Raw genomic sequence first — 122,870 nt, 5'->3', positions numbered from 1 at the left:
CATAACACAGTAATGCTTGTTTGATTTTGCCACAGTTTAAACCACCAGGGCAGGATTACTCCATTTCCCGCCACGAAATACCCTTGTCTCATGGTTTAAATCAAGGATAAGTTAATTAAGGGGTTTTGTCATTCCTTTTGATGGGGCCAAAGAGGGAGATTAAAGTAGGCTTGGTTTACACAGGGATTCTTTCCTCCAATGTCTCCACAATGCAGCTGGTGATGGTTTTCTCTAGGGAGATGTTTCCCTCTATGTTTTCCATAAGTAAAAACTAGCATGGGTTTGGGTTGGGTAAGATATGACATCTACCTAAAGCAGATCTTTGATAGAGCAAGCACAGGCACCTTGGCCATCAGTCCATGGTCAATGCCAAGTCCATTCACAGAAAAATCTAAACGATGACCACGAGGGATATAACAATGTGTAGCCAATGCTCAGACCAAGATTTAGTCCTCAGAATTTCAATGGAGTTCAATCCATTGGTGTCATTCCTGAGCTTGAGTTTATTTAAATCAAGCAAAAACAAAATATTAACTACTTCAAAAAACATTTAGATTTTAGTTGACTTTCCCCTAAGGCAAATTTTTTATAGTCCTAGAATTTGAAAGCCTTCAGATGTCAGCAAGCTCAACACATCCTTCCTGACCCAAAAAGGGCTGACAGCTTACTCTGACAAAAGCAAACTCTTACTTCCAAGATTAGTATTTTTTTTGTCAAATAACTGATTTTGTTTTTTGTATTCAAAACTCAAAGAGATCGCCTTCACTTAAGCAGTCAATAAATTGTAAAATTCCAATAATTTTCCAGGTTCAGAAAAACTTACATTAAAGTACTGCAATTCTGGCAATGTTAATACACTGTGAGAAACTCATTTTGAGATCAGGTCCCCTCTGTCCATATAATCATATTAATTTAAGATTTAAAAGGCAAAACCGATCAGAACTCCTACTCTGAGACTCTTTATAGAGGCCCTGGAGTGTTTTTGGTGCCTGCCTCTGTAAAACACGACTGAGGGAAATGCCACTTCATCTTCAGAATGGGGATAATTGTCCTGAATCAGCTCTTGTGTGTTTTGGCTGCACATGTCTGTCTCTATTGCCATCTTGTTGTACTTTTATGGAAGAAATTGACTATTTAACCCCTCCTTCTAAGAGGCGGAAAAAAGTCACAGGATTTTCTGAACTGTGGGCAATTAGATATAAAGGGACCATGCCATGGCTTTAAAAGGGTATGCTGAAATGTCAGAGCAAATATTAACTCACACACCACTACATTCTCTTTCTTTGTGGAGCTGGGAAATAGAATTTAAAAACCCAATAGTTAGTCATCAATGATACATTACTTTGTCTCACAAATTCATTTTTTTCAAAGGAGGCACTGCAATCACAAAGCAAGTCAATGGATGTGAAAGAACATACATTCCCCAGATAAATACTTGTCCTTAATTTATTTCAATTCAAAATATTTACATAGAACAAAAGCTATCACTTTTTAATAATTATATATCAGTTTTGACACACCTACTCATTCCAGGGATTTTCTTCATTTTTTTGTCATCAAGGCAAAGGGTGGTTACTTTGAAGAATCTAAAATCTAGAATATATTTTTAGTTACTACATGAGTCCATGTGTGTTATTTCATAGTTTTGATGTCTTCACTATTATTCTACAATGTAGAAAATAGTAAAAATAAAGAAAAACCCTGGAATGAGTAGGTGTGTCCAAACTTTTGACGAGTACTGTATATATATTTAATTTAATATTTTTCATGACAATTACAAAACATTTAGTTAATACAGGGTACATAATGATTAGTAATTTAAATCAATATAATCTAAAGTAATGTAAAACCAAATTTACACATGAGCATTTTTTGTAGAGGATCAACCACCAATTGCTTTGTTTAATGAATTTCTGTTAGTCTCTGTATCTGAAATCCTTTCTACTGCATTGCAGTCGTGACTAGGATGAACGAAACCCCATCTAGTAACTCTCTCTCCCTCTCCGCCCAGATCTCATCCATCACACTGGTATAAACAACATTAGTCTCAGTGTGTATTCAACAGGAGCCTAAGCTTCAGATAACACTAAGCCTTCCATATTCATTTGCATTTCAAAATGGGCAGATATCAAATACATCCAGACAACTAATAAACCAAGATTCCCCATCAAACATGTAAATTAAGAAAGGCTTTTTGAAGAGCTTTCCTGTAAATGGTTACATCACCAGTGGCTGGTGGCCAACAGTGGAAGGAGTGCTCGGTCAGAGGTTGGAGGTCAAAGATGAACACTAAGTCTGCAGATTCCTTTGTCAGAAATATACTTTCTTAGACTTCCAAAATATAGGAAATCCAACTTTAGATGGAGTTAAACTTTTGGAATGATGAGCGTGCCTTTTTGTTATTTCATCACAGATTTATGGCAAAATTCAATCAAACATGCACTAAAAACACATTGTTCCGGCACTGCACTGTAGGGCAGGAAACGGAGACAAGTTATCTGTATCAGGCTGTGTTGACAGAACACAGAAAAACATAAATCAAATAAAACCATCGAGTTGATCTGCCAACACATTTTGCCATGCGCAATCAAACATGTTCCACACGTGTCTGGAATAATTCAGAAATAGCATTCTTTCTTTCCATGCAAAAAGCATGTTTGAGTTAATATGCCTTTGAGTTTGTTTGACATTAATGTGCATTTTTGCAAAACAAAAAGGATGTTGTTTTTGATTGAATAGTTACATTACATTACAGGGTAATTAAGAACCTATGAACTAATCAAATGTATGAATAGATTCCAGCTGATTTCTCTTGGTCCTCTTCAGCAAACACATACCATTACTTTACAAAGTGAAGTATCACAATTGCCTGCCAACCCAACAGAAATTTGGTAACAAAAAATACATATTTATATGATTGGTGGTCCAATAAAGATATAACGCGATACACAAATCAATACAATTAGAATTAATAATCGTATCAAAGTTTTGGTCATTATGCATTACTTAGCTATACAGTATATTGAAATAAAAACTAATTTTAAAATGTAAAATCGGGAAAGAAAACAGACAGAACAAAGTTTTGGGGTCCAATGTCAAAATACAAGTCAATTTTGGGATTTTCATAAAAACTATGTGGTTGTTGAAGCCTACCTGATATCTCTGTAACTATAAGGCAGTGATGGTACTGTAGTGGCTATAATCACACGTTATAGCCTAGGGAACTGGTTTAGTGCTTAAAGAGCTTTGACAATGATTTGGACAAATATCTTCATTTTTTCTTTTCACTACCAGATGTCATCACTCCTTTAAAGTTTTACATTAATTTAGGTAACATAAACCGACAATATCATTATCCAATTGATATTTAGATGACAATTTCTTTAAATCACAGTCACACTGTCATGCTGCTTGGAGCGTATTTGAAACTAGCTCCATGTTTGCAAATCTTCGCGGATCCATTCAAAGATCATACCAGCCACTTCCTTTCCTGCGTCCAAGACGAAGGCATGACGAATTCCTCGACTACACAGTCTGATGTCTCCCTCTGGAAACTTCCTCTTGATCTCCTGATAATACTGCACAGGGCACCAGTGGTCACTGGCTCCATAGTAAAACACAAGCTGAACAGAGGAATGACAAAATATCCATAACTAACATAGCATTAACACTTTTCATTATGAATTTAAAACTCCATTTGATCTGTGGATACACTTGGCACTGGAAGATTCCAAGGTTTTCATTCACTTATTTTAATTCTCCTTTTTAACCGGCAATAGATGAAGTCTAAAGACTGTCAACCAGTGCAGGCAGATCCATCGCCACCGCCCATCCTCTGTGAGGATGGGGATTCTGGTTAATATCACAGAGAGAGAAGGAGTACACTAGCGAGAACACATACACGCATGCACACACACTGAAGGGGATACACATTATTCTCATTATTCTTGATGAAAAAAAGGATCAGAATAAAGTGGGAGAGAGAGAGAGAGAGAGAGAGAGAGAGAGAGAGAGAGAGAGAGACGTTGGGCTCAATTTTGGAATTGACTCGCATTCACCTCATGAGTTGAAATCCAATTGAATTGGCCACACCACATGGGATGTAGAATTTTAATTTGAGTGAAAGGAAGTAGAATTTAATTCAGTGAAATTCAAAGAAATTCTACTCAGTCATAAAACATGAGAGTTTCATTGAATCTGACAGGTCACACTTCCAGATACCAAAGAATACATCACTTTTCTCTGGAAACAGGGTTCATAATACTCCTTTAGCCTCAGTGCTAAAGAATAGGCTATTATATTTCCATCAACCATTTTGTTTGTTTGGCTTCTTTTTGAAGGGTCCGTGCTATTTCCCTGAATTCAATTATATTGCCTTTAATAAAAACTTAAATTCAAATTCAGTTCAAATACAATAATTTAATTGGAATATGTGAGGCATCCTCAATTTAATTCTGATTTGAGCACAACACTGATAGAGAGAGTGGAAGGGGGATCCTTACAGTGACACCTGCTATTATAATCTGACCACACCCTCTGCACATTAACTATGAAGCAAGAGCTTATCTCCCTTTGATCAGCTTGAATGTGGCACTCACCTCTCCACTCTCTTTGAAAAGGAAGAAAAGGAGTATCTGCCATTTCATGTCTGGCTTTTGTCTTTACTGTGTATGTGTTTGTGTTCGAGAAAAAGAGAGTGTATGTGTGAGAATGTTATAGCTACAGAGAGTGTAACCCATAAAATATTCACATCTGCCAACAAGGAAACATTAAAACGTGAGGGTATATGAACAGCAGATTTATTAGGCTAATAAAATGGATCAACTGAGACATCTCTTAACTGCAGTTTGTAAGTGTTCCACTGCATTGGGCCAAGAGTCCTCAGGAGTTCAACACCTCCCTGTGAATAGGTAACGGGAAGGTAAATGGATGGTGTGTAGGAGGATATGTTGCAGGTCCTCCGGTAGTTTAAATGGGTCAGAGAGGGACTAACACTTTGATGGACTGGCACATGGGAGAACTTCTGTCACTGTGTTTCAAACAACACCTTATATTAACATGCTGACTAGACCGGGCATGTGCGTGCGTCCGCATGTGCCATTAGGCGCATTTTGATTTTGTCCATCCCCAACAGACGTGATCAGGACAAGCATGTTGAAATATCAAAATGAACTCTGAACCAATTATATTAATTTGGGGACAGGTGGAAACACATGAAACATTAATGGACATTTAGCTAGCTAGTTTGCTGTTGCTAGCTAATTTGTCCTGGGTTCATAAACATTGGGTTGTAATTTCACCTGAAATGCACAAGCTCCCTTTTTGGGGATTTTTGTAGAATTTTTTTCCCATTTTGAGTCTTTTTGTGAGTTCTCTACTCCAACTAATAATCCACAGATGGGAAACCTAGTTAGCTTCTAGTAATCTCTCCTCCTTCAGTCTTCTTATTCTTCTGTAGACTTATATGGCGGTTAGCCACCACCTTTGACTGGAGTGTGGACCTCATTTCATCTTTCATTCACCCATTTGGGTATATGCTCCTAAAATCCAATGAGGAGATGGGAGAGGTGGCGTTTCCCAGGGCGTCAAGCATTAAACATAAAACCAAGTTCTATTTTAGCACCTGGCTATGCAGACGCTCGTTGGCGTGCAAGCAATTTGGATGAAATTAATTAATAACATGTATGTGTACATTTATTTCGCAACGCTCGCACACGCACCGCTCGCACACGCACACGCAATACGGGTGGGTGTGGTCAGCATGTAACATGTCAGTCCATTTCTCAATATGTCCACCAGAGATGGCTTGTTTTACCGTCTGTATTCACCCTGTATCTATGGGTAAACTTTATCAAGCCCATATCGGGATGGAGTTATAGTGCATTCTTCAGACCCCTTCACTTTTTCCACATTTTGTTACGTTACAGCCTCATTCTAAAATGGATTCAAAAACAGTTTAAAAATAAAAATGGAAATATCACATTTACATAAGTATTCAGACCCTTTACTCAGTACTGTGTTGAAGCACCTTTGGCAGCGATTACAGCCTCGAGTCTTCTTGGGTATGATGCTACAAGCTTGGCACACCTGTATTTGGGGAGTTTCTCTCATTTTTCTCTGCAGATCCTTTCAAGCTCTGTCAGGTTGGATGGAGAGTGTCGCTGCATAGCTATTTTCAGGTCTCTCCAGAGATGTTCGATCAGGTTCAAGTCCGGGTTCTGGCTGGGCCACTCAAGGACATACAGAGACTTGTCCCGAAGCCACTCCTATGTTGTCTTGGCTGTGTGCCTAGGGTCTTGTCTTGTTGGAAGGTGAACCTTCGCCCCAGTTGGAGGCCCTGAGAGCTCTGGAGCAGGATTTTACCAAGGATCTCTCTGTACTTTGTGTCGTTCTTCTTTTCCTCGATCCTGAATAGTCTCCTAGTCCCTGCTGCTGAAAAACATCATGCTTCACTGTAGGGATGGTATTGGCCAGGTGATGAGTGGTGCCTGGTTTCCTCCAGACGCGATGCTTGACATTCAGGCCAAAGAGTTCAATCTTGGTTTCATCAGACCAGAGAATCTTGTTTCTCATGGTCTGAGTGTCCTTTAGGTGCCTTTTGGTAACTCCAAGAGGGCTGTCATGTGCCTTTTACTGAGGAGTGGCTTCCGTCTGGCAACTCTACCATAAAGGCTTGATTGGTGGAGTGCTGCAGAGATGGTTCCAACTCTGGAGCTCTGTCAGAGGGACCATTCGGTTCTTGGTCACCTCCCTGACCAAGGCCCTTCTCCCCCGATTGCTCAGTTTGGCCGGGCGGCCATAGGAAGAGTCATGGTGGTTACAAACTTCTTCCATTTAAGAATGGTGGAGGCCCATGTGTTCTTGGGGACCTTCAATGCTGAAGACATTTTTTGGTACCCTTCCCCAGATCTGTTACCCTACACAACCCTGTCTCTGAGCTCTACGGACAATTCCTTCAACCTCATGGCTTGGTTTCTACTCTGACATGCACTGTCAACTGTGGGACCTTATATAGACAGGTGTGTGCCTTTCCAAATGTCCAATCAATTGAATTTACCACAGGTGGACTTTAATCAAGTTGTACAACATAAGGTTGTACCTGTTGTACCTGTTGTGACTAATACATTGTTTTTGTTGTTGATTTGATCTCAAGGATGATCAATGGAAACAGGATGCACCCGAGCTCAATTTTGAGTCTCATAGCAAAGGGTCTGAATATCTATGTAAATAAAGTATTTTTTTAAATAAAATAAAAAAACATTTCTAAAAATCTGTTTTCCCTTTTTCATTATGGGTTATTGTGTGTAGATTGATGAGGAAAACATGTATTTAATCGATTTTAGAATAAGGCTGTAATGTAACGAAATGTGTAAAAAGTGAAAGGGTCTGAATACTTTCCGAATGCACTGTATATTCCAACAAGATCACAATAAACATTAAATATATACCGTATGTTTCCTACCTTGCCAAGGTTTTGATTGATGGTGAAGTTGTCTCTCTCCAGAACTTCCAACATCTCTTGACTCCCCATGTACATAGCATTGGCTGAAATAAAAGAGGAAAAACAAGTCATATAATTAAGCTGTTGTTATCATACTCGATGGCCAGTTTATTAGGTTAGGGTTAGGTTCATAAAACTAGGGCATGGCTCGCTATATAAAGCAGGCAGACAGGTAATAAAGCATTCAGTTACTGTCCGATTGAACGTTAAAATGGGCAAAACAAGTGACCTAGGAATGGTATAATTGTTGGTGCCAGGTACGCCAGTTCCAGTATCTCAGAAACGGCCGGCCTCCTGGGCTTTTCACAAACGACAGTGTCTAGGGTTTACCGAGAATGGTGTGACAAACGTAAAACATCCAGTCAGCGGCAGTCCTGTGGGCGAAAACAGCTTGTTGATGAGAAAGGTCGAAAGAGAATGGCAAGAATCTGTGCAAGCTAACAGGCGGGCCACGAACAGGCCAATAACGGCACAGTACAACAGTGGTGTGCAGAACGGCATCTCGGAACGCACAACTCATCGGTCCTTGTCATGGATGGGCTATTGCAGCAGACAAAAGCACCGGGTTCCACTCCTGTCAGCTAAAAACAAGAAGAAGCGGCTCCAGTGGGCAGGCGATCACCAACACTGGACAACTGAGGAGTGGAAAAACATTGCCTGGTCCGACGAATCCCGGTTCCTGTTGCGTCATGCCGATGACAGAGTCAGGATTTGACGTAAGCAGCATGAGTCCATGGCCCCATCCTGCCTGGTGTCAACGATACAGATGGTGTAATGGTGTGGGGAATGTTTTCCTGGCACACGTTAGGTCCCTTGATACCAATTGAGCAACATTTGAACGCCACAGCATATCTGAACATTGTTGCTAACCAGGTGCATCCCTTCATGCTACAGGGGTCCGACCGGGTACTTGATGGGTGTACCTAATAAACTGGCCACTGAGTGTATAACGCTGTTCCTTCTATTTTCTCAAGCTGTAAAAACACACAGACAGACATGTAGTATCACACAGGCATGTGTAGTATCATTGTATTAACATTCAACAAAAATTCAAAGGAAAGAGTACGAGGACTAAGAAATCAGAGATTAATGTATCTCACCCCCCCACTAACTCCCAATTATCCATCTCAATCTTACACAGCTGGAAAATATAATGGGGAAGAACATGGATGGTTCATTGGATACCAGAAATGATAACGGTAAAAATGTGAGTGAAAGATGGGGAAAACCCTCCCCAGAGAGCAGTGTAACTCAATGCCTTTGATTCTACGTTCCATTACATTTCCCTTTCAGCAGCATGAACTTTTTATTAAAAACATTAGTCGAGGGACACTTTTTTTTTATAAAGCTGCACTCGCTGGAAAATATTGCTGCTATTTCAGAAGTTTTGAGAGTCCATCAATAATTCAGACACGCAAGCTGCACACACACAAACACATACACACAAAATCATCGAACCGAATAGCTAATTTCTGCTCAACACAATGATTCAAGGAAATGTTCAGTGAGAGTAATCTCTAGGCTGTACTCAGTGGGTGGTTGGGGAGGAATATATGGATGAGAAAACTGTTAATATCCTGTACGAATATCCTCCTGTCCTGTGAGTGATCACTCACGCCTATCTCCTCACTGCCACGGTCCCTTTCTGGATGAGGTGGTGGCAGTGGGGGGTTTGTGTGTGTGTGTCTGTGTGTGGAAGGGGGAGGGGGGATTCAGGTCCCCATAGCTAGCCACTCATATTTCCATATTTTGCTGTTCCGAGGAGGAGGAAGCGAATGTCCGTTTGCAAATCTGCACCACTTGTGCGCATATTAATCATAATCTGTGAGCGGCGTCGCCTTGTATTGTGGAGTGCCGGCTTTGAAGCGCTTTGTACCTGGCACAGGACTGGAGAGAAAGAATGCTTTTCTTACTCCAAAGGCCAAGGGTGAGAGGCAGAAAGAGTGAAAGACGAAAAGTTCCAAGTCAGTAAAGAGGGTGTGATTCTTTCATATAGCACTGGTTTGTTTAGTCTTTGAGGTAATTTCCTACATTTTGAGGGCTTAGCCCAAGGTTGTAAGGCAGCTTGTACGTCTCCCAGAGATCCCGGTGAGTTGGGGGTTTCAACAGCTTCACAGCAACAAGAGGGACACACTTAGCTCTCTGATTTATGCTGCAGAGGGATGGCCAACAGGAGAGAACGGCCTAGTGAATGCAGGCATTGTGTGTGTCAATTTGTGCAAAAACTGTGCGACACACTGCAACCTGAAGGATCTCAACCGATGTGCTGCACATATGTTTCTAAAATACAGTCTCCCTTGACAATTAAATCAAAATGTGATATTATATTACCATCTGGCTATTTAATAAGCAATTCAATTGTACATCCAAGATGAGTCAATCATAGCTTCTGTGAGACTGTGCTTTCAGACGCTCAAGACAGGGGGGGGGGGGGGACTATTATAGATCGAATGATAGGAAACATTGAAACCTCACCGTAACCCTGTCTCAATCAACATCTAGCTGTCTAGAAAAACTCAACCAGTAACTCCTGTTTGTGAGACATCTTGAGGTGCTGCCCCGGGTCTTTATGGGCTACTTCCTACATTCCACACACATTTTTAACTATCTCCGTAAATCTTCACTCTCTGTAAAATCCAGCTTTTTCTGAGTGTGTAAATTACTTCATGATAGCATCCCCTTGGTTCCAAAGGTCTTTAACCTTGTCAAGCTGAATAGTTTCTCTTCCCACCATTGTGTAATTACTCATAAATGGTTAATATACTTCCATTTAGTTACACAGCCTTACTGTTGCATATGGAGCAATACTACATCAAAATAAATTATTCCTCTTTGATGGTATGCACATTTGACAGTGTGGCTTTAAGTAAAAAATGCATTGAGTATTCACCGAAACCAACTAGATGCTGTTTCAGGTAGATGTTATACTATTTTGAGAGAATATACTGTACTGTATATGGTGATATAGGAAAAACCAACCTCAACGCAAATACACCTTGATTTCAAAGCCTTTAGGCATTTGGGTTGGGTGATGTTTGATCTCTCACAAATGGCCAGTTATCTGCGTATTATGACAGAAAACAAAATCTGTACCCCCTTCCTCCGTGCGTAGCCATGGTGACTCATGTGTACCTGCCGATATCAGCAATATTATGTTTAAAATATTCTGTTTACCACAGTCACTCACATGTCAAGTTTGAGCATAGTAACCTCTAGGCTACGTTCCTGGTCTTTCTGTAACACATGACTGAGGACAGAATCCTAACTTGAGGAAGTCAAGGTAAATCATGCATCAATGTCAATGGAAGACTTGTGATGCAGCTTGAGTTGCATGTAAGTAAAGATGAATTAGAGCACAGTAAGGAAAACAGATGGGATGACAAAGAGAGTAAGAGTAATAGGAACTTTAGGGGGGGGGGGGTGAGCTAAGGGGAGGGAGAATCCAACCTGTCCATGAGATCTGTTGGGGGAGACATCCCCAGCTGTAGCAAGCTCCCTTATCTCTATCAGTGGAGTTGGGGGTTGGATGGGGGGGGGGTTGTACTTGGTAGGGCATGGCATTCCAGCCCAATTTACAGATCCTCACACATGTGGCTCGTTAGTGACTGGCTGTGGAGATAAGACCAGAGAGAATCAGCAGCACAGATCCCAGATCAGATTGAAACCACTGTCTCACTGCTGCTGCCAGCACTAATAAGTAGCTACAGTGCCTTACTATAGCGAAACACTCCCACCTGAAACAGCCTGAAACAGGCTATCATCTTGCTGTTTTTGTGAGGTTGTAATCTACCTGTAGCATAACATCGATTTTATAACATATACAATCTCATGCAATCAGCAAAGACCAGTACAATGAGGAAGTTGAGAAGTCCAGTCACATTTACCCTGTGTTTAGGTAATGATGGCAAAACATTACACATATCAAAGAAAGTTAGTGCAAGACTTTCTCTTCGTGCTGCACATCCCTCTTCCCAGTATGGAGTACGTGGAGAGGATATTGTTCACTGTGTTACTTGGACTTCCTTAAGAAGAAAAAAGGCCAGTCTCCCTCCAGCTGAGTGATGACATTGCTCTACCTGGTGCAAGGTTGCCTGCTTAGAGGAGTTTAATCCCCTTCCTGCTGTGCTCCTGATGTATATGCTGCTAAGTATGTTCCACTTGGCCCCGGAGTCTGAAGAGACAGGCTGTGGAGTCAGTCTCTGACTAGATTGCCAACTCACCAGCAAACAGGATGAATACCAGCAACAAGCAAAGGCATGCAGGAATGAGAGAACAATGAGATGTGTTCAAATAAGCTGAAGAACAAACAAATATTGTTTTCCAAGAGACAGATGGGTGGGATGGAATGTCTGTGACACAGTTCAGTTAATAAGTAAGCTATACTTACTAAATAAATCAAATGAATACTTCAAACAATAAAGTGTGAACAAAATTCTATATATTTCGTATTGTATAATAATTGCCATTAGGCTACAATTTATGGTCAACTCAATTGTCTTGAGCAGTACAAGCTAAGAAATGGGGTACAGACTATTGCTTTCCCTTCAAAGCTGTATAATAATGGTGGCGGCCTGTGACTGCTACTGCTATTGAGCACCCAGAACCCTCCTTCAGCACCAAAACATCAACGTTCTCTGCTTCTTTGCGAGGGATTTCAGAAAAAATAAACGCTGAAATGTACGCAGGAAATTCCATCTAATCGCAACATGTTTTGCTAATTAGGCCTGTCAACTGGCCATTTATTATATACTGTATGTAACACATGACAGAGAACCATCTGTAGCCAAGGGCCAATGTTCAATAGCGCAACACCAATAAGGAACAACTCTATTCCACCTTGCCTTTAGAAATCAAAGAAAAATGATCTTCTCTTTCGAAAAAAGGTATAAAACCATTAAGAATTTAGGTTGTTTAAAGCCTTATTTAACTAGTCCGAATATAATTAATTGAGCAGGAAAACGCAAAGCATTTTGACCATGAGGGAATAAAAATTCCAAAAGCAAATTAAAGGGAAGTGCTAATGATAAAAAACATGCTCAACAGAGGCAAGAAGAAGAAGAGGCTTTCTAACCTCACAGGAGAGACTGAGGGCATGGCTACTTGCTGTAGAGACTTTTTTTGGCATAGGCCCTCGGGCCGCCACAACATCAATCTCTCCCCTCCCAGGACAGACGTGGGGGAAAACACAGCGCACTTCAAATCCGAGGGAAAGAGAGAGTGAGCTTTCCTCCACTCTGTGCAGGAAGGAGGGATGGCTGGCTCATCTCCTCCTCCAAGGAGCGGTCTTAATTACTCCCGCTTATACCCATACCCCAGCAATCATCTGGCAAATAAAGAGGAGGGGATATATTCTAGGAGTTGTAATAAATAACATATAATCTCTGACAGTGAAATATGCCATCCTCCTCTTGGCAGCCACTCCCAGCTGGGATTATCTTTGCTTTATATAAACCTAATTACAAACATCGTATCTCCTGATGCTACAGTAATGTATGCCTTCGTGTGCCAAAACGGAGATACTTTCTTTCTTCTTTCAAAAGACTGGATAAAGCAACATGAGATTCACACGCAACGTTTTATGGGGGAAGTCACTACTGGATAAAAGAGAACACTGTAGGAGAATATACACATACAGTTGAAGTCGGAAGTTTACATACACTTAGGTTGGAGTCAATAAAACTAATTTTTCAACCACTCCACAAATTTCTTGTTAACAAACTATCGTTTTGGCAAGTTGGTTAGAACATCTACTTTGTGCATGACACAAGTAATTTTTCCAACAATTGTTTACAGATAGATTCACTGTATCACAATTCCAGTGGGTCAGAAGTTTACATACACTAAGTTGGCTGTGCCTTTAAACAGCTTGGAAAATTCCAGAAAATTATGTCATGGCTTTAGAAGCTTCTGATAGGCTAATTGACATCATTTGAGTCAACTGGAGGTGTACCTGTGGATGTATTTCAAGGCCTACCTTCAAACTCAGTGCCTCTTTGCTTGACGTCATGGGAAAATCAAAAGACATCAGCCAAGACCTCAGAAAAACAATTCTAGACCTCCACAAGTCTGGTTCATCCTTGGGAGCAATTTCCAAATGCCTGAAGTTACCATGTTAATCCTTACAAGCAATAGTACGCAAGTATAAACACCATGAGACCACGTGGCCGTCATACCGCTCAGGAAAGAGAAGCGTTCTGTCTCCTAGAGATGAACGTACTTTTGTGCGAAAAGTGCAAATCAATCCCAGAACAACAGCAAAGGACCTTGTGAAGATGCTAGAGGAAACAGGTACAAAAGCATCTATATCCACAGTAAAACGAGTCCTATATCGACATAACCTGAAAGGCCGCTCAGAAAGGAAGAAGCCACTGCTCCAAAACCGCTATAAAAAAGCCAGACTACGGTTTGCACCTGCACATGGGGACAAAGATCGAACTTTCTGGAGAAATGTCCTCTGGTCTGAGGAAACAAAAATAGAACTGTTTGGCCATAATGACCATCGTTATGTTTGGAGGAAAAAGGGGGAGGCTTGCAAGCCAAAGAACACCATCCCAACTGTGAAGCACAGGGGTGGCAGCATCATGTTGTGGGGTGCTTTGCTGCAGGAGGGACTGGTGCACTTCACAACATAGATGGCATCATGAGGAAAGAAAATGATGTGGATATATTGAAGCAACATCTCAAGACATCAGTCAGGAAGTTAAAGCTTGGTCGCAAATGGGTCTTCCAAATGGACAATGACCCCAAGCATACTTCCAAAGCTGTGGCAAAATGGCTTAAGGACAACAAAGTCAAGGTATTGGAGAGGCCATCACAAAGCCCTGAAACCTATAGACAATTTGTGGGCAGAACTGAAAAAGTGTGTGTGAGCAAGAGGCCTACAAACATGACTCAGTTACACCAGCTCTGTCAGGAGGAATGGGCCAAAATTCACCCAACTTATTGTGGGAAGCTTGTGGAAGGCTACCCGAAACATTTGACCCTAGTTAAACAATTTAAAGACAATGCTAAAAAAAACTAATTGAGTGTATGTAAACTTCTGACCCACTGGGAATGTGATGAAATAAATAAAATATGAAATAAATCATTCTCTCTACTATTATTCTGACATTTCACATTCTTAGAATAAAGTGGTGATCCTAACTGAACAAAGACAGGGAATTTTTACTAGGATTAAATGTCAGGAATTGTGAAAAACTGTGTTTAAATGTATTTGGCTAAGGTGTATGTAAACCTCCGACTTCAACTGTAATTGTGAGCATGTACAGACTATGAAAATTATAATATAGACAGGCCAAAATGTGATTGTCTTTACATGGACAGGTTAATCACTGTAGTTTGACAAAGCTTGAGTTCACTCGTTTCCCCTTCTTCTTTGGCTCTGAAGTGAAATCAAACTGAATTGAACAGAGGGAGAGACTCACCAGCGGTGTCCACATTAATGAGGCTAACAGTAGGCGGCACGGTCGAGTGGTCCAGTGAACGCAGCCCTCCGAAGACCAGCTTCACCATGAAGGCCTTGAGTACATCAGGTAGAAGAGAGAGGAGGAAGATGGGCAGGTAAGCCACATAGCGCAGGCGGCACAGCACCGGGGTCATGACCCTTCCCTGAGGGGTCGCCGCCATGCGCTCGATGGTGGGGAACAGCATCACTGACTTCACCACCTGCACAAGAACGTGTAGAAGAAAGGATGTTAGCAATACCCAACTTAAACCTCCTTCTTCTATGCATTCATTCAGTGTGTCTTACAATAAATATAGAAGCATAGATAGTCTATGACATTCACAGACCTTCACCTAACTTCAGCTTTTTATGGCTTCAGTTTTAAAGATGGACTATTGCACTTTTTGGGCATCATGTTTTAATAAATACAATGAATTTGGTTTTGGATTTTTCCAAACTTTTTGACAATGTGCAGGTATCTTATTGAAACATTCAGTCTAGAGTTAAAGGTTGTGTGCAACTCTAATGTTATGCTACACTAGTGCTGCCAGGGGGCACTATGTGAAGAAGGAGTTGCTTAAGTGGAGGAGCAAGGGCATAAAAGACAAAACAGATGGAGAGAAAGAGAGACAAAGACACAGAGAGAGAGAGAGAGAGATAAATAAATAAATATATTGTTGGTGAGAGCATGTGTGTGTCGTAGTGGTAGAATGAAAGCGGTAAAAGCGATGAGAGGTCCAGAAAAAGAGAGGGCGTGACATGGGCAACGCATGTACTTACATGAGCTGGAGAACAAATAAAAGAGGAGAGAGAAAAAGTGAAAGAGAGAGAGATAGATACTGTATATAGATAGATAGATAAAATGAGAGTCAGAGAGAAAAGACACTAGTCCTAGGAAACAGGAAGCACCTGCCACTGTTTGGCCAGCAGCAGACTGGAAGAGTGATAAACCTCAACATAACAGTCAGTCATCGACCCAGAGAGAGCAAGGATGTGAATATTATCCATCCTTTGTGGTTGCTGTATTTCTCTTTTTCTTACCAGTTCAAAGCAGGGATTGATTAACTAGATCCAGAGATCCTTATGGGGACCCGGAGGTTTAACTCCTTTTCAAGGACTGCACCAGGGACATAAGGAATGGATGGAGAGGTGGGCGGAAGGATAGGTTTAAATGTAGGGGTAAAAGGGGTGAAGAGGGGGACAAGGAGGGAGGAAGGAGGGAGGAAGAGGAGGGAGGAAGAGAGAAAGGCCATCCTCCAATGTGAGTGAAACAAACTCACTAAAAGACTAAGGCATCCCCTTAAGACCAGATAGTAGGAAGAAAGTCTGCTTTTTTTACATGGGGAGGGGGACGGGGGCAAGCAACCACATATTAAGAGATAACATAATAGCATGCATTAACAGTGATCTACTACTGTGAAACCTGTGACGTTCATAGTTTACCACAGTATGAGTCATAATACCCATTAAACCTAGCGGTCAAACACGGAAATGGTTCCAATCGTTTTTTCCACCATTCATTTTATCAGATTTTACAAACACTTCAAATAAGGCTGTGTTTCGTGTAGGCTTACCCTGGCATGACGTTTTGATAACCGTGTAAATCTGACTCGGGCAAGGTGACTTTTATCAATATATTCGCCTATATTTACCACCATCAAAACAAAATGCTAATTAGCTGCTAATGTGGCTATCATACAGAACTAAAAATTAATGTCTCAAGCTTCACATCACTAGGCTGGACAATAGAACGAGTCAAAATTCACCCAAGGCTGAAAAACGGCAAAAGAACGTTGGCTATTTCCCATAGCAAATGAATGGAATCGAATGTTCACAGAGCCTGTTTTGACTGGAGTGATGCTTGGAATTCGATTCCAGCACAAGAAAAATGTACCCTTTTTATTTGACCACTACTATCTGTTCGTCAGACGAAACTGGAAAAAAACTACTTGTGTAGAAAGTAAACATCAGCACCTCGATGGTGTCAACTGTGCTTATGTCTGCATAATGAAAAACTTCTGACTATTTCTGGTCTAGTGATTGATGACAACTAAGCTCGCTACCCATACTTACATAATTACAAAGAGGAGATTTTCATGACTAAAATGGTGCCCGACTTGAAAAAATCTAAATATACACAGTGAGATATTTGGTGAAATAGACCGGCATGCGTCTCCATAGGAAAACAATGGGGGGAGCTCAGCGTTCCACGGGCAAAACGTTTTTTGGGGCTAGCATTTGATGACAACCAAGCTCGCTGCCCAGACTTACATAATTAGAAAGAGGAGATATTCATGATTAAAATGGCGTCCGACTTGAAACAAATCTAAATATACACATTGTGAGATATTTGGTGATATTTGGTAATTCCCCTATAGGAAACAATGGGACGACCTCAGAGTTCCATGAGTAATTTTTTGTTGATGTTTACATTTTATCTACCAACAACGTGAGCAGGTCTCACTGCCAACAATAGCGAAGGCATTGTGACGTAGAACAATAAGCTGGGAATAGAATGTTCGGAAGGCGAGTTGGTGCCACGGTGCTCAATAGAACTAATAGGAGCTGGCAGGGTGAAAAATGCCCTAAAATAAGGTCTGTTTTTTTGTGATTGCTTCAAAACGACGGCAAGCAGCTGAGAAATATGGTCATATTATGAAACTGGGCTCCACGGCTGATGCAATGAACTAGTTTTTATCAGAAAAAAGCGTTGTAATGTGTCCAGCCTAACATCACTCACCAGGGCCATGATGATTTGGAAGAGACTGCCGAATCGAGGCAAACGTAAGAATCTTTGGATTAACTATCTAATGTTAGCTACATTTTATAATGAATAAATTGGCTAAAGTTGTTTAAATAGACAATTCTGTGAACTGTCTTGGGCAAGTTCTACATTGAAAATGCCTGTTATTTAGTAAGCTAGCTCATGGTTAGCTAGTTAGCAACATTAGCCTGGTTACATGACTACATTTACGTACAAAACAAGCTTTTTTTGGGGGCCAACGGGTGTGCCTGAGTCTTATCACCTCTCAACTAAACTGAACAAAAATATAAACGCAACATGTAAAGTGTTGGTCCCATGTTTCATGAGCTGAAATAAAATATCCCAGAAATGTTCCAAATGTACAAAAAGCTTATTTCTCTAAAATGTTGTGCAAACATGTGTTTACATCCCTGTTAGTGAGCATTTATCCTTTGCCAAGATAATCCATCCACCTGACAGGTGTGGCATATCAAGAAGCTGATTAAACAGCATGATCATTACTGAGGACAATAAAAGGGCACTCTAAAATGTGCAGTTTTTTCACACAACACAATGATGTCTCAAGTTGAGGGCACATGCAATTGGCATTATGACTGCAGCAGAGCTGTTGCAACAGAATGTAATGTTAATTTCTTTACTATAAGCTGCCTCCAATGTTGTTTTAGAGAATTTGGCAGTACATCCAACCGGCCTCACAATCGCAGACCACGTGTAACCACGCCAGCCCAGGACCTCCACATCCGGCTACCTCACCTGCGGGATCGTCTTGAGACCAGTCACCCAGATTGCTGATGAAACTGTTTGTTTGCACAACCCAAAAAACTGTCTCAGAGAAGGAAGTTCATCTGCGTGCTCGTCCTCCTCACCAGGGTCTTGACCTGACTGCAGTTCGGCATCGTACCCGCTATCAGTGGGTAAATGTTTACCTTCGATGGCGACTGGCACACTGGAGAAGTGTCCTCTTCATGGATAAATCCTGGTTTCAACTGTACCGGGCAGATGGCAGACAGCGTGTATGGTGTCATGTGGGAGACCAGTTTGCTAATGTCAACTTTGTGAACCTAGTGTGGTGGTGGTGGGGTTATAGTGTGAGCAGGCATAAGCCAAAGGCAACGAACACAATTGCATTTTTATCGATGGCAATTTGAATCCACAGAGATACTGTGACGAGATCTTGAGGCCCATTGTCATGCCATTTATCCACATTTATCATCTCATGTTTCAGCATGATAATGCACGGCCCCATGTCGCAAGGCTCTGTACACAAATCCTGAAAGCTAAAAATGTCCCAGTTCTTCCATGGCCTGCATACTAACGAAACATGTCACCGATTGAGCTTGTTTGGGATGCTCTGGATTGACGTGTTCGACAACGTGTTCCAGTTCCCACCAATATCCAGCAACTTTGCACAGCCATTGAAGACGAGTGGAACAACATTCCACAGGCCATAATCAACAGCCTGATCAACTCTATGCGAAGGAGATGTGTCACGCTGTATGAGGAAAATGATGGTCACACCAGATACTGACTGGTTCTCTGATCCACGGCCCTACCTTTTTTTAAGGTATCTGTGACCAGCCTATGCATTTCTGTATTCCCAGTCATGTGAAATCCATAGATTAGGGACTAATGAATTTATTTCAATTGACTGATTTCCTTATATGAACTGTAACTCAGCAAAATCTTTTAAATTGTTGCATGTTGCTTTATATTTTTGTTCAATGTAGGCAAGCTCTTTCAACCTGAAACACAATTATATATAAACGCATGCTCCACTCTCTTGGAGTTGAACTTGTTGACTGATGCCATGGCGGTGGCTGCTAAGAAGAAGGGAGCAGCTGCGAACCAGAAGGCTGCAGCCAAGACAGCACGGGTCCACACCTGCCCTGTCTGTCAGTGAGTAGTATTGGTTGGTACTGTATGTGCCTTTAGGTTCCTCTCCATGTGCAGGCTATTGTACTGGCCTGAGTGGTACAGTCTTTCAAATGGGTAGTAGTTTGTTGCATCGTATTGCTTAGTTTATCTTTTGTGTCAACTTCAATCTAAGCCACAAATTGTTAACTTCCTCCATTTTGAACTTTAACTTTATAGATGCAGACCTGAAGACATGCAAGCAGGACTTTGAGAGCAAGCATCCCTAAATGAACATGCACACTCAAATGGACCTATAGCTGGGGTAAGATTCTTCCATCATTCACACATAGTAGACATAGTGTATACCCCCATGTTGTCAACAAAATGCTGTCCTCAAATATGAAGTTGTATTGTCTATGGCTCAATTTGTGGAAATACTGTATTCACTCATTGTAATTGTCTTTAATGTTGTGATACACAGACACACAATGACCACGATTTTAATGCTGCAACTGAGACGGAATGACGCCGAGGGACACACGCTGAGACCCCGAGTATGACTGGACATTCGCCGGATACTTGTGACAACAACCTAAAAAGGATGCAGAAGCACTCCAGCACCCCATTTTATGTTTATTCCATGGGCATCCATCACTCTAGATACCCTTTATTCCACACTATGCCTTTTATGCCCCATGCCCCTCAACTTCAGACACTTTGGAACTCACCAGCTTATCTCTATTAGCCCCTCCCCACATTCACCCATATTCACTATGCTGCTTGTTTCACTGGTTCTTCTCCTGATTTGATAACATCACCGATCCTCCACCAAATTTCACAGTGGGTGTGAGACACTGTGGCTTGTAGGACTCTCCAGGTCTCGCACCCACTGTGAAATTTGGTGGAGGATCTGTGATGATGGTGCTTCAGCAAGGCTGGAATCGGGAAGATTTGTCTTTGTGAAAGACGCATGAAGTAAGCAACGAACAAGGTTGTCCTGGTTGAAAACGTGCTTCCTTCTCCTCTGACAATGTTTCCCAACTCCAAGGATTGTTTTATCCAACAAGACAATGCTCCATGCAACACAGCCAGGTCAATCAAGGTGTGGATGGAGGACCACCAGATCAAGACCCTGTCATGACCAGCCCAATTTCCAGACCTGAACCCCATTGAATACCCCTGGAATGTGATCAAGAGGAAGATGGATGGTGACAAGCCATCAAAGAAAGTCGAGCTGCTTGAATTTTTTCGCCAGGAGTGGCATAAAGTCACCAAACATCAATGTGAAAGAATGGTGGAGAGCATGCCAAGGCACATAAAAGCTATGATTGAAAATCAGGGTTATTCCACCAAATATTGATTTCTGAACTCTTCCTAAGTTAAAACACTAGTATTGTGTTGTTTAAAAATGAATATGAACTAAGTTTCTTTGCATTATTCCATGTCTGACAACACTACAACATTTTTGTTATTTTGACCAGTTGTCAATTTCTGTAAATAAATGCAATATATTTTTATTTGGAACTTGGGAGAAATGTTGTCAATAGTTAATAGAATAAAACAAAAATGTTAATTTTACCCAAACACATACCTATAAATAGTAAAACCAGAGAAATAATTGATAATTTTGCAGTGGTCTCTTAATTTATTCTAGAGCTGTGTATGCATTGTTTTCAATTTTGATTTCCTTAAAACAATGTAATTGTTTGAGTTCAGGTGTTTGATGAATTGATGGGTGACTAGATGCATTCTTGTCAAATAAATACGCTTATTCATTCATGATTATAGATACATTCTGCAAGTAGTTAATTTGGCTTTGAATCTGCAAGAGAACATGTCAACACATTAGATCTGAATTGCTTTAATACAGCAGTGCATTCTGACACCATGAATTGAAATCGATTTCACCTTGTTCATATAGTTGGCAGAAATTATAAGGGATTAAATAAAGACTTCCACTGGCTGGAGAAGAGGATCTAGTAAAATAAGGGTATGTTGCTAATATCATCTAGGTAGATAGCTAGCTAGCTATATAGCTTCTTTAAAAAAAACTAGCATAGTATTCATGGCACATTATAAATATCTTTACTGCTACGAGGATAGTATGCTGTACAGGACACAAGACCAAATGCATAAACAAGACACCAAATATTAGTTAAATAAAATATGGAACAGTACATTTAAAAAATTCAATAGATCTTTCATTTTAGATTAAAGTAGAAAGTAGCTAGCTAGCTAGACGAATCTATTGATAAAAAAAAGTCACCTTGTCCAAGAGAGATTTACAAAGTTATCAAAAATTCACACCAGGGTAATTTACACGAAACACAGGCCTTATTTAAAAGTGTTTCTAAAATCCACATTGGATAAAATGAATGGTGAAAAAACAGTTGTAACCATTTTGGTGTTTAATCGCTATGTTTTATGGGTATTATGACGCGTCCACAGTGGGGCTCAATTAGAGGCTCTCCCTTTTAAAATAATCAATGTTGCTTCATCATTAATCTTCTAATTTCATGGCTCGCTTTGGCAATACTTCAACATTGAGTACCAATGTAGCCTTGTAACTATAGATTAATGGAGATGTTAAAAGATACCAATATGTGGTAGTGTGAGTGTGAGCGTGAGAGAAAATGTAGTAGGTTTGAGAGCAAAAGAGAGACAGAGAGAAAGAGGGTGCGCAGAGGGACACAGGTGAGCTTTGATGTGTAAAGCGGTAGTTTTGATGGGAAGCAGCTCCTCTTCCAGTGGAACAGAAGAATGTTCTAAAGACTATAGAAAGAAGAGGCTGGTGCTTAAACACTGAACAAACTGCATAGGCTCAGACACACCCTAATGAAAGAATAATACTAACTAACCAATATACAGTGCCTTGCGAAAGTATTCGGCCCCCTTGAACTTTGCGACCTTTTGCCACATTTCAGGCTTCAAACATAAAGATATAAAACTGTATTTTTTTGTGAAGAATCAACAACAAGTGGGACACAAACATGAAGTGGAACGACATTTATTGGATATTTCAAACTTTTTTAACAAATCAAAAACTGAAAAATTGGGCGTGCAAAATTATTCAGCCCCCTTAAGTTAATACTTTGTAGCGCCACCTTTTGCTGCGATTACAGCTGTAAGTCGCTTGGGGTATGTCTCTATCAGTTTTGCACATCGAGAGACTGACATTTTTTCCCATTCCTCCTTGCAAAACAGCTCGAGCTCAGTGAGGTTGGATGTAGAGCATTTGTGAACAGCAGTTTTCAGTTCTTTCCACAGATTCTCGATTGGATTCAGGTCTGGACTTTGACTTGGCCATTCTAACGCCTGGATATGTTTATTTTTGAACCATTCCATTGTAGATTTTGCTTTATGTTTTGGATCATTGTCTTGTTGGAAGACAAATCTCCGTCCCAGTCTCAGGTCTTTTGCAGACTCCATCAGGTTTTCTTCCAGAACGGTCCTGTATTTGGCTCCATCCATCTTCCCATCAATTTTAACCATCTTCCCTGTCCCTGCTGAAGAAAAGCAGGCCCAAACCATGATGCTGCCACCACCATGTTTGATAGTGGGGATGGTGTGTTCAGCTGTGTTGCTTTTACGCCAAACATAACGTTTTGCATTGTTGCCAAAAAGTTCAATTTTGGTTTCATCTGACCAGAGCACCTTCTTCCACATGTTTGGTGTGTCTCCCAGGTGGCTTGTGGCAAACTTTAAACAACACTTTTTATGGATATCTTTAAGAAATGGCTTTCTTCTTGCCACTCTTCCATAAAGGCCAGATTTGTGCAATATACGACTGATTGTTGTCCTATGGACAGAGTCTCCCACCTCAGCTGTAGATCTCTGCAGTTCATCCAGAGTGATCATGGGCCTCTTGGCTGCATCTCTGATCAGTCTTCTCCTTGTATGAGCTGAAAGTTTAGAGGGACGGCCAGGTCTTGGTAGATTTGCAGTGGTCTGATACTCCTTCCATTTCAATATTATCGCTTGCACAGTGCTCCTTGGGATGTTTAAAGCTTGGGAAATCTTTTTGTATCCAAATCCGGCTTTAAACTTCTTCACAACAGTATCTCGGACCTGCCTGGTGTGTTCCTTGTTCTTCATGATGCTCTCTGCGCTTTTAACGGACCTCTGAGACTATCACAGTGCAGGTGCATTTATACGGAGACTTGATTACACACAGGTGGATTGTATTTATCATCATTAGTCATTTAGGTCAACATTGGATCATTCAGAGATCCTCACTGAACTTCTGGAGAGAGTTTGCTGCACTGAAAGTAAAAGGGCTGAATAATTTTGCACGCCCAATTTTTCAGTTTTTGATTTGTTAAAAAAGTTTGAAATATCCAATAAATGTCGTTCCACTTCATGATTGTGTCCCACTTGTTGTTGATTCTTCACAAATAATAACTTCCCCATAATGACGAAGTGAAAACATGTTTTAGAAATCTTTGCTAATTTCTTGAAAATGAAATACATAAATATCTAATTGGCATAAGCATTCACAAGCCTGAGTCAATACATGCTAGAATCCCTTTTGGCAGCGACTACAGCTGTGAATATTTCTGGGTATGCCTCTAAGAGATTTGCACACCTGGATTGCACAATATTTACCACATTACTCCTTTTTAAATTCTTCAAGCTCTGTCAAGATGGTTGTTCATCATTGCTAGACAGCCATTTTCTAGTGTTGCAAAAGATTTCCAAGCCGATTAAAATCCAAACTGTAAGTAGGCCACTCAGGAACATTCAATGTGATCTTGGTAAGCAACTCCAGTGTACATTTGGTCTTACCTTTTAGGTTATTGTCTTGCTGAAAGGTGAATTTGGAAAGCAGACTGAACCAGGTTTTCCTCTAGGATTTTGCCTCTGCTTAGCTCTATTTATTTGATTTTTATCTTAAAAAACTCCCTAGTCCTTGCCAATGACAAGCATATACATAAAACCTAAATACCTCCTAACAAAAGGAGGTATTTAGACATAAATGATGGACTTTATCAAACAAAACAAACATTTATTGTGGAACTGGGATTCCTGAGAGTGCATTCTGATGAATATCATCAAAGGTAAATGAATATTTATAACGCTATTTTGGACTTTTACTGACTCCACAACATGGCGGGTATCTGTATGGCTTGTTTTTGTGTCTGAGCGCCGTACTCAGATTATTGCATGGTTTGCTTTTTCCGTAAAGCTTTTTTGAAATCTGACACAGCGGTTGCATTAAGGAGAAGTATATCTATATTCTGTGCATAATACTTGTATCTTTTATCAAAGTTTATGATGAGTATTTCTGTAAATTGATGTGGCTCTCTGAAAATTCGCCGGATGTTTTCGAGGCACAACATTACTGACCATAACGCGCCAATGTAAACTGAGATTTTTGGATATAAATATGAACTTTATCGAACAAAACATACATGTATTGTGTAACATGAAGTCCTATGAGTGCCATCTGATGAAGATCATCAAAGGTTAGTGATTAATTTTATCTCTATTTCTGCTTTTTTTGACTCCTCTCTTTGGCTGGAAAATGGCTGTATGTGTCTTTGTGACTAGGCTTTGACCTAACATCATCATATGGTGTGCTTTCGCTGTAAAGCCCTTTTGAAATTGGACATGATGGGTAGATTAACAAGAAGTTAAGCTTTAATTTGGTGTATTGCACTATTGAATGTATGAAAGTTAAATATTTCTAAAAAATATTTTTGAATTTCGTGCTCTGCGTTTTCAGCGGATGTTGTTGCCAGCGGAACCCCTAGCCCTAACAAGTTTTTAAGTGCCTTATTGCAATCAGGATGTATGTAATGGAATATTTTTTATTCCAACTTTTCACTCTGTCATTTAGGTTAGTATTACGGAGTAACTACAACGCTGTTGATCCATCCTCAGTGTTCTCCTTTCACAGCCATTAAACTCTATCTGTTTTAACAGTAACCGTATTTCCGTCACACCGGCGGTCACGAGTCATGATGGCAGTCAAATTCCAGGTGACCGTTTAGTAACGGTAATCAGGCTTTTCCAAGCTCTAATGCTGCTGATGGCCATTTTACCAAACTTGCTAACTGCCTGGTACTAAGCACTATATTGTCCCTCTAATGACTCTGACATCAATACAAATGTAATCGAAAATCGAATCAAGCTCATGTTGCGCAACATTTCTATAGGCTATGCAATTGCGTGAGAAAACAGAGTGATGGCCTCTATCAAAAAGAGGAAGATCCCATCAGCTTTCTATAGGCTAGGCCTACTATATTTATTTCTCAACTTTCCTAATAATAAGCAGGTTGCTTCTCTTTACAATAGGAGTATAGACTACCTGGCTGGCATGAAAAGGAAGCATGGGAAAAGCGTCCTCCATTCGCTATTGAAGTGCATAGATTACTTTTTTTTTTTAACTTTTTCAAATCAGTCACACACCTCAAGTAGCCTAGCCCATAGGCCTATATGTTTTGATAAGGTTTGTATCACAACTAAAGTGGCCAAATAATTACTTAAAATGAAGCACATTAATCCGCTTTACAACGGGTGGGGAAGTCAAAGGTGCATTTTTATGGTGAAAATTATAATAAAATCATTACATGCACAGTCGCATTTGTGGTCACTTTTGAGAATGGTGTTTTCCTGCTAATGGAACATCTGTTTCGTCAGGCTCGTTGCTTAAAACTGGGTTTTAATGCTAGTGGTTGTATTCATTTGGGATATATCGCATCCCATAACTGTCCCAGACTTTGTTTGGAATATTTATTTCTCACACGGAATAGAATAGGTCAACTTTTGTACTATGGGGGATGGTAGATTGACATAGGCTAATGCTTTTGCTGTTCGTTAGGCCTACTCATCTTGTTGGTTGACGAAAAGTAAAATGTGGACAGTTCTTCCAATATCTTCAATATGCGCCTCGGAAATGGATAAGGATGTGCGCAGTTGCGTCCCCGATGTGTCTGTCTTCACTTGCAGCCTGTGAAAAAGACCCGATCACATGACGGAGAGCCATGTGAGAGAGAGTTGCTTTGGCACACACCCGGGAGAAGGGAATTATAATGATTATATTCATCCCAAGGGCACAATGGCTACTGGCCGCAAAAGGCATGGATTTTTATAGGGGGCATTACGGCCACACAGAGGGGATGCAGCCAGGAAATTTGAGGCATTATCAAGTGCTTGTCAAATTGTGAATGAGAGACTGATGAAGTGTGTACAGCCTGCGCAAAAAAACAAACAAAGCAGAGCTCATGCCTTTCATGTGACTTTTTTCAAATCATCATTAGAGTCGCATCATGCAACCTTAAAATGTATTACAAATCAAAACATATAGACCAACATTTGTATCACGACTAAAGTTACATAAATAACTAAATTAAGCATATAGGAATACCTGTTTCTTTGTTAACGTTCAACACAGAATGTGCGCACTCCCTCAAATCGTTTGGAGAAAATATCCTTTCTATTTTATTCAGCTATGTTCAATTGTATTCTTCATACTATAAAATAAAAATAATGTCAAGAAATTCTAAGCAAATCCTGTCTGCTAAATTAACTATGAACTAGCACACAGTCATATGACATAGCCAGATCAGGACCTAACATAAGGACAACTCAGAGTATGCTATTCTGTTCGTCTGAAATAGACTACATTTTCTTCATATCATGTTTCTTTCGACCTGTATAAAATTAATAATGGATTTATTGTGATAGTGTAGGCTATATTAGATGGATTTATTAGACTTTTTAAAATGTAGATGTTCCAAAGGTCTGCATCAGTAGCTTGTAGGCTATGGGTGGAAGCCAGGAGAGGCTAAATGTGTTTATGTTAATTAACGGTCAATTACCGTGAGACCGGCATTGATTTGCTTGACAATCACAAGCTGAAAAAATTTCATGACCGCCACAGCCCTAGTCTCATAGTGAAATGCCTGAGCAGTTTCCGTCCTCTCCAGCAAATGTTAGGAAGGATGCCTGTATCTTTGTAATGACAGGTGTATTGATACACCATCCAAAATGTAATTAACAACTTCACCATGCTCAAAAGGGTATTAAATGTCTGCTTTTTTCTTACCCATCTACCAATACAAGAACTTCTTTGCGAGGCATTGGAAAACCTCCATGTCTTTGTGGTTGAACCTGTGTTTGAAATTCACTGCTTGACTGAGGGACATTACAGATAATTGTGTGTTAAATACTATCATTGCACAGAGTGTGTCAACACAGCTTATTATATGACTTGTTAAGCACATTTTTACTCCTGAACTTATTTTGGTTTGCCATAACAAAGGGTTGAATACTTTTTGACTCAAGATATTTCAGCTTTTCATTTTAAATTCAGGTTGTAACACCAAAATGTGACCCGTTCCAGGAAGCTAGGCGTATGTCACACATCACTACTTCACAGGAGAGGCATTTGAACATTTTGGCAGAAATTCCTTCTGGAACAAGAACTGTGAACTTTAATGTGCCTTAATAACAAACTTGCATGCCATCTGTAAATACGAATAAAATTGTTAAGCCACAGAAAAAGTCAGGAACCTTCCCGCTAGCCATGATTGATTGAGATAATGGACTGGCTGGACATGCCGAGAGATGAGTTCGGATAGGTCTGCCATGTAGCATGCTTCAGTCTATAACATGAGCTGCTCAGTATGTGTAGATGATCCATTATACCGCAGATGTTTTGAAAGATATCCCGAAGAACTGCAAAAGTGTTGCTACTGCTCACAACTGAATTTAAAAGGCACTATCAACAAAGATTTTGTGGAAAAAATTCTGATGGACGATTGTGCAATGCTGACTCTTTCTGGCTCTGAAAATGAACTAGACATTGTAGAGTCTTCTGATGAAAGTGATGGGGAAGATACGGCGATCATCAGTGTTGTTGTCACGGAAGAAGTTGACAGAGTTGTGTCCGGTGGAAGCAGAGTATGATTGCAAATGCAGTGGGAGTCGAAAAAAGAACAAGGATGGCTGTTGTATAAAACACCTGTCTCTGGATTACATCTTCAAACTAAGAGCAACCATGGCATCCATGACAGAGAGGGAGAAGCGTTCATTCATGTATACGGGTAAGAGTAAAGCTACATTTTCATTATAAGTTTGACGTTTTGTCAGAAAGTCATTTTCATTGCAGGTTAATGCATACTGTTAGCTAACTAGCTAACATTAGCTGGCTGGCTCGCTAGCTAACATTATGTGTATGAGCTGTGTAGTAATATTATTTGCATTTCATTTGCTAGTTATAGCCTAATGTTAGCTAGCTGACATTGATCATAGTTGGTTTGCTAAAGGCAACCAGGGAGAGGGAGAAGCGTTCATCCATGTATATGGGTAAAAGTCTAGCTACATTTTCAGATATTATGTTGCTTTCAAGACAACTGGGAACTCAGCAAAGGCCCGAGTTTCCGAGTTGGAATTCCGAGTTAGATGACAGCTCAAAACGACTTTTCCCAGTCGGGGCTCATTTTTGTCCAAGTTCCCAGTTGTCTTGAATGTGGAATAATACATTTCAAATTTTGTCAGAAAGCCATTTGCATTGCAAGTTAAAGCGTACTGTTAGCTAGCTAGCTAAGGTTAGCTGGCTGGCTCTTGTATGAGCTGTTTCATATCTCAGAAATCCATTTGCCTTTCTAGTTATAGCCTAATGTTAGCTAGCTAGCTAACACTGAACCTAGTTGGTTAGCTTTAGCTACCTGCAAATTCATGCATTGTGCATGGTACACTACATGACCAAAAGTATGTTGACACCTGCTCATTCTAAAATCATGGGCATTATTGTGTTTGTACCCCCTTTTCTGCTATAGCAGCCTCCACTCTTCTGGGAAGGCTTTCCACTAGATGTTGGAACATTGCTGCGGGGACTTGCTTCCATTCAGCCACAAGAGCATTGGTGATGTCAGGCACTGATGTTGGGAGATTAGGCCTAGCTCGCTGTCGGCATTCCAATTAATCCCTAAGGAGTTTGATGGGGTTATGGTCAGGGCTCTGTGCAGACCAGTCAAGTTCTTCAACACCGATCTCGACAAACCATTCCTGTATGGACCTCACTTTGTGCACAGGGGCATTGTCATGCTGAAACAGGAAAGGGCATTCCCCAAACTGTTGCCACAAAGTTGGAAGCACAGAATGGTCTAGAATGTCATTGTATGCTGTAGCGTTAAGATTTCTCTTCACTGGAACTAAGGAGCCTAGCCCGAACTATGAAAAACAGCCCCAGACCATTATTCCTCCTCCACCGAACTTTACAGTTGGAAATATGCATTTGGGCAGGTAGCGTTCTCCTGGCATCTGCAAAACCCAGATTCATCAGTCGGACTCCCAGATGGTGAAGCGTGATTCATCACTCTAGAGAACGTGTCTCCACTGCTCCAGAGTCCAATGGCGGTGAGCTTTACACCACTCCAGCCGATGCATGGCATTGTGCATGGTGATCTTAGGCTTTTCCGGTCACAACTTGCAGACTTGTTTACGTGTTGCTGTGCGTTTTGTTGCCAACCTTACTTTGCTACCTGACAACTTTACGGTTTTTACTTTTTAATTACTGTTTATATTTTTGGTTTTTCCCTCACTCAACTTTCTTTCATTCAACTTTTTCACCCCCGATGCTTTATCTGGACATGGTTCGTCAGGACCTCCAACAGCCAAAGCTAAGTAGTAACATTAACATGATGCCTTCTAACAGTCCCCGCAGCTGGACAACCTTGTCACGGTTTCTGGAGGGAAATGCTGTAGGAATGCTCAACCGGTGTCGCTCATTCAGCCGACAGAATCTTTCAACCGGTTTTCCCCATTAAGCAACGAGTCGGAGACAGAGGCCGAGCCTTCTCTTGTCTCCACTCTGAGACGCCGAAGCTTCCCACCATTAGCTCTGACATTTTGAAAACTCTAGTCATTGGCGACTCCATTATCCGCAGTATTAGACTTAAAACGAATCATCCAGTGATCATACACTGTTTACCAGGGGGCAGGGCTACCGACGTTAAGGCTAATCTGAAGATGGTGCTGGCTAAAGCTAAAACTGGCGAGTGTAGAGAGTATAGAGATATTGTTATCCACGTCGGCACCAACGATGTTAGGATGAAACAGTCAGAGGTCACCAAGCGCAACATAGCTTCAGCGTGTAAATCAGCTAGAAAGATGTGTCGGCATCGAGTAATTGTCTCTGGCCCCCTCCCAGTTAGGGGGAGTGATGAGCTCTACAGCAGAGTCTCACAACTCAATCGCTGGTCGCAAACAGTTTTCTGCCCCTCCCAAAAGATGGAATTTGTAGATAATTGGCCCTCTTTCTGGGACTCACCCACAAACAGGACCAAGCCTGACCTGCTGAGGAGTGACGGACTCCATCCTAGCTGGAGGGGTGCTCTCATCTTATCTACCAACATAGACTGGGCTCTAACTTCTCTAGCTCCACAATGAAATAGGGTGCAGGCCAGGCAGCAGGCTGTTAGCCAGCCTGCCAGCATAGTGGAGTCTGCCACTAGCACAGTCAGTGTAGTCAGCTCAGCTATCCCCATTGAGACTGTGTCTGTGCCTCGACCTGGGTTGGGCAAAACTAAAAATGGCGGTGTTCGCCTTAGCAATCTCACTAGGATAAAGACCTCCTCCATTCCTGTCATTATTGAAAGAGATCGTGATACCTCACATCTCAAAATAAGGCTACTTAATGTTAGATCCCTTACTTCAAAGGCAATTATAGCCAATTAACTCATCACTGATCATAATCTTGATGTGATTGGCCTGACTGAAACATGGCTTAAGCCTGATGAATTTACTGTGTTAAATGAGGCCCCACCTCCTGGCTACACTAGTGACCATATCCCCCATACATCCCGCAGAGGCGGAGGTGTTGCTACTATAGCAAATTTCAATTTACAAAACAAAATGATGTTTTCGTCTTTTGAGCTTCAAGTCATGATATCTATGCAGCCTACTCAATCCCGTTTTATAGCTACTGTTTACAGGCCTCCTGGGCCATATACAGCGTTCCTCATTGAGTTCCCTGAATTCCTATCAGACCTTGTAGTCATAGCAGATAATATTCTAATTTTTGGTGACTTTAATATTCACATGGAAAGGTCCACAGACCCACTCCAAAAGGCATTCAGTGGGTTTTGTCCAATATGTCTCTGGACCTACTCACTGTCACAGTCATACTCTGGACCTAGTTTTGTCCCATGGAATAAATGTTGTGGATCTTAATGTTTTTCCTCATAATCCTGGACTATCGGACCACCATTTTATTACGTTTGGAATTGCAACAAATAATCTGCTCAGACCCCAACCAAGGAACATCAAAAGTTTTGCTATAAATTCACAGACAACACAAAGATTCCTTGATGTCCTTCCAGACTCCCTCTGTCTACCGGATGTCAGAGGACAAAAATCAGTTAACCACTTAACTGAGGAACTCAATTTAACCTTGCGCAATACCCTAGATGCAGTTGTACCCCTAAAAACTAAAAACATTTCTCATAAGAAACGAGCTTCCTGGAATACAGAAAATACCCGAGCTCTGAAGCAAGCTTCCAGAAAATTGGAACGGAAATGGCGCCACACCAAATTCATGAACTTATTTGAGGAAAAGATCATGATTATTAGAAAGCAAATTACGGACTCCTCTTTAAATCTAGGTATTCCTTCAAAGCTCAGTTGTCCTGAGTCTTCACAACTCTGCCAGGACCTAGGATCAAGAGAGACACTCAAGTGTTTTAGTACTATATCTCTTGACACAATGATGAAAACAATCATGGCCTCTAAACCTTCAAGCTGCATACTGGACCCTATTCCAACTACTGAAAGAGCTGCTTCCTGTGCTTGGCCCTCCTATGTTGAACATAATAAACGGCTCTCTATCCACCGGATGTGTACCAAACTCACTAAAAGTGGCAGTAATAAAGCCTCTCTTGAAAAAGCCAAACCTTGACCCAGAAAATCTAAAAAACTATCGGCCTATATCGAATCTTCCATTCCTCTCAACATTTTTAGAAAAGGCTGGCCTGGTTTAGATCTTATCTGTCGCAAAGATATCAGTTTGTCTCTGTGAATGGCTTGTCCTCTGACAAATCAACTGTAAATTCCGATGTTCCTCAAGATTCCGTTGTAGGACCACTATTGTTTTCACTATATATTTTACCTCTTGGGGATGTCATTCGAAAACATAATGTTAACTTTCACTACTATGCGGATGACACACAGCTGTATATTTCAATGAAACATGGTGAAGCCCCAAAATTGTCCTCGCTAGAAGCCTGTGTTTCAGACATAAGGAAGTGGATGGCTGCAAACGTTCTACTTTTAAACTCGAACAAAACAGAGATGCTTGTTCTAGGTCCCAAGAAACAAAGAGATCTTCTGTTGAATCTGACAATTAATCTTAATGGTTGTACAGTCGTCTCAAATAAAACTGTGAATGACCTCGGCGTTACTCTGGACCCTGATCTCTCTTTTGACGAACATATCAAGACTGTTTCAAGGACAGCTTTTTTCCATCTACGTAACATTGCAAAAATCAGAAACTTTCTGTCCAAAAAATTATGCAGAAAAATTAATCCATGCTTTTGTCACTTCTAGGTTAGACTACTGCAATGCTCTACTTTCCGGCTACCCGGATAAAGCACTAAATAAACTTCAGTTAGTGCTAAATACGGCTGCTAGAATCCTGACTAGAACCAAAAAATGTGATCATATTACTCCAGTGCTAGCCTCCCTACACTGGCTTCCTGTCAAGGCAAGGGCTGATTTCAAGGTTTTACTGCTAACCTACAAAGCATTACATGGTCTTGCTCCTACCTATCTCTCTGATTTGGTCCTGCCGTACATAACTACACTTAGGTCACAAGACGCAGGCCTCCTAATTGTCCCTAGAATTTCTAAGCAAACAGCTGGAGGCAGGGCTTTCTCCTACAGAGCTCCATTTTTATGAAATGGTCTGCCTACCCATGTGAGAGACACAAACTTGGTCTCAACCTTTAAGTCTTTAAGACTCATCTCTTCAGTGGGTCATATGATTGAGTGTAGTCTGGCCCAGGAGTGTGAAGGTGAACGGAAAGGCTCTGGAGCAACGAACCGCCCTTGCTGTCTCTGCCTGGCCGGTTCCCCTCTTTCCACTGGGATTCTCTGCCTCTAACCCTATTACAGGGGCTGAGTCACTGGCTTACTGGTGCTCTTTCATGCCGTCCCTAGGAGGGGTGCATCACTTGAGTGGGTTGAGTCACTGATGTGATCTTCCTGTCTGGGTTGGCGCCCCCCCTTGGGTTGTGCCGTGGCGGAGATCTTTGTGGGCTATACTCGGCTTTGGCAAAGTGGGTGGGGTTATATCCTTCCTGTTTGGCCCTGTCCGGGGGTATCATCGGATGGGGCCACAGTGTCTCCTAACCCCTCCTGTCTCAGCCTCCAGTATTTATGCTGCAGTAGTTTATATGTCGGGGGGCTAGGGTCAAGAGAACTTCTCCTGTCTTATCCGGTGTCCTGTGTGAATTTAAGTATGCTCTCTCTAATTCTCTCTTTCATTCTCTCTCTCGGAGGACCTGAGCCCTAGGACCATGCCTCAGGACTACCTGGCATGATGACTCCTTGCTGTCCCCAGTCCACCTGGCTGTGCTGCTGCTCCAGTTACAACTGTTCTGCCTGTGATTATTATTATTTGACCATGCTGGTCATTTATGAACATTTGAACATCTTGGCCATGTTCTGTTATAATCTCCACCCGGCACAGCCAGAAGAGGACTGGCCACCCCTCATAGCCTGGTTCCTCTCTAGGTTTCTTCCTAGGTTTGGCCTTTATAGGGAGTTTTTCCTAGCCACCGTGTTTCTACACCTGCATTGCTTGCTGTTTGGGGTATTAGGCTGGATTTCTGTACAGCACTTTGAGATATCAGCTGATGTACAAAGGGCTATATAAATACATTTAATTGTATTTTGATTTGATTTGTGTGCGGCTGCTCGGCCATGGAAACCCATTTCATAAAGCTCCCGACGAACAGTTCTTGTGCTGACATTGATTCCAGAGGCAGTTTGGAAATCGATAGTGGGTGTTGCAACCGAGGACAGACAAATTGTACGTGTTACGCACTTCAGCACTCAGCGGTCCCATTCTGTGAGCATGTGTGGCCTACCACTTCGCAGCTGAGCCGTTGTTGCTCCTAGACGTTTCCACTTCACAATAACAGCACTTACAGTTGACCGGGACAGCTCTAGCAGGGCAGAAATTTGATTAACTGACTTGTTGGAAAGGTGGCATCCTATGACGGTGCCACATTGAAAGCCACTGAGTTCTTCAGTAAGGCCATTCTACTGCCAATGTTAGTCTATTGAGATTGCATGGCTGTGTGTTTTCGATTTTATACACATGTCAACAAGGGGTGTGGCTGAAATAGCTGAATCCAGTAATTTGAAGGGGTGTCCACATACTATATATAGTGTAGTTTGGGTTGGGATTACAGGTCTAAACTGTAGTATTTGCACCTTCGGTATCCTGTGCATGTGACAAATACATTTTGATTTTATTTGATATTGTGTTTACCAAAGACGGTAATGTGAAATACAACATGACCGGCACCAAAGTCAGATTAGGATATAGGCCAAGGACTAGATAAAGACTATTTTTACTATTACTTTCAGCACTTTTAGTCTTAATCTTTGATTGTTTACTACACTACCTTACTCTGTTTAGCACATGGCCTCAAATGTGAATCCTAAAAGAGATGGATGGGGCTAAGGCTTAAGAGGGTGTGAGCAATGCTGAATGGGTGTAGACAAAGAAGAGCTCTCCAGTAGGTGTACCAAAACATTCACGGGCCAATTTGATCAACTTTCAAAGCAGAATTACTTTCCCATTGTTCCTTAACTGCAGTGTTTGATATAACATTTTCTAGCTCTGAGTCTATACTTTCATCCAATGTAAAACAAAAACAAATTTGAAACACCATTTAAAATGTTGCTACATACGACTGAATCAAGGTGTTGGGTCACAAATGTGGAAAAAGTCAAGGGATGTGAATACATTCTGAAAGCACTGTACACAAGCTTCATGTCTTCCCTTCAATTACGGCTTGTTTTCTTAGGAGACACACACGACCAGTCCCTGTGGCCGGGTCAGAAGAGTCCTTGAACCTGCAACAGCATCTGGCTGTACTGTGCCGGACAGAGGATGGACGAAAGGAGTGGACTTAAGATGTCCCAGTGAAAAGGGCTGATTTCTAAAGACCTGAGCTCTAAATGTGACAGAGCAGGAATGTTAATGTTTTACAGATGCACCAGAGCTGCAGCCAACAGGACACGTACATTTCACTTGGGTGTATGTTCAGTCTGTTTTGTGAAATAAAACACGCACGCATGCACACGTACGTACTGTTTACTGAAGTCAACTCCTGAAGTCAAACTCCTGAGACAGTGAAACATTTGTAAAGAACACACAAGCTCAGAGAGGTACAGCTTTACCCAGGAACTAAGGAAACCAAATGGTTTTCCGAAATGGGAACAATTTGTCAACGACTAAAAATTCCAACATTAGTTGTTTTATAGATATATTACCTTCCTTTTTTATTGTTGCTGAGTTGAGAAATGAAAGGAGTAGGAAAGAGAGAAGCAAAGTTAACAGAAGTTTCTGGGAACAGCATGGAACGTTGGTCAGGGGCTTTCAGCCCGCCCTAACACACTCGGTAACGAGGTCCAATGGACCGACAGGCCACGCAGTGCCAGGCCAGACCCAGCGCACTGTTAGACAGCAGGTGTTCCTCTGGTCGTAAAACATTAGTGTACAGGCCACCTGGCCATGGAGCGTGTGGAAGGCCTTGTGCAGCCCATTGCAGCCGCTGCTGTTAAGTGACAGAGTGTGGGTTAAGGGCTGCACTAAAGCTCTCCTCGCGTACGTACCTCTCTCGCACCTCATAAGAGAGAAGTAGCCTGGGGACTGCTCAGGCTCCATTGATATGCCCAAACTCCCTGCTATAGGCCTGCTCCGTTGATTTTCTGACTAGGAAAGAGGAGGGAGCTGGAGACAGGGAAGGATGGAGTTGACCTAAGGGCTCACTCTCCAGTCTCCATGGCGTATAATGTGGTGTCTACGTGTGTCAGCTGTCTCGGCTGGTAAGTGACATCAGGTGGAAAGTACAGTTATGGAAAGCTGGACCAGAGAACGTATGTGGGGATGACAGGTAGATTTGTGACGACACACTTATGGTGAAGGTCATAATGTAATGAATACTCCTGACCACAGAGAAAGGTAATGAGAGGTCAACCTTTTTCTTGCTCTATAGAAACGCCTTCATTATCAAGATGAAAGACAAAAGCAGATTAAAATGTTTCAATATGTATTCATTTATTTATCATTTGTAGATGTAATATTCCCATCAGGCTGATGAAAATGATCTAGTTTGTAAAATTTGCCAGAGCCCACCCAAACAGTTAACAAGCCATCAATATTCTCCATTACACTATTAGACTCCATTACACTATATAGGGTGTGTACATTGTATATAGAACCTCTAGAGCAGGGGTCAAACATGAGGCTCAGTGGACATTTTAGGACCCAACTTATTTAAACTGCTTGTTAATGCAGTCAAGGCAATTGCCAGATTATGGTGTTAAGTAAGTATATAGACTACATAAGTGTGTAACAATGCACTTTTTTGTCGTCACCAATATGCAGCCCTCCTGAAATGTGGCTTTACAGAAATGGCCCCATTGGCAAAATTACTTTGACAATCCTGCCGTAAGGCACTGAACAGCTACAGAGCTGCATTAATGATACACATATCTCCATTAAAAGTCCATTCAAAACATTTCTATCCATGTCCAACCCATGTCTCCAGTCACTCAGCATTTGAGGTGTGGTACACAACCTTGGCCATTACTCTCTTAGCTTCAGCATCCACCCCAAAACAGTGACAAAGACTTCATAGGGCTACTACGGTACTGATGATAACTCAGTCCCATAGGAAAGTACATTTCCATTTCTAACTACCGCCTCACATTCCTATGCGAAAGATGTTCTGAGCCTGGTGGAGATGTAGAGCCTGGCTTTGCGAAGTCAAAACCATGAATAATGGGTGTGATAAAATGTTGCCATTCAACAGAAACAGCTGGGGCAGCTTGAGCACCTAGGAAAAAGTGAGATTTTAAGGGCCTCCCAGATCTGACGTCTTTCCAGAGGCTTGTGTTTTGAGGCCTTGTCACCATTTGTCATCACTCCATAGCTTCTAGAAGAAATTCTGTTAACTAATATTTGTTACTCGTTTCAGGAAACTAGGCGCATGTCACTACTTCACAGGAGAGACATTTAAACTTTTTTTAAATTAAAATAAGTTTATTTGGCAAAGATGCCTTCTGGAACATGTGAAGATTCATGTGCCTTAATAACAGACTTGTATGCCATCTGTAAATACAAATAAAAGTGTTAAATCACGAGCCTAGTTGGTTTAGCCATAGAAAAAGCCAGCAACCTTCCCGCTAGCCATGATAGGCTGAGATAATGAGCGGGCTGGACATGCCTAGAGATGAGTTTGGATTGGTCTGCCATATAGCACATTTCTGTCTATTTGAGCTGATCAGTATGTGTACAGTAGGTAATCCTGTCTAACGCAGCTTTAAAAACAAATGTATCACGTAGAACTGCATAAGTGTTGCTCTCTACTTTCTGGAGGACTGAGGTTTGAAATCAGTGGAATTAGAGTATGATAGGTAAGGAGATGGAGAAAACACTTGTATCCGGATTACATCTTCAGACTAAGGGCAACCATGGCATCTGTGACAGGGAAAGGCATACATCCATGATATTACACGTTTCTAATTTTGACAGAAAGTCATTTTCATTTCAAGTTAAAGCGTACTGTTAGCTAGCAAGCTAATGTTAGCTGGCTGGCTCGCTAGCTAACGTTATGTTACGTGTATGATCTTATTATTCGTATCTCAGAGCCATTTGCTTTGCTAGTTATAGCCTAATGTTAGCTGGCTAACATTGAACCTGGTTGGTTAGCTACCTGCAGATTCATGCAGGGTGAGTTGGGATTATGGTTCATTGTTTACCTAGCTAGCTAGCTACATGTCTTAACAAAAGACTCCACTATACAAGTAACCATTTCAATAGAATGTCACCGTAACAACTGTTGATAGACGTAGCTGGTAAACTCGCTCTGGCTATCTACTCCGATTTCAGAGCACTCTCGTCTGAGTGTGCCAGAGCGCAAAATAACTGACATATTTACGAACGCTCAACACCTGTTGAATATGGCTGGTGTCAGTAAACTTTGGCAAAAAATCATATATTGTTGCCAGCAGCACAGTTGCAGTCACCAAAGCTCTGGATAACATAAAAACAGCCTAACCAGCTCTGCTAGGGCGAGTAAAATGGTCTATGAACGGTTATCTCACGTTAGCCAGTTAGCTTGAGTCCCTGACTGTTGTTGTTATGACAGAACGCTCGGATCAAAACATTTTCTCAAAAGGCCATTTTCTCAAAAGTGAAGTTACAAGTTTATCAACTTTCAAAGCATAATTACTTTCCCATTGTTCTTCAAATGCAGTGTATGATATACCATTTTGTATATCTGCTTTTATCCAATGTAAAAAACACAATATCAAATTTTGCTACATAAGACAATCAAGGTGGTCGGTCACATTCATCATAACACAAGATTTATCATGTTAGGCCATCAAAGTGATTCTCAACCTTTTTCATATCAAGTAATTTGACTTAATTTGACTATTTTGTGCTTTGGGGACTGGCAGAATGTGACTGGCAGAATGGGTGTTCTATGTGGAGGATGAGGGTTGCAGTAGGTATCTCAGACTGCTTGTAAATGTGTTAATGTGTAAGGTCCTGAACTAAACTAGACACATTCATGGGGAAATGTTATAATATTTATGATATTAGTGGGTATCGAGCTTGTGGCAGCTCAATTCTATGTGGCTATGGCTGGGTCGTGATAGCAGTCTCTCCTTATGGCGGGATGCGCTGCGGTCCCAATATTATAGACTCGGGTGCAGGTTGGGGGAACTACTAAGCTATATGGAATTGTTTCAAGAAGGTCATACCAGATTAGAATTTTAAGACTCCTTGAAGTATCAATAAAACATATGAAAAAAATATTTTTGCCATTACTGCTATTAGCCCACTACAGTGCCTTGCAAAAGTATTCACCCCCTTGGTGTTTTTCCTATTTTGTTGCATTACAACCTGGAATTTAAATGGAATCGATTTTTAAATGGATTTGGATTTCATGTAATATACATACACAAAATAGTCCAAATTGGTGAAGTGAAATGAAAAAAATAACTTGTTTCAAAAATGTTAAACATTTTAAAACGGAAAAGTGGTGCGTGCATATGTATTCACCCCCCTTTGCTATGAAGCCCCTAAATAAGGTCTGGTGCAACCAATTATCTTCAGAAGTCACATAATTAGTTAAATAAAGTCCACCTGTGTGCAATCTAAGTGTCACATGATCTGTCACATGATCTCAGTATATATACACCTGTTCTGAAAGGCCCCAGAATCTGCAATACCACTAAGCAAAGGGGCACCACCAAGCAGGTGGCACTATGAAGAACAAGGAGCTCTCCAAACAGGTCAGGAAATAATAAGCAAACATGTTTGGTGTTCACCAAAAGGCATGTGGGAGACTCCCCAAACATATGGAAGAAGGTACTCTAGTCAGCTGAGACTAAAATGGAGCTTTTTGGCCATCAAGGAAAATGCTATGTCTGGTGCAAACCCAATACCTCTCATCACCCCGAGAATACCACCCCCACAATAAAGCATGGTGGTGGCAGCATCATGCGGTGGGGATGTTTTTCATTGGCAGGGACTGGGAAACTGGTCAGAATTGAAGGAATGATAGATGGTGCTAAATACAGGGAAATTCTTGAGGGAAAAATGTTTCAGTCTTCCAGAGATTTGAGACTGAGACAGAGGTTCACCTTCCAGAAGGACAATGACCCTAAGCATACTGCTAAAGCAACACTCAAGTGGTTCAAGGGGAAACATTTAAATGTCTTAGTCAGACCTCAATTGAGATTGCTGTACACCAGCAGAACACATTCAACTTGAAGGAGCTGGAGCAGTTTTGCCTTGAAGAATGGGCAAAATTCCCAGTGGCTAGCTGTGCCAAGCTTATAGAGACATACCCCAAGAGACTTGCAGCTGTAATAGCTGCAAAAGGTGGCTCTACAAAGTATTGACTTTGGGGGGGAGGAATAGTTATGCACGCTCAAGTTTTCTCTATATTTTTTTGTGTTATTTCTTGTTTGTTTCACAATAAAAAATATTTTGCATCTTCAAAGTAGTAGGCATGTTGTGTAAATCAAATGACACAAACCCCCCAAAAATCTATTTTAATTCCAGGTTGAAAGGGATCAAAATAGGAAATAGGTTTCTTGGCCCAATCAAGACTCTTCTTATTGCTGTCCTTTAGCAGTGGGTTCTTTGCAGCAATTCAACCAGGCCTGATTCACGCAGTCTCCTCTGAACAGTTGATGTTGAGCTGTGTCTGTTACTTGAACTCTGTGCTCTGTGAAGCATTTATTTGGGCTGCAATCTGAGGTGCAATTAACTCTAATGAATTTACCCTCTGCAGCATAGGTAACTCCGGGTCTTCCTTTCCTGTGGCGGTCCTCATGAGAGCCAGTTTCATCATAGCGCTTGATGGTTCTTGCGACTGCACTGGAAGAAACTTTCAAAGTTCTTGAAATATTCTGTATTGACGGACTCTCTAAAAGAGAGAGTGAATGTGGACCAGCAGACCAGCGTGATCATCACCTCAGGTTAGGGCCCAGCACTGAAGAGAAAAGGATGTTTCATATTGTGTGAACTGGAGTATCAACTTCCTCGTAACTGGAGCCTCACTTCACAAGAACTTGGGAATCTTGCCTGTTTCTGGAAATGTATGACTTTATTATTCTGATTCAAGTCATCAGGAAAGGTATTATTAAAGAGGGAAGCAGCAGCTTCCTAAATTTGTGCTTTGGGGACTGGCAGAATGTGACTGGCAGAATGGGTGTTCTATGTGGAGGATGAGGGTTGCAGTAGGTATCTCAGATTGGGGGGAGTGAGGCCTAATAGCGTTTTATAAATAAGCATCAACCAGTTGGTCTTGCTTCACGTATACAGAGATGGACCGTTTAGTATAGAGTGCATTGATGTGTCCTACAAGGAGCATTGGTGGCAAATCTGACGGACGAATAGTTAAGAACATCTGGCCGCTCAAGAGCACCCTTACCTGCCGATCTATAAATTACATCTACCTAATCTAGCATGGGTAGGATGGTCATCTGAATTAGGGTTAGTTTGGCATCTGGGGTGAAAGAATAGCGATTACGATAGAGGAAAACAAGTCTATTCTCCCAAGTTCTTGTATGAGGTGAGGGGGGCATTCTTCTTACCGAACCACATAACCTTTGTTTTGGAGGTGTTCAGAACAAGGTTAAGATACAGAAGATGAAACTGAAGGCTGTTGGGTCAGTTACCCTGCTTGACAACACATAGGCTCTATAGGCTAGATGCCATACATATTCTTCCTCTAGACATAAACAACCTGGTCCAGATATCCAACAATCACTTTTCCACTCTGTCTTTATTTCTCTGCCAATCTGCTTCTGTCTGTCTGGCCTGATAATGATCCCCTGGAGATTAACATAAACAAGTCAGTGGTGGTTACCAGTGAAATCACTGTTTTGGCATATCATATCCAATGTTCTTCCAAACAGTGCTAAATATACAATCACAACATAGCCTACTAAAAAGTACTGTTTATCGGGGGGCACACAATTGGCCCAGCGTCGTCCGGGTTAGGGTTTGGCCGGGGTAGGCCGTCATTGTAAATAAGAATTTGTTCTTAACTGACTTGCCTAGTTAAATAAAGTTTCAATAAATAAAATAAAATATAATTCGTGTAGACAGAATTTAGAATTAATCTATATACTGTAAGCACAAACTCAGAACACATAGTATTGATCTATTGCAGTTAATAGCCCACATAAACATAGACAGACTCAAATATAAACTCCCCTGAACTGCGTGCGACCATTGTTTTCACAGCTTCCAGCACCCCCTGTTGCAGTGGGTTGTGAGGCTACATTCCTGCGGCATATTTCTCCTGACCCCTCAGGCTATCAGCTCTTTATGCCTGCACTCCAGCAGTGTTCCAGCTATCCCCTGCTACTGGACCCCAATGTCTGCTTCTGAAGTTTGGGCAACAAAAACCCCAGTAGTATTTGCACAGTAGCATAAACATTAGACATGGGGGCAGGCAGCAAACAAATGCATAAACGTTCAACATGCTGGTTTGAATCTAGCCTTCCCCTGCCATTCAAAGATGGCGTCTCAATAGTGTAGTCTCCCACTTAAGACCACTCTTGGCAGCTGTGCTCTTAATCTTGGCCTCAGACAATGATCTCGGGGGAGACAGATGTCAATGTATATCATAGATCATTGTCTTCTGACAGGTGGCGTCATTCTAATGTGAATCACAGCATTTACTCAGTGATGAGCAGCCAGAAAGCTCCAGCATAAGCCTCACTCAAGCCACACTCCATTGAACCAAAGTGCCATTGTGGAAACAGTGTGAGGATTTCCATTTGAAATAAGACAGACTTGGCTCCTTGTAGCCTGCTGTGCTGTGCCCAGTATCAGGGTATCACCCTCTCCATTACTACAACAAGCCTTGTGGTGAAAGGCGGTAGGAAGAGAGAACTGCCACGCTAAACATATTTTGAGGCAGCTGGTTTCCTTAAAGTCATATTGGATGTATACAACATGATCTGATGGCTATCTCATGTCAACATGGTCTAACCTATCTAGAACGCTCCTCTGATCAGAGAATCCCCAGAGACACCTTTCTTACATGCTAACTGTATGAGCAAGATGGAAAGCCATCTGTTGTCAAGTCAACGGGAGATGCTGTTTGTGTGTAAATGACAGGTACAGAGATTGAAAAGGGATAGGTTAAGTGAGTTGGCTTCTAAAGAGCTTTTTGTTTGACTCAGTTCTCTGTACCGGTAAGGAAAACATGATGGTGCTGCCAGGAAGATCAGACTGATTTTTTAACCAATATACACAGACTATACCAAACATTAGGAAAATCTTAATATTGAGTTGCACCCTCCCCTTTTGCACTCAGAACAGCCTTAATTTGTCGGGCATGGATTCTACAAGGTGTCGAAAGCGTTCCACAGGGAAGCTAGCCCATGTTGACTCCAATGCTTCCCATAGTTGTGTCAAGTTGGTTGGATGTCCTTTGGCGGATGGACCAATATGATATCCGTGGCAGTTCTTTTATTTCTTTTTTATTTACCCCCTTTTCTCCCCAATTTTATGGTATCCAATTGGTAGTTACAGTATTGTCCCAACGCTGCAACCCCTGTACGGACTCAGAAGAGGCGAAACACAACCCAGAAACACAACCCAGCCAAGCCGCACTGCTTCTTGACACAATACCCGCTTAACCTGGAAGCCAGCCACACCAATGTGTAGGAGGAAACACCGTACACCTGGCGACTGTGTCAGCGTGCATTGCGCTCGGCCCAACACAGGAGTAACTAGTGCACGATGGGACAAGATCATCCCTGCCGGCCAAACCCTCCCCTAACCCGGACAGCGCTGGGCCAATTGTGCTCCGCCCCAATGGTCTTCCGGTCACGGCCAGCTGCGACAGAGCCTTGACTCGAACCAGGATCTCTAGTGGCACAGCTAGCACTGCGATGCAGTGCCTTAGACCAGTGCGCCACTCAGGTGCCCTTGCGTTGCAGTTCTTGACACAAACCGGTGCATTTGGCACCTACTACCATACCCTGTTCAAAGGCACTTAAATAATGTGTCTTCACACTTTGAATGGCACACATACACAATCCTTGTCTAAATTCTCTCAAGGCTTAAAAATCCTTCATCTACACTGATTGAAGTGGATCCATAAGTTACATCCATAAGGGATCATAGCCTTCACCTGTATTCACATGGTCAGTTTATGTCCTGAAAAGAGCAGGTGTTCATAATGTTTTGTATACTAAGTGTATGCTACCTTGTACACACACACACACACACACACACACACACACACACACACACACACACACACACACACACACACACACACACACAAACAGACACAAACAACAACTTCTCTCCAAATTGTGTCAGATGCAAAGCAAAGCTTGTAGTATTGTATGAACATGGTGTTAGAAAGACCAGGCCAAACATAAACTCTTCATAATGCACCTGGAGAAAACTCTGGGCATAACCTAGACATTCTCATCAGGCCTTCCTCCCAAATCTAATTTTCAGGGGCAGTGTGCTAAGTGTGCTAACTCACCCCAATCTGGTCCCTGCTACAAGCTGAACTCTGACTCCTTTTCTGTCCATAAGTATACAAAAAGGCCCGCCACCGCTTACCTAGGCCTCGTCGGTGTCCCAACCCATAAGGCAAGCCATTATTCCAACACAAATACCTGAGACCCAAAGGAACAGGAGTTTCTGATTATCACACATCATACGTTACAGGGCATAATCGCTTGTGTTTTCTTCTTGGCAGCCTGTAATCTTCAGTGGGAAAGGAAGTATTTTTCTCCTCATTCTTTTTTTACCGACAAGAATATGGCAGAGCCGGCTGGACCACAGAATGGGCTGTGCCAAATCTCAGGAGGAGATACCAGCTCAAGGAGAGACAGAGAGGGAGAGTGACGCAGCTCAAGGTTGATGCATAAACGTGTAGCCTATTTAAGTGGTCGTGGGGTATTTGGGTAACACTACTTAAAGCCAACTGGTTGTTTAAGTTTTTGACTTGAAAACATGAGATAAAATAAAAGAAACTGATAGAATTAGCTATTTTTATGTACTGCATGTTTTCAGACTAAACACTTTATTATTCATTCCTTGACTATTACAGATCTGTATATCTATAAAGTTGAAGTCGGAAGTTTACATACACTTAGGTTGAAGTCATTAAAACTCATTTTTTCAACCACTCGCATTTCTTGTTAGCAAACCATAGTTTTGGCAAGTCGGTTAGGACATCTACTTTGTGCATGACACAAGTAATTTTTTTGCATGGTTTGCAGACAGATTATTTCACTTATCACAATTCCAGTTGGTCAGAAGTTTACATACACTAAGTTGACTGTGCCTTTAAACAGCTTGGTAAATTCCAGAAAATGATGTCATGGCTTTAGAAGCTTCTGATAGGCTAATTGACATCATTTGAGTAAATTGGAGGTGTACCTGTGGATGTATTTCAAGGCCTACCTTCAAACTCAGTGCCTCTTTGCTTGACATCATGGGAAAATCAAAATAAATAATTGAAGACCTCCACAAGTCTGGTTCATACTTGGGAGCAATTTCCAAACGCCTGAAGGTATCACGTTCATCTTTACAAACTATAGTACGCAAGTATAAACACGATGGGACCACGCAGCCGTCATACCGCTCAGGAAAGAGACGCGTTCTGTCTCCTAGAGATGAACGTACTTTAGTGCGAAAAGTGCAAATCAATCCCAGAACAACAGCAAAGGACCTTGTGAAGATGCTGGAGGAAACAGCTACAAAAGTATCTATATCCACAGTAAAACGAGTCCGATATCGACATAACCTGAAAAGCTGCTCAGAAAGGAAGAAGCCACTGCTCCAAAACATCCAGAAAAAAGCCAGACTGTGGTTTGCAACTGCACATGGGGACAAAGATCAAACTTTTTGGAGAAATGTCCTCTGGTCTGAGGAAACAAAAATATAACTGTTTGGCCATAATGACCATTGTTATGTTTGGAGGAAAAGGGGGAGGCTTGCAAGCTGAAAAACACCATCCCAACCGTGAAGCACAGGGGTGGCAGCATCATGATGTGGGGGTGCTTTGCTGCAGGAGGGACTGGTGCACTTCACAAAATAGATGGCATCATGAGGCAAGAAAATAATGTTGATATATTGAAGCAACATCTCAAGACATCAGTCAGGAAGTTAAAGCTTGGTCGCAAATGGGTCTTCCAAATGGACAATGACCCCAAGCATACATTCAAAGTTGTGGCAAAATGGTTTAAGGACAACAAAGTCAAGGTATTGGAGTGGCCATCACAAAGCCCTGACCTCAATCCTATAGAAAATTTGTGGGCAGAACTGAAAAAGCGTGTACGAGCAAGGAGGCGTGTACGAGCAAGGAGGCCTACAAACCTGACTCAGTTACACCAGCTCTGTCAGGAGGAATGGGCCAAAATTCACCCAACTTATTGTGGGAAGCTTGTGGAAGGCTACCCGAAACATTTGACACAAGTTAAACAATTTAAAGGCAATGCTAAAAAAAACTAATTGAGTGTATGTAAACTTCTGACCCACTGGTAATGTGATGAAATAAATAAAATATGAAATAAATCATTCTCTCTACTATTATTCTGGCATTTCACATTCTTTAAATAAAGTGGTGATCCTAACTGACCTAAAACAGGGAATTTTTACTAGGATTAAATGTCAGGATTTATGAAAAACTGAGTTTAAATGTATTTGGCTAAGGTGTATGTAAACTTCCAACTTCAACTGTATCACTAAGCACTATTTGCTTGAGGAAATGTTAAAGATAGCACAATTAAGATTAGACAGAGCAGTTACCAATGTTTCTACATTTTGGTCTCTACAACACATAGGACATAGGAAAAAGCCCCACAGAGAAGGGAAATTACAGACAAGTAGAGAAACAAGACAAAAACATCCTGTGAAAAGGCTCTATCTGAAATAAGAACTGGAATGCCCCCCAGAAAAAAAAGACAATTTCTTGTTATTCAATCCATTAACCTTTAACATTGCGAGCGGAGTGGGAAGGTTACAGGGGGAGTCCTATCTCGGCCTAGGATGTTTTCACAGGCCGTCTCTAACATGCACCTCTCCCATGCTGAGGCAGTGTTTTCACTGCACTTCGCAATGTGCCATGCTCTCACCCTGGAATTAGCCTTACCCATCACTGGACAGCAGAGTGCCATGAAGCAGAGGCAGCTATATGGGAATCAATGCTCAGAGGCCCATATGCACCAATTTGGCTAACAAATTTAGGCAGCCTAAAGACATCCTTTATCATGGTGGTAAATAAATGCAGTAATTCTAATGTATGAACATAAAAAGCGGGTCAACTGTGGGTCAAGAAGGTTGTAGAGATCTATGAAAACCTTCATAGATCACTTAAAGCTTGACAAATCTCCATGTTATAGACATTACACTACAACTTCACTTCTACAGTATTACTTGAATCAAAGTGGGGACTCACCTGCAGCTCAGGATCCCTCTTCATCATCTCCAGGATGAGGTAGCAGCCAATGGAGTGGCCCACCAGGACCAGGCGAGAGTCCCTGGGAACGTGCTCCGTGAGGAAGGCCAGCTTGTGCTCTATCTGCCCGTTCAAACCAAACACGTCCCCCGCTGCCATCACTGTTGGGTCTGCAAAGATCAAGGTTCATCATTAGTATTCAGTATTACATCAGTATGACATCATCTATTTCACCATCACCCAAATCATTCTGATCAAGGACATGAGCCAGCATCATTCATCAATGTCTCTGTACACAAGATAGTCTTTATTTACATTTGGCACATGGATCACCCCAACATAGGCCCAGGGACATCATGTTACGGTAATGTTCACTGTTTCATTCACTGATGTCCTCTCATTAGTAGTACTCAGGACCCTTTGACAACAAAATTAAAACAAGAACATCCAAAGGGCAATCGAAGTTAGGAAGTACTCTAGAAACATCTTGATTTCATTTCTGTAATCTTTTTGGAAAGATATTTAACGATATTTTATCATATAATGCTGTAAATCTAGTGACAGAACAAAGCTTTGAAGGAAGCGGTTAACAATTCCCTACCTGTGCAGAGCAGTCAAATCCAAGACAATGTTACGATTAGAGGGTATGAGAAAAGGAGATGGAGAGATGATGAAAGAGAAGGTAAGAAAGACCAAAAGGAAGAATACAAAGTGTCTATGGTGATTTAGCGGGCGGGAAAAGACAAATTCAAAATGAATTTCATAACGGAAAAAATCAATCCGCATAGAATTGAACATAATTGGTGAGGGACTTGATGTTTGATTCTTTCAGAGTGGAATTTGGAGCAGCCGTTCTGTACAGACAGCATAAGGATCGGGTGGGGAAGGTTGTGGGGGTTGGGGATATGCTTACTGTATAATGGAAAAAACAAAATGAGTGCAAATTGTGATTAATGGATCAATAAAGAATGACATATGGCAAAGACAAATTCCCCCACACAACATAATGATCCTCTTGGCAAGAGAAAGAACATCCCAGGCTGGGGCGGCCCGTTAAGCGATTAAAGCCTTCTCACAAATGTGCAATAAATGTGTGCTGCATTTTTTCTTCTAGGGAAAAGGTAACTGATTTCCTATGTGTCAAAAGAAACCTAACTTGCGGTGTTACTGATTGCAGCATGGGAGGTGTAGGCTCTTTTTTTTGGTACTCTCTCCTCTGTAATTGGGTGTGGTTGCACCATTAATGAAGCTGACGAGGATACGGAGAAAGAGATGAGAAGGAGATTAGCAACAGTCTAGGTCCTGTACTGTGCATACTTCCTCTCAGAATACAAACTTCCTTCTCAAAAGGGTTTGTGAAGCTGGGTTCAACATCTGTACCACAGTGGTAGCCCACACTTGTCGACCTTGCATCAAAAACGAGCGATCAAGAAACAAGATAAAGTGAAGGTTGTCTTGAAATTATTTGATCCGATTGAAAAGCTGGGCATCAGACCAAAATTTCATAAAGTGGTGGTAAACAAAAAGGTTTAAGTCATTATTGCAAATTTCTACTGCTTTGTGCCATTTGTCTCCAACACTTATTTCAAAAGATATGCTCAAACAATCAACCAACCAATATCCATGGCAAAAATCACATGGAGTTGTAGACGTGACCGACGATAGCGGTGGGAGCATAATTGGAATCAGAAAGTCTCCATAAAAACCTCTCGTGATATTAGACCTTGGCTGGTGTAGCATTTTTGGGGGGGATTACATTTTCTGAATGCGTGTTTTAGTACTCTGGACATTAATAGTGTGCAATTTAGCCATATCAAAGTGAGAAAGTTGCTGGTGAAAAGTAGCGTTGCAAACTCATTCTGACAAAATGAATGAGATCTGAGGCCCCTGGAGGATCCCGTGACCCAGGAATGGATTATTGATGCTGGCACAGGGAGAATGTTCCCTGTGTTTGCATTAACAGATATTTTTACAGTCATCGAAACCATCAAGTAAAACTTGCCTTGCCACAGGAACACTTCTACCACTGGAAGATTTGGAATAGAACCTTTAATGCTGCACTTTTTTTTTACTCTTGTTTGTTTTTCCAAAACTGGAACACTTTTTTTCAACTTCATCAAGTATGCATTAGCTGTTAATAATAATAACTGCCAGTCTTTAATTTGCACAAGTCACTGGAAAGTCAGAGGAGGCCCAATCAATGCTGTATGGGTTTCTCTGTATCGGCGAGGCCTTTCCTTGGACGTCCCAGAGGTTTTAGAAGCTGCTGCTCTACGATGCCACCCTATCCCTTAGCAAACTGAATGCTCTTTGACAAGTTGTAAATCAATGGCAAGCATTCAAGGGGTTGACCAGGGTGGTAAATCCCCAAAGGCTTGGATTGAAGCCGCAAGAAGAGAGGTGAAAAGGAAGCTGATATGTCAGACATGTTTGTGTTTCCATGTTGGATGTGGGTAATAGTCGAGTGGATATGGAAAGTGCCATCCTAAGAATGAACACCTAGTTAGTAATGCTGGAATAATACTGAATGATAACCACATGAGCGTGCAGGTCTAGCCTGGCTATCATAGCCACAAGCAGATAAATGATTTAGTAGTATTTACAGTAAATCCTAATCATAGTGAGCAGATTTCCTTGGATAAGGGCATCTCACCAAATGGAAAGACATGATGAAGGACTATTGAGATGAACACAGGACTTGCTGCTAGACAATTTGAGCCTTTCTCTGGTCTTAATCAGGGCCGTTGTTAAGGTTTTGGGATAAAAGATGAGTCCTTCCCTGCCCATCTTGAGATAGGGCTGCTGCTCATTGTCACCCCCTAGAACACCAGGCTGAACAGAGTGGTTTTCATTTATTCTCTCTGATGATCGGATGACATGCTACGAATTGGCAGGGTTGTCTGATTTTATTTTTACTGTATCTATTGACTATCTCCAGACTTTGCCTTGTGTGTTCCATGAATCATTTATGAGTTGGAAGTTTCGACAAGTGTGTGCCATGTGTTCACAATAAAAGAGGAACTGTTCAATGCTTCACTTTGTTACATGAATGTCTATTTAATCTAGACCAACTCTACCAAACCTCTGGACAATACTAAGTATTACATCATTATTTCTCATTATAATAAAATATATATATATATATATATTGTGTCATGACCATAATCATCTGACATCTGCAAATTCAACATTGGAATCTATATGGTCAAAATAGGTTGTCTGATTACGTGACTTTGTCATGTCTGTCTCCAGGCTTTTGAGCTACGTAAAGAGAGGCCTGGAAATCAAGACTTCCGTCAAGTTATCATCAGAACTCACGCTAGTTATCGCACATCCAAATGAGTCTACCTACCAGGGTACACTTTGACAGAATGTTAACTTACACCTACACACTTATCTGTCCTTTACAAACCCTCAAGATGGATATATTTGTCTTTTGTCCTTCTCAAGGTGGACAGATCCAAACTGTGTCGTCCAATGTATCTCATGAGCCCTCAGAGAAGGGATTTAACTTACTACATGTGAGGGCTTGGTAATGTCTTTCCCATGTATCAGGCACAATAAAAACGTCCTCACTGCTTTATGAATGAATATTACAGGGCTCATATGGTGGTGCTGGCTAGAGAGGGAGAGGGAGAGGCCCCTTGGCTCAGGCTAACTCGTCCAGCTCAGCTAACATTCCTCTTCTCCTGCGCCATCCTTAGCATCGTCTTTTGTATTGGAGAGTGAGCTAACAAGGACCGGCCCATTTCAAAGCTAGCTAATCAGTCATTAGTGGTCAGGAGATGTACTGTTGATGTGAATAAGTGGAAGTGGATCATTGTGGATACACCAGCAATAAGGACTCATAGAAAGTCCAGCTGCACAAAGCACTCTCAATAAGATATATGAATTAGTTATGTACCTTCAATCATGTCCATAGTATCAGGAGGCACACAGTGTCCAGCATGGCTCACTGCCCACACAGGGTAGCGCCGCCCCAATGTCTGGTGAAGCGTCTGCATGAAGGTCTTGTAGAAGCCAACCACACCTGGGTTACCTGCAAATATGTCAAAAACACTATAAACATCATAAAGTGCTCTGCAAATGTAACACCACATGATATAAACTATGGATGTAGCGATTCACAGATTCACAAGTTGGGGCGGCAGGTAGCCTAGTGGTTAGAGGGTTGGACTAGTAACCGAAAGGTTGCAAGATTGAATCCCCGAGCTGACAAGGTAAAAATCTGTTGTTTTGCCCCTGAACAAGGCAGTTAACCCACTGTTCCTAGGCTGTCATTGAAAATAAGAATTTGTTCTTAACTGACTTGCCTAGTTAAATAAAGATAAAATACACAACAACAAAAAAGATACGAATGCATCTGTCTGTGGACCACAAACCGCAGTATTGGATACATAGGCTACCTTGCCCTCCCCTAATCTGATAGTGGTAGCGGGTTGGTAGATGCCTAGTCTCCATTATGGCTCAGATCAGGTGCCTACAGTACATACATAATTACTTACACACAAACCGCACACAAGTCAGCTCAGAGGCTCAGCTCATGAGCTACAACAGCAGCAGATTTTTATTTAGAATGGAAAATGAATGTATTTATGAAACAAATGTTAGTGCATCAAATCGTATCGCACAGAATCACGTTGATTCATTCTCTAATCAAACCGAATCGTTTTATACTCAAACATATCATTCCTGTATTGTATCAAAGCCCATGTCTCCAGATATGTATCAAATCCTCTTGAAAGGGAAAGATGCACATCCATAACAAAAACATAAACTACACTTTATGGAGGTAGGCTACATGACTAAATGCTATAAAACAAACCATATAAAACATATATTGACAGCCAACCGTACCAACTTCTTAGTATGTTAATCATTTTCTTCTCTACTCTTGAAGATGTCACGCAAGACAACAAAGTGTTGGCCATGTAATGGTTGTCATTCCCTGGCCTTTGCCATCAATCTCATCAGCCCCCATACAGCAGCACGTCATAGGTAGCACTGTCAGCTCAGCTGCTAGCTAGGAACTTTATTTAGCTCATGGTACTGATGTCTTTACACAGAACAAAGAGGGACTTTTATTCCATAGGCAAAAAAAAAAGAGAGTTTATCCTGGGTGGGGGTTTATTTCGGACTATCAGGGTGCGATAAAAGTGTAAAGAAAACTGTATAGTAGCTGCTAAAGAACAATGGCTACTCTGTGTGGTCTGTCTTCTTTTGTCCAACAGGACAAATGTTCGTCAATGTTTTATATAGTGCTTGTTTGAATTGCTTGTAGGCATATATATGGTATTTTGATGTATACTGTAAGCGTGACTGCGTATCATCCGGATGTGTGTTAACTGCATTATTTTGGAATCTTTGTTATGATGATTTTGCCTGTATGTGTCATTTCATGAGCGTTCAATGTATAACTGCCCCCGTGAGAGGGTGCTGAGAGAGAGAGCCACAGATGCAATCTTTGGAAGAACACTCCCATTAGGAGTGTTACAACAACACATAGACATTCATCGTTCAATAACATGCCACATTTAGGCTAAAGCATGTGGAACAATTAGCTAAAGCAATCTAACACTTTGGATAAAATTCACCTGGATGATTTGTTTGTTAAAATGGTGTTGAGTTGTTTGTTGGTAGGATAGTTATTATGCCACTGTTAAAAATGTAATGTTGGAACATTTCTTGGTGGGAGAAAATACAGTCAATGAGTGAACACATTGCTTCTGTTACATTCATTTTTGTCTATTATCCCCAAAATACATCCAATTAGTTTTATGAATATTGGGTGTGTATAAAACACATAAGAAATAACTGGCAACACGCAGACCCCATACTTTTTCCCCTGGTATGTCCTCAGGACGAAGTAAAGCCATTGCAACACACAGATGTGAATCTAGATGTTTTTGTATTTAAGAGCTCTACAGTCTTGGATTTGAACCCACATGTATTGCATTCTGAAAGCAGCTAACCACATGCTCCCATCAAGCTAACAAGCTAATAAGTAACAATCACACATAGTTAATATCAGCAAAATAATTAACTTGTCTTATTTTGCCTGGCAGAAGGACTTGGATTCCTTGTGAAAGCTGATGCAATCTTGAAACCATCCTAAACATTTAGGATATGAGTTCAACTCTATTCTTCTAAGGTGGGTGACGGCAACCATAAAGTACATGGACCTACCATGGATGAGACTTTTGTGGGAAATAATGATAAACAGTGGTTTGAGGTTGAGGGATATGGGATAAAACCTGTAGTCGGGAGTCTGAACTCTCACTACAGTGGGCCCCAAGTTCAGAACACTTGCCGCAGTTCTCGGTAGTGTTTTCATATTTTCATTCACATATCCTGAGTCATTAATCAAGAGCCAAATGCAGCTGAAGATGTTGCACAACACTTTGTGTGAGAGCAAGCAAGCTTCTCTGCTGAGCTGAGTGTACAAAAATAAATATGGGAGGCAAATAGACTTAGAAGAGTACAGATATAGTCTTCAGAAGTAATTAATACCCCTAGACTTATTCCACATTTTGTGTTACAGCCTGAATTCAAAATGGATTAAATAAATAAAAAGCTCACCCATCTACACACACCATAATGACAAAGTGAAAACATGTTTTTAGACATGTCGGCAAATGTATTGAAAATTAAATGTAGAAATATCTCATTTACATAAGTTCACACCCCTGAGTCAATAATTTGTAGAAGCACCTTTGACAGCAATTTCAGCTGCATGTCTTTCTGGGTAAGTCGCTAAGAGCTTTCCACACCTGAATTGTGCAACATTTGCCCATTATTATTTTCAAAATTCTTCAAACTTTTTCAAATTGGTTGCTAATCACTGCTAGACAACCATTTTAAGGTGTTGCCATAGATTTTTTTTCAAGCAGATTTAGGTCAAAACTTTAACTTACCCACTCAGGAACATTCACTGTCTTCTTGGTAAGCAACATGGCCTTGTGTTTTATGTTATTGTCCTGCTGAAAGGTGAATTAATCTCCCAGTGTCTGGTGGAAATCAGACGGAACCAAATTTTCCTCTAGGATTTTTCCTGTGCTTACCTCCATTCCGTTTATTTTTTATCCGGGAGGTGCCCTTCTTTGCAAGGCATTGGAAAACCTCCCTGGTATTTGTGATTGAATCTGTGTTTGAAATTCACTGCTTGACTGAGGGACCTTACGGATAATTGTATGAGTGAGGTACAGAAATGAGGCAGTCATTCAAAAACCATGTTAAACACTATTATTGCACACAGAGAGTCCATGCAACTTATTATGTGACTTGTACACATTTTTTCTCCTGAATTTATTTAGGCTTGCCATAGCAAAGGGGCTGAATACTTATTGACTCAAGACATTTCAGCTTTCAATTTTTTATGAATTTGTAAAAAATTTGAAGAACCTAATTCCACTTTGACGTTAAGGGGTATTGTGTGTAGGCCAGTGACAGAAAAGTTGTATTTAAGAAATTGTAAATTGAGGCTCTAACACAACAAAATGTTTAAAAAGTCAAGGGATGTGAATACTTTCTGAAGGCACTGTATTTATGAAGCACAAGTTATTAGAAGGACAATTCCCCCTAGAAATAGTTCAGGGAGGTGGAAACGTATTCAGTCTTATTCATTTCATTGACAGGAGTAAGCCTAGGTTGTGATGATCAGTGAAAAAACAACTCATTTGAATCTCATGAAAGCTCTTGCCTCCACTGTAGTAGATTCAGTTAGAATGGACACCATCACTTTGTTTTGACCTTCTTGAATGTGAAATCCAACTTTTCCCTTTAACCGACCATGACAGATAAGGCCCCCTCTTTTCTCTCATCGCTGGGCAACCTTTCTCCATATCTGCCAGGCTCCCGCAGTTGAACATTGTGTTGACTCTCTCCTGCTCTCCACAAGCTGAGTAAACAGTCAACTCCCTCTTTCTCCCAGACAGTGGGGAGTGTGCAGGGGATGGGCTTTCCTTAAATGCAGCACCCTTTTCTAGACTCCATCCACAGCCCCTCCCAGCCTACTGATTAAATACATTTGTATGTTTTTATTCACGCTGGGTTTCCTAATCTCTCCCAGATGGCCCCAGACATGCTCAAGAAGCAGGTTTTCAGAAACCTAGCCCATACCAGAGATGTGCCATTGGAAATGACAGTGCTATTTTTGCTAGGCACCACAACAGACGCCCCCATTATCCCACTTGTGGCTTGCACTCCCAAGAGAAGTAATGAAGGCCCCCTGAATCCCACTGTCACACAGCTTGAATAAGTTTGAACTCGGGGCAAGTGTAGAAAAGAAAACAGCTTTATACTGTAGCAGTCTGGGACCACACCTCAGACCGCGCTTTTGCAAAAAGTAGACAGGTACCCGAATCTGAACACATAATTGGGATGTGAACAGATGAACTTTCAACTGATTCTTGGTCTTTATGAACATAAGCTTCAGTATTTGTATGAGTTTTGGGCCCAACATCTGTCTCTATCAGCAAAGCTGAGTTTGGAATGTGAATCGCTGGAGGTTACATCTGTCTGGTGTTCACAGCCAATTGATGGACCAGGGGCGGATTACGTGGGTTCTATGTTGCGACGAGTGTACCTCTCACTCAAGAGAGGTCATGAAGGAGATTGCAGAAGTCCCCTATTGTGAAAAAATAAGACAAAAACAAATGGATAGAACAAATGACATTAGTACACAATGTTAAGTCTGTGGGCTGAAAGAGAGACAGAGCACATAGTAAGAAACCTGAACTAACAATGGGTTACAAATGAGTTGATGGAGAGAGATGGCTGAGGTCTCACAGAATCATGAGTCAGTGGTTGAGAGGGAAAAGCCTGAATACTTAACTCCACAATAAGACTCTTATAAACACCTGAGTACTGAATGATCCATGACAGAGGTATTGAAGTAGTGGGAGCAAAGAGGGTTTCCGATTGTTGTACTCAGGTACTGTAGGTAAAGCACAACAGCAGGACGAAATTCAGATGTCATTGTTTTCGATGAGACAGCGATGGGAAATTCCGACGAAGTTACACCATCTACCGCAACAGCAAAGGCCACACCAGATGTCGGCTAGCCATTAAACAAGTCATAACTAATTTAGACTACAATGAGGACTTCACAAGCACACTGAAATGTAAAACTATTTTTGATTTCAGCAACTGGTACCAAAAATGTAACTGATACAATAAATATTACAGACTACAGGGAGATAAAGGATATTCAGGGAGATGAAGGATAAGCAGCACGCTACTCTTCACTGGTTAGGCCATTCTTCATAGCTGTCTGTGACGACGCTGCACATTGCAGGCAAAGGGTCTTGACTTGACAGTCATCATTCACTCTCTCTTTATTACTAAATCTCCTCTCACACCCTGCTCTCTTGGGGTTCTCACAGATGGCCTTCTTAAAATGTATTTTCAATTCATAATTCTAACTCTTGACAAAAAAAAGGGAGAGAAAAACTTGAAAGGGTGAGCAGCCAGTTAGTAATGTAATGTCTTACTACATATAAATAATATCTGTTTATTTAACCAGTCAGAGTGAACTACATGCTCCTTAAGCCTGCAGGGTCGACCCAGACAAATTATGAGGCTATAATGGTATTTCATTCAGCCTAAGGAAGAAGGTGTTTACTTTATAATGCTTTAAAGAGATCTGTGGGTCAAAGTATCAAATACCAGGGGAGGTCCTGCATCTGTTCAAACTGCAGACAATGGGTAGAGAGAGAGCTGTCAGGCTTGAATCCACACTTTAATATGTTTCCCTTCCCCAACTAGCACTGTGTGACAGTAACACCACTCCCTCTATAGGAGGAACGAAGCAGACAGCCTATAGAAGGCAAGAAAAGTCAGAAGTCTTCTTGATTAGGGAATAAGTTAGTAAGAGATTAAAGTTAGTAAAACAGTTATTTAATTATTATTATATGTTACATTGTTGGAAATATCCATTATTTAATCAAATATTCTTTGTTTCTAAGATATAATAACTCAATAAAAGTACATTCTTATTGTTTTAGTGTGTCTGTCGCTTTAAAGCTGCAATATGTAACTATTTGGGCGAACCGACCAAATTCACATAGACATGAGTTATAGATCTGTCATTCTCATTGAAAGCAAGTCTAAGAAGTGATACATCTGTTCTATGGGCACTATTTCTATGCTTCCCATTCTAAAGTTGAATTTTTGCGTCTTTTACTTTCAGTTTTGTACACCAGCTACTGATATTTTTGGATTTGGAAAATATATTTCACAGCGGTTTAGATGGTACAATGACTCTACACTATACTTGCTTGCTTTGTCACATAAACTGAAATTATGCGATCAATTAAAATTTTAGCAACCAAGAAATGGTAGAGCAATTTCTGAATAGTGCACCTTTAACGGAATTCCCTGTTAGCCACAGTTCAGGTCCAAAATATATATATAGCAGACACTGGCAATAAGAGAGTGACACATGATGATGCACTATTAATGTAGTGACATACTGTAACTACCTTAATGTGAGACTGACTCATTACACAATATGTATCTATTAGGCCTAATTCTTTAAATACAGATGTCTCGTGACCAAATGTATCAGTTTTTGAAGAGGACAACTCCTGAATCCCTCTAAGCTTGAGTAATTCAAGGAAAAGTCAAACCAACCCCTCCCAGTCTTTCCCACTTGTTATCTTTCCTCCCTTCTTCCCTCACCAGAAAGGGCGCTTTTCTAGTGCCTATAAATTTGGGCCTGCTGAGCTGAACACTGTGCAGACCTCCCTCCCTAGCGTCTTTGACCTCTCGGCTTGGTGCCAGAAGTACCGCAGCAATGACGTAGTCCCGCACCTGCAGTGCACTTAGAGCTTCCACTGCACTTCCAAAGATTGAGTTATACTTCCAAAAACACATTTGCCTTGTAGGCTTATTCTGCGAAAATCAAGCAGTTGAAGTTATCAATGAGCAGTGGTAAATCTTACACACCTTAAAATATGTATTTTAACTCACCTTAATCATGGTGGTATTACAGGGGCACAATTCAGACGTTTATCGAATAGTAACATGCCTGGTACTGCTAATAGCATTGTGGCATGTGGATTGAGGGCTAGCACTGGAATGTCAGCCCAAGTTATTGGTTTTGCTTTTTTCAAACATTGCTGAAATATTTGGTGGAATGATTTTGGAATGTAACCTGGAGGTAACATTTGATTGCCATTCCCTCCCTTGATCTTGCTGACCTTTTTAACTCTCCTCCATCTGTTGAGAATGGAGGGATGCCTGGAGGGAGGGTGGAGGGATATATTGATGGAGGGTGGCCGATGAGGGTGGCCTATGTATCAAGTAGGCTATCCTATCCATTTACCCTTCAGGCTAAAGAGAGCTGCTCTTGGTTACTTTTTCCGTTTTATTTAATTTAACTTTATTGATCCTCAGGAGGAAATCAAGACGTCAGAGGCTCACACACAACACAATCACACAGAATATAGAACATTCGCCTACACATTACAAAACATATTAGGTGCTGGTATTAAAAGTTTTCAAACTTTTTACGAACAAATTTTCATGTAAACATTTTAAGGAATATACACTACATGACCAAAAGTAGGTGGATACCTGCTCGTCAAACCTATAATTCCAAAATCATGGGCATTAATATGGAGCTGGTCCCCCCTTTGCTGCTATAACAGCCTCCACTCATCTGGGAAGTCTTTCAACAAGATCAAAATCAAATGTTTTATTGGTTACATACCCATATTTAGCAGATGTTATTGCGGGTGCATGTTGGAATGCTTGTTGGATTTCGGAACATTATGTTAGAACAATGCGAACAATGCTGAGGGGACTTGTTGGGCGATTAGGCCTTGTTCGCAGTCGGCGTTTAAATTCATCCCAAAGAAATTGAATGGGGTTCAGGTTAGGGTTCTGTATAGGCCAGTCAAGTTCTTCCACACCGATCTCAACAAACCATTGGACCTTGCATTGTGTACGGGGCATTGTCATGCTGAAACAGGAAAGGGATTTCCCCAAACTGTTGCCACAAAGATGGAAGCAAAGAATCGCCTAGAATGTCATTGTATGCTGTAGCATAAATATTTCCCTTCACTGGAACTAAGGGGTCTGAAAAACAGCCCCAGACCATTATTCCTCCTCCACCAAACTTTACAAATCAAATCAAATGTTATTGGTCACATACACATATTTAGCAGATGTTATTGCGGGTTTAGAGAAATGCTTGTGTTCCTAGCTCCAAAAGTGCAGTAATATCTAACAATTCACAACAATACACAAATCTAAAAGTAAAAGAACAGAAAAAAGAAATATATAAATATTAAGACTTGCAAAATCGGAGTGGCATTGACTAAAATACAGTAGAATAGAAAATAGTATATACAGTTGAAGTCGGAAGTTTACATACACCTTAGCCAAATACATTCAAACACAGATTTTCACAATTCCTGACATTTAATCCTAGTAAAAATTCCCTGTCTTAGGTCAGTTAGGATCACCACTTTATTTTTTAAAATAATTTTATTTTAAAATGTCAGATTTCATGTCTTTCATCACATTCCCAAACGGTCAGAAGTTTACATACACTCAATTAGTTTTTGGTAGCATTGCCTTTAAATTGTTTAACCTGGGTCAAATGTGTCGGGTAGCCTTCCACAAGCTTCCCACAATAAGTTGGATGAATTTTGCCCAATTCCTCCTGACAGAGCTGGTGTAACTGAGTCAGGTTTGTAGGCCTCCTTGCTCGTACATGCTTTTTCAGTTCTGCCCACAAATTTTCTATAGGATTGAGGTCAGGGCTTTGTGATGGCCACACCAATACTTTGGAAGTATGCTTGGGGTCATTGTCCATTTGGAAGACCCATTTGCGACCAAGCTTTAACTTCCTGCCTGACTGATGTCTTGAGATGTTGCTTCAATAAATCAACATAATTTTCTTTTCTCATGATGCCATCTATTTTTTGAAGCGCACCAGTCCCTCCTGCAGCAAAGCACCCCCACAACATGATGCTGCCACCCCTGTGCTTCACGGTTGGGATGGTGTTCCTCGGGCTTGCAAGCCTCCCCCTTTTTCCTCCAAACATAACGATGGTCATTATGGCCAAACAGTTCCCAAAAGTAAGATGTTTGTCCCCATGTGCAGGTGAAAACCATAGTCTGGCTTTTTTTATGGCTGTTTTGGAGCAGTGGCTTCTTCCTTGCTGAGCGACCTTTCAGGTTATGTCGATATAGGACTCGTTTTACTGTGGATATAGATCATTTGTACCTGTTTCCTCCAGCATCTTCACAAGGTCCTTTGCTGTTGTTCAGGGATTGATTTGTACTTTTCGCACCAAAGAACATTCATCTCTAGGAGACAGAAAGCGTTTCCTTCCTGAGCGGTATGGTGACTGCATGGTCCCATGGTGTTTATACTTGCATACTATTGTTTGTACAGATAAACGTGGTACCTTCAGGCGTTTGGAAATTGCTCCCAAGAATGAACCAGACTTGTGGAGGTCTACAATAATTTTTCTGAGGTCTTGGCTGATTTCTTTTGATTTTACCATGATGTCAAGCAAAGAGGAACTGAGTTTGAAGGTAGGTTTGAAGGTTGAAATACATCCACAAGTACACCTCCAATTGACTCAAATGATGTCAATTAGCCTATCAGAAGCTTCTAAAGCCATGACATAATTTTCTGGAATTTTCCAAGCTGTTTAAAGGCAAAGTCAACTTAGTGTATGTGAACTTCTGACCCACTGGAATTGTGATACAGTGAACTATAAGTTAAATAATCTGTCTGTAAACGATTGTTGGGAAATGATTGGTCAGACCAGCGTTGAATACACCTTAGCACGTGTATTTCCTGTTTGACTTTTTGCCTGTAGGAAAGGATGAGAAAAATGGAATCGTAATCTGATTTGCCTAAGGGAGGGCCTTGTCGGCGTCTCGAAAAGGCGAGTAGCAGTGATCTAATGTTTTTCCTAAGCGAGTACTACAGTCAATGTATTGACAGAACTTTGGTTGTGTTTTCCTCAAATTTGCTTTGTTAATCTTGATACTAGCCATCCCGGATCCGGGATCGTGAATACAGCCTCAAGCTCATTACCATAACGCAACGTTAACTATTCATGAAAATCGCAAATGAAATGAAATAAATATGCTAGCTCTCAAGCTTAGCCTTTTGTTAACAACACTGTCATCTCAGATTTTCAAAATATGCTTTTCAACCATAGCAAAACAAGCATTTGTGTAACAGTATTGATAGCTAGCGTAGCATTTAGCGGGCAACATTTTCACAAAAACAAGAAAAGCATTCAAATAAAATAATTTACCTTTGAAGAACTTCGGATGTTTTCAATGAGGAGATTCTCAGTTAGATAGCAAATGTTCAGTTTTTCCAAAAAGATTCTTTGTGTAGGAGAAATCGCTCCGTTTTGTTAAAAACCAAAAAGAAATACAAAAAAAAAAAAAATTCAGTCATCAAAACGCCAAACTTTTTTCCAAATTAACTCCATAATATCGACTGAAACATGGCAAACGTTGTTTAGAATCAATCCTGAAGGTGTTTTTCACATATCTCTTCGATGATATATCGTTCGTGGAAGTCTGCTTTCTCCTCTTAATCCCATGGAAGAATGCTTGCAGCTGAAGATTACGCACCAATTTCGACAAAGGACACCGGGTGGACACCTGGTAAATGTAGTCTCTTATGGCCAATCTTCCAATGATATGCCTACAAATACGTCACAATGCTGCAGACACCTTAGGGAAACGGCAGAAAGTGTAGGCTCGTTCCTGGCGCATTCACAGCCATATAAGGAGACAATGGAAAACAGCGCCTCAAAACTTTTGCTCACTTCCTCTTTGAAGTTTCATCTTGGTTTCGCCTGTAGCATCAGTTCTGGGTCACTCACAGACAATATCTTTGCAGATTTGGAAACGTCAGAGTGTTTTCTTTCCAAAGCTGTCAATTATATGCATAGTCGAGCATCTTTTCGTGACAAAATATTGCGCTTAAAACGGGCACGTTTTTTTTATCCAATAATGAAATAGCGCCCCCATAGTTTCAAGAGGTTAAAGTCCCCAGCTACAATTAATGCAGCCTCAAGATATGTGGTTTCCAGTTTGCGTAAAGTCCAGTGTAGTTCCTCGAGGGCCGCCGGGGTATCGCCTTGAGGGGGAATATACATGGCTGTGACTATAATACAGAAGATAATTCTCTTGGGAGGTAATACAGTCGGCATTTGATTGTGAGGTATTCTAGGTTGGGTGAAAAAAGGACTTGAGTTTCTGTATGTTATCACAATCACACCATGAGTAGTTAATCATGAAACTAACACCCCCGACTTTATTCCTGTCTGTGTGATGAACCGAGAACACAGTATATCTCGAGGTAGCCATGATTCTGTGAAACAGAGTATGTTACAGTCCCTGATGTCACTCTGGAAGGAGATGCTTGCCTGAGCTCATCTACTTTATTGTCCAGAAACGGAACATTAGCGAGCAATATACCCGGAAGCGGTGGATGGTGTGTCCACCTCCTGAGTCGGACTAGAAGTCCACACCGAATACCTCTTCTCCGCCGGCGGCATCTTGGAGCAGCCTCTGTGATAAGTTCAATTGTTCTGTGGGTTACAAGATACAATTCGGGAAAGTCGTAATGCTGGTGAGTTACCGCCGCTCTGAAATCCAAAAGTTATTTCCGGCTGTATGTAATAACACAAAAATGTTTTGGGCTAATAATGTACACACAAAAAACAAAATACTGCAAAGTTGCTTAAGAGCTAGAAGCAGACTTGCCATGTCTGTTGTCGCCATATTTTATCATTGGCACAGTTGGCACTGCATTGGGGCAGATAGCCTTCTCCTGGCATCCACCAAACCCAGATTTGTCTGTCGGATGGTAAAGCCTGATTCATCACTCCAGAGAACATGTTTCCAGAGAATACGTCTCCACTGCTCCAGAGTCCAATGGCGGCGAGCTTTACACCACTCCAGCCAACGCATGGCATTGTGCATGGTGATCTTAGGCTTGTGTGTGGCTGTTCGGCTATGGAAACCAATTTCATGAAGCTCCCGACGAACAGTTCTTGTGCTGACATTGCTTCCAGAGACAGTTTGGAAATCGATAGTGAGTGTTGCAACCGAGGACAGAAGATATTTAAGTGCTGCACGATTCAGCACTCAGCGGTACCGTTCTGTGAGCTTGTGTGGCCTACCACTTCACGGCTGAGCCATTGTTGCTCCTAGACGTTTCCACTTCACAATAACAGCACTTACAGTTGACTGGGGCAGCTCTAGCAGGGCAGGACTTTGATGAACTGACTTGTTGGAAAGGTGGCATCCTATGATGGTGCCACATTAAAAATCAATGAGCTCTTCAGTAAGGCCATTCTACTGCCAATGTTTGTCTATGGAGATTGCATGGCATTGTGCTCGATTTTACACACCTGTCAGCAATGGGTGTGGCTGAAATAGCCAAATCTCCTAATTTGAAGGGTGTCCACATACACTATATATACAAAAGTATCTACTGAATGTCTATAATTCTAGTCGGCTACATGCATTGACGTTTTAGAATGATTGGCTGTCGCACCTGTGTTCTATCGAAACAGTCAAAAAACATAAGTTTCATTGGAGGAGGTCATGGTTTCCATTCGTCAATCAAAACACACACACCTACAGAGAACACAGAGGCACCTGTGAGTGCTTTAGGGTATGAAACACCGGTTGTACCTAAGGTTGGACACAAAGATCATTGCTCTGATCACAGGGAAAAGGGCAGCTGGTCTACAATAACAGGGCCTTCGCAGTGTCTCTGTCAGCCATAAAGGGTCCATTGAGCCCCAAGTTCAGTGATATTCAGAGGGCAATGAACGAGCTCCAGTCACTGCGACCTTTCAAAGGTCACTGGCATGACTGAATCTCCCCCTGACTCTATGGCTCATCTTTCTCAAAGTTTCCAAATTTAAACACAAAGAAGTGGGTGACATAGGCAGAGTTGTATCGAGGCATACGAGACCCAAATGATGTTGGTGTACTATTTGGTCCAGAGAACATAGTCTCAGACTTTCAGGATAGTGAGTATCAACATATCAACATCACATGACATGATGATGAGACACCAAGGGTAAATTACAGCAAACTGATTAGTCAGGAATACAATTTAATTTGTAGTATTAACAATACCACTTTTATATCTCCAGTTTAAAGGGATAGCCCACTCAAAATACCTTGGCTGTAGTCGATTTACCAATACAGATTCCGGATGAAAACGACAGGCATCTCACAATAATCTAACCAGGGATAGCATAATGCATTTCCCTTGAATTAAGAAAATGCTTTAATGACACTCACCTGGTATGATGAGAAAAAGCACTTTAGGTTGATTGCCAGAGTGTAGGTTACGGGTGCCGAATTTGAGCACTTCTGTGACAGCACCACAGCAGTATAGGTGCTCTGTGCAGGCCTCATCCTTATCCTCCATCACCGAGGATCCCATCTCAAAGGCTTAGCAAGAGAGAGAGGCATAAACAGGGTTATGAATTGTTATTTCATACTGTACATCTGGAAATGTTACATTATGTTTGTTATGCAACAAAAAACTGTTTTTTATTCATAGGATGAATATTGGGTACTTGCCTTCATTATTATGGAGATAATCAGACATTCACCCTATGAAATACATCCTATCCTTAGTAATAGCTTTACAGAAGTAGCCTAATATTTTCTATGCATCTCAACTGCACAGCTACTGTAGCTAGTAGGGGCTGTCCTTTCGAGAATGGTCCAATTTGACTGAGATTAATAGAACACACTACACTCAACCTTTCACCTATTTGTTATCAGCTAAACGTGTTATGAACTTTGGCACCCAGTCAGTGTAATACATTAGCTATATGACCTTATAAGCATTAGTTGAGCATTTAAGTAATCGTTTTTAGGTTGTCTGACATGACATGTCTTGCATTTGAAGTCAACCTAGATAACTTGTTAGCTCATTGCATATGAAAATGTTTATGTGAGCTGGCTAGCTAGCATTATGTTGCTAATAGGTCAGCTAGCTAGATTTTCACAGCGATAATTACATACCAAATTACTTCTCGAAATGAAATGTTTTGCCGCAGCTACTGTATTCCAAATACTTTGCTACACAGAAGATGGTGATGCCTTAGTAGTGTGTGCCAGTGAGACTGAAGAAGCACGAGCGATAGCGCGCACCCGGCTTCGTGCTGGTCCAGTCTGACAGTCTTCCGTGTCGTTCCAGATTAGATTTCTACATTTGAACCCTGTTCAGCAAATTATCACACCGTGAAGACACGACCGCATGTGTGGGGATCTGAGCCCATTCAGCTGTGTATCAGATCTTTTAAAACATGGGAGCAGCGTTTAATATGGCTGAAATCCCATCAATACTTAACGATGTGATATTCTGCGCAACACAACTACAATATAAATGGTCTGAAACGTCGCCGTTTGCTTCGTCTTCTTCTTTCTCATTGAGGTTCAATACCAGTGTGGAAAACATTGTTTAGGTGCATTACCGCCACCTTCTGAGCTGGAGTGAAAACATTGTTCTTCAAACAAACAAAGCTATTTAATATAAAATAAAATTGTTTCTGTCCTTACAGACCTTACAGTGAAATGCTTACTTACAAGCCCTTAACCAACAATGCTTTAAGACATGTTTAACAAAAATAAGTGTTAAGTAAAAAACAGAAAATAAAACATAAAAGTAACAAATACTTAATTAAGCAGCAGCAGTAAAATAACAATAGTGAGGCTATGTACAGGGGGTACCGGTACAGAGTCAATGTGCGGGGGCACCGGTTAGTAGCAGCAGCATAACAGCGGGGTCTGGGTAGCACTTTGATTAGCTGTTCAGGAGTCTTATGGCTTGGGGGTAGAAACTGTTAAGAAACCTTTTGGACCTAGACTTGGCGCTCCGGTACTGCTTGATCACGTTGAGGGAGAGGTTGTTATCCTGGCACCACACTGCCAGGTCTCTGACCTCCTCCCTATAGGCTGTCTCATCATTGTCGGTGATCAGACCTACCACTGTTGTGTCATCAGAAAACTTGATGATGGTGTTGGAGTTGTGCCTGGCCATGCAGTCATGAGTGAACAGGGAGTACAGGAGGGGACAGAGAATATTTAATGTTTGTTGTTGATGGGAATGCAGATGCCTCTGTCTGTGTGTGTGTGTGTGTGTGTGTGTGTGTGTGTGTGTGTGTGTGTGTGTGTGTGTGTGTGTGTGTGTGTGTGTGTGTGTGTGTGTGTGTGTGTGTGTGTGTGTGTGTGTGTGTGTGTGTGTGTGTGCTTTGATTTCAGGAAGCACGTTAACATGCAGGACTGAGAGCCTCCCTCGGGAGAGGAGATAAAACTCTCCTCAACTCATTGGATCTGGCCTAAACCTAAATCAGTTAGCCACATTTCAGAGCTTTCACTATGTAGGGGCTGATATATGCCTGACCAGGTCCATAAAACAGCAGCTGGGCAATGATTGAGAAACATGTAAGAACCATAGCACACTTACAACCACTGAACATCACATCCATTGTCCAGCAAAATTCATGATCACAGTACTTACTGTTACACCTGCACCTTGTCAGATGGGACAGTACATTCAAAAGATGTCCTGTTTGGCTGTTGCATTTACATAGCAACTATCCGACCTCCCACCCCATCAATTTCTCTCTCTCTCTCTCTCTCTCTCTCTCTCTCTCTCTCTCTCTCTCTCTCTCTCTCTCTCTCTCTCTCTCTCTCTCTCTCTCTCTCTCTCTCTCTCTCTCTCTCTCTCTCTCTCTCTCTCTCTCTCTATATGGACATTTTCCATATTCACGTTGGCGGGCTGCTGTCAGACATTTCCTGTTGAGTGTTACGCTGCACCAGCTGTGATCCCCAATGTGGCAAAGGTGATGCCCCCGTTGGCCATGAGTGGGGGAGCCGGGGATGTGCAGCCTACAGAGACACCTGCAAGTCATTTGGGTCCAGCTGTGAAGAGTTCACTCAAAGAGGAGCTAGGCTTGGCACTGTGCATCACAAAATTGGATGTGCTCCCAAACCTGCAGGGAGGGAGATCGGAGGCTCTCATGCAGCCTGTGGGAGGCAACAGTGGTGGTGAAGTTGCTGCTGTTTCCAATGGAATGTGGTGTGATGTGGTGTGGTGTGATGGGGTGGCTGAAAAGTTCCCAGACCTGAACTCCTTATTATTTAGAAGCCACAAGCTGGGAGCCGTTAATGTTTGAGGGCTGACGGAGAAGACAATATCAGCACATTGTGTGTAGCAATGAAACCACTCCTCCTCCTAGGTGGTGGGATGTCCCTCTCCTGCTGTCAAAGGTGCCTCTCTTCCATTTGCAGATTTGTTCTTTAGTTGTTTTTGGGGGCATCCTTCTTAGTAAGGGAGGCGGAACATAACTTTACAGTAATGATACAAACAATAATGGAATTTGAAAAGCTTGCACAAAATTATCAGGAGTATCATGCTATAATATTTCAGCGGCAGAAGATAGTGTTTATTTGCCTTTATATCAAGTTGGTGTTAAGTCAGCTCAGATTGACTTAAGGAAAACCTTTTCATTTCAAGAGCAATGGGTGTCAGCAGGTGCGAGAAGAGAGCTGGCTGGCTTTGTCGTCTTTCTTAAGTACCAGTGTGTCTTCCCTAGAGGAATGGAAACTGACCTTATGACTAATATGATCCTGGTGCAAGGTGCTGATGACACCCAAATGCCAAGGTCTCTCAGGAGCAAGGCTGCATCTGATCTTAAAGGTCAAATTAGGACTGAGACAAAACATTGCAAGAATTTACAATCATTTATATGATTTTTATCAAATCAAATCAATTCAAAACAAATGTTATTTGTCACATGCGCCGAATACAACCACCTTACCGTGACATGCTTACTTACAAGCCCTTAACCAACAATACAGTTCCAGAATTAGAGTTAAGAAAATATTTACTAAATAAACTAAAGTAAAAAAATCTAATCAAATCAAAAAGTAACACAAGAAAATAACGTAACAATAACGAGGTTATATACAGGGGGTACCGGTATCGAGTCAATGTGCGGGGGAACAGGTTAGTTAAGGTAATTTGTAAAGTGACTATGCATATATAATAAACAGTGAGTAGCAGCCATGTAAAAACAGAGGGTGGGGGTTCAATGTAAATAGTCCGATTGGACATTCGAATAATTGTTCAGCAGTCTAATGGCTTGTAACAGCAGCGTAAAAGAGGGGTCTGGGTAGCACTTTGATTAGCTGTTCAGTAGTCTTATGGCTTGGGGGTTGAAGCTGTTAAGAAGCCTTTTGGATCTAGACTTGCCACTCCGGTACCGCTTTTCAGACAAAGGAATTCTCCGGTTGGAGCATTATTGATGTTTTATGTTAAAAACATCCTAAATATTGATTCCATACATCATTTGCCTTTTTTATTAAGGACTGTAACGGAACTTTTCGAGTTTTTGTCTGGACGAAGTGCCTGTGCCTCATGAAGATGGATTACTGGGCTGAACACGTTAACAACAAGTGGCTATTTGGACATAAATGATGGAATTTATGGAACTTTATGGAACAAATCAATAATTTACTGTCGAACTGGGATTCCTGGGAGTGCCTTCTGATGAAGATCAGCAAAGGTAAGTGAATATTTATGGTGTTATTTCTAACTTTGTTGAAAATGGTGGATATTCCTCTGGCTGTTTTGGGCTCTGACCGCCGTTCTCAGATTAGACTTTTTCCGTAAAGTTTTTAAAAAATCTGCCACAGAGGTTGCATTAAGGAGAAGTCTATCTTTAATTCTGTGAATAACTGTATCTTTTATCAATGTTTATTATGAGTATTTCTGCAAAATCAGATGTTTGGGAATCAAAACATTACTGCACGTAAGGTGCCAATGTAAACTGAGATGTTTGATATAAATATGCACATTATCGAACAAAACATACATACATGTATTGTGTAACATGATGTCCTATGAGTGTCATCTGATGAAAATCATCAAAGGTTAGTGATTCATTTTATCTATATTTCTGCTTTTTGTGACTCCTATCTTTGGCTGGAAAATGGCTGTGTATTTTTTGACTTGGCTATGACCTAACATAATCATATGTTGTGCTTTCGCTGTAAAGCATTTTTGAAATCGGACATGATGGGTAAATTAACAAGATGTTTATCTTTCATTTGCTGTATTGGACTAGTTAATGTGTGAAAGTTACATATTTCTAAAAAATATTTTTGAATTTCGCGCACTGCCTTTTCAGCGGAATGTTGTCGCTAGCGGAACCCCTGCCCTAGAAAGGTTAAAGGTCTTGCTCACATTGGCTATGGAAAGCGTGATCACACAGTTGTCCGGGAACAGCTGGTGCTCTCATTCATGCTTCAGTGTTGCTTGCCTCGAAGCCAGAATAAAATGCATTTAGCTCGTCTGTAAGACTTGCGTCACTGGGCAGCTCGTGGCTTGGTTTCCCTTTGTAGCCCATAATACTTTTCAAGCCCTGCCACATCTGATGAGCGTCAGAGCCGGTGTAGTAGGATTCAATCTTAGTTCTCTATTGACACTTTGCCTGTTTGATGTTTCGTCTGAGGGCATAACAAGATTTCTAGAGTCCCACTCCTTGAAAGCAGCACCTCTAGCCTTGGTGCTAGAGCTTAGCTTAGCTTGGTGCGGATGTTGCCTGTATTTCATGGCTTCTGGTTGGGAAATGTACGTATGGTCACTGTGGGGACGACGTCTTCAATGCACTTATTGATGAAGCCGGTGACCGAGGTGGAATACTCCTCAATATCATTGGATGAATCCCAGAACATATTCCAGTCTGTGCTAGCAAACAGTCCTGTAGTGTAGCATCCACATCATCTAACCACTTCCGTATTGAGTGAGTCACTGGTACTTCCTGCTTTAGTTTTTGTAAGCAGGAATCAGGAGGATAGAATTATGGTCAGATTTGCCAAGTGAGGTGAGAGCTTTGTATGTGCCTCTGTGTGTGCAGTAAAGATGGTCTTGAGTTTTTTCCCCTCTGGTTGCACTTGTGACATGCTGGTAGAAATTAGGTAAAACAGATTTGCCTGCATTAAAGTCCCCGGGCCACTAGGAGTGACACTTCTGTATGAGCATTTTCTTGTTTGCTAATGGCCTTACACAGCTCATTGAGTGTGGTCTTAGTGCCAGCATCGGTTTGTGTAGACGACTATGAATAATATATATGACAACTCTCTTGGTAGATAGTGTGGTCTACAGCTTATCTTGAGGTATTCTACCTCAGGTGAGCAATACCTTGAGACTTCTTTAATATGAGTCATTACGCACCAGCAGTTATTGACAAATAGACCCACACCCGCCCCTCGTCTTACCAGACGTAGCTGCTCTGTCCTGCCGATGCACGGAGAAGCCAGCCAGCTCTATATTGTCCGTGTTGTCGTTCAGCCACGCCTCTGTGAAATATAGGCTCTTACAGTTTTTAATGTCCCATTGGTAGGATAGTCTTAATCGTAGATTGTCCAGTTTGTTTTCCAATGACTGCACGTTGGCCAATAATACGGAGGGTAGTGGTGGTTTACCTACTCATCTGCAAATTCTTACAAGGCACCCCGCTCTCCTCCCCCTTTTCCTCCATCTTTTCTTCACGCTGATGACAGGGATTTGGGCCTTGTCTTGACAAAGCAGTATATCCTTTGCATCTACTCATTAAAGACACACAGCTGACAATGTGCATGAGGAATATTATGGGAATGGGGTGGGGGTGTCACAGCGGATGTTTCATTCCCTTTTACGCACCCCGTAAATCACAGAAATTTTGTTTTCTTTTGCAGCCTTGTTACTCCTTCATAGAAATTAGATTACTCAAGGCTGGCAGTAATCCATTTCAGGGATATTTAACAATAGGACATATTATTAATGACCTCTGAAGTCACTTTAATATCTGGGCAATAGCTTGTGTTATAGTAACATTGTCAGTTAAGTCTGGCCACCTGTAGCATATTGTGGCACCCTCTGGGCAAGCCAGTAGGTGCACCGGTCACCTGCAGACATACAGTATGTATGATGCAATTCCACCAATGTCTGCTCGAGAAATAAGCCTATATGTGATCATGTTGGTATGACGATGTAATACGAAATGGGGTATTGGGAAGGGATGGGTTGTTCTATTTTTGCCTTTCATTTTGGGGTCAGGTGGGGAGAGCGGGGAGTGGGATTGAATAGCAGAAGAAAGTATGTGTTTACAACTGTATAACTCTATATACTCCATATGTCTTACTAGAAACATATGAAAACAAATGTTTTGCTAGTGTCCAACACCAAAACACACTGTCATTTGTTGACTTCTATGAATATTTAAAGAAATATGATGTACTGCATGTTTGTTCCTGAAAATAAAGCCACACTGAACTTTTCATATTTGACATTTTCTGAAATTGCTCATAATGAAGTAATACATGAAGCCAAAGTCCTTTCTGGTTCACCTTTCCAGCAATGATCTTGAACCTTTTTTAGTCTAATGTGAGTTATTTATAAGATAGAATGCATTTACATATTCTGATATTTTTGATGCCCATACAGTTTGATGTTTGAGCAAAACTCAAACATAAAACTTTTTGATAGACTACTGTGGGAAAAGCAGCACGCTCTGGCGACCAACACAGCCCTGAATTCCAAACAGGTGACAGCCACCATGCTTAGCAACATTTGTTATGGGCCCCTCTTCGGGAGAGTATATGAAATAGCTGTGGGGGGCATTAAGTGTCCAACCAGGTAACCAGGGGAAATAAGCAGGGGGAATGTGGCACACAGTATGAAAGAGGGCAAAAGGCTGTATGGGATATTTGGAGTGAGAAAGAAGGGAGGGCAAGAGGGAGAGAAGAGGCAGGGTGAAGGGTGAATAACTGGACCCAGCAAACAAAGGTTTTTAGCTTCCTATGTTGTAGACAGCTGAACTTCTAAAACTAGAAATATTCCAATGAGTTGGACGACCCTGCCATCTAAGGGCCACACTATTTCAACCTTAAGCTCCAACAAAAGAAGGATCTTGGAGTCTGTACTTTATGTGTGTGAACCATCTTCCATTGTTGGGATGTAAGAATCCCACTTGAATGCATTGTTGACCATATCTTGGAATTGAACAATGTACAGTACTACACTTGTGCTGTAAAAATCCCCTTTTTGTCTCAATTAACATAGTCATCAAAAAGAAACAACATGCTACATGAATTGTTAATTGTTCAGCAATTTAAAAATAAAACTCACTTTAAAATTTAACACAGAGATACATATATAATAACAGCTAAAACATGATGTATATGTGTTAGTATAATATTTTTTGGTTTTCCATAGCAAAGTCAGAGCTCAAGCATAAAGTATATGTTAGTATAGTGTTTTTTTCCATATAGCACAGTCAATGCAGTTAGCTGTTCTCATTCAAGTGGTGATAAGCATTGCTCACTCACTGCCTGATCTGCGTTGGCCACTCACCGAAAGGCTTCCAGAAGAAGGGAAGGGGAAAATCAACGTCCATCTTTTTCAAGGTTACTCTAATGTATGGAGCCATGCTTTACGACACCTGCTCAATTAGGTTGATAAATTCATTGAGTCCCCCATAAAAGTGAGACTGTAAAATAGCGGCAAGCTCCTTGAGGTCGCTGTTCACACGCTCCATGGTCACCTCATTATAGGTTTCCTGGATCTTAATTTTGGCAGTATTTGTACTCGCCAACTTCAGATCTTGCCACAACCAAGATTTTGCGGGCCATTTCCTCGATTTCCTCCAATTTGAGGAACTCTCCTGCCGTCTGCAGTTCATTCACTTCCTGGATCAGCTCTCCTGCCATCTGGAAACATAGTTGCAGGAGTTCATTCACTTCCTGGATCAGCTCCTCCAGACTCACATCCTCCAAGTCGCTCTCTTCGTCGGTTATATAATACTTGGTGGCTTTAATGGCAGACCTCAGATTGGCAACAATATCCTTTTCGTTGAAGACTACATTGCTACCTGATAGGGGGAACTCAAAACATTTAATGAAACGTTCAATCTCAGTTATGGCCTCCATGAGATTTAAGAACCTTTGGGCAACCCGGTCAATGGCTGCAGACACAGAGCGACTGGCCCTCTCATAGACCTCCTGTCCAGAAAGTCTCTCCTTTAGTCCGGGAAGAGCGAAATTGGTCTCACGCATGAACGTAAGAACTGAAAACCTAGTGGATGCGTGTCACTCATATCAGTGATGTTGATAGACAGTATGTTGTCAGCTGCTAAACATCTCTCTCATAAAATTCTGTAGTGTATCGAGACACATTGGGACCTCATGATAGGCTCTCTCAAGGACGTTGGAGACAGTTCTTCAGCTTCATGGAGGCACGGTTTACATCGAAGCCAAAGTGAGCTATGTGATACGTGTTTATGAATTTGAGCAGCACATCTGTGATGGCAGGCATCTGCTCTTTGAGCCCTTCAATGGTGGAATGCATGGTATCCATATTCCCAGGCTACCTGGAAACTCAACTTCTCAGAGCTCTTCAGAGTGGCTTTGACACTCACTATGTCTGTATCCTTGTCAGGGTTAGACTGGATAGATAAGGAACAAGAGGGGATCAGCATTTGTCTCATACCTTCAGTATATACACTAAATACAGCAAAAATAATCCAATGTATTGTGTATTGTGTCCATTAAAAATAACATCTAGAAAACTCTAAGCTTTCATTATGACGATTTATAGTAAAGAGGTTTGTAGTATGTGCAGTAAATAAAAGTGCCAGTAATTCAGGTGTTTCTTACCAGTTAGAGGCTGAACACTTTTCCATACACCTGTGAAGGTGACCTCCCTGTAAGAAGGAATATGAGGAAACCAACTGAAGCCATGAAAGTGGTGATGCCATCCTTGTGGGAAGCATCGCAGAAGCTCACACCAACATAGGTTTGGTTGGTGATATCCACATTAAAATTATGACAATATACCCTGAAAGATTGTCACGTTCTGACCTTAGTTCCTTTGTTTTGTCTTTTGTTTTAGTATGGTCAGGGCGTGAGTTGGGTGGGTTGTCTATGTTAGTTTTCTATGATTTGCTATTTCTGTGTTTGGCCTGGAATGGTTCTCAATCAGAGGCAGCTGTCAATCGTTGTCCCTGATTGAGATCCATATTTAGGGAGCCTGTTTTCTGTTATTTGGTGTGTGTGATTTCTGTGGATGTTATTTTTTCCCGAACCGTTTCGTCCTGTTGTTTTGGACTGGGTCTTATAGCGCCCGTGTGTGTGGCGTTGACCGACACTGTTGCTTTGGGAATAAACTATCCACGTATCTACTACCCTGCTCTGACTCCTCTACCCACTACTTCTAGAAGTACTGACAGAAGCCCGCACCTTTTTACCATGGAGTCAGCAGGAGCAGTGACCACCCCTCTTCCATCGATGGAGGAGCGCGTCCTCCATCACACAGCCGTCCTCCATCGGATCAGTTCGGCGTTGGACCTGATGATGGAGAGGATGGAGCGATGGGAGAGGAGTGGTCTCCCGACATCCACCCCAGCTCCCACAGAGACGACACAACCCACTCCTCCTCCGTCATCGTCTGGTCCCAGCGCATTGCATCTCGTGCCCCCGAAGGAGTACGATGGAGTGGCGGCTGGGTGCCAAGGATTTTTGCTCCAGCAGCTCTACCTGGCTACCGTTCGTCCGACTCCCTCGAGGTGAAGAGAGTGTGAGCCTCCTCGTCTCCTGTTTGACGGGTAGAGCCCTGGAATGGGCCAACGCTGTCTGGAACGGCCCAGACTCTGCTTGGGACCACTACCCGGAGTTCACCCGCCGTTTTCGGGCCGTGCTTAACCATCCACCAAGAAAGGACCAAGTAGCGTGGTGACGAGAGGCAGCGATACCTGGAGAACTGGACTTGGGAGGAGATATTAGATGGCAAGGGACCCTGGGCACAGGCTGGGGAATATCGCCGCCCCAAGGCAGAGCTGGAGGCAGCGAAAGCCGAGAGGCAGCGTTATGAGGAGGCTGCACAGCAGCGCGGCTGGAAGCCCGAGAGGCAGCCCCAAAAACTTATTGGGAGGGGCACACTGGGAGTGAGGAGACCTGAGTCAGGTAGGAGACCTGAGCCAACTCCCCGTGCTTACCGTGGAGAGAGAGGGACCGGGCAGGCACCGTGTTATGCCGTGAGGCGCACGGTGTTCCCAGTGCGCGTGCATAGCCCGGTGCGGTACATTGCAGCACCTCGTATCGGCCAAGCTAGAGTGAGCATCGAGCCAGGTGCCATGAAAACGGCTCAGTGCATCTGGTCTCCAGTGCGTCTCCTCGGGCCGGGGTACATAACACGAGCCCTACGCATGGTGTCCCCGGTTCGCCAGCATAGCCCAGTGCGGGCTATTCCACCTCGCCGCACTGGCCTGGCTACGGGGAGCATTCAGCCAGGTAGGGTTGGGCAGGCTCGGTGCTCGAGACCTCCAGTGCGCCTTCACGGTCCGGTCTATCCGGTGCCACCTCCACGCACCAGCCCTCCGGTGGCAGCCCCCCGCACCAGGCTGTCTCTCCGTCTCCTCTCTACAGGTGCTCCCGTCTGTCCAGCGCTGCCAGAGCCTTCCTCCTGCCCAGCGCTGCCAGAGTCTCCCATCTGCCCTGAGCTGCCAGAGTCTCCCGTCTGTCCTGAGCTGCCAGAGTCTCCCGTCTGTCCTGAGCTGCCAGAGTCTCCCGTCTGTCCTGAGCTGCCAGAGCCGCCCGTCTGTCCTGAGCTGCCAGAGCCGCCCGTCTGTCAGGAGCTGCCAGAGCTGCCCGTCAGTCAGGAGCTGCCAGAGCCGTCAGTCAGCCAGGAGCTGCCAGAGCCGTCAGTTAGCCAGGAGCTGCCAGAGCCGTCAGTCAGCCAGGAGCTGCCAGAGCCGTCCGTCACGCCGGCGCTGCCAGAATCGCCCTTCACTCCGGAGCTCCCGGAGTATCCTGCCTGTCCGGTGCTGCCGGAATCTCCCGTCCGTCCGGTGCTGCCGGAATCTCCCATCCATTCGGGACCCGGGGCTAGAGTCCCCAGTCCGAGATCGGCGGTGAGGGTCGCCGTCCTTAAGAGGGCACGGAGGCGGATAAAGAGGCGGAGAAAAACTATGGTGGAGTGGGGTCCACGTCCCGCGCCAGAGCCGCCACCGCGGACAGACGCCCACCCAGACCCTCCCCTATAGGTTCAGGTTTTGCGGCCGGAGTCCGCACCTTTGGGACGGGTACTGTCACGTTCTGACCTTAGTTCCTTTGTTTTGTCTTTTGTTTTAGCATGGTTAGGGCGTGAGTTGGGTGGGTTGTCTATGTTAGTTTTCTATGATTTGCTATTTCTGTGTTTGGCCTGGTATGGTTCTCAATCAGAGGCAGCTGTCAATTGTTGTCCCTGATTGAGAACCATATTTAGGGATCCTGTTTTCTATTGTGTTTTGTGGGTGGTTGTTTTCTGTCTTTGAGTGTCTGCACCAGATAGAACTGTTTCGGTTGTTTTCGTTGTTGTTTTGTTATTCAGTGTTCAGTTTTCATTAAATAAGATGAACACGTACCACGTTGCGCATTGGTCCTCACCTTCTTCCCACGACAGCCGTTACAAAGATAATGGAACATTTAGTTCAATTTTTATGCAATTTGCATAGGTCAGGTCCGGGAGGTCGGATAGGTAAAGTGCTTTAAAGTCTTAAAAGATGGCCTCGGGTAGATGCATTGGAACCTCATATTCTTAGACCTGGTTGATGAATGCAATGATCTTTTCTTTGATTTCCTCAAAATCTATGTTCATGGCTGGTACAGTGTAAGAACTCTGAATGGTGAACTCAGGGACTGAGTTTTGGGCCGGAATGCTTATGTCCTGCAGCCTGTTCAGTTCAGGTTGATTTAGATGGTGGGAATGACGAGGTCAGTGAGAGAGGCACTAAAAAGGAGGAAATCTCAACCTCTGCTGTCTTTAGTGCATCTTGTTTAATATATCTTGGTCCTTGGCCACCTTGCGGATTTTCTCAATTAGTTTGTTCTGCTGAACAGAAATGTAGCCGACCTTGTTGGTTTAGGAGTCACTTGCCTTTTGCATATAGATGAGTACCTCCTCTCTAATGTTCATGCCGTTAACTCTATCTCTCATATCTTGAAGGACTTTATATCATCGAAGGCTGTAGTATCAATCACATCTGTCATCATCTTTACGGCAACTTTTGGCTCTTTGAGTTGTTCCTATTATTTGAAGATTCTCCGGAAGAGCGATTCCATATGCTTCAATTTGATTATTAACATAACTTGTTAGTTCACTGATCTTCTGGTTAGCATTGTCAATAAACATATTTTAGTCAAACTCCTTTATGGTTTTGATGACTCCAGAAATGTATTAATTTAGCTCATCAATGCTTTGCTTGAAGTCCATTGATTTTAACGTACTTACAGCCCCATCCAGTAGTTGCATAACTTTGTCATACATGACTTCAGTGTATAGATCTCAAGGCATCAACCTGCGATCGCAGGTTGCATCAACCTGCGATTGTTTCTTGAACTTTGAATTCCTTAATGAGTACTACAGTCTGATCCATGAACACTTTATTTATCTTGCCAAAATCATACCTGAGAAGCAGATTTCTGATGTGAGAATACACAGCATTGATTTTGTCTGCAATTTCATATTCTTCAACCAGTTGACAATTACATCCATTATAGATTCAAGGACCCTGGTCATCTCCTCAGTGGGATTCTTAACAGTTAGCTGCTCCACATATATAGCAAATTTGATTGGAAGGATGTAATCCCTCAGATCCTGGAAAAACATTGTGACATCAAAGGTCTCAATAACCTGTTTCAAATCATTAATTTTATCTTGAAGTTTTTCTTTGATTCTAAATCTACCATCAATGTCCCCCAACCAGGCAACACGGCTGTCGCCTAGCTTCTGTAGATCAATCTGTCTGATGACATCCTCAATTGCATCAATAGCTTGGACAATTGTCTCTCTGATTTTAAAATGGTAATCAAAGTCCTTCAGTTGATTTCCAATTTGTGAGAGGAATGGCATTTGAAAGTCTCCACTCTCCACTCTCCACTCATGACTGTAGCCATCAGGTCTCGGATTTTGGTGGAGTTCATTCTCCACAGAGGCCTTCAAGTCTTCCAGTGTCACAGCATACTCTTGTGTCAAAAGAATCCGTTTCTCTTTCACCTCATTCACTTTGTACTCCAAATCAATCTCTCTCATTGACTTGTTACTGACTTGCAGATTGTCCAAATGAAGTCTTAGCCCACCAATTAGCTGGTTAATGTCTAAACTGATGATATATTGTTGCATGGCCTCCGGAGCATTGACAACAGCATTCATGAGAAGCTCAAAAGCAGCTGGAAGTATTTTAATGAAGGGAGGCTTGACGATATGTGAGTCACTGTTCTTGTCAAACTTCAAGAAACCGGATACATTGAATTCTTGATTTTCCTTCTCTGAGCTTCTCAGCATTGTTTTAAGTCTTGATTATAAGCGTGGTTGTCAAACCTGGATTTAGTCTTCTAGGTCAATGACTGTTCACTGGGTGTTAGAAGACCGTCAAATGTGTTATCTAGGTGAGCAGCAGATTCTCCACTCTCTAGCAGGTGTGGTTGAGGCCAGGCAGTCATATGAATAAGCAAGTGCAAGAGGCTCTACTTTCACAAGCAACTTGCTGTAGAGCTGCCCAGTTTGCTTCCCAAACAGGTCCACCAGACCATCACTGTTGATTATGGCATTGACATTGACACTGGAGGTCAGTCCTGCAATTTAAATTTCACAGTTGTGTCTCATCTGTGCATCCATGATCTTCCCAGTTGTGCTAAACTTCAGTGTGCCAGCTACTGTAGGTCAGCAAGTGTGCCTGAGCTCATGTTCTTCTCCGTAGGCTCCTCTTACAATTCCAGTCCGGTTTAGCTTGGTAGGCTTCATCTTCACGTGGCCTTCATTGGTCATACGGAGGTCAAAGAACTTGAGATAATTTTTCATGACAATGGAGGTAAAACAAGGCTTCATGCCAACCTTTATATCATGTTTGTATCATCCTCACAGATGAAGTAGTCTGTCTAAGAGCAGAAAGCCAGGGTCCATAATGTGAGACTCAGACCATGGGTGTTTTCTGTCTTCATGTCCTGCAGAGATCCCTTCATGTTGTTGGGGAAGGTCCCCTCCTGTTCAATGCCAGTTTAATTGTGCTTCTTGCGTTTGAATCATAGGCGTTGCCTCTGACGGTACTGCCTACCTAGTGAAGCCTCAGTACTTGATATTCTGCCCTCCAAACTTAGCTTGACGCTGCTTTCTTCAGCCATTCCTTTGGTCGTGGAGGTCAGGGTGGTGCCACTACTACTTATGTCACCATTGTAGATGTTTTCAAATGTCAAGGGACTGCACTGCATGCTGTTGGTGCCACTGGTAACCAGTCCATTTCTGTTCACTGTCACAGTGGACTTATGTAATCCATGGCCATCTTTAAAGGTAAGGGAGCCTTCAGAGTTGACTTCAAGACCATCAGAGTTCATGGATCCTGTGAGAAGGGAGTAAGCCTGGGTTTGTTGCATCATTAGCCTGGGACTCTCAAAATGATTACCTCACTGGAGATTCCAAGCTCAACTTTATTGTTAAGTATATTGCCCAGAGCGTTGGAAACAGCATCACACTTCAGGGATAGTTGGCCATCCTTGTAGTTGAGCTCTGCCATATTCTTGAGGGCATCGTCCTGCACATTGGATTTGGACACAACGGACAACTTGTCATTGGCATACACTCCCTTGATCATGTTGTGAGCCTGGATAAGTGTCGAGTTCACCTGCAGGTTGTACTTGCTTCTTCCTTCTCTTTTGAGGGGGCGAATGGCATAGTTATGGCTGTAGGAAGAGTCAGCTTTCAATGAGCCCACTCTGATGGTTCCATCCAAGTTATCGTCCCCTGTGACCTCTTCAGAAGTGCTCTGACTTCGCAGAGTAGTACAGAAAGGTCTGCATGCCCAGGGGACTTGAGGCTTCAATCTTGTCGTTGGCCCTGGCATTCAGTTTGTCTGTCACACTCAAGGTTTCAAGGACAATGAAGCTGGCATCAATGAAACTGTGGCTCAGGGACCCTTGATGAGGTACTTCAGATTATCTTCCACAGTTCCTGAAATCATTGGATGAAACCATTGTCATTGTGATATGGTGACTATTCTATTAGAATAGAACGAACGACCAGCCGGCATGGGTAGCAACCATAGATTTGTTCCTGGACTATATCAAATCAAATCAAATGTATTTATATAGCCCTTCGTACATCAGCTGATATCTCAAAGTGCTGTACAGAAACCCAGCCTAAAACCCCAAACAGCAAGCAATGCAGGTGTATAATGCAGGTGTATATCTTGTGGTAGGATGAAATAGTATCAATACATTCATCAAAATAACGTTTTTAATTAAAATATGTCAATCATTATTTGAATATGTTGGTAACCCGTTGTATGTAAGTAATAATAAATATCACAAACCCCCAAGGTGCCTTTTTGCTATTATAAACTGGTTACCAATGTAATTAGAGCAATAAAAATAAAAGGTTTGTCATACCCGTGGTATATGTTCTGATATACCACGGCTGTCAGCCAATCAGCATTCAGGGCTCAAACCACCCAGTTTATAATGAGCAATATAGCTGGGAGCATCAACAGTGTTGTTTCACCCAGAGATGGATCCGTCCCATTTGTAGAAGTTGCTGATCACTTTGGAGGTCACCTCAGCAAAGCTAAGCAAGGGCAGCATGAAGTCAAAAGAGCGGGGTATGGTGAAAGTTAGGATTTGGGTCTCATTGGCAGGAGTCATCCAACCTATTTCAGTAACATCGATCGAAGGAATGTACAGGGTAGTGGGAAAGTTTAGCTCTTCAGAAGATTTTCCTCCCTAAGGCTCAATAAGGTAGACAACCATTTTGTTCTGGTTGAACTGGTATCTGAAAAAACACCCTTACGAAAAAAGGTTTAAGTCAAAGTTCAGAATAATTGCAGTACACTGTAGTATAACTGTAGTTAGAATGCAGTATAACTGCAGTATGCTGCAAATACTGCGTCCAAAATAACACATTTTTTTTTACTGCAGTAAGTTTGCAGTGGAACTGCAGTTACAGTTTTAAAACTGCAATCTTTTTTTGTAAGGGCTGTCACTGTTGTAAAAACAAATAAACAAAAAAACAAGAAAGTGACAAATTAACTTATTGTCATTAGTGATGAATTTATTCTGTTTCCCCTGACACTTTGCCATTATTAAATTGAGATGTAATTTTATCTCCTGAATTGAATGGATTGAAATGGAAATAACCCCAACCCATTTAATATGTGAATTGTCAGAGACTTACGATTGAAGGAACAGATTCTCAGGCCCGGTGGGCAGAGTGAGTTCAGCGAGGCTCCTCTTGTTTCTTCCAGCAACCTTGTGAAGCAACCTTGTCTAAATGTTGCTTGCCTAAAAATAGATACTTTGTGATTGATACTTTTTGTAGAGAAATGTTATCAATGGAAACAAAACTGCTGCAATTGGGAGTAGACAATTGGAAAAATTACTGCCGATGGCATTAACCAAAATATATCTCAAACACAGCGGCAACATCCCTCACCTCAATGGCTTTGGTAACAATGTGCTGCACTTTCATATCAGTTTTAGCCACTTTCTGATCTAGTATGTCATCAATGAGCTTTTGTAGCTGCCTCTGGTAATCTTCTGTATTTGGGATGAGTTTTGAATCTCAGAGTTCAGGTCGGACTTCATCTTCACCTCAAACTTGTTGTCATATGTATGGGAAAACCAGATGTAAGACTTTAATCATTACTGTTTGCAGTTACATTTTGTTATTGACATTGTCAGGTCACACATCACAGAGAAAAAGCTGTCTGACACTTAAGCATATCTCACAATGACTTTTTGCACAGAGGAAGACTGGAAAGAATTACAACACTGTGATTTATTTTACCTGGAACGGCCTGTGAAATATTGTGCCACGCATCTTCTTCCCCTTGACGTTGCCGTCTGTGACTGCCAGCTTTATTCCTGTCGTAATCAGGGATCTGGACGTCAGTGGTTAGAGTGTCCTTGCAGTACTTCAGTGTTACGGTCGCCTCTGTGGGCTCAGCACCTAATATGGAGAGGACAGATACAGTACATTCGGAAAGTATTCAGACCCCTTGACCACATTTTGTGACGTTACAGCCTTATTTTAAAATTGATTCAATCGTTTTTTTCTCCTCATCAATCCACACACAATACCCCATAATGACAAAGCAAAAACAGGTATTTAGAAATGTTTGCAATTGTATAAAAAAATAAAAACTGAAAACTCACATTTACACAAGTATTCCTACCCTTTACTCAGTAATTTGGTGAGGAACCTTTGGCGGCGATTACAGCCTCGAGTCTCTTGAGTTTGACGCTACAAACACCTGTATTTGTGGAGTTTCTCCCATTTTTCTCTGCAGATCCTATCAAGCTCTGTCAAGTTGAATGGGGAGCGTCGCTGCACAGCTATTTTCAGGTCTCTCCAGAGATGTTCGATCGGTTTCAAGTCCGGGCTCTAGCTTGGTCGCTCAAGGACATTCAGAGGCTTGTACCAAAGTGTCACATCTGATCCTGTTCCTCCACCACAGCGTAAGACGTTGCCAGAGTACCACCCACCGGTCCTGGGATTCATCATTAAGCACATTTATCAATGTTGCGTAGAAAAGCTTATAAATTAACTCGTACAAAGAAAATGTAGAATATTCACAAGAACAAAAAAGTTGGTATTTATCAATTGCTTGTACGCTTGATACCTGTAAGTATTTTGCCTTGATAAATCAGACACATTCTAAAACACTGTGCTAGTGCACGTGAAGTCTCATTTACAGAAAGAACCACCCTAAATGACCATTTATAGTGACAAACCTTCCCTTTGAAGCTGCAAGAAATGTCACTAATTTCTGTCCGCCAACATGGAGAAATCAAAGAAGACAAAGAAAAAAAACTATTCAGACGCAGAAATATTACTTTGGTGATCAAAATATATTTTGATCACCAAAGTGGAAACAAAAGAAGCCATACTTTTTGGAGCCCTCAGCAATGGCTTGACAGATAAGATACAAAATATTGCTTGGGAGCAGGTTACAGCTGTGGTAAATTCTGCCTCATCTGAGTGCAGAACAGTTAATGAAATGAAAAGGAAATGGAAATATGATCCACAAAAAGGACAAGTGCAACAGGAGGAGGGCAGAGTGACTCTCCACTGTCTGCTATGGACCAGCACATTGGCAGCATAATTGGAGAGACCACAGTGACATCATTGGTGATGGTGATACTGAGGACCCTCTCCCAGACCCTGAAGGAATACCAGACACACCAACTGATGGTAAGTCAAGCTTTATTTTTGCAACTATATTCAGACATGGACCACATCTCAATATTTTTTCTTGACAATAAATATAACAAAATAAATGTAACAAAATTAATATAACAAAAATAAAAAAAACATGAAATCTTGACAGATGTGGGTGATTTGGCTGACCCCTCATCCCCATGCCTACAAGAAGGGTGTCCTCTTTGGCGAGTGGGTCTGGGTGGATCATTCAGGGGAATGCCATTTTTGATTGCAATGTTGCACACTGCAAGCCTTGACAATGTAGCAAACCTAAAAAGGAATTTGCACATTGTATTACATTCACGTAATGGCATTTGAAGGAATGTCATTGTAGAGGCAAACCTTGCTAGGCTGGTATTGCAGCCAGGCAATGCCCTTTCAGCAGGCCTATTGTGCACTCCACTGTTGCTCTTGTGCGTGCGTGGGCTTGGTTGTACTTTGCCTCTTGTTGGTTTGAGATGTTTGTGAGGGGAGTCATCAGCCATGGTTTTAATGGGTAGCCCCGGTGTCCTGCAGTATTGAACACAACATTCAGATATTGTTTCCCAGTAGAGGTCTAACATGGCAAATAAAACCTTGCAAATAAAACATAAGTCACTTACCAATAAGCCATCCGTCCTCAACAGCTCCTTCCTGGAGGTTAGGGCCAACTGAACTGTCCTGCACAATGAATGAATCGTGTGTCCCACTTGGCCGTTTGGCCACTACATTCAACAAAGCCAAATTTGAATCACAGAGGACCTGCACATTGACAGAATGGAAACCTTTTCGGTTGAATAAGTTGAATTTGTTCAATGATGGTGCTTTTATTGTGATGTGGGTGCAGTCAATTGCTCCAATGACATTGGAAAATCCAGCTATGGTATCCCTTTCACTCTGACCTGTTGCACAGCAGTGGAAACCGTATGTATTGTGGGGTCAATGAAATTATGCCACAAGGGCTGCAGGCAAGATTCGGCTCATGGTTGGTTGTGAAATGCCAGACCGATCCTCAATCTCCCTTAAAAAATCCCAGGGTAGAGAGGACTTGGGTATGCACTGGGATGACATTGGTGCGTTTCGTCTCCCTTTCTAAAAACACGCTCCCTGAAAACACACTCCCTGCGTAATGCAGCTTGTGCCAGATCCTCCAGCAATGCAAGATTTACCATGTTGGACAAGTCACGATGCCTCAGTGTTGCCTTTAATATTATTTAACTGGTTTAACTAAATTGCCTCCAACCTTACATTCCACTCCCTTTCTAATTTATTTTATTATTTAATTAGGCTTAAATGGGTTCATATTTATGAATTTGATAGCACCCTGAGAAAACTATTAGTAGCATAAGTGTCTATGAAAGAAATACATGAATAAACCATTAATGTATTATCTTTTTTCTTCATAGTTTATTATTTGATACAGTATGTCAATCCTTTCTCCATTTGGTGGATGGTATTTCATTAGCAGTTTGACTTTTCTACCACAAGGTGCTGTGTGTACGCATGGTCAGAGGTGTGCTTAAATGTACGCACATTCTCAAGTATAAGAACAAATTAATAAATCCCACACTTTGCTTAGAAATTATTGCATGCATGTTTTACGAACATTTCTGTTTGTAGGCAACATTGATAAATGTGGGCCCTTGGAACTCATCATTACGCACACCTGTTAATCATTATGATTCACACCTGGAGTCCACTACCTTCATAATTTCCTCCCCTTTATATGTCACTCTCCCATGTTCACTCACCAGTTGGTATTGTTCTTGTGTATCGGCATTCTGCCTTATGTGTCGCCCTGATCTGTTTCACCTGTTCCTGTGATTGTCTCCACTCCCTCCAGGTGTCGCTTATTTCCCCAAGTGTATTTATCCCTGTGTTTTCTATCTCTCTGTGCCAGTTCGTCTTGTATGTTAGGCAAGTCAACCAGCGTGTATTTCCCATTCTCCTTTTGCTATTTTCTTTTTGATAGTCTTCTTGGGTTTTATGAGGGGTTCATGTATTTTCGATCATCCAACGGAGGGCAGAGAGGGAGGTGAGCATCTGCTTCAGCTCCAGCAGGGGAATCAGACAGCTGCTGAGTATGCGCTTACCTTCCGCACAGTAGCACGTTATTTAGAAGAGGTCTGCGCGAGGAGATCCAGATGGAACTGGCCAGCCGAGATGACAACCTCACCCTGGACGCACTCATTGAGATGGCCATCCGTCTGGATAACCTCCTCTTCATCGCTTCTCTCCCTCCTTCGGTGAGTGTTTGGCATCAGGGCCTGAACCCATGGAGGTAGGGGTATTCCATCTACTGCTCTTCCTGTTAGATTCTTTGTAGTACCATCACTGGCTGCCTGTCCCTCATGCCCTGTGCCTACAGCTTTAGTGGATTCCGGCACCTCGGGGGACTCAGACCCTTGCCTCCTCTCTCAATATTACTACCTACCCGCTCTCCTCTCCTTTACCGGTTCAAAGTCTCTACTGTCGATCTCTAGGATCCGGAACCATCACACACATCACCCAAACACTCAACCTCACCGTGGAGCCCAATCACCAGGAAAACATCCCCTTCATCACCAGTGCACTAGTTCACAAGATCATCCTCGGCCTACCTTGGCTTCAGCGCCATAACCCTACCATCTCATGGTCGAGGATGAGAATCCCCAACTGGTCACCTGAATGGAATATCAGGGTCTAAGGGAGGTATCCTCCAAGACCCGCGCTACCTGTCTCCCTCCTCATCGACCCTGGGACTTTACCATTGAGTAGTTTTCCGGTGCTACACCTCCGCGCAAATGCATCTACCCTCTGTTGGTGGCTGAGACCCAGACCACAGAGGACTACATTCAAGAGGCGCTCCAACAGGGTTTCATCCGCTGGTCCACGTCCCCTGCATTGGTTGGTTTCTTCTTCGTGGCCAAGAAGGAGGGAGGACGCCCTTGTCATTGAGTCCACGGTAATCGAGACGTCACCACAAAGTATCGGTACCCTCTCCCGCTGGTGCCGTCAGCCATCGAGCAGCTCCACGAGTCCCAGTTCTTCACCAAACTGGACCTGCGGAGTGCCTACAATCTCATTTGCATCCGGGAGGGGGATGAGTGGAAGACGGCGTACAGCATGATGTCTGGTCAATACGAGTACTTGGTTATGCCCTTTGGCTTAACCAATGCTCCGTCAGTGTTCCAGGCATTCGTCAATGAGGTGTCCAGGGACATGCTCGGACGTCAGGTGATTGTGTACATCGATGACATCCTGATCTTCTCGACCAACCTGGAAGATCACATCACTCGCATTATAGCAGTCTTGGCTAACCACCTGTTCATCAAGGCGGAGAAGTGCCAATTCCACCAGAGGGCTGTCTCCTTCTTGGGCTACCAAATCAGCCTGCAGGGAGTGAGGATGGAGGACAAGAAGGTAGATGCGGTAAGGTTATGGCCAGTCCCAACCACCATCAAAGGATTACAGCGGTTTTTGGGGTTTGCCAACTTTTACCGCCCTTCATCAGGAACTTCAGTGCCGTCGCTGCCCCTCTCACCTCCCTCCTCCTGGGTGGGCCTCGTAGGTTGGTTTGGTCTCCAGCAGCCGACGAGGACTTTCGTCTCCTCAAGGAGCGTTTCACCTCCGCCCCCTTGCTAAAACACCCAGATCACAATCTACCATTTGTGGTTGAGGTAGACGCATCGGAGGTGGGTGTGGGGGCAGTTTAAGTCACAAAGACCGGGGGACCCATTAAAATTGTATCCTTGTGCTTTCTTCTCCAAGAAACTGTCCCCCGCAGAGAGGAAATATGGCGTTGGAGATCGGGAGCTCTTGGTGGTGAAGTTGGCATTAGAGGAGTGGAGACACTGGCTGGAGGGCACCAAGGAACCATTCGTCATCCTCACCGACCATCGGAACCTTGAGTACATACGGACAGCGAGGAGACTGAATCTGTGCCAAGCCACATGGGCCCTCATCTTCACCAGGTTCTACTTCATGCTGACCTATCGCCCAGGTTCTAAGAGCATCAAGGTCGATGCCCTGTCCCACACTTACAATTCAGGGGGGAGGATCCTAGCCAGAGGGCACCCATAATCCCATAATCCCGAGTCGTTGGACCAGTGGTTTGGGAAGTAGATGTGGACATTCACCAGGCTCTAGTGAGGGAGCCCGCACCCCAGAATCTTCTTCTGTTATCGCTTTGTCATTATGGAGTATTGTTTGTAGATTGAGGATTTTAAAAAATTTAATCAATTTTAGAATAAGGCTGTAAAGTAACAAAATATGGAAAAAGTCAAGTGATCTGCACTCTGCAGACCCCAATTGATTTTATATGGATATTTATGGCATTTGTCCGTCTTAATTCGATTTTTTTTCTTCTCCATTGGACACACATTCCTTCCACCCTCGGGGATAGGTTCAGAGAGTCCATTTTCTTTCGTCCCTCCTTGCCCCCTCTGAGAGTTTCAGAAGTAATGGCAGCAGTGTATTCTGTGACCTCCCCTGTTGGTTGGAGCTCCACATCAAGCCTAATGGATTGACAGACATGTGTCTCTTAAAGATTATCCTTTTAATAAATAGAATGATACAGTTGAAATCAATCATGTTTGGAAATCCAAGCAATGGACGCAGCCTTCACCTGCTCTCCCCTGTAAGGGGGTAGTATGGAGCATTGTCTGAGTTTGCGTTGGCGTAACACAGTGTGGTGCAGATATTCATACCAGTAAACAGGAGCTGGCACTCAGTGGAGTCTGTCATGCTCTCTCCTATAGAGGGCACCATCTTAGTCTGGGTGGAGGACACTTACATCAGCTTCTTTCTGGATTTTGAAGAGTTGTAGGAATTTAATTTAAGAATATTTAATATGACTTTTTACATCATATAGTAATGCTTAATATAACTGATGCAAGTTGAGGCTGGTTTAAGTCAAGTTGGTCTACATTTAAAAAATGATGGCATTTAATACAAACTGGATTCTTAATATGTATGTGAGCTAACCATAATGTGCCACTTATATTTTAAATTAAATGATTAGAAGTAAAATAATTTAAGTTGAAGTTAGAGTAATTCCCACCTGACACTGAATAGAAGCTGAGTGGTTCCCTTGGGTGCAGATATGAAGAGTTTGATAACATTACTGCTAATGGTGACTTTGGCACTCAGGGAACTCTCATGGTATATGCTGGTGTGCATCTCGATGCCAGCCACCACAAACTCAGGAATGTCGAGGCCCATTTGTGTAATATACTCCACATCAACAGATTGCATGAAATACAGCTGCTACAGGTAAGAAAGGCATAATTTACACGTAAAAATCACCTAGGATCCGAAATAAATGAAAGAATTTGTCCAAATATAGTCAAAATCCATCAAACAGGTTCCATAAGGCCTATACATTTAATTGAATAGAAACAAAAGAGCAGGCAGTTTACCATGCCAGGGGAAACGTTCAGACCTCACTTAGCTCCAGGGGCGAAGACACCAGACAAGGAGAATTTCAGGGGTAAGCCAGACACAGAGGGAAGGGAAAAACTCTAATCCAGGAAGATATAGTGGGCATGAAGCTCATTGTCAACGCTGGACATCAGAGACTGCATGGCTAATTGAAACAAAGAGACTTTGGGTGTGGGTCAGTTATACTCTAAATGTATAGAAATAATTGAAATCATGTTTAGCTTCATTTGTAATTTACTGTTTTGTTTAGTTATATTGTTTCCACATACTGTATATTATTATATGCTTTCCCCCTCAGAATGACCTATTCAGTCAACAATGATTTACCTTAAGAGGCATTATCTTGAAGAACACGTCAGTTCATAGCTAGGGTCCGGGGCCATGTGCTCCATCTCACTGGACTTGATGTATCCAACTTCATCTCCAAGAATCCTTAGGTAGGCCATGGCCTCAGCGGAGTCTTGAGAGTGCAGTTCCCTGACAAGCTTTTGGAGGTTCTGTCCAATGTCTCTTACGAGGTCCTGTGGGGCCTGTAAGATATGGATGATTAAAAATGTCTTTGAATACTTCAGCTCACACTGAAAAGCCAAACGAAAAGACTATTCCTTGAGCAGCAATATATCAAACGATACAGTTTTCCAGCACCTGTTGGACCGAGTCTGGCATCTTGAGACCAGCCCAGTACAGGCCTTGGAGACAGGGGTAAAACCTTGCTCTCCAAAAAGGGCCTCAAGGCTCAGTTCATATCCATTTCCTTCAATACAGACCTTGAAAATGGAAGTGGGGAAAAAAGGGGGAGACAAGATATCAATGTAATCACACCAATATTGATGTAATATTCTTTTAAATAAGAAACGTTTTAATTAAATGTTTCATTTTATTATATAAATATATATTTTAAAGTTTCTATAGTATTTTAAAAACCTCTAACATATCACTGTTATACCCAAAGGCTTTGAAGGTGGTCTCCAGCAGGACTGCCTTTGGCAGGGATGCAGTGGAATCAAAGATCATGTTGCTCTTTATGGAGCCCATGGCGGTGTCCATTTTGCAGGTGCGGGACATTGTGGCAAAGTGGTTATTAACAGAGTGCTGATGCAATGCCTCCTCGATATACTAACTGTCTTATTCTTGAGGAAGAGAGAAAGAGAGCACTTTTCAGAACCCACAACTTGCTTGAGTTGCACAAATGATTATGGGGATTAGGACAATAAAGGGTATTATTTTGCTGCGATTCTATTGAACACAATCAAGCCCATGATTTTGCAGCTGGACAGACAGATGAAAAATCGGTGGTGGAAAAAGTACCCAATTGTCATACTTGAGTAAAAGTGCACATACCTTAAATAGAAAGTTACTCAAGTAAAAGTGAAAGTCATCCAGTGAAATACTACTTGAGTAAAAGTCTAAAAGTATTAGGTTCTAAATATACTTAAGAATCAAAAGTAAATGGAATTGGTCAAATATACTTAAGTATAAATATACTTAAATATACTCAAGTAAAAGTGTAAATCATTTCAAATTCCTTATATTAAGCAAAGCAGAAGACACAATTGTCTTGCTTTTAAAATGTACAGAGGTACACTCCAACACTCAGACATAATTTACAAACAATGCATTTGTGTTTAGTGAGTCTGCCAGATCAGAGGCAGTAGGCATGACCATATGTTCTCTTGATAAGTGCGTGAATTTGACCATGTTCCTGTCCTGCTAAGCACTCAACATGTAACGAGTACTTTTGGGTGTCAGTGAAAATGTATGGGGTAAAAAGTAAATACTTTTTTGTAGGAATGTAGTGAAGTAAAAGTTGGCAAAAATATACATAGTAAAGTACAGATACCCCAAAAAACTACTTAACTAGTACTTTAAAGTATTTTTTACTTAAGTACTTTACGCAACTGTGAAAAATAGAAACTCAATGAAGATGATTTCCTTAGCCAGGTGTCAAATACATATACAGTAGGAGATACAGAAAACATCAACACCTTCCACCACTGTGATCACACACATTAAATTAATCATGTAAATGAAGAGGGAGTGACTGAACATATCATGTAGAAAACAGTCACTTACTGTTGCATTTTGGGATCAACAGAGTGGCAGATGCTGTCAAGGCAGCAGGCCACAAAGCTCCTGACCTGTGGGTCCTGCTCATCCTTCAGCATGGTGATGACCTTGCTAAGCATCACATTGTCAGGACACTTCATACGCACCAGATAAGCTGCCACACATTTCTGGATGGGGCTCTCAGCATCTTGGTACCCCTCCAAGAGAGTTTTTCTGACCTGTCATTCACAGCACACATATTTCTAGCTGTATCTGTATGTTAGGTATAAAACAACACAATACTTAAAACATGACTTGTAATATTGCTTATAAGCGGTTGTATACCCTTAGTATCAGGAAAGTCATATCCTCATCCCTTGAACAGTCTCCCAATATGGTATCCATAAACTCTTTCACCTATTTGACCTCAGGGGTGGGATGTCCTGGGTGAAACCTGCAGATGAGATTTGGGAATATGTTACCCAGTAGTTCTGAATTGTATTGTGATATATTGCCCTCTGGTGGTTAACTTAAAAAAATAATTGAATAAAAAAATCTAAATGGCTAAAAAGCTTTTATGGTCAAATTAACATTAACATTTTCCCCGATTTAAAAAAAAAGAAAGAAAAAAAGAAAGGCAATTGATGAGATATCTATGATTCCAGTTATTTTGGGATGAAAGACTAATTTCACTTACTTCCTGACAGTGTTTGCCAGAGCGTACATAATGTCTTTGCTTTGTTTGTATTGGGCCAAAATGAGCATATCTCTGACCCAGTGAAAGTCAGGACTGGACTGTACACAAAGATGTCCCCATACACAGCTGTGCTGTTCATTCTCCTGATGACTTGGAGGATGGAGAACCGTTTTACAAGAGGGACTAGTAGCGCATTCTATGTACAAATGATCAATACATGTTTTATCTTTATGGTAAATGTTTGCACTGACTTCTCCATTGCAGCCTGGAAGGCCTCAGCTCCTGCAGCCTGTCTATACACAGCCTCTCCCTGGGGGTCCATGACCAACATCTCACAGAAGGCACAATCCGCCGTGTGAAAAACAAAGCTGCATTCTAGTAGGACATCGAGTTCCATCTGAATGAGGAGGATGATAACCAGAGAGGAAGGGTCAGGCAAACTTAGTGAGGAAGGATCAGTAAGATAACAGTTCCCCCCAGTTACCAGCAGGCATAACTCGAGCCTACCTGACATGACATTGGGACCATTCCTGAGGTTGGATGTCCCAGACACGTAATTTTTTCTCTCTGTCATGTATTGGTATAATTTCAGTATTTCGTAAAGGTCTTTAACCTTGCTGACACTGGAGATCACACATAATGGGCAAATCAATTTGAATAATTTTACTGCATGAACAAATATTATATCACCTTTATCAATATTTCTCATATACTACCTAAGTTTTATATGTTTTCTCCAAATTGAGTCAATATTTGTTTAGACAACATCCTGAGTTCACAGTCAAAGTCCCACAACATCACTGGAACTCTGGACCCTTTACATACTAAATGGCAATTCTCTTAATGAATAACATCAATTGTACTGAATCATAAACATTATGGTGCAATGTTCAGATCTAGCCAGGTCCAGCTCTGTTATCTACTGTTCCACAAAAACAAAAAATCCGATATTATTGATTTTTTTACCTTTATTTTACTAGGCAAGTCAGTTAAGAACATATTCTTATTTTCAATGATGGCCTAGGAACAGTGGGTTAACTGCCTGTTCAGGGGCAGAACGACAGATTTGTACCTTGTCAGCTCGGGGATTCGAACTTGCAACCTTCCGGTTACTAGTCCAACGCGCTAACCACTAGGCTACACTGCCACCCAGTGTACAGGAAACATGCTTGTACCTTGTTTCCTAAGGCCCCTGCCTACACGCTAAGGATTCACTCAGGGCCAAATCATCACTTAAGACAAATCATCACTTAAAACAATCAACATAACTTTTCAACAATCAACATAACTTTTCACTGAAATAATTTATTCACTGAATGTAAGATTAACAGGTCAAGTAAACCCTTAGAGACTTCTGTTCATCAGCATTCTCACTGCTTTTGTCACGACTTCTGCCGAAGTCGGTTCCTCTCCTTGTTTGGGCGGCGTTCGGCGGTCGACGTCACCGGTCATCTAGCCATCGCCGATCCACATTTCATTTTCCATTTGTTTTGTCTTGTTTTCCCACACACCTGGTTTATATTTCCCTCATTACTTGTCGTGTATTTAACCCTCTGTTCCCCCCCATGTCTGTGTGGGGAATTGTTTATTGTCAAGATTGGCACGCTTCGTGCTGGTTTGCGTCGGGTTTTGTTTTATTACCCGTGCTTTGTGGCAGCCGGTACTTTGTACTTGGGTTTTGTACTTTGTGCTGCCTCACTTGTTCGTTGGACATTTGTTTTGTAACGAGGTTGCATTCTGTGCAAATGATTGCCTTAGTAAAGTGCTTTGTCCACTCATCTCTGCTCTCCTGACTTCTATGCACCAGCTACACTCACCACCTGACAGCTTTTCTCTAAAAAGCAAATAAAAAAGTCCTCATGTTAATAAACATCTTAACATTGGTGTTGCATTTATTTATTATTTAGTTACATTGAATCTGTGTAAATGTCAGAGACACGAGGATACATTTTTAGACATCATTTGGTCTTTTAGTAAGTAAAAAATTGTATTGAGACCTAAATTAGCTTGGATATTTACTCAAGGATAAAGTGGGACAGCAGTATAGGACACCAACTCAGAAACCTGCTTTACACTAATGAGAGCTTGAAGAAGTTCAGAAACGGACCTGGTCTATCTAAAATCATGTTTAATGTAATTAATTAAAGTATAGTGTAGTATAGAATAGAATATATATATTTTTCTACATATTACAAAAATATTTATCATCCTATATTGACAAAATACAATGCAAATGAAGAATGGTCTTCACAATCAAAATGAGATATTGGTGCTCAGAAGCAGATCTTGGGGTCCCCCATGATGGGAAGCTCTGACTCTTACGTTTAGTTGAGTTCTCTCTAGAATAAGTGTTTTGCAGATTTGTCAGTATTGATTCTTCCATTTGGCAATTGTTTTGCGTCAAAATATAATTGTCTGATGTTTTTTTTCTCAGGGATCTTGTCTACTGTCCTGTAGCAACTTACAACAACTACTTGTTGCACGTTATGTAGGTCAATACACTGTATGAGGAATTATAGCTATTCTTTGCTATAATGTTCCATACAGTTTTTGGAAAAGTTGTACAAAAGTATATTATAGTAATGCTGAATAAGAGTAGGATTTGGCATTCTTTTTAAAAAGATTTTGGAACTTGCAGAGATCTGATACAGGTACTAATAAACTTTCAATTGAACCCTTCCTTTATGTTCGAAAAAGCTATACACGGATGATGTTCTGGGTCAATTTGACCCAGCACAGTAATAACTTTGATACATGTGCCAAAGCCATAGTCAATCAAATTATTACATTTAATAACATTTAGGACAGTTTTGCCACATTTCAGATCACTGTCGTTTGGCCTCTGAACATCACAGGGAAACACAATTATATCCTTATGACAGTCATGGTTTGACCTTTACTGCACATGAACCATTTGTCTCTAGCACAAAGATCAAATGTCAAATTGCAGGTAAAATTGCAGGACAAGTACAGGGTCAAATACAGGTCAAGTACAAAGTAGTGTTTTTTGTAGTTGTTTTTTTTATTTACAAGTTCATTACCCCTACCTAGAGGACTAGATGAAGGGTCATGATGATTTAAAAACACTTCCATGTAAAAGGTCCCATGAGCCCCAACATGTGAAGTTCATAGGAGCATATCAAATTGGATGTTAAATGAAAGCTAAGAGTCTTTAAATCAAATCAAATCAAGTTTATTTGTCACGTGTGCCGAATACAACAGGTGTAGACCTTACAGTGAAATGCTTACTTAAAGGCTCTAACCAATAGTGCAAACAAGGTGTTAGGTGAACAATAGGTAAGTAAAGAAATAAAACAACAGTAAAAAGACAGGCTACATACAGTAGCGAGGCTATAAAAGTAGCAAGGCTACATACAGACACCGGTTAGTCAGGCGGATTGAGGTAGTATGTACATGTAGATGTGGTAAAATTGACTATGCATATATGATGAACAGAGAGTAGCAGTAGCATAAAAGAGGGGTTGGTGGGTGGTTGGTGGTGGTACACAATGCAAATAGTCCGGGTAGCCATTTGATTGCCTGTTCAGGAGTCTTATGGCTTGGGGGTAAAAACTGTTGAGAAGCCTTTTTGTCCTAGACTTGGCACTCCGGTACCGCTTCCATGCGGCAGTAGAGAGAACAGTCTATGACTGGGGTGGCTGGGGTCTTTGACAATTTTTAGGGCCTTCCTCTGACACCACCTGGTGTAGAGGTCCTGGCTGGCAGGCAGCTTAGCCCCAGTAATATACTGGGCCGTATGCACTACCCTCTGTAGTGTCTTGCGATCAGAGGCCGAGCAATTGCCATACCAGGCAGTGATGTAGAACCTTTTGAGGATCTCAGGACCCATGCCAAATCTTTTTACTTTCCTGAGGCGGAATAGATTTTGTCATTCCCTCTTCACGACTGCCTTGGTGTGCTTGGACCATGATAGTTTGTTTGGTGATGTGGACACCAAGCAACTTGAAGCTCTCAACCTGCTCCACTACAGCACCGTCGATGAGAATGGGGGTGTGCTCGGTCCTCCTTTTCCTTTAGTCCACAATTATCTCCTTAGTCTTGGTTACTTTGAGGGATAGGTTGTTATTCTGGCACCACCCGGCCAGGTCTCTGACCTCCTCCCTATAGGCTGTCTCGTCGTTGTCAGTGATCAGGTGATGATGGTGTTGGAGTCGTGCCTGGCCATGCAGTCATGGGTGAACAGGGAGTACAGGAGGGGATTGAGCATGCACCCCTGTGGAGCTCCAATGTTGAGGATCAGCGTGGCAGATGTTTTGTTACCTACCCTCACCACCTGGGGCGGCCCCTCAGGAAGTCCAGGATCCAGTTGCAGAGGGAGGTGTTTAGTCTCAGGATCCTTAGCTTAGTGATGAGCTTTGATGGTACTATGGTGTTGAACGCTGAGCTGTAGTCAATGAATAGCATTCTCACATAAGTGTTCATTTTGTCCAGGTGGGAAAGGGCAGTGTGGAGTGCAATAGAGATTGCATCACCTGTGGATCTGTTTGGGTGATATGCAAATTGGAGTGGGTCTAGGGTTTCTGGGATAATGGTGTTGATGTGAGCCTTTACAAACCTTTCAAAGCACTTCATGTCTACGGACGTGAGTGCTACGGGTCTGTAGTCATTTAGGCAGGTTACCTTTGTGTTCTTGGGCACAGGGACTATGGTGGTCTGCTTGAAACATGTTGGTATTACAGACTCAATCAGGGACATGTTCAAAATGTCAGTGAAGACACCTGCCAGTTGGTCAGCACATGCCCGGAGCACACGTCCTGGTAATCCGTCTGGCCCCGCAGCCTTGTGTATGATGATCTGTTTAAAGGTCTTACTTACGTCGGCTACGGAGAGCGTGATCACACAGTCGTCCGGAACAGCTGATGCTCTCATGTATGCTTCAGTGTTGCTTGCCTCGAAGCTAGCATAGAAGTGATTTAGCTCGTCTGGTAGGCTCGTGTCACTGGGCAGCTCTCGGCTGTGCTTCCCTTTGTAGCCAGTAATAGTTTGCAAGCCATGCCACATAAGACGAGCGTCGGAGCCGGTGTAGTATGATTCAATCTTAGCCCTGTATTGACGCTTTGCCTGTTTGATGGTTCGTCGCTGGGAATAGCAGGATTTCTTGTAAGCTTAGAGTCCCGCACCTTGAAAGCGGCAGCTCTACCCTTTAGCTCGGTGAAAATGTTTCCTTAATCCATGGCTTCTGGTTGGGGTATGTACGTACAGTCACTGTGGGGACAACGTCCATGATGCACTTATTGATAAAGCCAGTGACTGATGTTGTGTACTCCTCAATGCCATCGGAAGAATCTCGGAACAAGTTCCGGTCTGTGATAGCAAAACAGTCCTGTAGTTTAGCATCTGCTTCATCTGACCACTTTTTTTATAGACCAAGTCACTGGTGCTTCCTGCTTTAATTTTTGCTTGTAAGCAGGAATCAGGAGGATAGAGTTGTGATCGGATTTACCAAATGGAGGGCGAGGGAGAGCTTTGTATGCGTCTCTGTGTGTGTAGTACAGGTGATCTAGAATTTTTTTCCTCTGGTTGTACATTTAACATGTTGATAGAAATTTGGTAGAATTGATTTAAGTTTCCCTGCATTAAAGTCTCCGGCCACTAGGAGCACCGCCTCTGGGTGAGTGGTTTCCTGTTTGCTTGTTTCCTTATACAGCTGGCTGAGTGCGGTCTTAGTGCCAGCATCTGTCTGTGGTGGTAAATAAACAGTCATGAAAAGTATAGCTGAAAACTCTCTAGGCAAGTAGTGTGGCCTGCAATTTATCACAATATACTCTACTTCAGGCGAGCAAAATCCAGAGACTTCCTTAGATTTTGTGAACCAGCTGTTGTTTACAAATATGCACAGACTTGAAATTATTTGGAAAGGCACACACCTGTCTATATAAGGTCCCACAGTTGACAGTGTATGTCAGAGCAAATACCAAGCCATGAGGTTGAAGGAATTGTCCATTGAGCTCTGAGACAGCATTGTGTCGAGGCACAGATCTGGGGAAGGCTACCAAAAAATGTCTGCAACATTGGAGGTCCACAAGAACACAGTGGCCTCCATCCTTCTTAAATGGAAGAAGTTTGGAACCACAAATACTATTCTTGGAGCTGGCCACCTGGGCAAACTGAGCAATCGGGGGAAAAGGTCCTTGGTCAGGGACACTCTGACAGAGCTCCATAGTTCCTCTGTTGAGAATTGAGAACCTTCCAGAAGGACAACCATTTCTGCAGTAATCCACCAATCAGACCTTAATGGTAGAGTGGCCAGGCTGGAGCCACTCCTCAGTAAAAGGCACACGATAGGCTGCTTGGAGTTTGCCAAAAGGCACCTAAAAACTCTTAGACCATGAGAAGCAAGATTCTCCAGTCTGATGAAACCAAGATTGAACTCTTTGGCCTAAATACCAGGTGTCACGTCTGGAAGATCCCTGGCACCTCCCTACGGTGAAGCATGTTGGTGGCAGCATCATGTTCTGGGGATGTTTTTCAGCTGCAGGGATTTTGGAGACTAATTAGGATCGAGGGAAAGATGAACAGAGAAAAGTACAGATGTAGTACTTGATGAAACCCTTCTCCAGTGCATTCAGGACCTCAGACTTGGGAGAAGGTTCACCTTCCAACAGGACAACAACCCTAAGCACACAGCCAAGACAATGCAGGAGTGGCTTCGGGACAAGTCTCTGAATGTCCTTGACTGGCCCAGCCAGAGCCTGGACTTGAACAAGAACAAACATCTCTGGAGAGACTTGAAAATAACTGTGCAGCAATGCTCCCCATTCAACCTGACAGAGCTTGAGAGGATCTGTAGAGAAGAATGGGAGAAATCCCCAAATACAGGTGTGCCATGCTTGTAGTGTCATACCCAAGAATATAGGTGAAGTAAACAAAATATTCAAGGCTGTAATTGCTACCAAAGGTGCTTCAGGAAAATACTGAATAAAGGGTCTGAATACTTTGATAAATTTGATATTTCATTTGCAAACATTTCTAAAAACCTGTTCATGCTGTGTCCTTATGGGGTATTGTGTGTAGAATGATGAGGGGGAAAAAAAATATTTAATCAATTTTAGAATAAGACTGTAACGTAACAACATGTGGAAAAAGTCAAGGCTTCTGAATTCTTTCCAAATGTACTTTATATTTAGGTGAGTTTTGGAGAAATTATTTGCCTTCTGTAAATTTAAGAAACATTGCATTTTTCCTTGTAATTCCATTAGCAAAAACCAACATACAGTATCTTTAAGATATTTTCTAATTTCTCGCCCTCGTGAGGAGGGAGGACAATGAATGTTCACATAAATAACAAAAGTAGACCTACCAATTAGTTAGTGTTTTTACTGATATATATTATTGTTAGTGAATTATTAACTGATTAAAACTCGTAGTTCTACCAGAATTACTGCATTTGAATTGGATATGGGAAATCATAGTATTCACAAACCACAATTGGGTCACCTGCTACTGTCCTCCCTTCCACTAGCATAGTTATGTTCAGCTCATAACTGTTTCTCTTTCAGTCATCTTGTGGTCAAAGTGAGAGTGTGAAAACAGTCTGGACAACCCCTCCCTTATTCTCTCTTCTCTCTCTCTCCAGTTAATGTTACCTCTCCAGGGTCTTCCTGACTCCTACCTATGAGCCCCCTCTCTTTCCATTTACTGTAACCAGCATCCGCACACACACTTGACCATCATTGGATGATCATGGACACTGAAAAGTAGTTGATATTTGGTCATTCCGCTCTGGCTATGATTTCAACGTTCACAGACAATGTTTTATGGGCCAGTCCAGTCCGGCCTTGACTTCAACGTCCACAGTAGTTGATCTTTGACCTTAATTTGGCCCAAACATAGATATCCATGACTGGAGACTGGACCAAATCTGAACCAATCACAGAAATCCATGTTTCACAAGTTTGGACAGCACACCACAGTAAAGTAAAGAACAGTAGAGTATAGTTCAGTATGCCACGCTGATTCTCAACACAGGGGCCCCTCAGGGGTGCGGGCTCAGTCCCCTCCTGCAATCCCTGTTCATCCATGACTGCATGGCAGGGCAGGACTCCAACACCATCATTAAGTTTGCAGACGACACAACAGTGGTAGGCCTGATCACTGACAACGATGAGACAGCCTATAGGGACGAGGTCAGAGACCTGGCCATGTGGGGCCAGGATAACCATCTCTCCCTCAACGTGATCAAGACAAAGAAGATGATTGTCGACAACAGGAAAAGGATGAACGATTATGCCCCCATTCTCATCGACGGTACTGTATTGGAGCAGGTTGAGAGCTTCAAGTTGCTAGGTGTCCACATCACCAACAAACTATCATGGTCCAAACACACCAAGACGTAACGAGGGCATGACAAAGCCTATTCCCTCTCAGGAGACTGAAAATATATGGCATGGGTCCTCAGATCCTCAAAAGGTTCTACAGCTGCACCATCAAGAGCATCCTGACTGGTTGCATCACTGCCTGGTATGCGAACTGCTCGGCCTCCGACCGCAAGGCACTACAGAGGGTAATGCATATGTCCCAGTGCATCACGGGGGCCAAGCTTCCTGCCATCCAGGACCTCAATACCAGGCAGTGTCAGAGGAAGGCCCTAAAAATTGTCAAAGACTCCAGTCACCCAAGTCATAGACTATTCTCTTTTCTACCGCACTGCAAGTGGTACCAGAGCACCAAGTCTTGGTTCAAAAGGCTTCTTAGCAGCTTCTACACCCAAGCCATAAGACTCTGAAACAGCTCATCAAACGTCTGCCCAGACTATTTGCATTGCCCCCTCCCCCCTCTTTTACGCTGCTGCTACTCTCTGTTCATTATCTATCCATAGTCACTTTAATTCTACCTACATGTACATATTACCTCAGTAACCTCGACTAACCTGTGCACATTGAGTCTGTACCGGTACCCCCTGTATATAGCCTCGTTACTGTTGTTTTACTGCTCCTCTTTAATTATTAGGTATTTCAATTTTTTACTTAACACTTTTTTTTCTTCAAACTGCATTGTTGGTTAAGGGCTTGTAAGTAAGAATTTCACTGTAAGGTCTGTTGTATTCTGCGTACGTGACAAATCAAATTTGAACACTGAAGAATATATTAATTGCACTATAACGGTGACAAACGGTAACCACAAACTGTTGGGGCCTACAACAAGATGTTCCAACAGCAGAGTCTCAACAGCAGTCCCAACACCTTACCACTGCTACACCTGGCTATCAGCGAAGCCTTGTCTAGCAGCGAAACAGTTAATTTAGCCTCATTTACTGACGTAAAAAAAAACATATTTGATATGGCTGACTTGCTTAAACAAATGTGGTTTCTACTGACAATTGAGATGTACAAACTATGGCATAAGGAGACGACAAGCGGATAAAAGGCAATCCGTAACTTCGATTAAGACAATGGGTGAACTAGGACAGACGTAATCAATATAACTATTTGTTCAGCACTTTTGAAATGTACAGCGACAGAATTCAGAACATGGGCCGTTCTTACAGTGTTCTCCCTGTACACCAAGTCAGAACCATAGGATGGATAAATAAATGGGGCATATAAGCAGACAATGAAAGCTCTTAAAATATTTGATAATTACATGTTCACCACCAAGTCAGAACAGTAGGCAAAAAGAAAAGGGGAAAATAGACCAAATGATTAGGGTGAGGCACATGGGCTACTAACAGCTTTCTACACAACATACACTTAGTATTATTTTCTTACCTAAAGTATACATATCTCCCTGGCATATTACATAATTTATGCAGCAGCCTACAATACATTTTTGGACCTTGTTGTGCTGTGCTCACTTGAACAGGGAAGTGGCACGGCGGTCCTTCGTGGGCAAATTTTGTCATCAAGCTTTGTCATCTAAGTATGGGGCATTCAAGACAACTGACAACTCTGAAATAAACAAGGTCAAATCATGATGACGTCGGTGATCTTCAGGTCTTAGCTGTAGAAAGAGGCCCGAGTTCCCGATTTACAATTCCAAGTTGGATGACAGTTCAAAATGTATTTTCCCAGTCGGAGCTCGCTTTCCCAGTTGTCTTGAACTGACTGATGTCAGATTTCCCAGTTCCGAGTTAAGTTGTTTTGAGCTTGGCAGATATCATGCTGGATTGACAGCATGGCCAATGTTGAAAGTGTATCGTTCAGGCTCCCGAGTGGCGCAGCGGCCTAAGACACTGCATCTCAGTGCTTGAGGCGTCACTACAGACACTCTGGTTAGAATCCAGGTTGTATCACAACTGGCCGTGATTGGGAGTCCCATAGGGTGGCGAACAATTGGCCCAGCATCGTCTGGGTTTGGCCGATGTAGGCCGTCATTGTAAATAAGAATTTGTTCTTAACTGTTAAAATAGCTTGGCAAAGAGAACCTTAAACTCAGACTTGGGACCACACAGCCACTCCACTGAATGACAGGCTAGTGATTGCTTTGCAATGCTTGCATTTAGCCAGTAATTCCTTCCAAACCACTCATTGTTGATTTTGCGATTTCCAACTTCTGTAATGTTTATGGCCGTTGACCCCCGATAGGTTTTATCAATAATTTCTCTTTATATGAAAAGGATTAAAAAGCATTTGCAAGTAGAATGTCAACTTGATTCATGATGTCTCCTTGCTTGCTAGCTAAGATTTCTGATGTTGAGTCCAATCAAAGCTACTGTAGATATAACATGATTTGACATAATTTTATATGTGGCCAATGACCTTGAGCCTTCTTGGATTGGCACTTCTAATGTAACTATGGCAGCACCCAATGGGGCTTGAATTTCGAGCTCTATCCTTAGATTTGGAGGTGACGTAGTGTCCCCATGAGTGACAGAACACTGAGCCAATCACGGCACAACTAGAGAACATTACCCAATCACGGCACAGCTAGAGAACATTACCAACGCCTACGCTCCGTATTTTCCGCTGGCTGCCCGACCACCACAGAAAGCACTGAGCTAGGCTGAAACCCCTGCATTTTGGAGCTGCCTTACACAAGAAAGCAACAAAGAGACCATGTTCGTAGGCAGCCTTATTAACTCAATGTTTTACATTGTTTGCAAGCTAATATGTGACGCGTATTCATGCGTGTCACACCTGCCCTGAATGATAGGTCGCCACTGACAATAACCTAATACACAAGGCCAAATATACAATGGAGTTGCTTACCAAGACAACATTGAATGTTCCAGAGTGGCCAATTTACAGTTTTGACTTAAATCGGCTTTAAAATCTATGGCAAGACTTGAAAATGGTTGTCTAGCAATGATCAACAACCATCTTGACAGAGTTTGAAGAATTTAAATAATAATGTGCAAATATTGTACAATCCAGTAGTAGTAGTTGTTGCCAAAAGTGATTCTAACTCAGGGGTGTGAACACTTATGTAAATTAGATATTTCTGTATTCCATTTTCAATACATTCGCAAACATTTCTAAAAACATGTTTTCACTTCGTCGTTATTGGGTATTGTGTGTAGATGGGTGAGAAAAATTATTTTATCAATTTTTAATTCAGGTTGTAACACAACAAAATGTGGAATAAGTCAAGGGGTATGAATACTTTCTGAAGGCACTGTACATACTATTGAAAAGTCATTCACAATTTGGTTATGGTGGTGCCAATCTGAGACAAACTTATTTTTGTCAACTTTTACTCAGCAGACAACATTATCCTCAGACATATTGTTACGATTGTTGTATGAAGCGGACCAAAGCGCAGAGTGGTATGTGTTCATGATGATTTTTTAATTAAAGAAAGCACTGAACACTGAATACAAACTATACAAAACAATAAACAAATAACGACCGTGACGCTATAATGAGAACTGTGCTGACATACAAACAGTGAAACCCAGGCTACCTAAGTATGATTCTCAATCAGAGACAACTAATGACACCTGCCTCTGATTGAGAACCATACTAGGCCGAAACATAAAAATCCCAAAATCATAGAAAAACAAACATAGACTGCCCACCCCAACTCACGCCCTGACCATACTAAATAACGACAAAACAAAGGAAATAAAGGTCAGAACGTGACACATATATTCTGTAAAATAAATCATAGATTTTTGTCTGCTGGGGCCACCTCTAGGAAGAGCTGCAGGAACACAGTGACTTTCTCCAACAGTCCAGGGCACAGTTTGAAGTGGATGAAGGGTACATAAAACAAAACACCACTAAAGATAAACAAGGTGACATAGAGGTACTCTATCGCGGGGTTGTCAATTATAGGTGCCAGCACAAGGAAAATTGCTGCGATGATGACCAAGATGGGGATTACAATGGGAACCTGGTTGAACAAACAAAAACAATGGTACGCTCACAAGAGGAGTGGACAGCAGATGGGACCATTTGGGTAATTACATTGTTAGAAACCAATGTTCAAATGGAAACAGACCTTTATAAATAAAAGTAGAAATTATATGTCCTATGAGACTCACCCTATATGGCCTGGGAAGTTCAGGTTTCTTGATCTTGAGGTAGAGGAGCCCAGACAGAGTGATTGCATAGAAGAACCAGGCAGTGAAACTGGCAATATCAATGCAGAGGGATGGAAGATAAATAAAGCAGCAACAAAACGTTTATGTATTGAGACATTTTAAAGTCAGCATAAACTACCTGAAGAAGTTGACAATGCTCTGAAAGTCACCAGGGATGAGAACCAGGAGTGAGATAGCCGTGGTGAAGATCAGGGCTGGAGAGGGGGTCAGTCGATTCACATGGGCCATGGACAGAATATCAGGCTGGGGTAGGAAAAAAACACAAATGTTGACATAGAAAACTACTACTTACATCAGAAAAAAAAGCTTTTGTTAAAATGGTCTGTCTCTTGAATGTGTTTCTCACCATGTGTCCCTCTCTTGCAGCCACAAAGCACACCCGGCCGCCACTAAAGAATGTACCATTCAGGGAGCCGAAAGCAGACAAAGCGGCTGCGATAGACATCACCCATCCCCAGCTCCCGAGCACCTTATTCCTGTTGATGACAACAAGGTCATTTGTCAGCTCACCACAAATGTAAAGAAATGAGAGAGAGGTGTGTGGATGGAGTCAAGCTCTCTCACCCCCAGGTGACAGCCACTGCATTCGACGACATCAGTTCTCTTGGCGTCATGACAGCCAGGTAGCTCACATTGACGAGTAGATACAGCATGGTTACCATGGGGATGGCAATTATAACTGCCCTGGGCAGATTTACCTGAGAGGATGCAAGGTGGAGAAAGATAGTTTAAGTCCTTAGGATCATGTAAGGAAATGCATGACTTATTACAGTGCATTCTTACCTCAGGTCTTTTCAACTCTTCTGTCACATAGTTCAAGTTGTACCAGCCAGCAAAGGACCAGAGGCCTTGGTAAAAAGCCATCCCTATGGAGCTCAAACCCAAGTTCGTACCATCAAAAGCATTTTGTTGTACAGCAACATTTCCCTGTGCAATTATCACTATCCCTCCAATTACCATAACCATCAATGCAAATAGCTTAGCCACCAAGAAGACCACCTGAATTCTCATGGCTAAACGTACATTCAAGATGTTTGCCATGGCTACAACCATGATGGCTGCAACAGCAGCACACTTCACTATTAGCTGAGGAGGAGAACAGTCTTGGTAGAACGGTGCCACAGCATATTCTGCAAAACTGAGGGATATTGCTGCAATGCTTGCTGGTTTCACCACTAGTAGGAAGGTGAAGGCCACAAAGAAGGCAGGAAACTGTCCATAGATTCGAAGAATGTAGATAAAGTCCCCTCCTGATTCTTTAATAATGGTTCCTAGCTCAGCATATGAGAGTGCCCCCAGCATGGCTACAAGGCCAGACAATGCCCAAATGATCAGGCTTGCCCCTGGACTTCCAATGTAGGACAGCACAAACTGAGGGGACATGAATATTCCCGATCCAATCATGGTTCCTGCTACCAAGGAAACAGCACTGACTAAACCCAACTCGCGCTTCAGTTGAATCCTCTCTGTTTCTGTTTCTGCCATGGCCAAACGCCAAATTTATACAAACAACAGGAGAATCTGTTGTCAACGATAGATCCGCTCTTCTTTTAGTCAAGAACAATTATGACAAAGACCTGGCAAATCTTTGAAGCTGGGTGTAAAGTCCTTAGTTAATATTAACTTCTCAGGTTGAATAAAGTATGTTGTTGTGTCATCTTTGTTTATAGCTGTAAAAGGGTTCCCATAAAGATTACACCCTCCCCTAGGAGAGGGAGAAAAGGGGATGCTATGTCATCGTACAGTTAGATTATTCCTTTAAATGTTTATGGATGGCGTAGAAATTCCTTCTCTTTCCCTGAGGGTTGGAAGGTTGACCTCTCTCACCATTGTTATATGTGTTGGTGCTAAAGCCACCTGAAATTGCTGTCAGAAGCCATGTGAATATAGAAATGACAGCTGAGTGTAGACTCGCCCCCTAGCTGATGATGTTGGTCTGCAGACATACTATATGTTACACTGTCTTTCCACCTGGATCAGTCTATCAAATGCAATCTAGACAAGGGAACACAGTATCGCTGTCTGTGGGATTGTTCAAATATCAAAGCATTTTGTCAGGATGCGATAAAGTATACTCTTTGTCAGGTATTGGTGCAGTTGATTTTCCTGCATATTCTATACTCAGTATTTTTGGTTTGTTTCATGTGGCCTGTAACCTCAGTAGTACAAAAAATGAAATGGTCTATTTTTCCTACTCCAGGTAAAACATACAATTGTAGCACTCTAGAAACATCCAGACAAAACAATATCAAAATGTTTAATTGTTCCTTACCTCAGGCCGTTTTAGTTCTTCTGTGACATAATTCAAAGTGTTCCAGCCATCATAGGACCACAGGCCCTGATAAAGAGAAATCCCAATGGAACTGATTTCCACATTGGTCCCTTTAAAGGAATCCTCAAAGTTTTCAGTGTTCCCCTTGAAAAGCAGCACCACACCTCCAATAATTATCACTGCCAAGGCCACCAGCTTGATCACCATGGAAAATACCTGGATGAACATAGCCAGACGTACATTCATACTGTTCACAATTGCTAACACCAAAATCCCTGCTGCAGCCACACACTTGACCACCAGCTCTGGAGGGGTACAGTCATGGTAGAAAGGAGCCACTGCATATTCAGCAAAGCTCAGTGCTATCCCTGTTGCACTGGCAGGTCTCATCACAATGACGAAGCTAAAGACAAACATGAAGGCAACTACTTGGCCAAATATCCGCAGAATATATATGTACTCTGCCCCAGATTCAGAAATGACAGTGCCCAGTTCAGCATAGCAGAGGGAACCCAACGTGGCCAGCAGACCACAGGCTGCCCAGATCACCAGGCTGGCTCCTGGGCTTCCTATGTTGACCAGCACAGACTGAGGGGACATAAAAATTCCAGATCCCATCATGGTCCCGGCAATGAATGAGATAGCACCAATAAGCCCCACTTCACGCTTCAAGCTGAGTTTCTGTGTTTTAGCTGCCATCCTGAGACTTGGTAGTAGATCTATTCTCAACAGATATGTTTTACCAACAACGAGGTCCAAACTGGGGAGAGGCATAAATGTTTTGTCCGTATCGTACAAGGTCACACCTACTATTACATCAGTTAACTATTACTAGACTGGGGCTGAGTTGAATCAGGGCTGTCGGCTTTATTCTACTAGGAAACTTTAGTCTACTAAAGAAGAAAGAAACATACCAGGAATATATATATACCCATATACTATAATGTCAAACATTCTGGAACAGTAGTAATACCTCAAATAGCTCAGAGGAAGGCTGGTTCACTAAAATGTATGATGTTTCACTTTGTTATCAATCGAGTTGGTCCTAAATCATCAATAGGAATATCGCTTTTTATGTGTCAGGGACATGTTATGCTTCCCTGTGCCTTGGAGTAAAGCATGCTGCATTATTGAAAATACAGTAGATACCAAAAAGATGCAGGCACAGCATACCTAAACCACTTTTAGTGTTCCTTTGAAATCACCCTGTATGAGATATAATGAAAATATGATGTATTTACTTTGTACTTTGTACTTTGTACTTTAAATCAGTACTAACATAACTTAAATGTGCAGTTTCTGTAGGCTAATGTAAGTGTGACAGCTCTATAATATGTGACAGTTCTGTAATTTTTTTTACCTCAGGATGTTTCAGCTCTTCTGTCACAATTTAAGTTGTTCCATCCATTGTAGGACTACAGACCCTTATAGAAAACAATACCTATTGGATTGATGCCTGGTCCCTTTAAAATAATCCTCAAAGCTTTTGATGAGTAATACCACTGCTCCAATAATGATTACTGACAGTGCCAGCACAGGTCCAACATGAAGAACATTTGCATTCCTAGGTTCTTGCCTTACTTGGGAATGTTGCCTAGTCACCGTGTTTCTACATCTTGCCTTTTGGGGTTTTAGGCTGGGTTTCATTATAAGCACTTTGTGACATCTGCTGTATAATGGGCTTTATAAATACATTTGATTTTATTTAATATTCAACAAAGCTCAGTGAGATCCCTGCCCCACTGGCAAGCCTCACAAATATGATTGAGCTGAAAATTAACATGAAGGAAATATGCCCTTACCAGTCTTCTTTTTTTAATATTTTTTTTACCATAGACCAACAAGATACCTGTAGAGAAAAGCTCTAACTTCTGTGTCCAAGTATTTTATAACCACATTTCAGTGTCAATGGATTGTTACAGATTAGATAGGGACTGTTTTTTTCTTTTTTTCTTTTGCACCAATGTCTGCACCATTGACAATGTGTGTGTGTGTGTGTGTGTGTGTGTGTGTTTGACCACCTGATCATCTGGTACACCCATTGCACATGATTAACCGTTTTTACAAATTGTTTCAATATTATGTAATGTACTACTCGAATGAGTTATGTCCCCCTAGATCATCAACTAGATTCAGCCATGGGCCCAAACAGATATATTGTTTACATTTTCAAACCTTGCTTACATTTGTAAACAACTACTTCTCTCTGTTTTGCGTGGGAATACTTTGGAACAGATTTCCAAAATAATATCAGATAAAATCACCCACGGGCCAAATCCGGCTTGTGGGATGCAAGTTGGGGAAACCTGCCCTAGATGTAATGAAGGGAATAGCATTATACTGTGTTCAGGACTGGAAAGCTGTTAGACAGGAGAGGCTATATGGACATGCCTGGTGCCCAAATTGATGACTCTTGTTGAGCAGCTAGAGTCGAGTGGGCACAAACAGATTCGGTTCGGTTCAGTCAGTCGCCCTGACGAGCCCTTCCCAGATATCTAGTTTACAGAATATCCAACGTTTTGTGAGCATGGAGAGGCCAGAGACAACCAGACTAGTGAATTGGGCTAAGGAACAGAAGTTGGATATTGGAGAAAAGACATCAGTGCATGTTCTGCAAACAATATTGTGCGGCATGAGGCGCGGCAATGCGCGGCATGAGCGTAGTGAAAGGATAGACGTGTTTATGGACAGCAAGGAAGAAGGAGAAGAGCTAAATGCAGAGGGAAGATGTGTGTTGAGGAAGAATGGCACCGAGTACAAACCGTACCCTGCTCTCTGAATGGCTCAGAAATTGAACCTGACGAAAATGAGAATGAGGTGTCATGAAGACCTCCGTGTCTGAGCCAAGCCACGATGGTCATGCAAAGGATGATTCTGGCCCAGTAGGAGTGACGTTTTTGGAGAAAGTGGATCCCTGCCTTTTGACTGACCCATATGTAGACTCAGGCTGGGTAGAAAATAAGTTAGGTACTGTTAAATCGGTGAAGGTAGCTGTTAGAGGAATTTATATGTTCAATTAAAACACTCTGTCCGTTTCTAAGAATTTGTAAGATACTTATTTGCATAAAATGGACAGAGACCAGTCTCATAATTAATCAGTAGCGTTTATTTCCGAGAGCTCTGGTCATAATACAATGTACATTGGTTTATATAACTCACATTTTGTCATAAATGTCTCTCCTCCTCTCAGATACAATGGCAATATAGTTCACAAGCCTTCTCACATTGTCTGCCACCTGTTAAACAATCTACTACAAGCCCAAGGTCTCTCCCCTCCCTGGGTGGGGACAGAATGTCCTGTAAGGAACACAGTATTCCAGCCGGTCTGACGATAGCTCCATTAGTTTCTAACAAGCAACAGAAAGTCCTTGTTCTAATTCTAGACTAAAACTACACACATTATATTCAGTATCATGACTATAATACGATTCATACATTCATACAGTAACATAGAACTATAACTAAAGAAAATACTACTAAGTTAAATGTATACATAATTTAGTCATTATTCATAAAAATCCCATAACAGTAGCTCGAAGTGGACTTTCTGTGTTTCCTCCGCCCAGATGGAGCTGGTGCTTCACGTCACGTTCCTCGGTACAAGACCTTTGACTTACTTTACTCTCCAGAGTGCGCCTTTGAAAGGGGTGATTACTGGGGTGGAACTAAGTGTTGAGGTGGAGCAACTGAAATTGAAGAGCACCTATCAAATCAAATCAAATCAAATGTATTTATATAGCCCTTTGTACATCAGCTGATATCTCAAAGTGCTGTACAGAAACCTAGCCTAAAACCCCAAACAGCAAGCAATGCAGGTGTAGAAGCACGGTGGCTAGGAACAACTCCCTAGAAAGGCCAAAACCTAGGAAGAAACCTAGAGAGGAACCAGGCTATGTGGGGTGGCCAGTCCTCTTCTGGCTGTGCCGGGTGGAGATTATAACAGAACATGGCCAAGATGTTCACATTTTCATAAATGATCAGCATGGTCGAATAATAATAAGGCAGTACAGTTAAAACTGGAGTAGCAGCACGGTCAGGTGGACTGGGGACAGCAAGGAGTCATCATGTCAGGTAGTCCTGGGGCATGGTCCTAGGGCTCAGGTCAGTTGAAACTGGAGCAGCTGCACGGCCAGGTGGACTGGGGACAGCAAGGAGTCATCCTGTCAAGTAGTCCTGGGGCATGGTCCTAGGGCTCAGGTCCTCCGAGAGAGAGAAAGAAAGAGAGAAGGAGAGAATTAGAGAATGCACACTTAGATTCACACAGGACACCGAATAGGACAGGAGAAGTACTCCAGATATAACAAACTGACCCTAGCCCCCCGACACAAACTACTGCAGCATAAATACTGGAGGCTGAGACAGAAGGGGTCAGGAGACACCTATGTCTGTGATGCCCGCCGCTTGGGGCGATGCAGACCCGGTGGCGAGCGTGGTGAAACTGAGAAGACACGGTCTGTTCTTTTGCATTTTTAAACAGTATCTTTACCTGAGTAAGTCATGTTAGGCTATGTTAGGTATCCCGTGAGAGCTTTTGTGCTGAACTAACTAATGTGTTTCACATGCCAACAGGGGAGTATTGGCCAGAATTTTTTTGTTGGGTGGGCTGGTCGAAATTGACAAACACAATTTGTTATATATTATTTATATATATATATATATATATATATATATATATATATATATATATATATGCTGATAAATATATATATATAAATTGTAAATTATATAAAAAATTGTGTGTGTCAGTTTCGACCAGCCCCCCCCCCCCCCCCAAAAAAAATATATACATACATACTCAGGGGTTTTTCTTTATTTTTACTATTTTCTACATTGTAGAATAGTAGTGAAGACATCAAAACTACGAAATAACACATGGAATCATGCAGTAACCCAAAAAATTGTTAAACAAATGTAAATATATTTGATATATTTTAGATTTTAGATTCTTCAAAGTAGCCACCCTTTGCCTTGATGACAGCTTGCACACTCTTGGCATTCTCTTAACCAGCTTCACCTGGAATGCTGTTCCAACAGTCTTGAAGGAGTTCCCACATATGCTAAGCACTTGTTAGCTGCTTTTCCTTCAATCTGTGGTCCAACTCATCCCAAACCATCTCAATTGGGTTGAGGTTAGGTGATTGTGGAGGCCAGGTCATCTGACGCAGCACTCCATTACTATCCTTGGTCAAATAGCCCTTACACAGATAGTCCAAATAAGCGCAAACCAGATGGGATGGGGTATTGCTGCAGAATGCTGTGGTAGCCATGCTGGTTAAGTGTGCCTTGAATTCTAAATAAATCACAGACAGTGTCACCAGCTAAGCACCCCCACAACATCACAACATTCTCCTACATGCTTCACGGTAGGAACCACACATCCGCTCACCTACTCTGCATCTCACAAAGACACAGCGGTTGGAACCAAAAATTTAACATTTGGACTCATCAGACCAAAGGACAGATTTCCACTGGTCTAATGTCTGTTGCTCATGTTTCTTGGCCCATGCAAGACTCTTCTTCTTATTGGTGTCCCTTAGTAGTGGTTTCTTTGTAGCAATTCAACCATGAAGGCCTGATACACACAGTCTCCTCTGAACAGTTGATGTTGAGATGTGTCTTTTACTTGAACTCTGTGAAGAATTCATTTGGGCTCCAATTTCTGAGGCTGGTAGTTCTAATGAATTTATCCTCTGCAGCAGAGGGAACTCTGGGTCTTCCTTTCCTGTGGCGGTCCTCATGAGAGCCAATTTCGTCATAGCGCTTGATGGTTTTTGCGACTGCACTTAAGGAAACTTTCAAAGTTCTTGAAATTTTCCGGATTGACTGACCATGTCTTAACGTAATGATGGACTGTTGTTTCTCTTTGTTTATTTGAGCTGTTCTTGCCATAATATGGACTTGGTCTTTTACCAAATAGGGCTACCTTTTGTATACCACCCATACCTTGAATCGGCCCAGAAGCTAGTATGGGTATTCGAAAACAGCTAATGAGTATACAAAACATTAAAAACACATAAAATCAAATCAAATTGTATTTGTCACATGCGCCGAATACAACAGGTGTAGTAGGCCTTACAGTGAAATGCTTACTTACAAGCCTTTAATCAACAATGAAGTTTTAAGAAAATACCTAAAAATAAGATGAACAAATAATTAAAGAGCAGCAGTAAAATAACAATAGTGGGGCTTTATACGGGGGTACCAGTACAGAGTCAATATGCGGGGCACCGGTGTCGAGGTAAATGAGGTAATATGTACATGTAGGTAGAGTTATTAAAGTGACTATACATAGATAACAAAAGAGAGTAGCAGCAGCGTAGAAGAGGAGAGGGGGGCAATGCAAATAGTCTGGGTAGCCATCTGATTAGATGTTCAGGAGTCTTTTGGCCTGGGGGTAGAAGCTGTTTAGAAACCTCTTAGACTTGGTGCTCCGGTACCGCTTGCCGTGCGATAGCAGAGAAAACAGTCTATGATTAGGGTGGCTGGAGTCTTTGACAACTTTTAGGGCCTCCCTCTGACACAGCTTGGTATAGAGGTCCTGGATGGCAGGAAGCTTGGCCCCAGTGATGCACTGGACCGTATGCATTACCCTCTGTAGTGCCTTGCGGTCGGAGGCAGAGCAGTTGCCATACCAGGCAGTGATGCAACTAGTCAGGATGCTCTCGATGGTGCAGCTGTAAAGCCTTTTGAGGATCTGAGGACCCATGCTAAATCTTTTCAGTCTCCTGAGGGGGAATAGGTTTTGTCGTGCCCTCTTCACGACAGTCTTGGTGTGCTTGGACCATGATAGTTTGTTGGTGTTGTGGACGCCAAGGAACTGAAAGCTCTCAACCTGCTCCGCTACAGTCTTGTCGATGAGAATGGGGGCGTGCTCCGTCCTCCTTTTCCTGTCGTCTACAATCATCTCCTTTGTCTTGATCACGTTGAGGGAGAGGTTGTTGTCCTTGCACCACATGGTCAGGTCTGTGACCTCGTCCCTATAGGCTGCTCTTTCAATGAGATCTATCAATATAGACTATCCAGGTGAAAGCTATTATCCCTCATTGATGTTAAATCTACTACAATCAGTGTAGATGAAGGGGAGGAGACAGGGTAAAGAAGGATTTTTAAGCCTTGAGACAATTAAGACATGGATTGTGTATGTGTACCATTCAGAGGGTACATGGGAAAGACAAAAAATGTAGGTGTCTTTGAACAGGGTATGGTAGTAGGTGCCAGGCGCACTGGTTTGTGTCAAGAAATGCAATGCTCAATTAGATTCCAGTGTGTTTCAAGAATGGTTCACCATCCAAAGGACATCCAGCCAACTTGACACAACTGCATTGGAGTCAACATGGGTCAGCATCCCTGTGGAATGCATTCGACACCGTGAACAGTATAGTCCATGTCCTGATGAATTGAGGCTGTTCTGAGGGCAAAAAAGGGTGTGCAACTCAATATTAAATATCAAATTCAATTAATTTAAGAGTGTTGAGAAATGTCACACTCCTCAAGATGTTCAATGTATGGTTTCCAGATTTTATCCAACTTGTTTTTTTTTTGCTGGTTCAGCCCTCCCAGTTTGTTATTGACTGTTAGTATGATGCTTTCCAATTGATAGCTATACCTTTTTTTGCAGCAATTTGACCTAAGTTACAAAACAATGTATATATTTCCCAACAGACGTTGTGGAGATGAATGGATATAAATTCCTAGACACAATTATGTGATTGCACAGATATTATCCCAAAGTGATGTCGGTTTGTCACAGGACCACAGCATTAAAATAGGGTTCCTTAAAAAAAATTGCATCTCCAAAAGATATTAAATTTCTGGGTGCATTACATGTATTCTGGCAGGAGTGTAGTACGTCCTATGGATTATCTTGAATTGCAATAATTTATGTGTAAGGTTGTAGGAGAAAATAGGAACATTTTCACATATCTGTGACCAATAGTTCTCATCAATTTCTTCTTTGAGATCTGTTTTCTGAGCTATCAGGTAGAAATGCATTTAACCCATATCATGGCAATGAACTTCTTTGGCGTTGCAGCTTCTTTCAGTATTTTTTCAATGCTTGATGCTTTAGATCCATCCAGATTCTTTTGAAGCGATTGACTAATATTTCTTAGTTGTCTGAATTTAAAGAAATTGGTCTTGGATAACTCATATTTTTCTTGCAATTGATTGAATGACAGTAGAGAGCCATTATAATACATATGCTCAAAATTCATGATTCCACTTTGGAACCAGGACTTAATGCCATTAAATGCTGGAGCTAAGGTTGTGTTGTTCCAAATATGGGTGCCTGGCGATATTGGTTTCTTCCATTTCATGAATTTATGCACCTTTTCCCAAATACGAATTGAAAATCATTGGATTGTCAGTTTTTTCTTTAATGCCTTGGACCCAAAGCAGTGAATATATTTTAAATCATAGTGTATTACATGTATGGCTTCAATACTCCTCCCAGCACAAAGATAGTCTGCTGTCCAGTGTTTAAATGAGCGCAGTTGTGCGGCCCAGTAACATTTTCATATGAGGTAGGTGTAAAACATTCAATTTGACATCTTTCCATTCCAAATAAAGTTGGAGAGTTAGCCATTTGTGGATGGATTTGAAATGGGTAAAGCTTGGAATAAATACATCAACCTTGTTCATATATTCATTTTTATTAAGTGGGCCCTACCTAAGATAGAAATAGGGAGAGTTCTCCATCTCTGAACATTGGATTCAATCTTATCCAATACTGAACAAAAATATAAATGCAAAGCTCTAATCTATGGATTTCACGTGACTGGGCATGGGCGCAGCCATGGGTAGGCCTGGGAGGGCATAGGCCCACCCACTGGGAAACCAGGCCCAGCCAATCAAAAAGTGTTTTTCGCCAGAAAAATAGCTTTACTACAGACAGAAATACTCCTCAGTTTCATCAGTTTTCTGGGTGGTTGGTCTCAGACGATCCGGAAGGTGAAGAACCCGGATGTGGAGGTCCTGGACTTGCGTGATCCGCGGTTGTGAGGTTGGTACGACGTTGGAGGCAGCTTATGGTAGAGAAATGAACATGAAATTCTCTGGCAACAGCTCTGGTGGACATTTCTGCAGTCAGCATGCCAATTGCACACTCCCTCAAAACTTGCCACATCTGTGGCATTGTCTTGTGTGACAAAACCGCACATTTTAGACTGGCCTTTTATTGTCCCTAGCACAAGGTGCACATGTGTAATGATCATGCTGTTGAATCATATGCCACACCTGTCAGGTGGATGGATTCTCTTGGCAAAGGAGAAATGCTCACTAACAGGGATGTAAACAAATTTGTGCACAAAATTGGAGAGAAATAAGCTTTATGAATTGTATGGAACATTTCTGGAATCTTTTATTTCAGCTCATGAAACGTGGGACACTTTACATTTTGCTTTTATATTTTTGTTCAGTAATATGTTGCATTTTGAAATGTTTGCTAAGATGATGTATGTATGAATTGTACATGCTGAAACAGCCATTGGTTTTGGGCTAGACGTCTCCCATTTTTAAAAAGTTTGGCACTCGTCAACCTTGGATGTGTATTAAGTATGCATGTAAAGTGGACTTGAGTGCTGAAAACCTAAACGTATAAAACTAAATTGACCATGAGAGATAGCCGTCAAACATAATTGGATGGCAAGAATCATCACAGATACCCTTGTAAGGTGTTGTGTAATATGTTTATTGTTGAATATGTAATATAGTGAAACATGTTTTATATATGCTTCAAATTACAGATTTAAGGGCATTGAAGTAGTAAACAATGGCATGAAAAGGCAAAAAGCAATAAAGAGAAAATACATTTACAATGGTTCTCTATATATTAGTATTACCTACATCAGCCCATTAAAACACCTAGGTAGAGCAGAGGACTTAGAGCATGTGGCTTTGCAACACACAGGTGTTTCATCTCAACACTGGGATGATTTTAACAATTAGACACCAAACATACCTCATGCCGCTAAGGTAGGAGGTTACCAGAAATAAATGAATAAAAACACAAAACTAACGAAAGAGCAGACAGGGCCACAGCCCTTCAGGAGCACACAGACACCAACAATATCCCTGGCATCAATATTTTCAACTTGCTCGACTCGCTATTACAGCACCACCAATTTCTATTTATCGAAGGCTAATAAAATTCCTATTGAGAAAGGTGGCTGGAAACTGCAGATGAATCGACCAAAGTCTGCCAAAAGCTCCAGCACTGTGTTTGTTACAGTGAAAATCGGGAGATACCCCATTTGTTCGAGCTCCTACGCAAAAACCTGTTACAGAGTCTAGCCTTGCATAGTGTGGCACTGTCGTTGACTCCCTTGTGAAGAAGAAGAATGTGAGCGCCATGACAATGGGGAAGTAGGTGATGGTGGTGGCTGATGATCTGCCGCTTGGAGAAGAAGTAGTGCATGTCGTAGACCAACAGGTAGACTGCCATGAAGAGGCTGGTCGGGAAGGAGTGCCACCACCAGTGAGTCCTATACAAAACAACACACTCTTTGGGTTCGGCTCAATACAATGTTTTGACACTGTAGTGATGTCTAAGTGCTTGGATTGATGAGCAGAGATAAAAGTTGTGCTGTTTTATTTTATTTAACCTTTATTTAACTAGGCAAGTCAGTTAAGAACAAATTGTTATTTACAATGACGGCCTACCAAATGGCAAAAGGCCTCCTGCGGGGACGGGGTTGGGATTAAAATATATATATATATATCGGACAAAACACATCAGGACAAGAGAGACACCATAACACTACATAAAGAGAGACCTAAGACAACAACATAGCATGGCAGCAACACATGACAACACAGCATGGTAGCAACACAACAAGGCAACATGGTTGCAACACAACATGGCAGCAGCACAATATTGTAGCAGTAGAAAACATGGCACAAACATTATTGGGCACAGACAACAGCACAAAGGGAAATAAGGTAGAGACAACAATACATCACGTGAAGCAGCCACAACTGTCAGTAAGAGTGTCCATGATTGGGTCTTTGAATGAAGAGATGGACATATAGTGTTAGAGTGTTTTTTGCAGCTCATTCCAGTCGCTATGAGAAATGAGAAAGAAACATTTGCATAATTTAGAATGTTTACATAAAACTAAAATAGATTTACTGTTGACACGAAGACTTCACACTTGTAAGCTAAATATAACGACATTGATAATCTGGCAAACTGGAAATGTTGGAAATCCGTTTGACTAATATTACACAATGCATTTACAGTACATGCAGAGCGAGAACACAGTATTGAGATAACCCCTTTGGAAAGTATTCAGACCACTTGACTTTTTCCACATTTTGTTAGGTTATAGCCTTATTCTAAAATTGATTAAACATTTTTTTCCCCTTGTCAATCGACATACAATACCCCATAATGACAAAGCAAAATAGTTTTTTTGACATTTTGGCTAATTGTTTAAAAATATAAAACAGAATATTACATTTACATAAGTATTCAGACCCTTTACTCAGTACTTTGTTGAAGCACCTTTGGCAGCAATTACAGCCTCGAGTCTTCTTGGGTATGACACACAAAGCTTGGCACACCTGTATTTGGGGAATTTCTCCCCTTCTTCTCTGCAGATCCTCTCAAGCTCTGTCAAGTTGGATGGGGAGAGTTGCTGCAAGGCTATTTTCAGGTCTCTCCAGTGATGTTCGATCGGGTTCAAGTCCAGGCTCTGGCTGGGCCACTCAAGGACATTCAGAGACTTGTCTGAAAGCCACTCCTGTGTTGTCTTGGCTGTGTGCTTAGGGTCGTTTTCCTGTTGGAAGGTGAACCTTCGCCCCACTCTGGAGCAGTTTTCAGAGACATGTTTTCATGTTGGTATTTCCACCCCTGGAGTGAAATAGTCCAATGAAAACACCTTTTATGCTCAACACTCAAACTAATCACTTTTATGCCAGACTCACTATGTTTAGCAAGTGCACTCACATAATTTACACAGAAAGTTACACTACACGTGACCCCTAGAAAACCCATTTCCACAATAGGCAGAAGTAACACACCTAGCAAACACATATGTATTACCATGTTATGACTGTGTAATAACCTAGCATTATTATTCATTATCTGTTAGATGGTGAACTTGCAGTACAGCCGGGTACAGGATTGCGTGATGCTGACGGGCAGACACATGGTGCGAGACGTCAGCTGTAAGAACTGCAACAGTAAGCTGGGCTGGATCTATGAGTTTGCCTCAGAGGACAGCCAGCGCTATAAGGAGGGCACTGGTCAGGGAGAGTGAGGGCTTCGAAGAGCATGTCCCCTCTGTCTGACAACTCCTGAGCTGATACTCGAAATACTTGCTCACACCCTTGCCCTAACCCTGTTCCCCCACACTCCACAGCCTCAAACTCAGCCTCCTAGGCAATATCGTCTTGGCTCCACCCTCACCTTTGACCTACAGGTAGCTATGACTTTTTGACCTCTCCTGATTGGCTGGATCTCTTGATGCTGTGTTGGCATCTCCTAAACCCCTCCTCCAAAGACAACCTCCTGTCACCTAGAGACTTTGACAGGGGCCTGCTTCACCATAGCTATGGACTCCATGCACACTCGCACACAGGATTTTGAACACAACTACAAACACTGCAAGACACACACACACTCATATTTACATACGAGACGCTCACAATCATGATTAATTGGGCCGGGACGATACAAGTATCTCACGAAAATATGTGCTTTAGCTTGGGAAATAAATCAATGTGACTCTAGATGACAACATAATGTTTGTTTCCACAATTAAGGCTGTTTTCCTAAAGGAGTGAAATGTGCTTGGTGTAGTTTCCCCTTGCCACCCTCCTAACGAGTATCGCGATACTGATATCGTACCGGTCCTAATGATTAGTAGTAGATATGTTCACTCACTCTGGATATGTTGTCAACTTTATAGCTGGAGTCAATATAACTTCCTCTTTGTGCTGTGTACTGTGTATCATTATCCTCAATCTCTACCATTCTGGATGCCTGTCACCATGCACATCCCCACAAGTCCCTCTGTGTGAGTGAGGAATGCAAGCAGCCCGTTGCCTCTTTGTAAGTGTGGAGCTGAGCAGGGCAGTAACATGCCCAAAGACTATTGGGCTGCTGGGCTGGCCTTTACATGAACTATTGCTCTTCCTCCCAAACTCTGATGATTCCAGCCAATTGGAATGAAGGGAGGGGTGTTTTCAGTCACACTGTATCCTCTGTTTCCAACCTCTGCCCAGGACAATATACAATAGATCGATTAGACACAATATCAAATCATTATTTCATTAGTAGAGATGTTATTTTATTAATGGTTATCATTGTAGTTTTTATTCTTAGTAGTTATTATTATTCAGATGTTTTTCTTGAAATGAGGTTAAAAAATAAAGAGCAAGATCATCTCTTTTTCCCATTAGTCTGCTTTGGCAATTTTTCCTTTGTAGTGATGATTTCTGAATAAAGTGTGTATTCTTGCTGAAAGTAATTTTCCAATTGTTGTTTGGTGCAATTTGAGCTTTAGATCACTAGATGGCAACCGAATACAAATGACATACTGTGTGCTGCGATGGTAATCCTATGGCCAAATTTAAAGTCGAGACTGACTGATCTAGAAATCCCCTAGCATCATAAATAACTACTCCATAGTATTTGTAGGTAAGTCACAATTTACCCATGATACATCACGGTTCTGATGCTCTCGAACACAGCCAATATCTTATCAATAGTTTTGTGTAGACTAAAAATAACAGCAACGGCGGAGGGTTAATCACACTGTGTTAGTGCATAGCCTACACAGGAGTCACACACTTTGCCACTTTCACCTGTTTTGTCTAAAGAATGTATTTTACATGATTTTTTACTCACGTACAGCACACTTTAAAATACAGGGAATATGCTCTCCATTAGGGGACAGTGGGAATTAACAACAAAAAATGAATAGAAAACAATACCAACTCTCACAACAAACTGATAGTGGATAACTTCAAAGTGGGTACAGAGAGGAGTGGAACGTGTGAGAGAATGGGGACCCCCAGTCAACCCAGATAAGGAGACAAACAGGCACAGCTGTGCGACCAGACAACGTAACCACAAGCACTTTCGTGACTCAACACAGGCACAAAATATCCCCACTAAAGGGGTTTGGTGGTGTGTAAAATTGGCTTATTAAAAAAAGGCAGTGACAAAGCATTCCTAAACCACCCATAAATATTAGAGCCAAGCATGGGGGTTATTTTTTAGAGTTGATCCTGTTGGATGCCATCTTTGTCTGTGGGTGTCATGAATGGTAGAATCAGCAGGGGTCTGGAATCACTCAAGGAAGGAACAGAGTACTAACCAACACTTACTAGGCAGGCTCTCACAAATCTTGATTAACTACACAGGTTTGGCAGGATAGAATAGGTGGTCCATTTTGTTATAACTAGGTGTTGTAGTGTACTTGTAAGGTACTGCATCTCAGCTGATTGAACTAAGCAGGACAAGAGTCAGGAGGTTAAAAGAGGGTGGATTAAAAGGTCAACACGATTAGGTCTGGCACTCAACAACTCCACCAATACTCAAGGTAGAAAAAAACAGAAAGATCAACAAACAAGTTTCTGGTCCCCAATATGCATTGTATTTGTGATTATTTTCCCTAGCGGTGTTGCCCCCCCATGCAGTCACACCCACCCTAAGCCACAGATCTCTTTCAGCAGACTTGGCCATCGAAGTCATCTCATGTTAATTACACTTCCTATTACTCTGCACGCAATAGGATATAAGTTAATACACTAGGAACTGTATATGTTGGGAAGCACCCTTCATGTATACAGTGGCAAGAATAAAGTATGTGAAACCTTTGGAAATACCTGGACTTCTGTATAAATTGGTCATAAAATTTGATCTGATCTTCATCTAGGTCACAACAGTAGACAGTCTGCTTAAACTAACAACACACAATTATAAGTTTTCATGTCTTCATTGAACACACCGTGTAAACATTCACAGTGCAGGGTGGAAAAAGTAGGATTTAATAACCTCAACCAAATGTTTTCTGTAGTTGCGGATCCGACCTCTTTACAAAACGGTTTCAGTTCAGCAATATTCTTGGGATGTCAGGTGTGAACTGCTCTCGAGGTCATGCCACAGCATCTCAATCGGGTTGAGTTCAGGACTCTGGCTGGGACACTCCAGAATATGTATTTTATTCTGTTGAAGCCTTTCTGTTGTTGATTTACTTCTGTCATTGTCCTGTTGCATCACCCAACTTCTGTTGAGCTTCAATTGGCAGACAGATAGCCTAACATTCTCCTGCAAAATGTCTTGATAAACTTGAGAATTTATTTTCCCGTCGATGAGAGCAAGCTGTCCTGGCCCTGAGGCAGCCCCAAACCATGATTCCTCCCTTCCACCAAACATTACAGTTGGGATGAGGTTATGATGTTGGTGTGCTGTGACTTTTTTCTCCAAATAGTGTTGTGTTCCTTCCAAACAACTCAACTGTGGCTTCATCTGTCCACAGAATTTTTTGCCAGTAGCGCTGTGGAACATCCAGATGCTCTTTTGCAAACCAGACGTGCAGCAATGTTGTTTTTGGACAGCAGTGGCTTCTTCCGTGGTGTCCTCCCATGAACACCATTCTTGTTTAGTGTTTTATGCATGGTAGACTCATCAAACGAGAGGTTAGCATGTTCCAGAGATTTCTGTAAGTCTTTTGCTGACACTCTAGGATTCTTCTTAACCTCATCTGCGCTGTGCTCTTGCAGTCATATTTGCAGGACGGCCACTCCTAGGGAGTAGCAGTGCTGAACTTTCTCAATTTATAGACAATTTGTCTTATCGTGGACTGATGAACATCAAGGCTTTTCGAGATACGTTTGTAACCCTATCCAGCTTTATGCAAGTCAACAATTCTTAA

At 41.9% G+C, this 122,870-nt stretch overlaps 3 protein-coding genes and 3 pseudogenes across 3 annotated transcripts; all 6 read right to left on the bottom strand.

Moving 5' to 3' along the window:
• Nucleotides 1-1,432: 1,432 nt before the first annotated feature.
• Nucleotides 1,433-66,216, bottom strand: LOC139375114 (lipid droplet associated hydrolase). Its single transcript, XM_071116589.1, has 7 exons — nucleotides 65,820-66,216; nucleotides 65,085-65,237; nucleotides 51,676-51,810; nucleotides 47,772-47,941; nucleotides 14,926-15,166; nucleotides 7,463-7,545; nucleotides 1,433-3,623 (listed from the first exon to the last, which is right to left on the bottom strand). Exons 2-7 carry the CDS (start codon nucleotides 65,227-65,229, stop codon nucleotides 3,429-3,431), a joined length of 969 nt encoding a protein of 322 aa, XP_070972690.1. The 5' UTR covers nucleotides 65,230-65,237; nucleotides 65,820-66,216; the 3' UTR covers nucleotides 1,433-3,428.
• Nucleotides 66,217-73,409: 7,193 nt separating this feature from the next.
• LOC139374474 (apolipoprotein B-100-like) lies at nucleotides 73,410-75,091 on the bottom strand (annotated as a pseudogene).
• A 1,476-nt stretch (nucleotides 75,092-76,567) lies between these two features.
• Nucleotides 76,568-79,704, bottom strand: LOC139374473 (apolipoprotein B-100-like; annotated as a pseudogene).
• Nucleotides 79,705-79,754: 50 nt separating this feature from the next.
• On the bottom strand, nucleotides 79,755-80,246 carry LOC139374472 (apolipoprotein B-like). Its single transcript, XM_071115499.1, is given in 1 exon segment — nucleotides 79,755-80,246. A coding segment is annotated over 1 exon segment (492 nt).
• A 2-nt stretch (nucleotides 80,247-80,248) lies between these two features.
• On the bottom strand, nucleotides 80,249-92,728 carry LOC139374471 (apolipoprotein B-100-like; annotated as a pseudogene).
• Nucleotides 92,729-104,272: 11,544 nt separating this feature from the next.
• Nucleotides 104,273-107,760, bottom strand: LOC139374235 (b(0,+)-type amino acid transporter 1-like). Its single transcript, XM_071115260.1, has 6 exons — nucleotides 106,987-107,760; nucleotides 105,279-105,412; nucleotides 105,061-105,190; nucleotides 104,833-104,957; nucleotides 104,655-104,742; nucleotides 104,273-104,503 (listed from the first exon to the last, which is right to left on the bottom strand). Exons 1-6 carry the CDS (start codon nucleotides 107,758-107,760, stop codon nucleotides 104,273-104,275), a joined length of 1,482 nt encoding a protein of 493 aa, XP_070971361.1.
• Between the last annotated feature and the right edge of the window lie 15,110 nt (nucleotides 107,761-122,870).

The sequence above is a fragment of the Oncorhynchus clarkii genome, chromosome 19 (genome assembly GCF_045791955.1).
Source record: "Oncorhynchus clarkii lewisi isolate Uvic-CL-2024 chromosome 19, UVic_Ocla_1.0, whole genome shotgun sequence".
In the NCBI taxonomy this organism is placed as follows: domain Eukaryota; kingdom Metazoa; phylum Chordata; class Actinopteri; order Salmoniformes; family Salmonidae; genus Oncorhynchus; species Oncorhynchus clarkii.
The sequence above is the reverse complement of the archived record's forward strand: the minus strand, read 5'-3'. Positions and strand labels throughout refer to the sequence as shown.

What these genes read in the sequence shown, in the direction of transcription:
- LOC139375114 (XM_071116589.1), bottom strand. Translation starts at nt 65,229, where the DNA reads ATGGGATCCTCGGTGATGGAGGATAAGGATGAGGCCTGCACAGAGCAC. An exon ending in TACTATGGACATGATTGAAG is followed by an intron (nt 47,942 to 51,675) that starts GTACATAACTAA and finishes TGATCTTTGCAG; the next exon opens with ACCCAACAGTGATGGCAGCG. An exon ending in AGAGGGATCCTGAGCTGCAG is followed by an intron (nt 15,167 to 47,771) that starts GTGAGTCCCCAC and finishes GTTCTTGTGCAG; the next exon opens with GTGGTGAAGTCAGTGATGCT.
- LOC139374235 (XM_071115260.1), bottom strand. Translation starts at nt 107,760, where the DNA reads ATGCCTCTCCCCAGTTTGGACCTCGTTGTTGGTAAAACATATCTGTTG. An exon ending in CTGCAAGAGAGGGACACATG is followed by an intron (nt 104,958 to 105,060) that starts GTGAGAAACACA and finishes TTCCTACCCCAG; the next exon opens with CCTGATATTCTGTCCATGGC. An exon ending in AACTTCCCAGGCCATATAGG is followed by an intron (nt 104,504 to 104,654) that starts GTGAGTCTCATA and finishes TTGTTCAACCAG; the next exon opens with GTTCCCATTGTAATCCCCAT.